General features: G+C 37.9%; 4 protein-coding genes across 4 annotated transcripts; 1 reads left to right on the forward strand and 3 right to left on the reverse strand.

Annotated features, from left to right (window-relative positions):
- Nucleotides 1-4,105: 4,105 nt before the first annotated feature.
- LOC140141199 (NADPH oxidase 2-like) lies at nt 4,106-52,202 on the reverse strand. Its single transcript, XM_072163000.1, has 14 exons — nt 51,663-52,202; nt 47,424-47,516; nt 46,107-46,226; nt 45,175-45,429; nt 43,934-44,088; nt 41,432-41,512; nt 40,393-40,516; nt 38,552-38,644; nt 35,824-35,958; nt 14,349-14,467; nt 13,589-13,708; nt 9,022-9,214; nt 7,134-7,258; nt 4,106-6,352 (listed from the first exon to the last, which is right to left on the reverse strand). Exons 1-14 carry the CDS (start codon nt 51,882-51,884, stop codon nt 6,226-6,228), a joined length of 1,962 nt encoding a protein of 653 aa, XP_072019101.1. The 5' UTR covers nt 51,885-52,202; the 3' UTR covers nt 4,106-6,225.
- Nucleotides 18,888-21,780, forward strand: LOC140141616 (uncharacterized). The gene has a single exon (XM_072163528.1). It carries the CDS (start codon nt 18,888-18,890, stop codon nt 21,762-21,764), a length of 2,877 nt encoding a protein of 958 aa, XP_072019629.1. The 3' UTR covers nt 21,765-21,780.
- Nucleotides 52,203-56,156: 3,954 nt separating the features above from the next.
- LOC140141201 (T-complex protein 1 subunit theta-like) lies at nt 56,157-80,080 on the reverse strand. Its single transcript, XM_072163002.1, has 13 exons — nt 79,960-80,080; nt 75,592-75,762; nt 74,897-75,028; nt 73,725-73,923; nt 72,409-72,470; nt 71,221-71,358; nt 69,675-69,746; nt 68,346-68,519; nt 67,240-67,327; nt 65,834-65,949; nt 65,175-65,411; nt 61,970-62,089; nt 56,157-58,552 (listed from the first exon to the last, which is right to left on the reverse strand). The coding sequence occupies exons 1-13, from the start codon at nt 80,017-80,019 to the stop codon at nt 58,481-58,483; spliced, it is 1,641 nt and encodes a 546-aa protein (XP_072019103.1). The 5' UTR covers nt 80,020-80,080; the 3' UTR covers nt 56,157-58,480.
- Nucleotides 80,081-92,447: 12,367 nt separating this feature from the next.
- On the reverse strand, nt 92,448-130,571 carry LOC140140515 (epithelial cell-transforming sequence 2 oncogene-like). The gene is made up of 22 exons (XM_072162274.1): nt 130,493-130,571; nt 127,368-127,562; nt 124,828-125,253; nt 123,519-123,656; nt 117,562-117,643; nt 116,977-117,197; nt 115,452-115,591; nt 114,740-114,863; nt 114,060-114,175; nt 113,399-113,577; nt 112,988-113,119; nt 109,292-109,387; nt 106,890-107,075; nt 105,163-105,266; nt 103,195-103,326; nt 101,348-101,524; nt 100,144-100,349; nt 97,558-97,705; nt 96,590-96,820; nt 95,557-95,708; nt 93,721-93,893; nt 92,448-92,604 (listed from the first exon to the last, which is right to left on the reverse strand). Exons 2-22 carry the CDS (start codon nt 127,446-127,448, stop codon nt 92,474-92,476), a joined length of 3,375 nt encoding a protein of 1,124 aa, XP_072018375.1. The 5' UTR covers nt 127,449-127,562; nt 130,493-130,571; the 3' UTR covers nt 92,448-92,473.
- Between the last annotated feature and the right edge of the window lie 9,601 nt (nt 130,572-140,172).

Here is a 140,172-nt window from a genome sequence, read left to right on the forward strand (position 1 = left end):
ACATACTACACCGCACCGCCGGGAGTTCAAGCAATCGATCGTGCATCAATCAACAGCAGCACAATACACGCGGTATAAAAAGGGGGCGAAAGTGCACGGGTGCGAAATAGAAAGGGGGCGAAAGTGCACGGGTCCGAAATTGAAAGGGTGCGAACCGTCCAGCATTCCTTACAATGAGGTTCACTGGCGAACCTCAACGTATTTAGACTGATAAAATATTGCTTAATAACATACGTACAGTTTTGGAATAATTTGAGACATTTTTGTGTTTACGTGTAAAACCAATGACAACGTCAAAATTGAGCCAATCTTGGCCGGCCCCCCCTGTAGAAAATGAAGGTCAAACTTGCTCCCTCCCACACCGTCCCCCCCTTTTTTTTTTCTTTTTTTTTTTGCATGTCGTTTTTGCCAGCACCAACTCATTTTTCAATCGATTTTGTCACGGTCAAAATGCTGAGGAGGAGACGCTGCTTAATGATCTGAAACATAAGATTTCAGAATATTTCTCAGGCTGTGTCTTGTGGTGTAGTTGTGAGTAGACCTATTGGAACACTCCGGAACGCCCAGAAACACCTTGGAACGTTCGGCACTGTTTGAAACACCTTGGAACACCCATAAGTCCCAGGAACACTTCGGAACACACAAACTATATAGGCCTACTAGTACTTTGGACCCAACTTTTACAGTTTTTACTTTGGACCTCTGTACTTCAGAACACCACTAGAACATCCTGGAAAGCTTCAGAATATCCCAAACACTAAACCGTTAACATCGTAAATGGAGCACTTTTTGCAGCATAGCACCCCATCATATATTAGACCTACCGTACAATCTGGAACACCATGGAAATCTGACTGGAAACAACTGGGAACACTTTGGAACTTGCAACTTTGGAACACCCATAAACACCATGGAATACCCTAGAACAATTAAGAACGCCATATAGGCCTAGCACTTTGAACTACCCAGTGTATTTTGGAACATTAGTATGGAACTCCTCTTAAGGGTACATGCCACCAAATAGCTTTCCATAGACTTTACGTGCAAAACAGGGGTCACGTTTTAGGCTATAAGTCGAGTTACGTCTTACTTTAAAATATATGTGACATGTCATGTCAAAAGGAGACACTTTTGGGCAGGTTATCAATTTTAAGGTTTTTACATATCTTAAATAAAGAGATATTTTGCTCCACAACGCCGTTTTCTCCAATGAAATCGGACATTCCTAAGCGAAGATGTTGAATTCGTAAGTTATGGTATTATAAAATTGGAAATTGAGATATCGGGCCTTTAAAAATATTATTGACAATGTTGAGAGTAGGAATTACCTTGAAAAATGTCTCAAAAAATACAAGATGCCAGTTATATTCGGTCTGAAACTATCAGACAATATTTTTAACATTAATAACATCACAAATTCAAGCAACAAACCCAAATTGTGAAAAATTCACCCCGGCAGATTTTTGGCTATTTCTCCATTTACGATCCTGCCCAAAAGTGTCTCCTTTTGACATGACACGTCACATATATAAAACAAAATTCTGCATAACATATCTGAAAATGACACCATATTTTAGGTCTACTTTTTGAGAAGGACGAAATATTTACTACAGTGAGTAAAAATTGGTTTTATCAAGCTAAAATAAATATCTTTAAGTATGTATTTATTTCTAATATGTCTACTTTTTCAGTCTAACTTAATATTTTAGTCATATTGTTAAGTTTCACCATTTTCAACAATATGTATATTGATTTTATTACTACATAATTATACTATCACCAGTAGCGTAGCCAGTGGGGTGGCAAGGGGGGCAGAGTGCCCCCCCCTGACAAAAAATGAAAGAAAAAAGTGCCCCTCTGACAAAAAATGAAAGAGAAAATCTGGAAGGCAAAGGAAAAGAAAAGGGGCAAGGGAGCGCCCTTTTCCACCAAAATTCCGACCCCGATCATGGCAAAAATAGTGTAAAATACAACAATTTGTCACAATAAAGCCCTTTTCATCCCAATCATGGGCAAAAATAGTGCAAAATACAAAAAACGCGCACATCGTCCCAATAAAGTCTCTAAAAACCAAACCGGTATAATATTTTGTATGATGCAACTGCAATGTGTTTTCGTCTGTGTCCCCGAAATTTTATTTTGCTCCTGACCAAGAAAGCTGCCTACGCCCCTGACTATCACACAACAAATAGCTTCAACAAGCAATGACACTTTGGTTGCTCACATATAACATATTTAAAGACATGTATGTTACATTTTTACAATATGCTTCATGCTATGAATTAGCAAAAAATATTGTGACTTAATAGAGACAAAGGTTATGTTCTATCACATAGGGACACATTGATTGCAAAATTTAGAAAATCCCATAGGAAAGTGCCCCCCCCCATACGACCCAGTGTCCCCCAAATTCATGGTCAGTGCCCCCAAATATGATGACCCACGCTACACCACTGTTGCAGACTCCTTGAGCACCTGCCCTGTGCGCACATAATCACATACATTATACATTCATACACTCTTTGATAACGAGAACCAATCAGAGCAAGCGTTAGAAAAATACAAAACATGCACTGATTGTGCATATTGTGCACTCCGCGTACTACCTTCGGGGCTCGTGCATTAGACACATCAACATCAGCGTGCGTGCATTATTTTGTCTAATTTATCTCCCAACAAGTAAAACTAAGTAATACGCGTTCATTAACCTATAAATATAGGGTGATCCATATAACATGTTGAGAGATGGTTGGTTGACTCTGCTGTAAATACTCCCCCAATACGTTAAAATTTGAGAATAAAAGATAAAATTTTGTCTTTTGCCTATCCAATATCGCATCATAATGGATGGGCGGGCCAATATTTTGACAAATGGGTACCAGCACTACAAATAAACATAATTCAGGCATGAAAACTGGTCTAAAAAACACTGAAAACCATGTTTTGTTGCCATTTTCTGTAAATTTGATTCAGAAATAGGCTGGAAAACACTCAAAACAAAAATGCTGAAATCAGCTAAAACGCTGAAATTTGTTATACCTGCCAGCCCAATCATTATAGATGTGCATTATGAAACAATATAAGATAGGCAAAAGACAAAATCCTATCTTTTATTCTCATTCTTATTCAGTTTATGTATAATTTTTATAAGTAAAACTGCTATTTTCCAGAAAAATAAAGTTACTTTTGTGAGAACATCCCTGCCCTGCCCATGTATGATTGAATCAGGGAAGTGTGAACTGTGCAGTGACGACCAAAAAAACCAATTGGGTCTACAATTCTAAACATCCGTTGGTAAAAAATATTTCTGTCGGTACATTTACAAGTTGTGCCCCTCCGGTTCCGAAATCCTGGCTACGCCGCCACTGAAACTGTGTGCATATCACTATTTGTCTTATTATATATCCCAGTCCCAGTTGTTTAGCTCGAAATGAAAAGGGGACAATGTGATCAATGAAAACAAAAATAGGAATCTATTCTTTATGCAAATCACATATTATTACTTTATTGAACCTTGTAAATGTAGTATAATATTTACATACCTGTGTATAAAACTGAGTAGCGTTTTGGAAGTACAAAATAATAGAAATTTTCTTATAGTGCAGTATACAAAGTAATAATACGTATCCTGGATACGTATATAATTATATTTTTCCATATCAAAAACTTTTGAATTATGGCATGTTCACACCCACACACCCACTCCACACACATGCCCACCCCCTTGATTTTAGGGGCTGTGTAATAATTATGAGCCCCGGGGGGTAAAATTTCCAAATGGCTCGCCACAAATCGCTTGCCCCCCCCCCCTCGGCCCGCCAAAAATTCTTTGCCCCCCCCTTGAACATGCCAAATTTTTGGGATCCCAATTTGCAAACCTTAAATTGTCTAGATGTATGTTTCGAGCGTAGCGAGCAGGAAAATTTGCATATTTAAGCGTTTCTGTAGGCCCTTCTGTTTTCCTAAGCCTTTTAGAGCGTTTTATTAAAAGGCGCCCATGCATGTGTGCCAAAAAATCGCTTGTCCCCCCTCTTGGCTTGCCAAAATTGCTTGCCCCCCCTTCGGCTCGCTAAAATTTCTTGCCCCCCAATTTTACCCTCCCCAGGGCTCACAATTATTGCACAGCCCCTTAGTCTGGAACAATCAGGACCAGGCCCGCTTTCAATACTGATGGCCTGGAAGTGGGCTAAACTTTGAATACATGCTGGATTACTCCAAGGGTGTACTCAGTACAAATGACCATAGAGGGACATGCCGCAAACATGAGTAGCATTTTCTGCATTTTAGTATATCGATGACCCCTTATTCTAGGCCAATTTTGGTTTGTGGATGAGTCCTTTTTATTTTAATTTTCTCATCTCAATTTTTTCTGAAAATAGCCCAATTTTGCCTAAGACAATTTGGGTAAAATTTGGCTGAAAATTTTGACTTTTGGTATATCAGTGCGTCCAAATTTCTTCAAAAATTGGAACATTGATGGGTACACTTTAAAATTCTCAACGGCATACCCCTACCAAGACCAAACTTGAGTCCCCCCCTCTGATTACTCTGGTTAAAAAGAGATGATAGGAAGTGGGCTAAACTCATCAATATATTTAGGATTGAGCTATAGGTTTCATTTGACAGAACTTGATATTATTTTTTAATTCCCAAAAATTAGTGCAGTATTTTTCTGGAATGGAGTAGAAACTCTACTGTGTTGTTTTGCCAAGAGAGACTAATCTTATTTCTTTAGGCCATCTTCATTAAAGGGCCATTTCGTGATCCACAGCCTCACCCCCACTGTCAAGAGAGGCTAATCTTATTTCTTTAGGCCATCTTCATTAAAGGGCCATTTCGTGATCCACAGCCTCACCCCCACTGTCAAGAGAGGCTAATCTTACTTCTTTAGGCCATCTTCATTAAAGGGGCATTTCATGATCCACAGCCTCATCCCCCACTTTTTTCAAAATAAAGTTAAGATTTTTATACTACAGGAAAGCTATGGCTACATAATGTTTATGTACAAAAATTTTCTTGCTGATTAATTCATTTAGCAAAAATATCATAAAATTTTTAATTTGAATTACGTTCTGGTACATCAGAATGAAATTACAACACACATGCCTATGGAGCAGTGTAATGCACATCATCATGCATAACTGGCAAACGCAAAATCGGAATCAACTGAAATTTTGGAAATAAAAAGTCATAAAAATAAAAAGAGGATGGTAAGATCACAAAATACTCCTTAAATCCTGAGTCTCAAAGCTGCCACACACGTTTGTAAAATTGTGGGTGTAGTCCTCTTTGAAAATCAAGAAATTCATTTTTTAAAGCTTATTAACAAAAAGGCGAAAATAAAACAAGTTTTGAAGTTTTCAACACAGAGAAGAATTATTTTCAAGCAGTGATTTTATTAATCCAACATTTGCAACAGACATTGGATACTTTCTGCACAAAATGCTTGTCCCAAAGCCTGTACTGATACATAAAAAAATAATTAAAAAAATGCATTCTGCATTTAAGGTTTTTAATTTTTCACAAGCTTTGAGACTCAGGATTTAATTAAGGTGGGCTTATGCCCAAGCATAAGAAATTGTGCAAATCCAGCAGGGGGTGTGCATGATCTAAAAGATATATGAATTACCTTAAAGTTCATATTTTGTTGATATTTCTGAAATGTGTAACTTTTATTCCGTTTAAAATATGCTATACCCATGTGGAAGATTTAAAGGCCTATCTAAAGATTTGGTCATTCGGAAAATCATCAAAATTCAGGTTTTTTTGCACCTTTAGCACTAGCATAGATGTGCTAACATATCCTGCTAGTGGTTAAGCCAAAAGCCAAGTATTTAATACATAAAAAGACAAAATAGGACATTTTACATGTAATATCTCTACTTCGGTAGAGAAATGCATATGAATGGGGCTTCAACTTTGTCAATACTGCTGTTTTCCTAGTTTTTTTTAAAATACCTAATGACACTATTTTTAAACATTTTTGGGGATCACTGAATGGGCCTTTCAGAAGGAGAATGTTTTTCAATTGGAATTGGCTAGGTTTAGTTATTTTGAAACCCATACTCCCTCTGTATATTATTTTACCCATATCTTCCACAAATGGAGTGAGTATTTCAAATGGAAGTTACCCAATTGTGTACTCTACTTGAAACTCGCAGCTCTGTGGAATACTCAGCGAAATTGTCCACATTTTCCCATTCTTGTATTTCATGAGTTCATTTTCTAAAAGTTCTCTTTGTTGAAGAAGAATTTGGCTCCATTTCCACTGATGTTGGAGTGTTCATTGGACTTCTTTTCCAAAACGTTGGACAGTTGTTCAGGTCCACAGAAGAAAACACCAACACTTGTCCTACAGAATTTAAAAAAAAAAGAATATACCAAAATAAGAATATGCTTAGAAATAATGTGGTATTAAGCTTATCTGTACTAAGGATTGTGAAAAGTCAGGTCAGTTGCTGCAGTGGCGTAGCCATGATTTTTGTGGGTGGGTGGGGGGGGGGGGGTTTGGGGCTGAGCCAAATGTTTGTCCCCCATTTGTAAATTTGTTGTCCCATATTTAGTCATTTTAATAACACTTTACTCTTTGCTGTTTCCATTTTATCTCTGACAAATTTCAGATTTTGATATTTTGATTTATAATTTCAAAATATTTGTTTTATTTATGTTTGCCTGCAGTATAAACAAATTCTGACTTGATTTCTGAGTTTCAGTGGCGTAACTAGGGGGAGAGGGCAACGTGCCCCGGGCGCCACCCTTAGGGGGACGCCAAATTGACCAATTCAGCATTGATTCTGCGCCCCTCCAAACGATGAAAGTCAAAATTTTCGAGCGCTTCGCACACATCTCAGCCTCAAAATAAATTGAAAAAACATATTAAGATCGATATTCAACTTCTAGTAACCAAAATTAATTAGTGGTAGGCCTTATTTGTCTACAATTGTTTCAAGAATTGAGGATGGGGTGCCATTATGTATCCTTATGTCCCTGCCCACATCTAAGATATTCTCGGGTGGGGGTGGGGTAGGGGCACCAATTTTGTTTCTTGCCCCGGGCGCTACCAACCCTGGTTACGCCACTGCTGCATTGAAAAAAAACGTGGAGATTGAGAGTTAACCTATGATGTGACTCACCCAGGGTGATCCTTGCCGATTTGTGTGAATATCGTATCCCATTGAGGGCGGCCATATTGTGTCTTCTGTTGTAAGCCTGTGATAGTGTCCTTCACCGATGCTCCATGCAAATACAAATTTTTGGCCTGAAATTTAATGCGGAAATAAAAAAAGCTTATTCATGGGTGTGAAGTGAGCGATATAATGTCTAATCATCACCTCAGCTGGTTGTTGATTCCTGAGAATCACATATGGAATACTTACTTGCACTTGCAGTGGATTGCTACTGTGCATTGCGCTTTGTTGCCTGGAGAGATTTGATCATGTCTCACCTCCTTTTTCAACCAAATCGACGGTAATAACTCTTGTAGTGAGGGATCAACATTTAACCACAAATTGCTTCAGGCAAAACTCACTTCCTGGAACCAAATACCACACAAGGTCATTTTTATGTAACTCATTGACCCATTTGTGTTAGCTTGTGTTATATACTGCCTCTAGCTATAATGACATCCTTGTGATCTGGTCAACTCATTGACAGATACAAACCTCAGGAGGGAATTCAATTTTTGATCAATTCTCTCCAGGTAGTGAAACGTAATGTGTAGCTTTTTGTGGCTTTTGGTTTAGTTACGGATTATATTAATATACCAAATAATTCTCAAAGACTCAAAAATATACCAATATTCTGTAGGGTTCTATTGGGCTATAGCTATTCCATTTGAAAGTCACACTACCCCTGTGGAAGATTTTGGAAATATCTTCCACAGGAGTATGAATTTCAAATGGAATTAAGACATCAATCAATTCTATTTGAAACTCACCCTCCTTCTGTGGGAGATTCAAGTTGAATCTTTCTCAGATGGTGTGTGAAATTCAAATGGTGCTGCCTAATGTGTTCATTCCATTTGAAATTTATACTCCCTCTGTGACAGATATTTCCAAAATCTTCCACAGGGGTAGTGTGGATTTTAAATGGAATAGCCAATTGTATTGATTTCTATTCAAAATGAAGATGAATTTGACAAAATTCTTTAAAATTGTCTGGTAGCGCCCTCTCTATAACTTTATTCAAAAGTGATACAACTTTGCATGGGGTATTTTTTCAATAAAATGAACAAAATGAGATAATGGCTCGTTAAAAATCAAAAAAAATAAATTTTCTCACAATCCCTCTAATATGTACCTTTCCACTGTAACAACAAGCCCCATTCCCGCCCGGGTATCCAACTATAGTAGGAATTCCAATTGAATGAACGCAGCTTTCAATAGCATGACATTTTTTTGTGTACACTGCGCGATGTACGCCAACGTGTGCGACTGTGCATGAGTAACGCGGAAGTGAACCCAACCATGCCAACGCACTCAAGATTGGTTAGCATTGTATTCAAGGTCGTGCGTTCGTGTTGTAGTTTGAAATATGCGATACACAATCATGGTTGGATTGAGTACAGATGTTGAAAGCTGTGTTCATTCAATTGGAATTCCTACTATCGTCTGTATATCTCCCTCGAGTCACCGGCACTAGCTTTGAAGTTCAGCGTCTTCCTTGTAGCTTAGCGTTCATTACTTGGTGTGTGTATATACTCATATGTACATGCAAGAAACTACGCTGAGCCATAGCAGCACACGCTGAACTTTAAAGCTAGTGCTGGTGACTCATGGTAGATATACAGACTATATAATAGTGGTCTCCCCCACTAACCTGGTTGTGGGTCCATCCCCTGGTCAAATAAATGTTATATTTCAGGAAGTCGCCCCTTCCCTGTTCTATCATGTGCGACTCAATATCTTCTAGCATTTCAGAGAACCACTCGAATGCATCGGCGTCACAACAAATCCAAACCTTTCCCCTGTAACAAGAACCCCCACTCCCGACTATCGAACTAGTGGTCCCCACCATACTGACCTGGTTGTGGGTCCATCCCCTGGTCAAGTAAATGTTATATTTCAGGAAGTCGCCCCTTCCCTGTTCTATCATGTGTGACTCAATATCTTCTAGCATTTCTGAGAACCATTCGAATGCATCAGTGTCGCGACAAATCCAAAAGAAGTAGACTCTCTTCAGTTTGGAGACAGCTTCATTGTTAACACTTTTCAGCCTGCAAGAACAAAAATGAAATAAACACAGCCAAATTAAAAAGTCACCACTAGTTCCATCCACATTTAAGGGATGTGGCTGTAGGAACAAAGACCAAACAAACATATTCTTGTTTACGCCGTAATATTGTAGTATTTCAACCATTTTACAACTTCAGCTGTGTAACTTGCAAAAATTCCCGCTAAAAGTGGTTCTTTGAATTTTTAAAATACATTAAAAATCGCATTGGACTTTTCGTACTGATTATACTATAATGATTACCTGCCTATAATGTTCTGATCACACTATAGACTGGGATTATATGTGACCCCATTGCCAGGCAATTTGTTCCTATTGTTCCTTGTCTGGAAAAATTCAGGGACCGTGCTTTTAAATAACCCGCCAGAACACAATAAGGCCATTGACCTGTGTAGTGGTCATACGTTGTTCATTCGACCATAAAAGATTTCTAGTCCCTCAGCAACTCATTGAAAATGCGTTGCATCAGGTCAGGATTCTATTATAATAATTCTAATCCTTTCTTTGAAGTGAATAGATAAAAGAGAGTTCTTGAAAAACAGGTGTGATGTTGTAGATAATATATTATCATCAAAGTTGCTGGCATATAGGACATTTCTTGGAAGTGGCGCTTATTATATATTTCTTGTAAACACAATCTAATGTGGTACTCGCTACATGGAGAAGGTCGGTCTGCAAATGTCCATGCATGAAGCTATATAGTAGAGATATTATAGCTTCATGTTCAGTGTAAATCAATTAAAATACTATAGCTGGATATCAAAAAATCGTGATGCATTCCTTCTTGTTATGGACGATATTAATTTTGATATTACTGTGACAAAATCCATTCCGTTCTCAATTGATTAGGCTCCAGTCTTAGGCTTTCTTTTCTAAAAATAAATCATAGGGCCTAAAGGCAATTAAATATGGGCTAAACCCATATTCGGTATGCGGAAAGTTTTCATAGTCATCTATTACCTATACCAGGGGTCCGCAAATAGCGTGGCTTCCCGAGTGGCGCGCGGCGCCGTTTAGATTTAAAATAAATAAATAAATAAATAAATAAATAAATAAATAAATAAATAAATAAATAAATAAATAAATAAATAAATAAATAAATAAATAAATAAATAAATAAATAAATAAATAAATAAATAAATAAATAAATAAATAAATAAATAAATAAATAAATAAATAAATAAATAAATAAATAAATAAATAAATAAATAAATAAATAAATAAATAAATAAATAAATAAATAAATAAATTCCCATGTTCTCCGTGTAAAGACAGGCTAAAATAGTGCAAAATATTGCACCAAATGGCGTCATTTGCACCTCAACTTAAAAAAAAACCACGTTAACTTCACAGGGGGCACCCTCTGACTCCCCGGCCGTGCTAAAGCACCATGAAAAGCTGCTTCGCAGCCATTGAGTGGCGCTTTTCAGTCTTTTATTTCATGTGGCGCTTCAACAAACCTATTTGAGGAAGCCTGACCTATACCAGTTTTCACCCCGATGTGGCAGTGACGTCAACGCGTTGAAGCAGCTGTTTCGCTCAAGGCATCTATGCGGTGTCTTTAAGCGGCGTCTTGAGTGTACACCAGCGCTTTGATCGAACGCTAGGGAGTGTAATGAAATTCATACAGTGCTGATGTCACTGCCATATCAGTAGCCTGAATCCTTCTGGCCTCTAATGACGGCGTCTTTTATTTACCCACAATCCGTCACTTTGCCTTATTCACCAACAGCACAACCCGATGACCGTGCGTAGTTGTTGAAAAACTGAAGGATCCAGTCTACCACATCAGGGTGAAAATGGTATAGCTTATCGCAAACCAGCCAAATTTGTATATGTTTGAATAGCTATAGAATACCCGTGAATATAGTGTCAGAAACTCTCACACATCTTGGGATAACCTTGTCATTAATGTGAGACAGAAAGCAACGCCATTTTGGGGATATATTTGAACATTGCGAGGAAAACATTGCGGTAAAAGTAAGTTAATCATGAAAATCGTTTAATTCTAATAATATTAACCAGTAACGGACACTTAGCCAAGACTATGTGAGAAGTTTGGGGTATGTAAAGCATTTTCTTGTTATAAAAAACAAGGAAAAAGCAGTCCAAAATTAAACAACTCGATATTTTAAAAAGTACATTTTGAGAAGGCCTACGCTGGTTCTTTTAATTCTAGTTCAAAATCTGTTCATCACCTGCAGTCCGATTTGGTATCTACGGTTTCATAAAAGTATTGGGAACTCTTTTGGATGGTATTTTGATTTAAAAAAACGATACTGTTAAAAATATCGGTATTTATGCCAGCGACATTTCTATTATGTAAAATGCATTGAAAATTGTCGGCTAAAAAGTGCATAAATTAAATTCGCGAACCGTAATAGCAACAACAACTATCTACATTCCAAGCGGAAACGCTTTTCAAAAACATACCACCTTTTTCGGGCAATCGCTGAAACCGAAATATGAAATTCTAGGCCATCTGTAAAAAAGTGCGTGAGCAGAAATGACCATGAACTTGGGTCACCGAAATAAGTGTTTATATTGGTGTCAGGCCTTTCATAGTGATACAACAATTAGCCCCCAATAATGGCTTTCATTTGAACCGTTATTTGTTAAACTGCGATTTTTACTTTTTGAGAAATCAATGAATGTATCAAACAACTTTTCGAAAGTCGATTTAAAATGGCCTAACCCGTTAAAGCTATTTAATCAGAGTCTGATGAGTTTATTGCAAAATGATTTATATAATAATTTTCTATACACTTTCCTTCGAAGGTTGATACCAAATTTGATATCAAAAGTTTAATCATCGTGAGCATAGGAACCGTTGTTTGGAAATTCATGCAATTTTAAAATGACAAATTACTGAATTGACTACGCAAAAGCCAATGCATGGTATCAGCTTATTATGTGGCCCCAAGCAACCCTTATCATTGTACACTTGCCTGCGCACAATTAAAAGAGCGGGGTATTTGATTTGCATTTTGACATGCATGGGTAAACCTTTAATGACAATGAAATTAGACCTCTCCCCAGATGCGTGTAACTTGCCAGCCTATCCAGGCGACATAATTCTTGGCACTCACGCTAGCTCCACCGCATGATACAACTCCCTATATCATTTTTAAAATTGCACGAATTTCCAAACAACGGTTCCTATGCTCACAATGATATCAAATTTGGTATCAACCTTCGAAGGAAATAGAATATTATTATATAAATTATTTTGTCATAAACTCATCAGATTAAATGGGGATGGAACTCCATATGAAAAACATACTCTGTCTGCATAATACTTTTCTTAAACATGTTAAATCTTCCACAGGGGTGGGAGATTTCAAATGGAATAGGCCAATTAGTGTAAAAGGGTGAAAATCGCTCTTTAAAGGGGCTTATGAGGGGTCAAACTTTTAGTGAAAATTTCACTCTGAAGTGAGTGAGTGTCACTCTAGTAAGAGCAAATTGCAGTCTAAAAAGAGTGGATCCAAGCCAAAGAATACAATATTAAATGTAAATTTTGACCACAACTCTATGGGACATACCTTATATGGCATTGGGCTCTCAGGGGAGCAATCATACAGATGAGTTGACTTCTGACGTCATTGCCTGGCAGTATGCGCACGCATCATATTTTGTTTAGGACCTGTACGGTTTAAAAACTTCTGCCACGTCACAATAAGGCTCAGAAAGTCTTAATTTTGAAATGCATGCAATTTAAATACAAATTTCAAATCAGATAGCCTTAAGTCCAGAATATTCCCAGTGTTCTCAGGATTATTTTAGTACCAAAACCTCAATATCGGCAAAAATGCAGATAGCCCTTTGTTGCACTTGGCCCTCACTTACCTTGTTTCAATAGAGGTTGTGCATACGACATATCATACCATAAATGTGACCATCCAGCACAACTGAGCCCTGAAGTCGCCAATCATCATTTTTGAGATATTCAACCAAAATATTCTGCTTGAAATTAGCTTTAAAATGATGTATATCATGTCTATAGTACTTGACATTTAAGTAGTGAAAAATCAATAAAGTATTCAATAAATCCTTTGTTTCCTATTGTTTACTGTTAAGTTCAATGGAGCACATCTCAATAGTGGCACTGGCGACATCCGGGCTCAGTTGTGGAGGATGGTCACAAATATGGTGGACTTCTCAAATTCATGCAACACAAGCATGATTGCAATCTACCGCGACAGTTTGTTTCACACACATAATAAATCCACTACGATCAAATAGGTTGATGACAACATTTGATTGAATGGACTACACTGCGCCATGATTACGGTGAAGGACACTGGTTCAAATCCTTTGTTTGGAGCCATCAAGCATGCAAGGCCTCAATACTTACCAAATTGATTTCAGAATGGATGCAAATGAAGTGACTCCTATGCCTGCACCAACACATATAGCAGCTTGATACTTGAAGATGTCAATACTAGCGGTACCAAGTGGACCATCTACAGCAACTCTGTAATAGAAATAAATGAATGAAATTTTTATCGTAAATTTTTATAAGTGGGGGATTAATTCACATTCTATGAAGAAATTCATTAAAAATTTTACATTAAGGCTAATGGCATGGTGATATAACCTGCATTTTCTATGTCACCATAGACTCTGAAGAGAGTCTATGATGTCACCAAGGTATGGATGTTTTAATAGACCAGATGGGGAAGTCCTCTTTTGGTCTATAGCACACTTGCCTTTTCACCACAAGGTCATCAATGGGTTCGAGTCTTGATAACACCAAGTGACTGGAAGATCATGAAGATAGCACCAATGGATGGTGGCTAGGCAGTCTGGCCTTGACACTATGCCCCCAGTCCCATTGGCTTTAGGAATTTAATGCTGATATTGCTTAACCCCCGAGCACTACCTGCCAATCTAACATTGCCTCTGATTGGTCAATTACATGGTGTCTTCATTTTAATCACCAATCAGAATGGAGTTTTGCAAATAATTCACCCCAATTTTTTTGCATGGTGAAATTATTCTAACAATGTTGCTAATTGGTCCAATTGAAAATGAAAACTCCTTTTTGGCCAATCGGCAGGTAGTTCTCATGGGGTTAACGACTTTTCAATAGCAACCCTGTTTTTATGTCTTACCTTGGGAGGTTTTCAGGTGCAACAGGACTGGCTTTATTGGATCCCATAGCTTTAGCTAAATCATTTGTCCAGTCTCCGACAGTCCGGATATGAACACTGAAATGGTCTTCCTCTGGACACTACAAACAAAAGAGATAATAATAGTAAAATTAAGAAGTGAGAAGGCATTGATCGATTTAAATTTAGTATATCAGTTCGGGGGCGCGCACTCAGTGACCAGCAGCAAGCCGATATATCAATCACTCCATCACTTTGCCCAAGCGGCAGCACCGCTGGGAGTTAAATCCAAGTCAACTCGGAGCGGTGCTGCTCTGACGTATGAGAACAAAATATGATTTTGGAGGGTGCTTAGCGGCAACAGTGGCTTTCATAGTCATGCCACTTGCAGAAAAGTACAAGCGGCATGATGAAGCATCACACCGCTCAGCAGCAAGTGGCAGAAAGTATGAAACCAGCATTAGCCATGATAGCCCACGACTTTCTTCTGTATGAGCGCTGCACAATTTGACAGGTATTCTTGTTGTGGGAGACAAAAATTGTCACATTGAAATGGTTCAAAATGACGGCACCCATATATAACATGTATAAGGCAAATAAAGATAGAAAGAAATTGTTGCGTTGCTCTTAAGGGCTGGGGTATGAACGTTTGGACAGTATTTATTTTGGGACATTAGAGCACATCAGACATATCGAATTGCATTCTGAATACAAAGAATGTCATTCTGATATCAAATAATTTTGATTTTTGAAATTAGCAATTTAATACACATTTTATGGCAAATCATTGTAAATTGATATTTTTGATATTTAACAGTACTTGAAGTAAACTTTATAAATCTGATGATTTATACTTAAAGTGTATGTAGGTGGGATAAAAAGCCGACGATCAATTTAAAATTTTGACCTTTCGTATTGAAGATATGGATTTTTTTTTCCAAAACACCAAACAAAAATAAGGTCTTTTTGGGAAAAAAATCCATATCTTCAATATGAAAGGTCAAAATTTTCAATTGACCGTCGGCTTTTCCTCCCTGCTACATACACTTTAAGAATATATCATTAGATTTATATAATTTACTCTGAGGACTGTTATATATCAAAATGTGAAAAATATCAAATTTTTATAATTTGTCATAAAATTTGTATTATATTGTGATTTTGAAAAATGAAAATTATTTGATATCAGAAAGACATGCTTCAGATTCAGAATGCAATTCGATAGGTCTGAGGTGCTCTCATGTTCCACAAAAAATACTGTCGAAACGCAATAAACGCTCATTTTGGATCCCTTAATATGAATGTGAAATAAGTGTAATATGAATATTCAGAGAATACTCTTTCTACTGATATAAAGCTTAGTTTGATTGGTTGACAGGAATAACCCGCAATTTTATTTGGAATATCTGGGGGAAAATTGGCCAATCAGCCAAAATCTGGGGGTGGGGGTGCAGGGCACGTTTAATCGATCTAAAATTTCTAAAAATCACATAGAAAAATTGCCAAAAAATGGCCCCCAATCAGACCCGGTGCCCCCCCCATCATGGTCGGTGCCACCCCAATGTGATGACCCACGCTACGCCACTGTCAAAGGATGAATTCTTCCTGTTCAAATACATTGGTAGACCACCCGCTGTGCTTGGGGTTACATTCCATAATGCTAATATGTCTGCGCCCGTGTGTGTCATGTTATAATGTTCTCATGCATTTTGCTATCTTTGTTGTATATATTTTGTTTCACACTTGCATTATTGTATTTTTCATTGTTGCATGTTGCGCTGTGATCTATATGAAATGGCGCATTATAAATGCCTAATGTATGTATGTATGTAGGGGTGTATGTAGGTATGTATGTACCGGTATGTATGTATGTCACGTCCGTGTCCAGAAAATTTTCCCGAGAAAATGTACCCATGCATTTTAAAAATGTTGACTGTCTGTGGCAGTTTATATTATCATGTATTCTAGCTAAAAATGGTTAGGCGGGTACTCATAAAGACTATGGCATTTTGATTTCAGGGACCTTGTATGGAGGGACTGGAAACGCCTTCCATCCATTGTGCTATGCGAGTTGCTGGTTTACAAATTATCCTCAGTTGAGCAAGCATGAATAATACGTTGATCAATAGACCCTAGTACGGATCCAAGCATAGTTACAACACTGCGCTTGGCTTGTCTTGTACATTGCAAAATGAGCCTACATGTTTACTAGTATAATGACAGACTCTAGAAATGCCAACATAAATCTTCAAAGAACATCATCTTATTTCAGTATCGAAATCAGTAGGAATACCAAGCGTACGGTGTACACAGTCCAGAAAAAATATAATTTTGTTTGTTCTAGCATTATGTATCTCCACAAAATTATCACATTTTGTCTCCAAAATCCTATGTAAATGATTCTCAATGCTTCACAGAAATTATTTTCGACAAAGGATAGACATTTTACACAATTTGTCATAACTTAAAAAGATATTGGAATACTTTGATGTGTTTTTGATATTTTGTAGAGCAACATGAGTAAATAATAAAATTCAAACATCGGGCGCAACTCGCATACAATCGAAGGTCGTGAAAGATAATCTGATAACAATAGCTTGACAATAGCTATCAATAATCCCGTTTCCAGTCCCTTTATACACGGTCCCTGATAATTTAGAGTAGATTATTAAACAGAGATGCCAGTGACTTGCCCCAAAAAATCTGAAAATAATACGGACAATTGAATACATGAATTTAAAACCCACCCAAGTCCATGGGAAGTGATTTTGAGAAAAAAAACCTGTATATCATTTTAATTCCTTCAGTTAGATTTACCTGGTCAATATCATATGGTAAGTTTTACATGCAAATCAGTGGGTTAAACTGTATTAGGTATGACGATTAGCATTTCAGGGACTTCGTGGGGGTTCATTTTAAATGCTGGACTTGGGTGGTTTTTTGAATCATATACAAAAACAATGTTGGAATGAGATTACCACTAGTAAGATAATACAAAATAAAGCACACAGGTATGTATGTATAATGTTGATAAGCATACTGCCATGTAATATAAACCACACACTTTCATTGATTAAACCCATTTTTTTTTTAAAATTCATTCTCCAGCAATGAATGTGTTACAAGTGGACTTTTATATACTGGATTTCAATACATGTGTTACAAGACTCATATTCTGGACGTGGGTGGTTCTTTCATACATGCTATTTTTCACATGCTCAATAGACACAGAGGATGAATTTGAGTTGTTCTTTCATACATATGACAGGCCTATGTATAGCAACAATTTCCCATGCTTAACTCAATTTGGCCAAAGTATGGACTTAGGTGGGTTTCTTATTCATATATTCAATTGCAAGTCATAGGGAGCGTAATGACCAGAGCACAAAAATACAAATACAAAATTGTAATTTTTTTGTTAATTTTTTCCACAAATCAACCACAAATGATTGTAGTAATTGGCTCTAGGTCCAGGGACTCTTCAAATTATGAAATTTATTTAATTATTGCACCGCACCTACACCATAATCCCCCGTAGTTGTAAATAAATCATGTTAAGATGCTTACCCCACCATATGGGCAAACCTGCCCCAGCATGGGCAAACTTGCCCCACTTCACAAATGTGTTTGTTGCTTTACTATGCTGCTATTGTCAGGCTTACAGTCCTGAGATTGGGGTCGTATGTAGCAAAGACAAAGGGCTTTCACAAGGGCCAATCTGGTCCCTTCTAACCTTAAAATTGACATCGCTGGGCTAGTCGGAAAAAAATAGGGTGAACACTCCCTGGTCTCCCCTATGTTGTCCTATACCAGTGTGATCAACTATATACATGGGTGATATACACCAATGTGTGTATCCAATCAAATCAGATAATACTGATAGCTTGCCCTGCCCCCAGTGTTCTGCTAGTGGTTTCCCATACATGTAAGTGATATACACCAATGTGTATCCAATCAAATCAGACAATACTGGTAGCTGGCCCTGCCCACCAGTGTTCTGCTAGTGGTTAACCGTGATATAAACCAATGTGTATCAGAAAATACTGGTAGCTTGCCCCGCCCCCAGTGTTCTGCTAGTGGTTACCCATACATATAGGTGATATACACCAATGTGTATCCAATCAAATCAGATAATACTGGTAGCTTGCTCCACCCCAGTGTTCTGCTAGTGGTTAATCATACATGTAGGTGATATACACCAATGTGTATCCAATCAAATCAGATAATACTGGTAGCTTGCTCTGCCCATCAGTGTTCTGCTTGTGGTAACCATACATGTAGGTGATATACACCAATGTGTATCCAATCAAATCAGATAATACTGGTAGCTTGCCCTGCCTCACGCATGCCCAGTGATCTGTCGGTGATTATGCTCATATACACCAGTGTATCTAATACATAAAGCCGTCCAATGAGTGTTGTACATTTTGTGTTAATCAAGTAATTGACTGGTGAAATATAAAACCTCTACTTTTATAATACATGAAGTAATCAGGATTATATGATCATTTTGTGATTTGAAACGGAGCTGACAACATCACCATGGCTAGACTGGCTTATTGCAGGATTCCTGGTATACTCCTATGCTATATGGGAATAGCAATGGTGTTATACTTGATTTTGTTTTCATGTAGTACACAGATGACTGTGAATGGACAGGAATACAATGGGACAACCAAGTGTGTCAGTGAGGAATCTTGGTTTTATGAACATCAAACAAAATGTCACATGGAATGCGTATCTAATTGCAACTGTACTTTGCATGATGCCGACACCATAATCAGTAACTGCACAGATGGACACGTATCTGAGACTCAAATTTTGTATCCACCAGGTAATGTGACTGATCTCTGCTGGGATAACAGTACTTTGCATGGTATTGAACCAATGGCATTTGTAAGTTTTGGTAGCAGGTTACGAACATTGGATCTGAGTCGTAATGCATTACGTGAGATTCTGCCAGGTGTGTTTGAAGGACTGACAAGTCTGGAGATGTTAGACCTGTATCACAATGCATTACGTGAGATACAGCTGGGTGTGTTTGCAGGACTGACAAGTCTGGAGTCGTTATACCTGAATTACAATGCATTACTTGAGATACAGCCTGGTGTGTTTGCAGGACTGCCAAGTCTGTATAGGTTAGACCTGTCTAACAATGCATTACGTGAGATACAGCCTGGTGTGTTTGAAGGACTGACAAGTCTGGAGTGGTTACATCTGGATAACAATGCATTACGTGAGATACAGCCTGGTGTGTTTGCAGGACTGACAAGTCTGGAATGGTTAGACCTGGATAACAATGCATTACGTGAGATACAGCCTGGTGTGTTTGCAGGACTGACAAGTCTGGATAGGTTAAACCTGGATAACAATGCATTACGTGAGATACAGCCTGGTGTGTTTGCAGGACTGCCAAGTCTGTATAAGTTAGACTTGTCTAACAATGCATTACGTGAGATACAGCCTGGTGTGTTTGCAGGACTGACAAGTCTGAATAGGTTATACCTGTCTAACAATGCATTACGTGAGATACAGCCTGGTGTGTTTGCAGGACTGACAAGTCTGAATAGGTTATACCTGTCTAACAATGCATTACGTGAGATACAGCCTGGTGTGTTTGCAGAACTGACAAGTCTGGAAAGGTTATACCTGTCTAACAATGCATTACGTGAGATACAGCCTGGTGTGTTTGCAGGACTGACAAGTCTGGAAAGGTTATACCTGGATAACAATGCATTACGTGAGATACAGCCTGGTGTGTTTGCAGAACTGACAAGTCTGAAGGAGTTAAACCTGTCTAACAATGCATTACGTGAGATACAGCCTGGTGTGTTTGCAGGACTGACAAGTCTGGAATGGTTATTCCTGGATAACAATGCATTACATGAGCTTCAGCCTGGTGTGTTTGCAGGACTGACAAGTCTTGAGGTGTTATCCCTGGATAACAATACATTACATGAGATAGCACCCAATACTTTTGGATCATTGAGGAACCTACAACTACTGTGGATATCTTATAATAAGCTATCCAGTCTCCACCCTGACACATTCCAAAACCAAACCAGGCTAACAGAACTGAATCTTAATCATAACCAACTCTATTTTCTTCCGGAAAACATTTTTCTCAGCTTGACTCATGTAAGGTATTTAAACCTTTCTGAAAATAAATTGAATCAAATTCCAATGCTATCAAACTGCACCTCTTTAATAACAGTTAACTTGAAAGAAAACCCACTGTGGTGGATACACAGCCAAGTATTTTCAGGGTTAAATGAAACTGTTAACTTGTACGTCACTAGCAATGCAACGTGTTGTTATGCATCATCTGTCCAGTGTTACAGTGATAAAGCATCTTCTCCATTTCTAACGTGTGCGCGCATGCTGACTTTTGACTTCCTACGCATTATTATGTGGTTGATGAGTGTCTTTGGCATTTTTGGAAATATATCAGCTCTTTTTACTAGATTCAAGCATAGGCTGCAAAGTAATAAAGTCCAGTTTCTTCTCATCACAAACCTCTCAATATCTGATCTCATAATGTGCATGTACTTGATTATTTTGCTTTCAGTAGATGCATATTATGAAGATTTTTTCCCATCAAATTCTGAATCCTGGCGAAAAGGTGCTTTGTGTAGGTTTGCAGGAGCCTTATCTGTGTTATCCAGTGAGGCTTCAGCTTTCTTCATAACACTGATAAGCATAGATCGTTTTCTGGGAATAAAATACCCATTTGGAAGTCGACGCTTGGGCACTAAATTAGCCCGTTTAATAGTGGCTATGCTCTGGTTGGTGGCATTAAGTTTTAGTGTAACCAGCTATGTATTGTCAGGACTAAATTCAAGACTTTATTCTGTGTCGGAGGTTTGTGTTGGGCTTCCTATATCACAATTAAAGTTTTATAATGAAAGTAATGTTGGCACCACCATTGAACGTAATCCTGGTTATTACCCCATTTTAGAGGAAGTATCCCAGAATACATACAAAAAAAGCGAAGTGTCCATGTACCTGTCCATTGCCATGTTTACAGGTCTTAACCTTATCTGTTTCCTGATTGTAGGTTTCTGTTACACAGCAATTTTTGTCACTGCTAGAAAAACAAGCAGAGCCTCTGGACGCTCTGAAACAGTGAAGGAAGAAAAGCGAATGGCCAAAAAAATGTCTCTTCTTGTCCTCACAGACTTCTTTTGTTGGGTACCAATCGGGATACTATCAATTCTAGTCCAGGCTGGTGCGATTGAAGTAAGCCCTACGGCTTATGCCTGGATAGCAACAATTGTGCTGCCAATCAATTCCACCCTCAATCCATTTCTGTATACCTTGTCTGGGTATATATTTGACCAAGAAAAGTGTCCATGTCGTAAACGCCGAGGACAGGAAGAGAATATCCCAATGAGGAAAATTGCAGAGCGAGGAAATTAAAAGACAAAATCTTACAGACATGTTTGAGATCAATGTGGCAAAGAAATGGGCTATTCCAGTTAGAATCCATACACCCCTATGAAAGACATGACCTTAATCTCCTGCACAGGGAGTGTGAATTTCAAATGGGGTTACTGGGTGACTCCATTTGAAATCTACACCCCCTGTATGGGAGATTAAGGTCATGTCTTTCAGAGGGGTATGGATTTCAACTGGAAGAGCCCAATGTGTGACAATGTCAAAAAGCTGCATATTTAACTTTCTGAGCTGGACTATTTTTAACACAAAAGTCGTCAATATTTTCATTATAAATATCTTGGTGTAGATTATTCATCCAGTTGGTAAATCAAGAGTACAGAAATAAATCAAATACTGGAACTTACGTTTACGTTAACACGACGTTTCGTCCAAACCATCGGACATCATCAGGTGACTGAAATAGGTCGATTGGTCACGTGAGAGACGGCGATCAATCCCCGTCATCATTCTGGACAAGGAGGAACGCTGGTTTGAAAGGGGTGTGCGCGAAGCCGTCTGGGAGAGAGTCGAAAGACCGTCGCTGAACAGGACAGGAGGACTACGCTTTCAACTCTCGCACGCGTGGGACCAGGCACTGAAGGGAATTGATCGCTGTCTCGCACGTGACCAATCGACCTAATTCAGTCACCTGATGATGTCCGATGGTTTCGGACGAAACGTCGTGTCAACGAAACGTAAGTTCCAGTATTTGATTTATTTCTGTATTCTTTTTTTCATTACAAACATCGTTTTCTGATCATGCTATTGTCATGTTAATTAAAAAAACTGGCATAGGCATCAAGCAAGCATGCGATTTATTTGCGAGATCCTGATCTAGAACTGTAAATAGAACTGTAAAAATATTTACAATGATTATTCTCTTTATTTTATGACATTTTAAACTTTATTGTTAATCATATCTCTGGCATAAGCATCGGATTAAGTTTTAGTTTGCTTGTAAATAATATCTAAACTTTATTCCACTTGTACATACTAGTATATGTTATTGGGCAGTTTTGAAATCCATTAAACTGAGTCTCATAAAATGTGGGGTTTTTTTTATCCGGAGTTTACTTTTGTGTTTGGTTAAATTACAGAGTAACATGCACTCATTTGGTGTCATTTCAAAATAATATCTTCAACGCAATATGATAATTGCACAACTATGAACTGAACTGAACTGCAAAACTCTGCTAAATTGAGAATTTAGCTAACTAAAACAAGGCGGTTCTCGGACCACGAGTCTCGCCTTCTTTTGCAACCGTCTGCTTTCACGATTACTTTTGGTAGAAGTAAATAAACCTGCAACAACACATGGTGACCCCGAAATAACCTTCCAAAAATTTAGCTCTAAATGTTGACTGTACCCACCAAGTTTCATGTCCATACGATAGTTTTTAGTAATTTGACCTCACCTGACCCCTTGATGACCTTGGATGACCCTGAAATGACCTTCCAAAAAATTTGGCTCTAAAATGTTGACTGTACCCACCAAGTTTCATGCCCATACAACAGTTTTTAGTTATTTGACCCCAGCTAACCCCTGGATGATCATGAAATGACCTTCCAAAAATTTGGCTCTAAATGTTGACTGTACCCACTAAGTTTCATGCCCATACAACAGTTTTTAGTAATTTGACCTCAGATGACCCCTGGGTGACCCCAGATGACTCCAAAATGACCTTCCAAAAATTTGTCTTTAAATGTTGACTGTACCCACTAAGTTTGCCCATACGACAGTTTTTAGTAATTTGACCTCAGACGACTCATGTGTGACCTCAGGTTGACACCAAAATAACCTTCCAAACATTTGGCTGCAAATGTTGAATGTAGGCTACCCACCAAGTTTCCTGCCCATACAACAGTTTTTAGTAATTTGACCTTAGATGACCCCTGGGTGACCTTCAATGACCCTGAAATGACCTTCCAAAAATTTGCCTCTAAATGTTGACTGTACCCACCAAGTTTCCTGTCCATACGACAGTTTTTAGCAATTTGACCTCAGATGACCCCTGGGTGACCCCAGATGACTCCAAAATGACCTTCCAAAAATTTGTCTTTAAATGTTGACTGTACCCACTAAGTTTGCCCATACGACAGTTTTTAGTAATTTGACCTCAGATGACCCCATGGGTGACATCAGATGACCCCAAAATGACCTTCCAAAAATGTGGCTCTAAATGTTGACTGAACCCACCAAGTTTCATGCCCATACAACAGTTTTTAGTAATTTGACCTCAGATGACCCCTGGGTGACCTTTGATGACCCCAAAATGACCTTCCAAAAATTTGACTCTAAATGTTGACTGTACCCACCAAGTGTCATGCCCATATGACAGTTTTTAATAATATGACAACAGATGACCCCTGAGTGACCTACGATGATGACCCTGAAATTTTCAACAAGACTTTAATATTAAATGGATTCATGGAAGGAATTAGTACATCACATAAAGTGCTTCATTATTATTTAAATAGGTAAAATCTGACTACAAACTTGGAATATTATTGCCAAATTGGCAACTTTATTCAGCTTTTATTTGGTAGTTTGAGTTCATAGTGGGGTCATAGATGAAGCAGTGAGAATTATGGCATTGTGATTATTAATATTTTCTCATGATATTGTTGCCTAGAATCATATCATCATCATCAGCCATTGTCGGTCCACTGCTGGACGAAAGCCTCAGCATGTCTCCGCCAGGTAGCTCTATCTCTAGCCTTGCTGATCCAATTTACTAGAATCATATAGCACACATTTAACAACTGGTATATTCACCAATCACAAAACATGTAAAGAATAAAACTCGCAACTGCCTTGCATTCTCGATTTTAATGATTTAAGGGATCTAAAATGAGCGTTTATTGCGTTTCGACAGTATTTTTTGTGGGACATGAGAGCACCTCAGACCTATCGAGTTGCATTCTGAATACGAAGCATGTCTTTCTGATATCAAATAATTTTCATTTTTTGAAAATCACAATATAATACAAATTTTATGACAAATTATAAAAATTTGACATTTTTCAAATTTTTGATATATAGCAGTCCTCGAAGTAAATTATATAAATCTAATGATATATTCTTAAAGTGTATGTAGCAGGGGAAAAAAGCCGACGGTCAATTGAAAATTTTGACCTTTCATATTGAAGATATGGATTTTTTTCCCAAAAAGACCTAATTTTTTGTGGTGTTTTGGGGAAAAAAATCCATTATCTTCAATACCAAAGGTCAAAATTTTCAATTGATCGTCGGTTTTCATCCCACCTACATACACTTTAAGTATAAATCATCAGATTTATAAAGTTTACTTCAAGTACTGTTAAATATCAAAAATATCAATTTTAATGATTTGCCATAAAATGTGTATTAAATTGCGAATTTCAAAAATCAAAATTATTTGATATCAGAATGACATTCTTCAGATTCAGAATGCAATTCGATATGTCTGATGTGCTCTAATGTCCCAAAATAAATACTGTCCAAACGCTCATACCCCAGCCCTTAAGTTTAATTAACTTTTGAATATAAAAGTAGGCATGAATCAATCTTTTCTAGTCATGAAAAAAATCGAAGGACACAAACAGACTTCAGAACTTTTAAAAGGGCATTTCGTGATCCACAGCCTCATCCCCCCACTTTTCTAAAAAAAAGTTGAGATTTTTAAATCACTGGAAACCTCTGGCTGCATAATGTTTGTTTATATACAAAACATTTCTTGCAGATTAATCCATTTAGCAAAGATATCGTGAAATTTGCATTTCGTTCTGGTATACCAGAACGAAATTACAACACATTGTCTATGGAGCAGGGTAATGCACATAATCAATCATACCTCGCAAACGCCAAATCGGAATCAACTGAAATTTTGGGAATAAGCTTTTTTTCGTGGATATCTACTGAAAAATGTCATAAAAAGAGGATGCTAGGATCACGAAATACTCCTTTAAGTTTAAAAACCTGTAACCACATTCTTCCATTTTCATAATGATACAACTGAGATGAAATACAAGTAAAAAGTGACAAAAATGGGTGTCATTTTACCGTTGACACAAATTCACAACTTTTGTGTAGCATATTTAGTGGATCATTGGTCATTTAGATGGATGTAAAAATGTTTAGAAAGGAAGCTAATCTATTTTGTATGGAAATGTTACAATACCAAAAACGTTCGCCTAATGGCGCTATGGGCTACCTTGACATAACTGGAATTTAGACACAAACTAAAAGTGCCCTCCCATAAAAATCCCACCAGCAAATAAGGGCACATACCTGTAATCTTGTTGGGATTTTTAGAGGGAGCTCTCTATTTGTACATGAAATTTACCCCAAGGCAAAAGAGCCCAGGTGCGCCATTAGGCGAACATGTATGGTATGGCTTATAAGGCTAATATTTATTATGATAAATCGTGTGTTGAAAAGTGCTGAAACTTGAATGTAAATTTAATTCAATTTTGGGTGATTTGCAACATGCTATATATGTTTTCTATGGTCAGTGGAAAATCACTCGCTAAAAATTTAGGTTTGGGTGATTGCTCCCCTAAAATGAAGAGACCTGTAAAAAGGGACATTTGCCCTCCAAACATGGAGGATCTTTTTGAACTTTAGGGATCTTTTTGAACTTTTAGCTACTTTTCACTCAAGCAAGTAGGTTCTTTTGAAATTTTGGACTCTTTATATACCGAATTTGACATATCTGTGACAAGATTAACCTTTTGTTGGATTTGAGTAGGCATGATGACCTAGGAATTTAGGAAAATTAGGATATATAATTGGTCACTTTTCATCCAAAATTTACTTGTTAGTTGGGCGTAATTGTATTCAATATTAGCTGAATTAAGCTGGCAAGTCAAATGATGATAAGATGCATCGCCCATGGAAATATTATCTCCATGATAATATTACACTGTTCCAGTGAGTTGAACACAATTATACCAAATCAGGTAATTGATTTCCTGAGTGGGAGTAGTCTGTCAAAGATAAAAGTATACAAGAAGTCCCAAAATTTCAGAATTTGTGAGCGTAGCTAGCAAAAAAATCAGGTTTTTTATGCTTTTTTATCATATCATTGGTTATTTGAATTTAATCATGATATCTCATTGACTACTTGAATTTGATGATGGGATATCATTGGCTATTTGAATTTATCAAGTTTGGTCAGATTCACCCCCTATGTGTTGCTCACCCCACCACCTATGTGTTGCTCACCACCCCACCCCCATGTGTTGCTCACTCCACCCCTATGTGTTGCTCGCCCCCATCCCCTAAGTGTTGATCACCCCCACCCCTATATGTTGCTCACTCCCACCCCCTATGTGTTGCTCACCCCCATCCCCTGTGTTGCCCACCCCACCTCAATGTGTTGCTCACCCCACCCCCTGTGTGTTGCTCACCCCACCCCTATGAGTTGCTCACCCCACCCCTATGTGTTGCACATGGCCCACCCCCTATGTGTTGCTCACCCACCTCCTATGTGTTGCTCACCCCACCCCCCTATGTGTTCCTCACCCCCACCCCTATGTGTTGCTCACCCCCACCCCTATGTGTTGCTCGCCCCATCCCCTATGTGTTGCTCACCCCACCCCCTATGTGTTGCTCACCACCACCCCCTATGTGTTGCTCACTCCCACCCCCTGTGTTGCCCACCCCACCCTTATGTGTTGCTCACCCCCACCCTCTATGTGTTGCCCACCCCACCCCTATGTGTTGCTCACCCCATCCCCATGTGTTGTTCACCCCACCCCCTATGTGTTGCTCACCTCCACCCCCTATCAAGCTCACCCCACCCCCTATGTGTTGCCCACCCCAACCCTCTGAAGGGGAGCAGCACTCAGCCTGCAGTATTCAGGGTGATTAGGTTTAATTGAGCTTAAATGAAAAAGAATGCAAGTAATCACATATAATGATTAAAATAGTCACATGGAAATGGTTCAAAATGACACTATCTGCAGGTTTTTGCTTTTAACGGGTTATGCCATTTTAAATCGACTTTCAAAAAGTTTTTTGATACATTCATTGATTTCTCAAAAAGTAAAAATCGCAGTTTAACAAATAACGGTTCAAATGAAAGCCATTATTGGGGGCTAATTGTTGTATCACTATGATAGGCCTGACACCAATATAAACACTTGTTTCGGTGACCCAAGTTCATGGTCATTTCTGCTCACGCACTTTTTACAGATGGCCTGGAATTTCATATTTCGGTTTCAGCGATTGCCGAAAAAGGTGGTATGTTTTTGAAAAGCGTTTCCGCTTGGAATGTAGATAGTTATTGTTGCTTTTACTCTTCATGATTTTAATTTATGCCCTCTTTAGCCGACAATTTTCAATGCATTTTACACAATAGATACGCCGCTTGCATAAATACCGCTATTTTTTACAGTATCGTTTTTGTTAACCAACATAACATCAAAAAGAGTTCTCAAGACTTTGATGAGACCATAGATACCAAATCGGACTACATGTGATGAACAGATTTTACACTAGAATCAAAAGAACCAGCGTAGGCCCTCTCAAAATGTACTTTTTTAAAATATCGCGTTGTGATAAAAATGACTGCCTTTTCCTTGTTTTTTATAACAAGGAAAAGCTTTACTTACCTCAAACTTCAAACGTAGTGCTGTCTCAGTGTCCGTTACTGGTTAGTATTATTCCGATTAAGCGATTTTCATGATTTAGGCCTTCTTAGCCTACATTTGAGCAACTATTTGCCCACACCGTGTACGAATATATTCCAAATATGGCGCTGCATTCAGTATCACACTAAACGACAAGGTTATACTAAGATGTGTAAGACTTTCTGACACTATATTCACGGTTGTTCTAATGGCTATTCAAACTTATGACAAATTTGGCTGGTTTGCGTTGTTCAATACCATTTCACCTAGTCTTGGTACCAGCGGTTTGTGCTCCTCCGTCACTAACGGTGACGGAGGAGCACAAACCGCTGGTACCGAGACTACATTTCACCCTGATGTGACAGTGACGTCACATCCGGGTCACGCCAGTATAAAGTTGGTTTCCACAGAGGAGTAAGATATCTTACTCCTCTGTGCTGGTTTTTCATACTAGCTCATACTACCATGCCGGTTGCAATGAGCGGTGTGGCGCGCGCATTGCAGACAAACGGACACAATCAAGACTTGTCATGGGTTGAAACGCTCTGCCGCTTGCCGGGTGTTCGTGATCGCGCGCCATTATCGTGATGATCGGGGAGTCCTTTTTTGTGATGAAGGCACCAGCCGAAATGTCCGTTTTCCAGAATGCAATGAACATAACTCTGTACTCCCCGGGAGATGATGTATTTTACGACACTCATGGCGGGAAAGAGATATGAAGCGAATTTTATTAGGGGCAGCATCACTCGCTAGAGTGCGATGGCGCTGGTGTACATACGCACGCGCTTAAAGACACCGCATAGATGCGCGGCGAAACAGCTGTTCACAACGCTTGACATCACTGCCACATCGGGTGAAAAATGGTATAGGTAATAGATGACTATGAAACCTCAAACTCGCCCCTCGATAAAGGTTGGCAATTGAAGCAGGCCTCAGTTTAGCGAACTTTGTCTAGTTTAATGCGATGCGAGTGCAAGCGCCGCTCAGACTGTGAAGATTTCTGGATACCGAATATGGGTTTAGATTAGGACTATATCATGTCCTCTAGGCCATATAATTTGTTTTTGGAAAGGAAAGTCTAATCTCGGAGCCGATTCAATTGAGAAGGGACAGGATTTTGTCATAATAATATAAAAAATAATACTGGCCCATTCCATGTCAACTCAGGGATGTGCACATGCAGCACCTCTTCAATTTTTTTTGTTTGATGGCTTTTTCTGTGTGGTGGTAGATATTGATGAGAAAGTAAAATCCTGAAAATTTGAGCTTCATACTCCATTTTGTTTTCCGTGGCATCAATTTGAAATTTAGGGGATCAGCGTAAAAATGTGTATATCCTTGAAAAGACGTTGGAGGTCCATAAATGTATAAAGGGAACCCTTTAAAACTTTGAAAAGTATGTATCCTGGGGTACTTTTTGGTGTAGAATTCAAATCTGCTATCCTTTTTACTTTAAAAGATATAGGCCTCAAAATGCAACTTCGTCAACCAGGACCAACTTTGGGGGGTCAGAACTCCAAAACTTTTAACTCCTTTACTTTAAAAGATATAGGGCCCTCAAAATGCAACCGTCCAACCAGGACCAACTTTCAGGGGGGTCAGAACTCCAAAAGTAAAAAAATTTTATGCGTCAATTTTTTTGCAGTCAGATGCCCTTTAATAGGACAATACTCTTATCAATAATGTCCTAGCATATTAGAATACATTTAGCTGAGATATTACCCATAAAACCACTTTTTTTTACTTTTGACACCTGAAAACCAATGTCAAACAATTTGCCCCACCATCAACTTCAGGTATGGAAGATATGTTGCTTTTGAGGGCAACATTTCTTTTAGAGATATTGGAGCTTACAAGTTCTTGATAGCAGATTTGAATTCACATTAAAAAGTACCCCAGGATACACTTCTCACAGTTTTAAAGGGTTCCTTTATACATTTATGACCTCCAAACATCGTATCAATGATTTTTTGCTGACCCTCTAAATTTCAAATTGATGCCACGGGAAAACTAAATGGAGTATGAAGCTCAAATTTTCAGGATTTTACTTTTCATCAATATCTACCACCACACAGAAAATGACAAAAATTGAAGAGGTGCTGCGGTGCACATCCCTGGAGTTGACATGGAATGGGCCTACTTAATGCCTCGCGATTTTTTTGATATCCAGCCATAGTATTTTAATTGATTAAACTGAACATAAAGCTATATCTTTACTAGCTTCATGCACTAATTTGCAGACCCGCACGGCCATCTACATGTAGTGAGTCCCACATTAGATTGTGTTTACAAGAAATAATAAGCGCTGCCTCCTCGAAATTTCTTATGCCATCAGCTTTGATGATTAAATATTATCTACAACTCGGCACCTGTGTTCAAGGCCTTTCTTTTATCTGTTGACCTCAAAAGAAAGGATTAGAATGATCAGAATGGCGTCCCTGACCCCTTTCCACACATTAATAATGAGTCGGTAAGGGAACGTGCTACCGTTATACTTCAATGAGTACGTATGGCTACTACGCAGTTCAATGGCCTTATTGTGATCTGGCGGGAGTTTTAAAAGCACGGTCCCTGACTGCGTGGGCATATTTCGGACAAGGAACAATAGAGACCAATTGCCTGGCAATGACGTCACATGTAATCCCAGTCTATAGTGTGATTAGAACATTATAGGCTGGTGTTCACTTATAGTACGATCAGTACGAAAAGTCCAATGCGATTATTAATGTATTTTCTAAAATTAAAAGAACCACTTTTTAGCGGGAATTTTTGTAAGTTACACAGCTGAAGTTGTGAAAGGGTTGAAAGACTACAATATTACGGCTTAAACAAGAATTTCTTTGTTTGGTCGTTATTCCTATAGACTCATCCCTTAAAGGGGAGTGATCGATCACTCAACAGCATGATGCTAGGCAAGTGATCTAATCACTCTCTATAGTTAAGTTTTCAGCAGAGAATTTCAGCAGTCTGCCAATTTGGCGCAATTTATGGCGTATACAGAAGTGTGGTTCTGATTGGTTAATTGAATCACGTCATCATCACATCAGCACCTCATTCGCTGGTCAAGCTGTGTAGCAATGTGTGACCTAGTTCTTTCTACGCGATAATCAGACAGAGCAGACGAACACCGCTGAAGTAATTTGCTGAATGGTATAGTATGATGATAGCGAGCTGTTACCAGCATAACTACGAGAGACAGTTTTTACTGGATACCCCGGCACGCACACAACATTTTACAGCAAACATTTAAATGTCGGGTTTATATAAGAGTAGCCTATATAACGTTTTAATAACATTTTAGAAAACATTTTTAAAAACTTGATGCAAAACATTTTACCATAATGTTAGTAAAAGTTGACAAAATATTTGGCAAAAATGTTCACCAAAAATATTTTGCAATAACATTTTGACAACATGCATTTTTAAATGTTGTTGTGGTTTTTCATACAAAACGTTTTAAAACTCAACATTTAAATGCTATAACAAGTTTATAACGTTTTAAAAACATTTTTGTGTTTACTGGGTTCCTGGTTCTGAGAATGGGTCCCTTTGCAGTGGTGTGCGCAAAGGGGGATGGGGGCACTTTTGATGACCGATTTCGCCCGCACCTTTCACCCCTAATCAGACTACATTCAGGGGAACTGAACAACTTGCCCCCTCCACTTTCAATGTACTGCGCACACCACTGTCCCTTTGTTTTAAGTAACACATCTTATGAGCAACTCAATTGAAATCAATATCAAACGCAATATTGTGAAATGACATTACAGTGACGGCCATCTTGGATATGCTGGTAAGGGAAAACATATTACAATTAACCTTTTCTGTAAATCCCATAAGCCTTTGCGAGTACACCTGAGAACTCATCATTTTACGTCACACCGACTTGCAATGCGCAGAAATGATGTTCGCTAAATGATGTGCGCATTGGTGTCAGACAATGTGACGTCAAATGACGATATCTCAGATGTACTCGCAAAGGCTTATGGGATTTACCGAAAAGGTCAGTTACTTCATAAGCAGAAATTCACCTTCCCTTTGCATCCAAGATGGCCACCATGGGCTTTTACATATTCATATTATTGCGTTGAGCGCAGAGTAGGATTTTCAAAAATCCGACTTGCCCCTAAAAAAAACAGTTTAGGCCTTATCAAATAAAGTGAACGGATGCCACTATACAAAAGAGGGCGACCGTAGAAAGAGATCTTACTTACCAAAGTCAGAGTGAACAGATGTCATTTATAACCTCATGAATATGCGCGACGTGTGTGATCCAATCATATTTTATCATTTAAAAAAACATGAACGCAAATTGAGGTAAATAATATCTCACAATACACCGCAAAATGCATAATTGAAAGTAAATATTAGTAACCTCCGTGTGTGCCGTATATATTTTACGTTGAACAAACTCTTGAGCATGCTGGCTGCCATTTTGGATTATGACTACCATATTTGCACAGATTATGAAACACATTTTTGTTATTGGTCGTCCTGTTTTAGCCTGATCGATTTTTGGAGAGGGAAGATGTAAAAATTGTTACTTATTTTTACAATTTTTGAGGAATACCGTAAAACCCGTCTACAAGGATATACCTAAGAAACGCCTCAATAAAATTGGTTGCTTGTTGTATTTGGAGTTTGAGCAAATACTGGCACTGGGTGGCTATGCATTCCATCTAAGTATGTTGTAACACCAATCAATTGTATTGACATAATAACGACTGTTTTAGAGTATATCAGGATCGTATAGCTCAATTGATAGAGCGTCAGACTTTGGAACTGAAGACATGCTGAAGAGAGCATGGTCCGGGCACCGGTTCCGTTTTTTCATTCTCGTTTAATTTTAACTTTTTGACATGTTCTTTTTATCTTTCTTCAAATCTACCTTTCTACTTTTAATTTTAGGTGCGTTTTTTTTTTTTTTTTTTTTTAGTTTTTTTTTATAGTTTTTTTTTAATTTTGTGGTTTTATAGAAACTAGTAAAAGCATTTATTCTAAATAATAGCGAAACCCACGGTTAGACAGATGTGTTGTAACTACTTGTCTGTCCTCTTCTTGTAATAAAAACCTATGTTGCACCTTTGTGCCATCCCAATTCTTGAGGTAGGGTGCGTTTTTGGCTTAAGCACGATTTTGTTTCTACTTGAAATGAAATCAAAATAAATATTGTTCTGTTGCCACAATTGCAGTTTTTCAATAAAAAAAATAGATGAGGAATAATAATTATTCCATATTTGAATCTATTGTCCCATCAAGAATAGAGTGTCTTCAAAAACTTCAATCAATTCATCTGACAAAGGAAACTATTCTGGTCATTCAATTTTGTTTCGCTTGCACCTGTTATATCACAGGCGTTGGTAGAGAAGGCACACTTCTCTTGTCTTCACCGAAGTAGTGATGTAAACACTAACATGATTAATTACCATAGCTAGCAATGGACATACACTATTTTTTGTTCCACTTGAACCCATACTATAGGCTATTCGCTGTCGATGTGGCGTAATTAATCGGATTAACTACCATAGCAATTGATGAATACAATTTCGAATATATAGCCCTGCACTTCATCGTTCACGTGGCACCTATGCATTAAACCATAGTTGTCAAAGAAATGCTAATCACTCGCCATGTAAGATTAGTATTTATGAAAAGAGTGGTATTCAATCTATGTTTGGTGACATACGCGGGTGATTAGTGCAATCTGCTTGATGGTAGGCTAGTTATTGCGATTATTACGTCACTTGACAGCGAATTGTAGTATAGACGAATCCAACAAGCCAAGTGATGGTCAGAATTTATTCGCCATTATACGCTGGTGAAGTTGCGTAATTAATCGGATTAATTACCATAGCAATAGGTGAAAACAATTTTGAACATATCGCGCTGCGCTACAAGCAGGTTACACTCATCACCTGTACTGTGTATGTCTGCAATCATAGATTGAATACAATACTGGTCTTTTCAAAGATCTTACAGGTGCAGCATGATATGGTTCAATGAAGAGGTACCGCCTGAACGTATCAGTGTATAACGCGGTATATTCAAAAATTGTTTTCACCTATTGCTATGGTAGTTAATCCGATTATTACGTAACTTCGCCAGCGTATTGAATAAAACAGGAGGATGTGAGTTTATAAGGGCAATGTCGGGATAGGTCACAATCGATGTGGAGAGATGAGAGGTCCGACCAACAGCCATAGCGATTCAACTAATTCCAGCGGACGGTCTGTGGCTAGTAAGGAATCGTCTTTGACCACATGCGCAGATCTGTCTCGTCAGGAAGATATTTAATATCCCGAATTTATAATAGGCCTATGCCTACCAGTTCCATCGTATAACCGATCTGCTAGAGAATATTTGTTACCATGTTTAATAAATTCAGTATTTATCGTATAATAAAATGTAGCCAAATGTATATTATGTGTCACACGGTTTTCTGCTGAACCACTGGCAGGCTATGTTACCACATCTATGACAATGACAAAGGTGAATTTTGATGATTTTTACGATCGTCCGGATGAGCAAATCACTGAATGGGTCTTTAGTTCCTCCTCTCCTTATCCTGCCAATATTATATGAATCAAAGAAAAATAAAGAAAAAATAAAATTAAACAAGAAAAAAAGACAAAGAAAAGAAACAATAAAAGAAAAACAATAGAATAAATTAAACTAAATATGAAAAAAAAAATGCAAGAAAATATAAATGAAAAGTTTGAACAATATTTTGTTTATAAAAGTTTGTGTGACCGTGATGAGGCTCGAACTCACCATCTTCCGATCTAAAGAACCAAAGTCTTATGCCTTGCCAAGTGAGCTATGCTCGTGAGATGCGAAATAAAGATAAAATAATACATTGTATACCTGCTTGTGTCGGTAAATGATTTGCTCAAATTCCATAATGATATAATATTGTGGAGGGCGCTAGCGTGAAATATGCTATCATCACAGTCGCTTCTATTCCTTATAGACGGGTTTCTACGGTATTTTGTGTTATTTTGTAAAATGAAGAGATCAATGTGATGGTTATGAATGAGATTAATAACTTTGCATCGGCAATATGTCGGGCATTGTGAAAAATTTAAACATTTTGCTTTGGACCTCGGAATATCCCTTGGGGCTTATCGGGATATTCCTAGGTTCCAAAGGCAAAATGTTTAGATTTTTCACAATGCCCTCCAAATAACCGATGTGCAGTTATTAACCTCTAACTGTACCAGTAGCGTGCGCAAAGGGGGGCAGGGGGGAAAAGGCCCCCACTTTTGTTGGTAATTCGGGGGAAATCAGTAATTTCCGCCTTACACTCCTAATCAGACTCCATTCGGGGGAACTGAACAACCTGGCCCCCCCACTTTCAATGTGCTGCACACGCCACTGAACTGTACATGTGAAAAAGAGGGCGACTGTAGCAAGAGATCTTACTTACCGAAGTCAGAGTGAATGGATGCCACTGTACATGTGAAATAGAGGGACACTTCAAGAAGATGTACTGGCCCGGCAGACTGCTAAATCCCTTCTTTTTCATCTGTAACTCAAGTACTTTGGAAGGATGTTTAACTACCTATGGAAAAATAAGAAATGATGGAAGTTTTTTGTCAAATTTATTCATATGTATTTTCTACTTTACATTGAGGCCTATTGCCAAAATAATCTCATTCCAAGTTTTGAGTTTGCTCCAGCAGTTTTGGATATTAGAAGCAAAATATGTTTCACATTTAGAGAATAAACAATAGCAATTTTGTTTTATTATCCCAGAAAAATACAACACTTATTTATTTTTTTGAAACTTAATTTTGAATTAAGATGTCATTTTCGAGTGTTCAAAATTACACTATATAAAATTGTAGTTGATTTACACAATTAAAGTACAAATATCAATTGTTTTAAACCTAAACAAATGCAAGTATCAAATCCAATAACTTTTCTTCCAAATTTGTCACAGAATTTCATGATTTTACGGCAAAAAAACTATAAAAAAAAGAAATAAAAAAAATGAATTTTGACATGTATGCGCTAAAATAACCAACACGCACGGCCGCTTTCAGACATAACAATTTGTTAGCCTAATCTAAGCAGGCGGCGAGTGGCATGATAGAGCCGGCAACTTGTGAGGGTGTATGAAATTCAAATGGAGTTGCAAATGTGTTCATTCTATCTAAAATTCATACTCCCTCTGTGGAAGATATTTCCAAAATCTTCCACAGGGGGAGTGTGGATTTTAAATGGAATAGCCCATTTGACCATCGCATATTTTAACACTCTTTCTCCATATCTAACAAGCCTGGAACACCAGGATGTTGAAATATTATCAGTGAATCACTAAAAATGATTATCTGTTTATACGCCCGTTGCCATAGTAACATAGTAATAGTATACAGCATAAATAACTTGATTTATCATGGTTACGGTTTGATGATTTCTTTTTCTGGGTGCATTCAACTTTAAAATGGACAAGGATGTGATAGCCGATGCTTTTTCCTGTGTGTTCACCCATATTCACTATGGACCACAATGGCCTCCACCCAATGGCATGGTCCAATAACCTCAATTAACCCTAACCCTACCCGAGGTTTTTTGGCTATCGGAAGGGAAAGAAGGAACGAAAAGGAGAGAAGATGAAGAAGAAAGTCACTTGGCACCCCGGGATTCGAACCTCGGACCCCTCGCATGCCACGCAGAAGATCCCCAGCATGTAGCTACACAGGTGGCGTTGGCCCGCCAGCGATTCCCTGGGTATATATGACTTGGTCTGATTAAGTCATCAAGTCCCGTGGAATCCGTGCACGCAGAGCGGTTTCAATAGTGAGCTTTAGTGAGTCCTAGTTCTGTTAGGGTTAAGAAGGCATATAGGGAAAATATGCATGGTCATTAACCCTAACCCTACCCGAGGTTTTTTGGCTATCGGAAGGGAAAGAAGGAACGAAAAGGAGAGAAGATGAAGAAGAAAGTCACTTGGCACCCCGAGATTCAACCTCGGACCCCTCGCATGCCACGCAGAAGATCCCCAGCATGTAGCTACACAGGTGGCGTTGGCCCGGCCAGCGATTCCCTGGGTATATATGACTTGGTCTGATTAAGCGTCATCAAGTCCCGTGGAATCCGTGCACGCAGAGCGGTTTCAATAGTGAGCTTTAGTGAGTCCTAGTTCTGTTAGGGTTAAACAATCATAATGCAAAACTTGACCTGAAGTTGCAGAGTATGAGTTTTTGTACTCAAATTTTCAAAGGTCATTCAATGAATGTGCAAATGTATTGGGGTTAAAGAACTGTGCCCAGATAGATGAGCATGTTGTGGATCCTAGTGATTGCATGTGTATGCAAGATCAGTGTGAAATATGTCGGGGGGGGGGAGGGTTTGGCTGGCTATTTTATGCCCCAGGATATATTAGTGGTGCTTTCAAATCTTGGGTTACTTTCGTTTAAATATATGCTGTGGCATTAATATTGGGACTGTGGCAACAATTTGTCGGCTGTATTACATAATGACGGATGTCAAACCCAGGGTGTATTACATAGTGACGGATGTTGATCGCAAATTTATCAAAAAATGGGCATTGGAAAACGTTGAGTAGGTTTATTGTATTGGGCATAGATTATAAACTTGCCATTAATGTTCGGCAATTCATGTGTCTATTAAAAATAGCCCATTGAAAGATATTTTCAAACATTAAAATGTAGTAAAATCGTACATCTTATATATGTAATAGATTGTCAAAGTTATCTGTCACTATATCTTGCGCAATTTTTTTGAGAACTCAATATCCGTCACTATGGATTTTACAGTAAAGTGCAGATCCATCACTATGTAATGCACCCGACGAATTGAGGTGCCATAATGCACCGAAATAAACTCTGCTTAGACTGCATATCCCAAATTAGGCATACGATGAACCGTGTAGGAAATAATGGCCATTATTTTAGGGGGGTAATTACTTTTTGGTAGATGTTTACTATGCTATGGAGCATTGTTATAAACGTTCTTTGCTTCTCATATCAAAACCATGTGAATTAATACAACTCACTCAAAATCTGGAAACATGTTGTTTTAGTGGTAGACCTCAATGTAAGATAGAAAACAGAATATGAAAAGATTGGACCACACCCCTTTAACCACACCCCTTTATAAGATAACAATAAAAATAATAATGATTTTACCTTAGTTATGGTGACTTTCTGGATGCTTCTGATGAAACGAATGCATCTCTCTAGTATGTATAAACAGATGGGCCCAACACACCACTTCCAACTCTAAAAAAAAATACATATATTATATATAATTAACCAACATGTTGTCAGGACTACCAAAAAAGTTCAGAGCAAATTGTACATCAAATCAAATTCACCCAATTCTTCTCTTAACCATCGGTTTCTTTGTGGTGGTGGCACCAGGAAATTTTTCGGGGGTGGGAGGCAAAGTGAATTTCAGGGGGGGGGGGAATCAACAAATTTAATGCAAAATTGCCGCAAGAAGTGGACATTTTCGTAATTTTGGGTTTTAACAAGGGGGCAACTGAGAGGAAAGAGTTCTGACTGGGGGAATTTCCCCATCTCATCTGTGATCTGTGACATAACATCATGACAGGTCAACAAATTTTCACAAGATAAGTTTAGCATGATGATGCATCGATCCAGGACAGCTTGGATGCACAGATTTAAAGTGTAATGTGTATAAATTCAAAGGCATATAGTTTTTGTCAATTTTGCCCCAGTGTTTCATGCCAGGGGTAACCTTGTCCCAGTGGCATAGTGTCAAAGGAGCATGTGGATGTCCCCCAATCACTTTAGAAAATTGCCAAAAAGTGACTTTTACCACTAATCAGACCTGTGCCCCCAATCATGGATGGCACAGTGACATCGCCCCGATATCTTCATAGTAGAAATCGCCATGGTAGGTTGAATCCACAGCCACCCATGACCATTTTATTCGGACCTTATGAGATGCATATTATTAGCGAAGTGACCTGACTAAGGCTACTGACATAGACGGGTAATTGATTTCTCGCTCTGTGAGCAAGCTTGTATCACGACATTGCGGTCAATGGTTATACTCTCTCCACTTGAGTGAGTGCCGCTATAGCCTGCTGCGCGCTGTAGTCCATACAAGACCAACATAATATAAAATTGAGAGTCTTGGTCAAATTTTGAGTTCAAAGCGCCGCGGCCAATTTTCAAAGCGCACGCTTCTTGACTATAATATCTGTTCAACACGTATTTTCAAGTGTATGAGACCACATCTGGTTTCTTGAGAAAATTCATTTACGGAGATATTCATCATTTTCTAACTCAGTATCCGAAGATTTTCGTCTGATATCAAAATCGTGCATAGCAATTCACGTGTATCGATCCCGTGTATTCATTTTAATGTCACTGCTGCACCAAATAATTATTAGCCAGGCGATGTCGGTGTGGATGGTGCCCCCCCCCCCCCATATGATGACTCATGCAATGCCACTATCTTGTCCCTCTCCCTTCTGCCCCTCCTGCTGGTACACCAATGGTGGGGACCAGGGTCATCGCCAGCTTTCTTGGTCAGGGGGGAAAAATAAATATTTCGGGGGCAAAAAAAGAAAAAAATTCCTGATTGCATCATTTTGACCCAGTATAATTGGAGGGTATATTATACATACCTTTTTTTTAGAAAGAATATATGGCATGTAAAGTCTTTGATCTTCCAAAAAGGCGTTATTGGCACAATGTGCATGCTATGCATGCAAAAAATTTGTATTTTTCACTATTTTGGCCCATCATTGGGATAAATTTTGATGGAAAACAGGCTCTGTGCCCCTTTTCTTTTCCTTTGCCTTCCCAATTTTCTCTTTTCTTTTCCTTTGCCTTCCCAATTTTCTCTTTTCTTTTCCTTTGCCTTCCTGATTTTCTCTCACATTGTTTGTCTGAAGGGCACTTTTCTCTTTCAATTTTTGTCAGGGCAGGGATCCAGTGCCCCCTGCCCCCCCACTGGCTACGCTACAGGTGGGGACCCTGCTAACTATACTTACAGCTGGAGAGCCATCAGCAAACATTGGCATATCACATCTTGAATCTATCCCCCAGTCATCTGGTATGTCTTTGCAATATGCAACATCATGCTTATCCAAGTTAGTTTGAGAACGAATTATGCCACTGAAAATAAAGCAAATAATTTCTGTTGTTTTTTAGTATAATATATTTCACTTGATAGTGGAAAGGACCTTTTTTCACAGGAATCACTGATAAATGCCATTTAAGATTCGAGTCTTCCTTCAACTCTGCATGCTCTGTGTCGACCTTTTCGGTAAATCCCATGCATTAGCGAGTAAACCTGAGATGTCGTCATTTGAAGTCACGCAAATCTGCGCCGATGCGCACATCGTTTATCAAACATCGTTACTGCGCGTTGCAAGTCGGTGTGACATCAAATTACGAGTTCTCAGGTGTATACTCGCAAAGGCTTATGGGATTTACCGAAAAGGTGAATTCAAGACTGTCATGCACTGATATTTCCCAGCAGTCAAAATGATCCTCTATTTATATCAATTTCCAAAATATTTGGATGATTTTCACCATATTTACCCCAAAATGAGGACAAAATGGTTTCAACTATACCCATATTAGGATTTTTGCATGGCACACTTTTATACCTATATTATTCGGGGGAGGGGGGGGCACTCAAATCAAACTTGAAGTTATCATGCGACGATTCATGTATGGGGGACTTTGGGCTATTCCATTCAAAATACACACTACCCCTGTGGAAGTTGCGCATATGTCTAGCATTCCACTAGTCTCTTTTGAATTTATGAAATTATCATGGGGTATAGCAGTTCTTGGAATTACAAATATCAAAAAAATCAGCAACAATGATATAACATAACATAATAGGCATTTATTGAGCGCCCCACAAAGAACAGACCGCTTTTATCAAGAGTTATCATGCTGATTCCAAATATGGTTAAGAACATTTACAATTCTGAATTTTTTTTTGAATTTTCAAAAATATTTTAAAACTCGCAATCGACACTTGGTTGGAGAGAGTTAACAGAGATGATGTTGACTTACCCAGCACCATGGACGACAATCATGGCAAAGTAGAGGACAAATAAATGATGAGTAATCCAAAAGGTCTCAAAATATGAACGTCTGAAATCAAACCAATTAAATGAAAAAAACAACAACGACATTGAAACACATGGAAACAATGTACATACGTAATGTATTATGGGGAACATGCATTAAAATACTTGACATGACAAATTCATAACCCATGGTTTGCTGATGAAGGTGATGGATGCGTGCCCAGCCCCCCAACTCAACACAAAAGTTGGCAACCATATCAGAGTTACCAGATCTTTCAAAGACCCCCTTTGCAATGATTTTCATCAAATTTATCCCCTTTTTTGTGGAAAATCAAGGACAAAATTTGGCCAAAAACAACCCCTTTTTGTGGTTTTCAATGACTAGATTTTCAAGCACCCCTTTTCAATGACACTAAATATTGACATAAAATTACCCCTATTTTGCTGATTTCATGGTCAAATTTTGTGGACAGTGCAAATTAAATATCTCCTATTTTGCCAATTACGCGGTCCTTGCTACTGGTAAAACTAGAATTACGCGGTTCATAATTAAGGTGGCCCCACACAAAGGTGTGTAAATAACAAAGGTTTGTTAATAAAAGTAATATGCAAATAAGCTCATAAATATGCAAATAACATGCCACAAAACTATACAGCACATGGAGCCACTATAATACCATCACAATACCAAGTTAGAAGTTGATTGGTTATTGCGTGTAAGCTGCAGAGTAGATTAATGACAATTTAGGCAAAATATGCAAATAAGCTCATTATTAAGCACATCAGGCTACCGCATCCTATCCCCATACCAAGTTTGATATAATATTGGATGGCTGAGCATGATACCATAACATATCGGATGAGTCATAAAAATATCGGACGAGCCAACGGCGAGTTCGATATTTGTATGACGAATCCGATATGTTATGGTATCATGCGAAATAAGCCATCCAATAGTATCATTATTAGGTTTTCTGAACTCCTAATAACCCTGAAAACATAATAATGAAGTTGATCGGTTACTGTGTTAAGGGAGCTGCAGAGTGGATTAATGAATTTGCTTCCTCCCGGACAACCAGGCAGCCAAACAAAGAAACAAACAAACAACCAGGCAACCATCTGGATGATAAGTTAACATAAGCCCCACATATGTGTGGGGGGGCCAAAAATTACCTCTTTTCTGCGCTATTTGGTAACAGTCATGGTTACCAACTTTTGTGTTGAGTTGGGGGGGGGGGGCGGAGATGGGTGATGGCTGGTGATAACCATGATGAACACTTCATATTTTTTCGGTTTGTCTCAACCACCTTTTCGACGTTTTTGTACTCGCGTTGCAAGCATGCCGTGATATGGACAATGGACGAATGTCACAGAATTGGAGGTAGAAAGCCGAAAATAGTATTTCATGTAGTTGGAAAAAATCAATTTAAATAATTGAAAAAAAGTGAATAAAATGTAAAGAAAAAAAATCAAAATATGTGTGTCTGTTGTTGTTTTCAATAAAATAAATATGTAAAAAAGTGTGGTAAAATTTGTAACATATCTTTATTAAACTTCTTGTGAAACGGACAAAACCTGGCAAAACGGACAAATCAATGAAAGCCAGAAAAAAAGCAGAAATTGACATATTGATAAAACGGAATATCAAAAGTAGAAAATGGAAAACTTATAGCTCTAACCTACATCACTATCGAACTTGAGGTGAACCAATGTATACAGAATGCAATATCTGTATTAAAATGCTCAACCAAAATATTGCATTCTGTTAGTATTCATGAGTGGCAAAGCCAGTGTACTTCCACATGCCAAACTGCACATACCCATCTCACATTTTCTCATGGAGATGTACAACATATTGGGTGCAATATTTAACCTAGGGTGACCAATCAATGCACTGGCACTGTTCTCCCTTGATTCCCTTGGGTTAACGCTAACCGTACTAAACATCACAAAACCACACTTCACAAAGCATGTGCACGAGCAGGTATCCCACGTGATGCGATTGCGTCATCGTGCGAACAGTCATATGGTCGCGGAAAGCTTGGCCGAGCAAGCTACACCCCCGTGGCAAGGTAGGCCTGTGCATGCGTCTGGCACCCGAGGGGTCTGTGGTTCAAAACCGCACCTGAGAAAAAAAGTTTTCTCTTCTTCTTCTTTCTTTCTTCCTTCCTTCTTTCCTTCCCTCTCGCCAAAAAGCAGCTAGGGCATGAGGGTTAATAGCATTAGTAAGTTGCACTGGATCAGACAAAAATTAACTCCCTGAGCACTACCTGCCGATCTAACATTGCCTCTGATTGGTCAATTACATGATATCTTCACTACTTTAATCACCAATCAGAATGGAGCTTTGCAAATAATTCACCCCAATTTTTTTTGTTTATATGTGGTGAAATTATTCTAACAATGTTGCTGATTGGTCCAATTGATAGTGAAAACTTCTTTTTGGCCAATCGGCAGGTAGTTCTCATGGGGTTAACAAACTCACCTGATTAATTCTGTAGCAGATGAAAACATGAATATCAAGACAAGGCATAGTACAACACCGGACCATCCTGCTATTTGAATTAGGCCTTGCTCTGTCAATGCTAGATTATCAGCAATCAGTTTTGGTGACTGGTATGGAAGTGCCGCTATCAACGTCTGTTGAAGCAAATCAATCAATCAATCAATCAATCAATCCATCAATCATCAAACAATCAATTCAAACCAATCAATCAATCCATCTATCAATCAATCAATCAATTATAATCTGAGACTGACTAAAAAAGACTAGTTTCCATTTGACATCATCTGTGAATCAAACTTAGAAACAGTTTGTTTATAATTTGTCATGATTGAAAATTCTGAACGCAGCAGATCAGTGTGTCATATATGGTTTTTTTTTTACTTTCAAACATATGCAAACTGCTTTAATAGGTCTTAATAATAGGAAACTTTCTTTCCTGAAGACACCATGCATATCAACGATGCCTGTAAAAGTATAGCCTACCGACATATGGTTCACCATTTTATGTGATTCCTTTTCTCCGATGAAGGCACCAGATGAATCAACCCTTGATCCTTTTACACACTACTAATCAATCACAGGCTTTGGGGAGTTGAGTGAGTATTTTAATTAGAAGTTACCCAATTTGTCTATTCTAATCAAAACTCATACTCCCCCTGTGTCTGACTTTAGCTAAATCTTCTACAGGGGTAATGTGGATTTTAAATGGAATAGCCAATTGGAATAGAAATATCCAATCTCCCACAAACAAATTTAATAATCAATCAATTGATCCATTTACGGATCAATCAATTAATCGCATAAGAACAAAGAGAAACAGTAACTGATTGATCAATTAACCATTCAACCATTCCGGTCACTGCATGCACTATGTGTATCCACGGGTAAATTCAGGTAGCATTCAATCAATCAATCAATCAATCAATTAATTAATCAATCAATAAAAAGGAGTGTTTTTGTCTCAAAAGTTTGTGAAATTAGATGCAAAGTTTGATGCAAAAGCGAGTGTTTAAACGTTTGAGACAAAAGCGAGTGTTTACAAAGTTTGATGCAAACTCAGGAGTTTTTAATACATTGAATCACAAAGCACCTTATATTGGGCTATTCCAGTTGAAATCCACACTACCCCTGTGGAAGATTTTGGTAATATCTTAAACAGAGGGAGTATGTTGTTCAAATGTAATTAATCAATAAATCAACCAATCAATAGATAAACTTACGGCTTCGCTTGCTTGGATTGGATTGATCCAGTTTTGAGACGGATATGTGAAGTTCGCATCTCTCAGTACATCCGCCAAAGCAGCATTGTCACCATAGCGATCCTGGTTGACGTTTCTATAGTGATCAAAGAGAATTCTGAAGTTGAAGAAATGAGCTATGGTGTGTGTTATTGATAACACACAGATAAAGTAAGCCAGGAATTTGTGGAAGCTCAAGCTGCTGTCAAGTTGTCGTCGAACGCTTCGCCGACAGAGCTGAAAAAATAAATTGGATGAAAACAGTAAGCTGGGAATGTTAGACACCCATCAAACACAAAAAGTTTCACAGAAAACATTTACAATGTAAATGTCAGATTATAAAGGGTACAGTGGTGCAATAATTATGTGTACCCCAGGGTGGTGAATTCTCAAAATGGTCTGCCAAAAATTGCTTGCCTGGCCCCTCCCCCTCTGGCTGTACCAAAAAATCTTTCCCCCCCTTTCAATGTAGCAAAAACCTTTTCCCTCTTTTGATGTACCACAAACCTTTGCCACCCGCCCTTACATACATGTAAGATTTTGGGGAACCCAAATTTAAAACCTTAAATTGTCAGCGAGTAGGAATTTTGCATATGTTCCTAACATTTTCCTACACTTTTTTAAGGCATATAGGAAAGATGCCCAAAATATCTGTGCCAAAAATCGCTTTGCCCCCCCCCCGTCCCTTTTGACCTGCCAAAATCGCTTGTCCCCCTTTTGACCTGCCAAAAGTGCGTGCCCCCTTCACTTTGGCCCACCAGAATATCTTTGCCCCCCTATAATTCACCATCCTGGGGGTATACATGATTATTCCACCCCCAAAAGGGTATATCAGCATCATGGGTCAAATACTAGTAGTCAAAAAGAGTTAGCCAACTTTTCTACCTATAAGTTGATTTTGGTATGATACTTACCTGGTTTGTTTTGCAAGAACCACGGAAGAATGAGATGAGATTGCGACATACTGGCAGCAAGATCAACATACTGTTCAGATTTAGAGTTGCTCCACATGCTTTAGCAATGGGCAAACCAGGCTGAAATGGGAGAAAATCAAAAAAAGAAACTTATTCAATGTTCGATCTGGTTTCAAAGTTGACCAAACTAATGAAATGAAAAATTCTCTGTTTATATACATTGTACTTTTAATCATTGGTGCCATATTTCTTTGAGTCAATTCACTGACTCCCACCAGTGGAGTGGGTCATATCACTCATATATGTGCCTCATAAATGTATCACGGTTGTTTGATGTGATCATTTACCAAACATAATGTTCAATTCTAGACCTGGACAACTAATATGTTCGAGGGCACTCCCACTTGGGAGGTGACGCTTATGTAGGGCTGTTAAGACCCCCCCTTTTCAGTGTCGCTGTCACCCAAAGACCCCATATTTTTCAATTTGATCTGTCACCCAAAGACCCTTATTTTTCAATTTGAACAGCAAATTTCATTTATCACTGCTTTTGATACTTATTTTGACAAAAAAAGAAATGTTCAATGTTCGAGGTTTCTGTGGCGCTATTTCGGCTCTCACCCAAAGGTTCCATTTAAAAAGGTCATGTTCTCACCCAATGACCACATATTTTTTACATTTTGCTCTCACTGAATGCCAAAAATCATGCTCTCACCCATTGACCCCATATTTTTTTTACATTTTGCTCTCACCGAATGCCCCTTACTGCGAAAGTGCCAGCCCTACACCTATATCCATTTCAAATTGAAGTGCCCCCCCTCCCGGATATGTACATATTTCCAGCTCTTTTTAACAACGATTCTCATATCTTTTCCAACTTATTCACCTTTTTTGTATTTCTTATTCTATTAACTGTATATTTGTGTGCAAATTGAGGGTGCTATTTACAAATATTTTAAAATTCAATTTCAAATGGCAAATGGCAGCTATTAGACATACAACTTGCTTGCAGTCGCATCAGGCGGCGAGTGGCATGATGGTCGGAGAGAGCCGCTAAAACCGCTCAGCCGTATGGCATTTTCAATATACTCGGTTAGTTTTGTGGGGTTCATTATCGAACCCCAACAGTTTTAGCTTGCATTTATATTATTTATTAACATAGGCCTATTTGTTTGTGATATTTCAAGCTCTTTAAAATTTCAAAATAATCCCATTCAATTACACGGTTGACGATGGAAATATACTGAATTTAGAGAATGCACGGTGCCCACCACCTGAGTCACATGACCAAATAATTTATCTGTGCATTGAACTTACCCCAATCAGAAACCTGATATAGTAGTATGTATCACTTTCATATGTCAGGTACACCACAGTAAAATAACCAACATTAGCAGCAAACCATAACAACTGTGAAGAAATCAAAGTGTGACTATAGTCCATATACTCGAGTCACCGGCACTAGCTTTGAAGTTCAGCGTGTTCGGCATTAGCTTAACGTTGCTTGGTGCGTGTACATACTTTTATGCGCGCGATAAACGTGCCGCATATGTACACGCAAGAAACCATGCTAAGCCAATGCAGCACACACTGAACTTCAAAGCTAGTGCCGGTGACTCAAGGTAGATATATATAGACTATATACATGTAATAAAGATAAAAGGGTAAAAAAATGCTATGTCTGAAAGCCGCTGCGCGCATTCGTTTTTTGTAGTGTCAGCTGAAGCAGCAAATTCTTTTTTTTTTTTGCCGTAAAACCATGAAATTCTGAGACATCTTTTGAAGAAAATGACCAGATTCATTACTCAAATCGTTTAGGTATAAAACAATTGATATTTGTACTTCAAATGTGCAAAATCAATCACAATTTTATGCTGTGTATACTTTTGAACACTCAAAAATGACATTCGTTTTTGAAACTGTCATGGGCTTTGAGACATAGTATTATTTTTTTAATCCTGATACCAAAAGATTACCAAATCAAAATTACACCATAAACCCTAACAGGACTGTATACTACAAAATACTACTTGATATATGCGCTGTTCGTGCGTGCATCCCACATGGTGTGATGATGCAATCGCCCTAAGTGACATATAGGCACGGTTTCGCTGGCCAGCGAAGCCCAAGACCCGTGACAAAGTGTCGCCGACCCAGTGCCTGGCATGCGAGTGGTCTCAGGTTCGAATCCCACCCAGAGCAAACAACTTCTTTCCTTCTTTTCTCTCTTTATTCCTTCCTTCCTTTCCCTTCCCGTCGCCAAAAAGCCCTTAGGCGGTTAGGGTTAGGTTACCACTATCGAAACTCAATATAGGCTTCCTTAACCCTAACAGGACTGTATACTACAAAATACTACTTGATATATGCGCTGTTCGTGCGTGCATCCCACATGGTGCGATGGCGCAATCGCCTAAGTGATATATAGGCACGCAGTTTCGCTGGCCAGCGAAGCCCAAGACCCGTGGCAAAGTGTCGCCGACCCAGTGCCTGGCATGCGAGGGGTCTCGGGTTCGAATCCCACCCAGAGCAAACAACTTCTTTCCTTCTTTCTCTCTTTATTCCTTCCTTCTTTCCCTTCCCGTCGCCAAAAAGCCCTTAGGCGGTTAGGGATATGTAATCCTCACCATAGACTGTATTTTACAGTCTATGTCCTCACTATGGTAAATGGAAACATCTTTATCCATATGCAAGGGGGTGTCTGAGGGGGGACGTACCCCCTGAGTATTTGAAAAAAATCAAAATAAAGGCCCAATTGAAGCCATTTCGTGGACCATTTTGACACTAATGTTGTTATCATAGCTTACAACAATAATTGCACATGTGTCCAAAACAGAAGCCAAAGCGAAAATAAAGGCCCAATTGAAACAATTTTGTGGACCATTTTGAAACTATTGCGCAGTTGTTTCATTACTTAAAGGAGGATTTTGTGATCCTAGCATCCTCTTTTTATGATATCCACGAAAAAAGCTTATTCCCAAAATTTCAGTTGATTCTGATTTTGCGTTTGCGAGTTATGCATGATTGCATTCTGGTATACCAGAACGAAATTCAAATTTGACGATATTTTTGCTAAACGAATTAATCTGCAAGAAATATTTGGTACATAAACATTATGTAGCCAGAGGTTTCCAGTGGTATAAAAATCTCAACTTTTTTGAGAAAAGTGGGGGATGAGGCTGTGGATCACGAAATGCCCCTTTAAAACAATAAGTCTACTGGGTGTCCAAAACAGAAGCCAAAACAGATAATTATTTATATGCAGATTGGTGGTCACAGGAGGTATGTGCCCCCCTCAGTTATGTGGGAAAAATTCAACATAAAGGTCCAATGGAATTGATAGAAGTAAGGGACCGATCGTTATTTACGGCAGGAGGGAATGGGCATTTTGGAAAAAATATCGACAAAAAAAAAATTGCTTTCCCCCTCGCATCCGCTCAAAATTTTCGGATTCCCCCTTGTTTTCACAAATTTCTCCATTTAAAACTTAACACTTCCCCCTCCTGGTTCAACAAAAACTTTTGCAGTCCCCCCTCAAGATCCCAAAAATATTTTGGGGTCCCCCCCAAATGCCAATTCCCATCTGTCGTAAATAACAATCGCTCCCTAAAAACCCAAAATTATGTAAATTTCCACTTTTTGCGTCAATTTTGTGCACAATTTGTTGATTTTGCCCATTTGAAATTCACTTTGCCCCCCTATCCCCCCCCCCAAAAAAAAATTCCTGGCACCAACACTGCTGAAAATATACCATTAAAAAAGCCTCCCTGGCACATACACTAACATATTTCATAATTTTGTGAAAAAGAGAATAGTACGTTTCTATAAACTGTGTGCACACGGTTACTGATCCCATTCACGTCACCATGACATGGCACTAGTCCTATCCTGTTCAGTACTAAATTAGGATTTATTTTGTGTATTGAATACTGGTGAATAGAAATAATGCATGGCAGTGACAGTCACCTTGAAAATACTATCAATTTGAATTGTGGGTATGAATAGGGACATTCCCATAAAAAAAAATCAAATTTTGGAATTTTTAATTTCATGGCATTTGACTGTAGGACAAGGTGGACTTTTAAAAATCCTTGAAAGTACTTATTAAAAAGAGATTAATTTAATCAATAAATAACATTTGAACTATGATAATCCCTATTCATCCTGTATAAGGCAGAAAATTAATTGGCCCATTACTCAGGATAGCAATTTTGCAAAAATATCAAGGTATCGTTTATAAAATTATCCACATCTTGAAAAGCATTGATGCTATTTATATAATTTTGGTATTATTTTAAAGCTTATTGTCTAACATTGCTGGGAAAAAAGTAGATAATTAAATGTAAAATATTGAGGTACTTTTTAATAAGTGAACAAATGTGAATTGAGCTTTTGCCATATGACCTGACACTTCAATTTTTTTGGCAATACTATTAGCAGTACACCACTCACTAGGATCCACAACATGCTCATCTATCAGGGCACAGTTCTTTAACCCCAATACATTTGTACATTCATTGCATGACCTTTGAAAATTTGAGTACAAAAACTCATACTCTGTAACTTGAAGTCAAATTTTGCACTATAATTGTTTAATTGAGGTTATTGAACTATGTCATTGGGATGAGGCCATTGTGGTCCATAATAAGTTCATAACTGAACTTGTGTTGCCAATGGCACAAGTGTACATACAAAGGATTTGTCTATGATTTGACAGACACTAATAACTTCAGTAAGGTATTAGTATTACTAAGCAATGCCACATGCCTATCAATACAAAAGAGTTGGCATTGATCATCCACATTGCTTTGTTGGATTTGCTAGTAATAATTCTGGCATTGAAATTGTGTACAATTTACTACAGGCATTTTTTTTATTTTAACTTTTCAACTTCAATGAGTTTGTGTCAATTCCATTAATGGGGAAAACAAAAACACACTCACCCCTTGTACAGTTTATCGATTGGGGACACTTGCCTAGAACAACCAAAAGGGGACACACACACAATTCTAGCCTAAAACCCACCAATTGGGGAAATTGGTGTGTCAATTAGGGAATTTTGAGTGTCAACTGGGGACATTTGTGTGCAAAAACACACAAAACTTGACCAAAATCTACAATTGCGTACCGCCCTACATCCTGTGATAACCAAGGATATTTGAATTAATGTCATTTTTGGCACTCTAAGCCATATGAGGTGCAGAGGGAGGATGTCCCCAGTCTGCAGATGTCCCCGTTTGGTGGGTTTTGGACTACAAAATGTCCCCATTTGTCTGTGTTTACAAGCCCACCCCCACACAACACACAGAAAATACCAAAGAACATGCAACTTACACCCCATACATCCCATCCCACCCAACATACTATCAAACACACAAAAGTTCAAGCAAAATAAAAAAAAACCGACCAAATCACCCCTTGCACAGGCATCCGTCCACTACATGGCAAATACTAGTACTCAAATCCATGCATACCTCAACACCAACAAACACACACCCTTATTATAGCATGTATATCATAATTATGCAGATTTTAGTCAAGAAAAGTGGTGCAACTTACCAAAAAGAAGTACGTCAAGCCGTTGTTAATAAAACTATCACCCATCATAATGCAAATAAGGTTTCGTAAACAATCTTCACTAAATAGACAAAGTTGACTACAAGTCTCTAAGAACAGAGAAAAAAATCTATGATCTTTGTAAATTTTCTCCAACAGCACACAAAGAGTTAAATCATAAAGTTTCAAAAACTTTATAGAATATATACAAGTAATTCCACACATACACAGAAGAATGTGTGCCCAGTCCTACAAAAACTGCTAAAAAACTCCTTCAAATGCTAAACTTTTAGTTCTTTATCGCAGCAAACAAAATACAAGTTGTTGATCAGACGCGTTCTTCAGTATAGTTACAAAAACAACCTGCAACAAATACTTTGACATAAAAGGTAAAGTCCTGTTGAGTATTCCACATGGATGGTTTACAAAGACTCCAATGCCACTGTCATTTGCCCCTTCCAGCAATACAGGAACCAAATTGGCTGCTAAGTTAAAAATGACAAGTTGTCTCATCCATTCAAAGTGTCATACTTAACCGGATCTTAATTGAACAATTATGACACCAATCTCCTTTATTTATATGTATCATTCAAGTGTGTCCTAGACCTAGGAAAGGTAGATTTATTTACGCTCTGTTAATCTGCTCATGAATTCCACGCTTAATGTGCAAACTTAAAGAACTTGTGTTTGGTCTGCTAATATGCTGTGTACGTGCTCTGTTTGAAATATACAAATCTATCACTATATATACGCAAAAAATAAAAATATGAGCTATTCCATTTAAAATCCACACTACCCCTGACCCGAATGGGGACTCCATTTCACACTCCCTGTGTGGGAGTTTAAGATCATGTCTTCCACAAGGGGTGTCCGGATTTTAACTGTAATAGCCCATTGTGGATTGTTAAAATGATCGAGAGATCCTGACAATTGATGGCTGACGCTTGGGGGTGGGGGGTGGGGGGGTGGGGTGAGGGAGGAGGCACATGCTCCCCAATCGATTGCAAAATTTGGGGGAGTGAGGAAGGAAGCACATGCTCCCCAATCGATTGCAAAAAAAAAATGGGGGGGGGGAGTGAGGGAGGAGGCACATTCTCTCAATCAATTTCAAAATTTAGAAAATCCCATAGGTAAATTGCTGAAAAACAGCTTGTGCCCCCCCCCAGACCCGGTGCCCCCCCCCCCCCCCACGAAAATCATGGTCGGTGCCCCCAATAAGATGACCCATGTTACGCCACTGGTCTGTATGGTCCCATTTCGGAAACTTGCATCTCTATAAAATTATTTTTAAAAAACCTTCTGCATGAGCTTACCATATTAACGCTCTCGCCACGTTCAAAATTTCCTTTATAAATTCAACAATTTCAGAATTGTACATTTTCATGACCTTATTTGGAATCTGCATATAAAATGTACTAAAACAAGTTCAAACAAGCCCAGTATTGGTTCAGTGGTTCTTGAGATAGCTCTTGATATTTTGAGAAATTATCTCAAAACTTGGGACTTTTATGATGAATCCCCACAGCATGCAAAGTATTAACCACAAGTAAACTATATATATGGCAAATTGCTACACAACATTGAACATGTAGAATGGGTTGAAGTTACGCATGAAAAAACATGGACCTGGGATTTTCCCTCGACTTATTTTTCTTTGAAATCATGTAATATCATTATCAAAATAGTTTACCAAATAAACTTCCTACTTCAGGTTACAATGTAATAAATGTTAAAAAGGGCAACCAAAAACGGAAAAGGACCAAAAGGGTCACATCATCTTATGCAAGATACTATTAAGGTTATACGATGTATTGTTGGTCGAAGCAGCAGAAAAAAAGTAGTTCACAGCATCTTGCGAATGGTAGTGAGCTTCAGCAAAAATTGCATTGTTCAATTCATAGTGAGAGTATAGAAGAATTCAAATATCACATAATATACTTTTGTAGGTCCTGTGGTTCTTGAGTTATGTTGTAAAGAGGGCTGAAACAACAACACTTTTGTAAAAGGTACACAACTCATTAACAACAATAAATTAAGCAAGTTTTCAAAGTATATGATTTGTAGAATGAACTTTTGCAAAACACCAAATTGTCATTTTTCAATAATATATTGATTCAGATAATGAAAATCAATTTTTTTTATTGGCTGCTTTGACCAACAATACCTCGTATACGCTAATTACGGCTTGGAAAAATACTGTGGAAATGTTGCTATCCGATTCCATAATTAATCCAACTAATAGTGTTCACTTCTGGCAAGTGAAACTACACCGTCTAAGTTTGAAACCAATTTGTTTTATTACGCTATATTACTAATCTTCTTCAATTTCTGTGGGGGAAAAATTGACTATATTTAGAGCAAAAATACTGGTAATACAACTTTAATTTTGTTTTTCTTTTATATGCCTAGAATTATGATATAATATGAATAATAAATATAACAACTACTAAGTATCAGAGAGGTTTTCTGTCCATTCAAAGCTGCAATCTTGAACGCTTAAGGGAAGGGGTATGAACGTTTGGGCAGTATTTATTGCGCCAATAAATTTTCCTTACACTTGGAAAAATAGTCACAATTTCAAAACTGAACTATATTGGGGGTAAATTTGTTTTTTAAAAGATGCTTCATCTAATCCTGCACATTATGACACCACATTGAATCCAATGTGACCTCAAGTAGAGTTACAAGCAATTGAATAGACGAAGGTCCAATTTTAAGTGACAAACTGGCATATACAAGGCGCAAAAAGATTCCAACGAGCACAACAAAGAGACAACACAGTTTCTTCAATGAAGTGTTATTTAAAGCAGTTTTTATTTCAGTTTTTACTGCTCTGTACATTTCATCACTTTCAGTTTATTTGTCAGTTCTTTTGTTTAACCGTTTTCTTTTGTTTCTTTTGTTTTAAATTAAAGCCAAACGCATAAATTAGCCATTCACCACTCTCAAACCAAATGTCTAGTCTGTGGAGTTTTGAATAGGCCAGTTTGTTACTTTTAAAAATGGACCTTCGTCTAATCAAATGCTTGTAACTTTGCTTCTTGAAGTCACATTAGATTCAATGTGGTGTCATAATGTGCAGGATTAGATCTATTAAGAAAAAAAATTACCCCAATATTGTTCAGTTTGGAAATTGTGATTATTTTTCCAAGTGTAAGGATACTATAATGTCATTAAAGCAATATTTTTCCATAAAGAATAGATTCTTACTTGTCTAACCCTAACACTGGACCCTGCTTTTTGATAATGGAAGTCAAAGAAGATACGAAAAAGTCAAGAAGAATTTTTGACTTGGCACCCCTGGGATTCTAACCTTTGACCCCTTGTATGCCAACCGCACGATCACGGACACGGACTTGACCCCAAGTTGGATGATAACTTGAGTGCATCGGCTAAGGTCACTGCATATGTGCAAGTCCCAAATCTGTAGTACTTAAAGGTCTGTGACCCGCATTTCAAAGCCGTAAAGTGTGCAGTAATGATGTACGCATTGACGTGCCGACAGCACAGGTCTACCCGCAAAGGCTTATGGGATTTACCGAAAAGGTCAATTGACCCATGCGTAATGCTATGGTAAATCCACCATCTTGCTTTGTCATGCATGGAACCAAAATAGTGTACCCACAGACTACTACAGACCATTCGCAACCAGTCAAAGCCCCTGTGTTTTGTATACTGTGAATTCTCGCATATTCATGAGGGCTGATTGCTCCATCGTGCCCTGTCTAACATCACGGCAGCGTTGCGTGCCTTCGCGTATATGCGATAAGAGCTTTGCATGTCTTCACATTTACGCGAAAGACCGTAAAAATATGCGGAACGTGCGTAGCAGTTTCGTCTGTCGCATTTCATGGAACAATCGGCCCTCATTATCGGGTGATGCTGAGACTTTGACTGGTTGCAAATGGTCTGTAGTAGTCTGTGTGAGTGTACCTCCAAGATTTAAGGAAATTGAATGATAATTTGTGACTTTGAGCTTTAACAATACAAAGGTTTGTGCATGTAGAACGCAACAAGCACGCACTTTCACGAAGTTTGCGCGTCATGGCAAAATAATACGGACGTACACAATTTTGCCCTCCATGAGCAACATACAACCACAGGGGGAATGTAGAGTTTCAGGCCAAAAAAGATAGATTGTTTGGTTGCCCTTCCAAGACAAAACATTTGGAAGGTCAGTAGGTCTTCCTACATTTTTGTCCATTTTGAAAAGGCTAGTATTGACAAATGCACTTCACAGGAAAATATTGTGCGTTTTTAAACTGAATTTAAATGGAAACTCTTCTTGTTTTTAATTAAAAAATATGCATTTAATAAATGAAATGAGTGAATAACAAATTATATAAAATGTCCTTGACACTATTCAAATGTAAGGTTTCTAAAAACAGTGAATGAAAAAAAACCGATCCAAGATTTCTCATCTTTTCGGTCAGTCGCTGAGGGCAACCAAACATTTCTCTTTTTTTGGCCTTAGCAAATTCAACACATCACACTATATTTTTCGGCCCATTTCTTGTCTTTTTAATGCACATTACTGACATTCACATCACAAACACAGCATACAATTATTATATAAACATTTTTAGAAGAGTATTTTACTCCAATATGTGATAAGACTTTTTAATAGAGCCGAGCGAAGTATTTATTTTTTTTTTTGCAGCTTTGTCACCTTGTTATGAGCTTTAATCAGCAATCTCCTTTTTAAAACTGTATTTTACTCCAATATGTGATAAAGACTTTTTTTAGTAGAGTTGAAATAACCTTTTTTTTAAAGCTCAGTCACCATGTTATGAGCTTTAATCAGCAATCTCCTTTTTGAAACTGACACCAAAGGTTGATTTATAGCACTGGTGATTAAGTCATGAATGATTAGTTTTGCTTTTTGTTTTCATTTCAGGCCATTAAAGGTAACTAGTTAATGACAAGAATATGTTTACACACCTTCAAAACCATCTTTCCTACAATATCCGAGATTTGTTTTGTTTAACAATTCAGACAAGGTAAAAACCTGGTGGATTATTATTAGACAAGTGTTTACCAATAAAGAACAGTTTACATTGTATATGTGAGTGCAGTAAGAGGAACTCACAGTACGTAATTCATGGGTCTGTAACACTGAATTACCCATTAATGAATGGGAGTGCAGCAGGAAGAGGAACTTGCGATGCTTAATTCATGCGTCTGACTACACATCAATGTTGTCATTGTCCTTTTGCACTATTCTGGTTGAAATCCATATACCCTCCTCTGAAAGATCCGTTCTTAATCTCCCACACAGGTATAGATTTCAAATAGAATCACCCAATCAGGCAACTCCATTTGAAATTCATACTCCCTGCATTGTGAATGATTTATAAGGTCTTCTGTAGTGGTGTATGTATATCAACTGGCACAGCCCATTTACTCCACCCACCTGTATATATTCTTTTCTTTAGTCACCATACAATGAATGCAAGTGTTTTGACAGGTTTTCTGCCTCGCAAGTGTCAACATTTTGTGCAGTCATGAGGGTTGAATTGTGAATTGTGACTTCCATGGGGCAAAATAAATGTACCGGTACTGTATATATCATATCTTCCCACAGTACAGTGCAAGGATTTGAACCATATGGCGGGAAATTTTTGCGAGTTTTAATTTTCGCAGTTAAATTGCAAAGCCTGTGAAAATATCTGTTACCATAGGCTTTAATGTGGAACTGTTTGTACCAGCAAATATAATAAACCGCAAATCTGCTCCGAACAGTTCAACTTGCGACAGGACTATACTGCTTTTGACCCCAAGATTGGTATCAACGACACTGGCATGTTTTAAGTTGAAATGCGCACACTGTTCTCAGAATCGCAGTGTAATACGTTTGAATGTAAAGGTGGCGCAATAATATTGTAATATTCTCTCACATACAGAGAATGCATGACTGACGTCATCATTATTGACCTGTAATTTAACATGTTTTTTTTTCCCTGTGGTAGCTTGAAGCTGAATCTTCTTACATATACATATATACCTTGCATCAATTTTAGAACAATGGGACTTCATAAATCCGTAACTTTTTTTCTTCTTTTTTGTTTCAACTTTATATGTGAAAAATTCATAACACTATGCCACAATATACGAGCACAAAATTGCAACTGACTTTGATTATTATTTTTTACATGTACGGTTTATGCCTACATTTCATCCAATAATGTAGCAAATTGTTTAGAAGACATACAATGTACAAACATTTACTGCTTATAAAAAAAGAAATGTGTAAAATGGTGTGTACTATAATAAGGGTAGGAAGAATGATATTCTATACATGACGTTACAACGCATGACAATGAATGAGAGAGTTCCATTAATAATTTTATTAGATATTGGTAATTGGGATCGTCATCCATAATAGGGATGGATAGCTCAGATGGTAGAGCCTCGCAAACCAGAGGTTGGTAGTTCGAATCCCGCTGTTCAGGTTACATCAGAGGCATTCTAGATACAGTGATAATCACCTGATGTAGTAATAATTCCAGGATTTTCCTTGGTGTTAAAAATTCTTCCTAACCCTATACATTTGATCAGCACCAAAAAAAAGGCTGGAATTTACAACTTTTTCCTTCCATTCTTGCAATGCTTCTGGTTCGCATCAACATGTAAAATGGGAAATAAAAAACGCATGATCTTTAACAGTACAAGCGCATTATTACAAATTATCACCGATAATCCGATATTAATTCAATTTGTAATGCAACACTGGCTTGCCTTTTTGGAACCGATCAAATTTTAGTACCAGGGACCAGGGCAATATTCCTAATGAATAAATAAACACTACATGTAAGCACTCATCAATCGTCGTCGTTATCCATACCGCCTCCCTTGGGTGGTTTCGGTCCTCCGGCTGGCTTGGCCATGATAATCTGTAATGAAAAATGATATACGCAAAGACAACACACAGGGTCAATGATTAGGTTCACACAAACACAGTCATTAATCAAGTGAAAACGACTATTCACTAATGTCACTAAGGCTGTGTTCACATTACACAATGTGGGTTCGTACCTGGGTAGTAATGTGGTGCTAATCCACTTTGATCCACATTGATTTCGTGTTCACACTACCGGGCTAATCTACATGGAAAGTGGGTTATGAGGTAAGTGGAGCGAATCCAAATACCCGGATGTTAGAACAACCCACAAGTAAAACGTTCGTAAAGCCATCACCCCAGAGAAGCGAGTAGCGGTGACATTGTGGCAGCTATCGACCAACGCCGAATACAGAACCATAGGTCATTTATTAAGGATTGCCCGTAACACAGCCTGTCTGATCGTAAAACAAAGTAATTTATGTAAGCTTATGTTGAGCATGCTGTCGACTGACACATTTTTAGCATGGAATGTCATGAAGTCAATTTCCAGTGAATACAGTTTGTTTCGTTCCATTGACGTACCGTACACCATATGTGGAGTCGATCTGGATCAACTCCACATTATCGCGTTCACATTACGAAAAACCCACCTCCTAGGGTCCAAACTACCTCAACCATGTAACTTCGATCCACGTTGTTAATGTAGGGTCCAATCCACTTACTTTGTGTTCACACTACACAGGGAAGTTGTTTGGATATAGGGTTGACCCCACATCCCTATATCAAAAGGGTCTGATGTGATCTAGCACTACTTTCGGGCTTTTATATACTATTTAGAGAGGTTGCGTCAGCTCCCCCTAACAGCTCCCCCTAACAGCTCCCCATTCGCTAAAGCGCTTCGGTTTAACGCCTCGCGCTCGGATTCTCGCGCTACACGCTCGCTAAGTCCATGAGGGTCACAGACTGCGGCTAGATGTGATCAAGCCCCAAGAATGTATGAAGGATCACTTTTGGGGTAAAGTTTTTCACTTTATTTTCGCCATATCATCTACAGTGACAAGTATCTGAAAGTATATGGCCAATTCCAAGCGCATCAGTCCACAACACAAAGTCTGCATATGCAAATTGGGAAATTAGGGTTGTTTGGTTTCTCCTACCTTAATCATTCACTTTCCAATAATAGTTTACCATTATGCTTCACCTAATGTTTGGCTGCTGCATTAAAAGAAATTCATATGCAAACTTCGCATTGCGGAATGATGCGCTTGGAGTTGCCCATATTATCATCGTTGGGCAGGAAAAACCACCTGTGTCCTTGGTCCCTATACATATTTAAAGTAAAACCTCTTATACCTCTTGGCAGTTTTGTTTTAAACATGTTCAAGGGCCACAAGTACAAGGCGGTTTTCCTACCCATCCCACTCCACCCAGGTATAAAATGGGGACTGTAAGGGGGGGTTGATAAAATTTGGCCAAATATTCTAATTTGACTTTTATTGGCAGTTAGTTCCAGGCTGATAATGTTTTTAATGCAATACTGTATTTTTCTGGACTTGGGAGTTGAGCTTGCAATTTATGTTCAAGTTTCACACTATAATGTATACGCTGCTTCCAGGCTTTGTAGGCATTAATATTTTGTTAACAATCTTTTACTCATGCCTTCCCTGGATAATAATTGACGCAAACTGATTTATAGCAAATGAGTGTCATGTAATTGAATACCTGAGTGGAAGAAGGGCCCAACTCCATTATTTTAACAAAAATGAGTTAAACCCAGCATTTTATTACCAGCAGACTGTTCTTCCTTGTGTGTGAAAGATGAGCCAAAATCCACTCTCTAAATAGTCTTCCACGTACACTTAATCATGGTTTTCATGGAAGAAAGGCCCATCTCCATGGAGATGGGCCCTTCTTCCACTAATATTGGGTTAAAGAAGAATTGTGTTCATCCATGAAATCTGCTTTTCACTACAATAAACTTTCTTGCTTACATATTGCATGCTTCTACTTGTGCAATTAATGTATAATTAACAAATTTCTGTAGCTATTTATAACACATCTGCTTACGGAACTGGCACTTGCAGTATATTAGTGGAAGAAGGGCCCAACTCCAGCTTGTATTAAGACCGGTGCCATGGAAACATCATATATGATTTTGAATGTATGTAATATTGTATGTTCATGTATTGAAGGTCCCCTGAAGATGAAAACGTTCTGTCTATAAAACTTTTTCAAATATTAAAGGAGTATTTTGTGATCCTAGCATCCTTTTTTATGACATTTTCAGTACATATCCACGAAAAAAGCATATTCCCAAAATTTCAGTTGATTCCGATTTTGCGTTTGCGAGTTATGCATGATTATGTGTATTACACTGCTCCATAGACAATACGTTGTAATTTCGTTCTGGTGCACCAGAACGAAATTCAAATTTTATGATATCTTTGCTAAACGAATTAATCTGCAAGAAATATTTTGTACATAAACATTATGTAGCCAGAGTATTCCAGTGATATAAAAATCTCAACTTTTTTGAGAAAAGTGGGGGATGAGGCTGTGGATCACTTAAATGCCCCTTTAAGTTTTTTCTTAATATCTCAAAAACAGTTTTGGTGGAGTTGGGCCCTTCTTCCACTCAGGTATTCAATTGAAGTATATGCTTGTTGTGATATACAAACTGAAACCAGACCCAACATTAATCCAAAGCCAGTGTCATTTACAACTCAAAATTAAAGGGACTCTCTTAAGATTGGTAGCCATGCATGAACCATAGCAGGATAATATTGTTCACCAAATTCCAAAAATGTAGGTGTAATCACTAGGATCCCCAACATGCTCATCTATCCGGGACACAGTTCTTTAACCCCAATACATTTGTACATTCACTGAATGACCTTTGGAAATTTGGGTATTAAAACTCATACTCTGGAACTTGAGGTCAAATTTTGCACTATGATAGTTTAATTGAGGTAGTGTCCAGGGAGTTAAAACAGTAACAGCAGCATAAGTACTTGTGGCCATTTTAGTGTTCCAGTACTTGGTCAGATAGGCATCAAAATTCTGCTTTGACCCCACCTATGCACAACCCTCTACCTCCCCTCTCCTCCTTCTTCAGCATACACAAAACCCTCACCCCTCTCCCAATAAGCCAAATCGCTATTGTAACTTCCGGTTTTTTTAGGACACTTTGCCCTTTGACCTATCTGGAAAATTCGGGTTTTGTGCGTACAAAATATAAATTAAAACTTGTTACTAGAATAAAAACAAACTTAAAAACCATTATTATTAAATGAATTAATTATTTAAATATTTTTAATGATAACATTATGACAATAATAAATAAATTATTAATAAATACAGCAATTTTCCCGATAGGTCAAAGGACAAAGTGTCCTAAAACTGCAAAAACTGTCCCACAATGCATTGCAAACTTCCAATGCCGATTGGGCTTATTGTTTGACTGGCTTACCTGGTCTACACGTAACACTGTAACAGCTGCATTTGTAGCCAATTTAATGCCCCAGTACTTAGTCACAAAGGCATCGTATATCCCCGCTTCCACGACATCCTTCACTCCAGCCGCTTCCGCCTGAAGAAATAAATAAAATATTTCGGTATATGAGCACACAAGAAAAAAAATTGTATGATTCATCAGTCCTGTTGATAGAAACACTTTTTCTTGTTTCTTGTTTTTGCTTGGTCCTCATGGATAATTATAACTAAGAAACGCCGTCCCTATGACCAGACGCGTCTAATTTTAATCTCGCACGACCAGCCTAATTTTCATTATTTTTACCGATATTTTTATGCTATGAATAGTTTCAACCGAGGACATATAACTGGCTACTTTCTTTGAGATAATACGAACAGAAATAAATCAAAGGAAGGCCTGAAAATGTCGGGAAACGGACAAACCAGTATACAGGGCGTTGCATTGCAAAACCAGTCCTCATCAGCATCACCAGATACCTCGGGCAATACAAACAATGCTCAAGTGATGTGGAAAGATAAAAAACAATGCTCGAGCGAGTGTGTTAACACAACAAAGCGATGAGCCGGTAAGCACAGCTGAACTAAAGAAACTGATACTCCGTATGGAGCAAGGCCTAACAACAAGGTTGGATAGGATGGAGAACGAACTAAAAGCAATGAAAAGTGGTCAGAAGAAAAATGAAGAAAAGATTGAAGGCATGGAACATGATGTTTCAAATATGAAAGATAGAATCACACCAATTTTTGTTAACAAGGAGGATTTGTGGTAGATTAGCAAACCACAATGAAAAGCTATAACACTTTGTAAATCATACCCTGCAATATATCAACGCCTACTGATGCCTTGGATATTAGTTACTTGTAATCGGTGTCATGTGACATGATTACGTGCAAAATGGTTGTCATTCTATACCGATGTTGATGATGGGGACAAAGACTGGTGTCTGTTGTTATTAGGCGTCTGAAAAGCACTAATTAATTGCACTTTGTAAATCATACCGGGTAAATGCTGCAATAAATCCCGCCTACTGATGCCTCGGAATATTAGTTACATGTAATCGGTGCAATGTTACATGATTACGTGCAAAATGGTCGTCATTCTATACCGATGCTGATGATAGGACAAACACTGGTTACTAGTGTTATCAGGCGTCTGAAAAGCGATTAACTAATTAATTGCACTTTGTAAATCATACCGGGTAAATGCTGCAATAAATCCCGCCTACTGATGCCTCGGAATATTAGTTACATGTAATCGGTGCAATGTTACATGATTGCGTGCAAAATGGTCGTCATTCTATACCGATGTTGATGATAGGACAAACACTGGTTACTAGTGTTATCAGGCGTCTGAAAAGCGATTAACTAATTAATTGACATCAACTTGTAAACTGATATCGCTTTGTAAATCATACCGGGTAAATGCCTCTATAAATCACGCCTACTGATGACATGATTACGTGCGAAATGGTCGTCATTCTATACCGATGTTGATGATAGGACAAACACTGGTTACTAGTGTTCTCAGGCGTCTGAAAAGCGATTAACTAATTAATTGACATCAACTTGTAAACTGATATCGCTTTGTAAATCATACCGGGTAAATGCCTCTATAAATCACGCCTACTGACATGATTACGTGCAAAATGGTCGTCATTCTATACCAATGTTGATGATAGGACAAACATTGGTACCTGGTGTTATCAGGCGTCTGAAAAGCGATTAACTAATTAATTGACATCAACTTGGAAACTGATATCGCTTTGTAAATCATACCGGGTAGGCCTAAATGCTGCAATAAATCACGCCTACTGACATGATTACGTGCAAAATGGTCGTCATTCTATACCAATGTTGATGATAGGACAAACATTGGTACCTGGTGTTATCAGGCGTCTGAAAAGCGATTAACTAATTAATTGACATCAACTTGGAAACTGATATCGCTTTGTAAATCATACCGGGTAGGCCTAAATGCTGCAATAAATCACGCCTACTGACATGATTACGTGCAAAATGGTCGTCATTCTATACCGATGTTGATGATGGGGACAAACACTGGTGCCTGGTGTTATTAGGCGTCTGAAAAGCAATTAATTAACTAATTGACGTCAACTTGGAAACTGATATCACTTTGTAAATCATACGGGTAAATGCTGCAATAAATCACGCATACTGACATGATTACGTGCAAAATGGTCGTCATTCTATACCGATGTTGATGATGGGACAAACATTGGTGTCTGTTGTCATCAAGCGTCCGAAAAGCGATTAACTAGTTAATTGACATCAACTTGGATACTGATATCGCTTTGTAAACAAGGAAAGTCTTGATTACATGACATGTACATGAAATAAGGCTGAGCCTGGGAGCATTGATTCTGATGGCGCACTACAGCCACATTAACCAGAAGGAGCCTGCGAGGGACAGTATATGTTATTCCACTTAAAGGAGGTCTCCGGCAATCGCAACATTATGCCTTATATGTTAGGAAAATTATTATCGAACATGAATCACATGGTTGCATTTTAAACAAACTCATATTGACCATTAAAACGAATAAAATTAGCCGTGTCTCAACATGCGATATTCGAAATTCCCAGGTGCTGAAATTGTCTAGTGCAATGGCATCTGTGAATTTTGGGGGTTCCCTGTCCTATCGAAAGCAATCATTAAAAAATAAAATTGGGTGACTTTTTGGTGTTTTTGACTTGCGATTTGGGCTGAATATATCTGGTAACCCTGCTTCTTTTCTGTACCAATACATCCATGGAGTTAGCCTAGAAATGTTTAACCGCAGTCAATTAAAGTCTATATCTACCTCAAGTCACCAGCACTAGCTTTGAAGTTCAGCGTGTTCTGCGTTAGCCTAGCGTTTCTTGGTGCGTGTACATACTTTTACGCGCACGATCAACATGCCACATATGAACACGCAAGAAACCATGCTAAGCCAACGCAGCACACGCTGAACTTCAAAGCTAGTGCCGGTGACTCGAGGTAGATATATAGACTATACAGATTAATGGCTGGACATGATTATGTTTCGTAGTCCGACCTTAAAATTCTGCAGGGGGTGCTTCCCTGCGGGGAGAGGGAGAGGATGGGGGAGTAAAAATAGGGCCACAATCTTTGGAATTGATTGTGTCTGGCCCCAAATGTTTGTCATTTGTTTATTTCTTACCTCAATATCAAACCCGACATTCTTCTTTCCTTCTTGATGCGCGGCATACAACATGGAAAGCACCTCGGTTGATTTCACGCCTGCATTATCGGCAAGCGCCCTCGGTATAGCTTCAAACGCTTGCGAGAACTGTTTGATGGCGTATTGGGCTAAACCTGGGACAGTCTCGCCATAGGTCGCTAGCTGGTTGGCCAATTCGATTTCAGTTGCTCCAGCTCCCGGTAAGTAGCGTGCATCCTGAAACGAGAAGAATGTAAAATCATAACGTAATACAAGCACTGCTTTTGAAAATGACATTTTTGCCCATCGCTTTTCAATGTATACCTGTTGTGAAGTGATCGAGTGTAAATTCACCTAATAATTTTCAATTATCTAAATTAGTATATTATTGAAAATAACACTCTGATGTCTTGCAAAAGTTCATTCTACAAATCATACACTTTGAAAACTTGATTTATTGCTGTTAATGAGTTAAGTACATTTGACAAAAGTGTTGTTGTTTCAGCCCTCTTTACAACTCGAAGAACCACAAGACCTACCAAAAGTATATCTGTGATATTTGAATTCTTGTACACACTCAACTGCAATGATCAATGCAATTTCTGCCAGTTTAAAATAGTTGCTAACCTTAAAGACTGCTAACGAACTTAGAAACTTACCCTGGCATAGGCTTTGAATGTATTGACACCATCATCAACAGCTCTCTCTATATCATCCATGATATTATCAGTTGAACCTCTCACCACAACCGTTGACACAGCGCCCTCGTCTTTGTCTGCAAAAACAATATAAACACAGCGATCACATTTTAACAAAACTATGCAATTTAGATTTAGTGTACCCAGGATTCACAAAAAAAAAAAATTTACACAAAACTTGTCAAATATGTCATGATCATATTATTGAAGACACTGTAGCTTTTTACTCCTATAAAGATTTCTTTGAAAATGGATTTCAATCTCCTCTCTCAGCGGTATGAAAGACTCAAATATTTAATATAGAATGTGGTTCAAGGTTGAATTAAGTTCTGAAGTCTGTTTAAGTCCTCCAAAATTTTTTTCATGACTAGATAAGATTGAAATGTATCCAGGACAAGCGACACACACAAGGCTGAAGAAACTATAAGGCTGACAGCCCATTCAAATTAGACGATTAGCAGTTACAAAATGAAAAATTACTTAAAGGAGGATTTCGTGATCCTAGCATCCTCTTTTTATGACATTTTTCAGTAGATATCCACGAAAAAAGCTTATTTCCAAAATTTCAGTTGATTCCGATTTTGCGTTTGCGAGTTATGCATGATTATGTGTATTACACTGCTCCATAGACAATGTGTTGTAATTTTGTTCTGGTGCACCAGAACGAAATTCAAATTTGGCGATATTTTTGCTAAACGAATTAATCTGCAAGAATTATTTTGTACATAAACATTATGTAGCCAGAGTTATCCAGTGGTGTAAAAATCTCAACTTTTTTTTTTGGAAAAGTGGGGGGATGAGGCTGTGGATCACGAAATGCCCTTTAAAACATACTTACTGTGAGGTACTTTATCGCACCTCAACGGTTTAGAACAGCATAATTTTGCTTTGACATTTAAGATTGTTTGTGCATATTTTATGATTTTCAGTCTGGTTGACAGGACGTCACACACAAAATAGTCTTTTTAATTCCGTCTCAGATTATATAGTGCTGTTGTCGACATGCGTTATGTCAACATTATGTCGCATATCCTGACATGTCGACTTAAATTAATATATGTTAGTCCTGCTGTATAGTTTTTATAATATAAAGGCAGGCATATACGTTGCCAATTAATTGCTGGTCCAGTGCCCAAAGCTTTTAATCTATGCTGGATGTTAAACCAAGTTACAACAGTTTCTTTCATTTTGCGATTTCAAATGTGAACCAATTTGAACGACTTACCGTCCCACTAACAATCCCAAATTTATATTGATATCTGGATCCCATTATTCTGATATGAAGACATCAAAAACATATCTCCACGACAGCACTAATGGGGAGAGGGGGGGGGGGGCAGATGCATTTTGTAGCACTATAAGCTTACCTTGTTGAAATATTATAACTGGTGTTTCTCCAATCTCTGATACGAACACATGGTCACAATGGCCTGCCTCCTCGTCGGTAGGAGCAGTCTACAAAAACAAGGAACAAGTTTTAAAATCACTTAATTAGTATTAGAAACAGGTTTCAAAACTGATTCGTTTCCATGAAGGGTTCATTGATGATAACGATAATTGGGTAAAATATTAATTGGCACTCACACTCAAGTTAGATCAGTTGGTATGGCACTAGACTCTGCGGCGTGCGAGTAAACAGCCAGTACGAGTTCAAGCCCTGCAGTGTCATAATTCTATTCTGGTTGACAAAATGTGCTAGCTTGAAACTCCTCTGGTCAAGGAACTTGCTGCTAATTTGACATGGTCTACCCATACAAAACTTGAGGGCCTGATCCTGGCTGTGATGGTTATAAATTATGAATGCTGATTAGGGTTCTGCGCCTATTTGGCTACATCACTGATAAAGGAGTGTCTTAGGCCAAAGTGGCCACTAAGGGTGTTTTTTTAGGTCAACCAAGAATGATCCTAGAATTTAGGTCTAGGTCCAGAGACACTACAAAACCGAAAAAAAACTTTTGCAATTTCGGGTACCCGGTTACCCGCCCGAAAAATCCGCCGGGTACCCGGGCACAAAATTACCCGAAAATCACACCCCTAGTGGCCACTGGCCAACTAATTCCTGTAAAAGTGTGGTGAGGATTGAGGGCTTATGCCTGTGCAATGCACACTATAAATTACTGTGCTTTTCTTCTTTTATTAAAAAGTTAATTACTTTCACATTGGAAAGGTACTTCCACAGACACTGAACAGATCTTCCATCAGTGTGCTCTTCCAGTGGTCTAATGGAGCCCAGACTTGGGACCCCAGACCAACAAGTATATCTATACTAGCAATTTCATTTGAATGAACAATGTCAATGCTTCCAACAGCTGTACACGATCTAACCGCGATCATACATCGCGTATTTCAAACATTTTGATTTCAAACATTTCAAACACTTCCGAATGTCCCTCCAGCCACCTCAGGGTATTATCCCTTGGTTCCAAAGACGAATGTTAAAAGATTTTTTTCATGAAACAAACAACTTTCTTACCAATCTAGGAAGTGCCACAGCTCCTATAGATCTACTGACTCGCCTCAAGTCAAACTTTGACATTAATCGTACCGCCATGATGTTATATTTGTTGAGGAAGTGAAGCGCCATATCACCGACTTTACCCCCGGACACGACGACCGTTATTCCTTTTTCGGCTATACTTTTGATTTGCTGCAAACAGATAAAAGAAAATATGTACTGATTTCACAAATGGTCTGCAAAACAAATGGTCTTAAAACCATACTTAACCTACTCTGATTGGTTACAAGATGATTATTATGATTTATTGAGCCAATCAGCAACATGGTAAGAATGGTGGTAGGGCTGAAGAAGAGAGCGTTTTAGAAGCTGCGTTTTAATTGGTCAGTCACTCACAAAATGGAAGTGAATAGGATTGCTGAATAACAAGTATTAGAAAGAGCCTACTTCATGTAACTTGTTTTTACTCCAGTCCATATATCATGTATATTATGTAACGAAAAATTGGCAATTGAAGTGACAAAATTATGAAAAAGTTGCATGCATGAAAGAGCCTTTGCTTCATAATCAAAAGGCAAATTTCATGCGCGAAATTTCACGAAATCATGCAGAATGCAAGTTAGTGCATACCCTGTCTGTAATGTGCGCAATGAGTCCCAGTAGAACACAGCTCCATATCATAAATCCTGGCTTGTGCCTACTGCTCTCTCTCTCTCTCTCTCTTGCAACATTGCCAGCTACCGGAATAGGTTATTGTATTTCCCCCATGGCTATTGTTATTTTCCCCACTGGTTATTGTATTTTCCCCACTGCACTTTTAAATGACTTTCTTCACATTCTTGTATATTTTTGTATTTTGTTGCATTTGTAAGATCCCACTGCCTGCTCGATGGTCTGCTAACTCAGGCAGTCAGCTAAATTTTTGTTGTTAACTCTGCTGCATTTTTATGATTAAGGGCTCAGATAGCGACATTTTCACATATTTTTTGTGGGACCTGAGAGCACATCATAATTTTTTGATATCAGAAGGACATTCCTCGAATTCAAAATCAGGCATGAGAATGATCATCCATGAAAAAACCTGAAAAGTTTGAAAACTCCTGAAGAAGCGTGTGAAATGAGGATAAAAAGGTCAAAAATGGGCTGAAATTAAAAGAAAGTACAGAAATTTGGACCACAAAAAAGCAGGACAATTCTCATGCCTGCAGAATGCAATTCAATGTTTGCTGTGCTCTCAGGTCCCACAAAAAATGCTGTGCAAACATTGCTATCCTCAATATAAATGATTGTATGTAATTCATTCAAAAATATAACACTCAAACTAAGTGTGTTTTGTTTGCCACCTACCTCTTCCAGTGAGTTTTCTTCTCCTTTGCTGTAATTCATCAGCTCATCTGCAGACTTGATTAATACTGTGCCCTGTTAAATAGATAGATACAGGTTATTAATCATTTGATTTTTTTTAACATACTGTATTTTGTCAAATAAACGTCCCTGGGGGCGTTACATTTTCCCAAGGGGGGCGTTTATTCAAGGTCAATTTTAGAACGAAAATTCGTTAAATCCATTAGGTAAACTTAAAACTCACGCTAAAATGACGAACTATGAACTAGAAACACTGACTTCTGGTTCACTTCCGGGTTTCCAATCCAGATTTTCGCCAATTTTTGACGCTATTATCGACGCTATTATCGACCATGTGGGCAACTTGGTAAGCTTACTAAACAAGATAGCATGAAAATATCAGCATTTTTGAAACATCTTGGTTGAAAAAAGTGGTGGGGGTATTTATTTGAGGGGGGCGCTTATTTGAGGGGGGCGACTATTTGACGAAATATGGTTGAACACACCAATTAAACAAAAACTGAAGTTGCAGAAAATGTGTCAAGATGACAATGCTGTTTTCACAAGTTCAGATGCAATGGGCGATACAATTGGGTTATTCCAGTTGAAATCCATACACAATTACATCCCCCTATGGAAGGCATGACCTTGATCACCCTTGATTTTTTGGAATCAACACAGTTGTTTTATGGACGGAGATGAGATACATCACACATACCTTTGTAATCACTAGGATGCAACACTTTGTTAGAATCTGTTTACATCCATATCCAAAGGATGCACTTGTCAGCTGCTACACATGTCTCCTTTTACATAATAATAGCTAGGAATAAACACCAGACTCATCTCAAATGGAGATCGCTTCAAATCATCCCCATGTCACATGGTTTGGAAACACAGAGAACATTCCTAAACCATGTGACTTGGGGATGATATGAAGTGACCTCAACTTGAGATGAGTCTTGTATTTATTCTTACTAAATGTAAAAAGAGACATCTGTAGTTGCCAACAAGTGCATCCTTTTTACATGGATGTACACAATTAAAAGCTCATGCCCATTCATTAGAATATATGCCACATCAATATTTATAACAATGATGCAAGTAAGCATCAAATACGGGAACGATTTGATTTTTGAAAACATAGTTGAAGACACAAATTAATAAACTACAGGTAAATTAAGTAATTTTTGGCCAAGCTCAAACGTACCTGTTGCGTCCATGTAGCATGTAAACTAAGTGTGTACGCAATGTGAGACACGTGTATGCTTTCTTTAGTACTGCGCTAAATCAGAGTTTAACATGTCCCAAAACTGCCTAAACCGTCCCACAATGCACTGCAAATTTTAAAGGCCAATTTGGCTATAGATGCAAGTTTGTATCTTTTCCCAGAGGGGCTTGCATACATAAACATAAAAAATTAAAAAGTCACTGTTTAAAATCCAACAGAGTGCACAGCACAAATTTTATGTGCGCTGGCCACACTCTCGGTGGAGGAGGAAAGGTACAAATGTGTCCATATGTGCTATAGTATTCAGTCAAAGCTTACCTTTGTTTCTGTATGTGATGTGTCTACTGGACACGAAAACACTGCACATTTTGCATTCTCCATTTTGGTCTTTGTGCCTTCGACTGCCCTCTTAAACACCATACCCTGCACAACACTGGAGCTGAGAACACCAGAACCCTGAATTTGATAATAACAACAAAAAAGGAAATCAAAATAAAGACAAAATACACCAAGTTTTCTGTAAATCTCACTTCAAAACTCACAGGGGTGTCTATTCTTCCAGAAAATTTAAAATATTGCGCTGTGGCCACATCCTACCCCACATTCTCCCCCCCCCCAACTTGAATCCCACATATGGACCAAAAGGAAATTGTATGCTTGTTGCTATCTACAAATTCAACATGTGCCATACTTATCCTAATTATTTCCTGTTCCCTCCTTCCCTGATTGAAAATTCTTCCCCATTATGGTGAAATTATTCCCTCCCCTTGGGGCGAATAGTGGACGAAAAGACACCCCTGCATACTCAAATTTTATGTGGCATGATCTAATCCGCTGAGGCAAACTAAAATACTGCCATGGATGGAATGTTATCGAGACCACTTACGCCATGGAGGGTGTAAAAATATTTTGGTTGATTTTGAATTTGCCGCTCTTAAGGGCTCGGATAGCGACATTTTCACATATTTTTTGTGAGACCTGAGAGCACACCAGACATATCGAATTGCATTTTGGAAAAGAGGAATGTCCTGATGATATCAAATAATTTAGATTATTTTGAAATTTGCAATATAATATACATTGTATCAAATACTTCGCAAACGTTGCCATCTGATTCCTTAAATAAACTCTGAAAATAAGAACCTCATGAATATTTTCCATTACACAGCACTTGGTGAATGGGGATAAATTTAGTCAAATATGCACTTACGACTTCCAATAAGGGCTGCTACAAATACGCATTTGTGCTATTTGCAGCACAAGCCGCTTTTTTGGCAAGGAAATCCAGTGTTTTTGCATTTTTTGGTAAAATCAGGTTCATACTTTGGCCTCCTTGCTTGCTTGCCGCTGGTCACTGCAAGCATTTCTGGTGCGACTACGCAATGAAGCAAAATTGTCGAAAGAGCGGCATAGCGGCAGGAAAGTATGAAACCAGCATTACAGTACAAAGTTCTTGCCAAAACCAGATTTCAATTTGGAAAAATCCTGAAGTCATGAAATACTTACTAAAATCTTAGCCACCCTGACATTGTCCACGTTGAAAGTTTTGTTGTTCTGTAACACAGAAACTGAAAAGAGAGAAGACGGTACGGTAAAGAGGTATGAAAAATATTGAAAGTTTTCTTTACAAATTTTTTGTGACATGTAGTTGAAAGCAAAGAGTACTGAGCCTATGAAATTGTCCCCTATAAGTCCAAGTGAAACATCCAGTGACTGATTGAGTATTCGATTTAAAGAGGAAGCCCTGCCAGAGCATTTCTTCTGGGGTGAACCAAACCTGCCTGGTTACCAAATTAATCAGTGATAAGGTTATCTCTGATTTTGACAGGTGCTCATTGATGCAATAACATTAAAACATCAATTAGCACCTGTCAAATCTAGAGATATTCTTGTACCTAACTTTGTACCTTCTGTTTTACAATAATTGCACAAAATCGTCAGGATTTGTGTTGGGCCTCGGTATTTTTCCTCGGGAGCCCTCGGAAAATTACCTCAGCCCAAAACAAACCCCTCAAGACTTTACACAATTACCTCAAAACAGTACACACTTGTTATTGTCTAAACAGTGACCTCCGCGTGTATGCAGTGAGGGAATATATTGTCGATTGGTTACGATTGATTGAAAATCAATTGATTGGGTGGGTGACTGATTGATTGATTGATAATTCATTAACTTACTGCAAGCTTTGGCTATGACCCACTGATTGATTGATTGACTGATTTATTAAATACTTAGTGCAAGCTTTGGCTATTACCTTGAAAGTTGGAGAAGAACTCCTTGTTGCCGTAATGTTTGCTCAAAACCGACTGATGGATTGATTGATTGACTGATTGATAATCCATTAATACTTACTGCACGCTTTGGCTATTAGCTTAGAGAAGAACTCCTCATTGCCGTACTGTTTGCTCATGACCCACTGATTGATTGATTGATTGACTGATTTATAAAAATACTTAGTGCAAGCTTTGGCTATTACTTTGGAGAAGAACTCCTTGTTGCCGTACTGTTTGCTCATAACCGACTGATTGATTGATTGATTGATAATCCAATTATACTTACTGCAAGCTTTGGCTATTAGCTTAGAGAAGAACTCTTTGTTGCTGTACTGTTTGCTCATGACCGATTGATTGACTGATTGTTTGATTGATTGATAATCCATTACTTACTGTACGCTTTGGTTATTAGCTTAGAGAAAAACTCCTCGTTGCCGTACTGTTTGCTCATGACCAAAGCCTTGAGTGTGTTAACTGATTGATTGACTGATTGATTGACTGATTGATTGACTGATTGATTGACTGATTGATAATCCATTAATACTTACTGCATGCTTTGGCTATTAGCTTGGAGAAGAAATCCTCATTGCCGTACTGTTTGCTCATGACCGACGCCTTGATTGCGTTACCTACTTCTTCAACATCCTTGATGTCCTTGAGTTTGCCACAACACAGTTCAGGTAAAAGCTCTAGGGTTTTCTTGCAGGCGATCTCGTAACCTTCAATGACCTCGGTTGGCGACAAGCCCTGTGAAATAAGTGAAAGAATTTGATCATGAAAACAGGGTTATGATTAACATATGGTCAAGATGATAAGCTCTGCCAAAATGTAGATTTTTGGTTATCAGTGATAAACCTGTATTTGTCTCATTAACCCACTGGATACCAGCCCTCGAATTAAGGATCTGAAGGGGCACGGCAACTTTTTTAGGGCAAGTTAAAAATTGCCTTGGATTTTCACTGAAAAGGCAAGGCAGCACGGCAGTTTGTAATATTTCAAGAGGGCATCATGGCAACTGTTGAAAATTAGAGAAGGGCACCAAGGCAATTTCTCAAAAGTGAAGAAAACACACACAAACATAGATAGATGATTTTATAATGAAGGGGCAGGGCTGGGGCACCGACGGCAACTTCATTAGAGGGCGCGGCAAGTGACTGCCTTGGGTAAAGGACATATTTTGAGGGCATTACGGCAGTGGGGATGGGCACCCACGGCAAAATGCCATGGGTGCCGTGGGTTAATTCGAGGGCTGCTGGATACTACTGGTCATCTAACAACATTTCTGATTGGTTGATAACTTGAAATGTGCATTTCAAATGCCAATTTATGACTAGGCTTTAAACTATTTATTGGCAAACTTGCACTTGCAGATGATCTTATTAATACCCTCCTTGATTGGTTCAAAATTGGACACAATATTCATTTTGACCAATCGGCAGGTAGTTCTCATAGGGTTAAGCATGTCAGATAGTAATGCTGGCACATGAATGACTGCATCTCGAAAGCCCGTGGCTCAGCAGCACATAGACGTATGTCCATTAGCTAGCACATTAATGATTGCATCTAGATAGCCCCAGGGCTCAGCAGTACAAAGACAGAAGTCCATTAGCCACAGAGCAATATGTGTACTGTTCAGCACACTGTTATTGTTCATCATTAATAAAAATTATGGAGTTACATCTTTGTACTGCTGTGCTATCTGACATTATATTATACGTACCATTCTAAGTAAATCTTCCGCATATTCTAATAACGCTCCTGCAAACACCATAACAAAATTGGTCCCATCACCGATTTCTTGTTCCATCTGTTGTGATGCTAAAACCAACATCTTTGCAGCTGGGTGTTGAACCTAGGGGGTAAAAATTATACAAAATTAAAATTCTAAATTTTTGTAAAGACCACGCTTTTCAGTTCTATAACTGTTGAATTCTGTGTCCTTTCCATTTGTATTCAAAAATAAAAATGCCATTTTTGCTGGAAAATTGTGTATTTTTGCATGTTTTTGGACAAATCAAAGTGTTTATTTGGCCTCTAAAATCACATATTCGTAGCAGGCCTACCATGAAGGATACCTAAATAAATAGTGATGAGCAGACATGCACAAACACAACCCCAGATACTCGCAAATATTTCATTTTCCTGTAGGAACCCAGAGAACTTAATTCACACAAATTTCAAACTACAAGTACAATGGTTCTTACCCACCAAGTTTCGCCAATGTGAAAATTTCATGCCTCAAAAATATTGTTACTGTTACAGTATTAGTTACAATTAATACTGAATAGGGTGCAACTTGCTAGACTTGAGCCCAGTCCTCTTTTACAGAGTTTAGGGTTTAGGGTAGGGATAGGACAGTCTTGTAATAAGACTAGTGCAGTTGCACCCTATTCGGTAATCGCTCCCAGTATTTACCTCCAATTCTCTTAGAATAGTCGCCGCATCATTGGTGACAAAAAGTTTCTCTATGTGATTGATGACCATCTTATTCATACCGTTGGGACCAAACGCAGACCGTGTTGTTGTGGCAAGTTCCTTACATGCTGAGATATTTCTAAAGACGGCTTCTTCTAAACCATGATAGTTCTGTAGGAAATAAAAAAATAAATTGTGGAAATTTTATAACATACACCAAATTTACTGATGGGCGGGAAGGCTTCATTATTCATTAAGGGCTATCTAATGTAGTTCCAGTAACTGTAACTCAGTAATCTTTATTTAACATTAAATGACATTATCTGGTTACTGAGTTACAGATCGGTCTATTGGCGTCCCTTTCGCAAATAAGCTTATTCTGGCCATTACCGGTTGCCGAAAAATTAAAAATTTTCTTGCTCTAAACCACATAAATAACTTACGCTAATGTAATCCAATACGTGATCTTCAGACACTCCGGCAAACTATCCGCATATTTATATGGATGTCTTGATATCCACTTCAAATAGTATAATTTGATGGGTTTTTTCAGCCTTTCCACATTTCGTTTCACACTGTTTACATGGTGTGAATTTTGTGACGTCACTCTGACCAGGGTTGCCAAAACTTTTTAGCCTAAGTCGCGGGTAATAGCTGTGAAATGTCGCCCAATAACCAAAAAATCGCCCAAAATTTCAAAGTGGCTTTAGGGTGGGGGGCTCTACAGTCTACATCCCTTTTATTTTGAAATTTTTATATAATTTTTACAGCCAAGGTTTAATTCAACTTTTATCCAAAACACTCGTTACTGTCACCCACCGCTTGGAGGTAGATATAAGACTTTGGGAGCATTATTACATAAATATACTATTGTAAAATCATGTCCATGCTGTTCTGGCACAGCCCAAGGTGTAAGTTTGTAAACACGCCACCACGTTAGTGCCGTCGTCGACATGCCTTATGTCAACATAATGTCGACATCGGCACGTATCCCGACATGTCGACATAAAAAAAAAGAAAAGCAAGTTATACTAGCCCAAAATTACTTGTTATTCAAGGTTGGAAACCAGAGAAATGCTGCTACTAAAAAAATTTTAAAAAATCCAATTTTTTTTACAAAGTTGGATAAATTTGTATATTTTGATTACCTTTGCTTCTATTGAACAGTCAGGGACACAATGAATTAGTATACAAATAATGAATGTTTATGAGTGCAATGGTAAGAATATTTTCATGAGTTGAAAAATGGAATGTTCCATTCAACGAAGCGAAGCTGAGTTGAATGGAACATTCCATTTTTCAACGAATGAAAATATTCTTTCCATTGCACGAATGAAAAAACATTCATTATTTGTTTTATCTCATCTAAATAGATCTTTGTTATTTGATTTGTTGATTGTAATGGCTTTGCAGGAGTTAAAATATTGTACGAATCGTAGACAAATATGGCTTTTTTTTAGCAATACATTCTTGTATCACCCAAAAATAAGCCATTCAAAAGTATTATTTTAAGGGTCTATTATTATTTTTACCAGGCATTTGCTACGCAGTAAAATAGAATTTAAGCTTACCTAGCCACCGGGCCTATCCAATGCATATTGTAAGCTTACCTTTTCACTTTTCTTGTTTTCTACTTTTTCTTTCCCCAAAGAAAAAAAAATTGGAATATGGATATTCGCGGCTTTCCTTGTAGATGTGGATTATATTTCTTCAAAAATATTCATCCAGAATTGCCGCAAATTAAGTTTGTTGTTTTAAATATCCCGTAACACGGTAGGGCCTATGCTATGCATACTGTTCGCCGATCGGACTGAAAAAAACACCATGTAATGTAGCCGTGCAATAGAACGTCGAATATAACGAAAATGCACGGTGCATATAACTAAAATGCACGGCGCATATAACCAAATTCCACGGTAGTGACGTAGGCCGTAAAATAGTTTATTTATTGAATGACATGTGACCAACAATCAACCAATCAAATGACAAGGATCTACTTAGGTGTTATATAATATGCATTGCTAGCTGTTCAATAGAAGCAAAAGTAATTAAAATGTACAACTGTATCCAACTTTGTAAAAATAAATTGGCATTTTTTTTTTAATTTTTTTTATGTCGACACACTGTCGACGTCGGTTTACGAATTATATCGACATGTCGACATTAAAAAACGGTGCCGACAACAGCACTACACCACGTGTCGACAAATTTGACCTTTAACCTCCCTCCTCTCGACAACTTTCTACACCCCTTGATAAATTTGACTATTTTTGCATTTTTCTCAAAAACTAATCAAACACTGGTAACAAAAATTAAGTATATAGGGGCAAGGAATCCAATTACTACACTGGAATTTTAGTGACTCAAGACAAGTAAAGTACTATTCAGATTTAATGGTTAATTTGTAAAAGGAAATCTGAATAACACTTTTAAAGTTAATTATTGATTTATTGATCAAATATTAGTTTTCCCTCATTTTTGACTGTAACTCCAAGATTCAACTCCAAAACTGTTGTCTGTGCTGAAATAAAATTTTCACTAAATTTCAGTGCAGACTGCAGAAGTTGTAAAGTTAATTTTTAATTACGTAGAAGTGACAAGCACAAGGTCGCATAATACGCACCGCGCCGACCAATGGGTCAACTGGCTTGTTGTCAAGTCCGTTGATCAGCCAATCAGCGTGATTGTTTATTTCTTCTGTGTGCACGCTCGTCTATGCTTGGCGCACAGCTCAGACCACGGAAGTAATAAAGAATTAAAATAGTCCTCTAGTTGTAGTCTCAATATAAATATTTTGCGACATTTATAATGAAAACATTTAACATTCAAGACACCCTATGGCGCTTCCTACAACTTGAGAACAAGTCCTCAAAGATCATGACTCAAATACAACAGCAATGAATATGAATATTCGAAATTTGTAAGTAAGACAACTGATCAAAGTTTTATTGTAAACTGTTATTCAGATTTCCTTTTACAAATTAAGCGTACTGCTTGCCGTCCAGCGCGTATTATTTTGCACATGGTCCAATGCACACGCTTGACGTCGCGCACGTATACGCGATGGTTAATTTGTGGGAATGTGAATAAGGCCAAATAAAAAATAAAACATGTTTCACGTCCCCTCCCGCTTCCTTTTTTGAGGTTTCTTCAATTTTATTTTTATTTTTTGAAATTCAGTTATAACTTTTCAAAAAATATGTCTAGGAAGTAGAGATGCTTTCTATAGCCTTGCTAATATACAAGAAACACTTTTATAAGGTTTTGTGATAGTTAGAGGGGGCCTATCTCTCAGAACAACAAATAAAAAGAGGCCTCCTCCTTTTTCCAGGCATTATTGTATATGCTAAAATAGCTCTAATTATGGGTATTTACACGATTTTGCGATAGAAAATAAAAAATAAAAAGCCCCCTCTTCCTCCTTTTTTTTTTATTTTTTGACGTGAAACATGTTTTTTATTTTACTTGGCCTAATACTTTAATACACGAATATCTCGGGCAAATCAATCAATCTTTATTTTAATCAAAATACAACAATACAATAACAGCAAAAACATACACATTTACAACAATAACAACATACATCATGTACATTGATGACAGTTACCCATCAAGTTTCAGCTTTAAGTTTAATGGGGTGCTGTGCATGTATGTAGGTAACCTAGGCAAACCTTAGTTAACACATTTACTAGTCAGCGAATTCGCCGAGACCGGGGCCCCAACACAATGCATATTTACATAGAAATTTGAATTTTTTTAGAATAGGTGGGTGAAGGAAACCTACATAAATATGTTTTCTATACTTCACTTGACCCAAATATATGATTTTTATGGTGATAATCAAGTCGCACATGGAATTTTAGAGGATTTTGATACATGGATAGCAGTTCCATTAAAAAAGCTGCCATCGCCATGAGACTAAGATCTAGAAACACCCCCGAAATGCCGTTTTGGGGAATTTTGCTAGCTGAATCTTTTTGATGAAAGTCAATCTTCTTTGACAAGATGTAACTTTGCTACGGAAAGTGCTATGAAAAAAAAAAGGTTTTCAGTTTTAGCTTAAGTTTACTCAAGGGCTTTAATTTGATATATAAAACGATGCAATTTGATGGCAAATTTGAATTCACCTAGCATAAATGTATGTGCAGACTGCAGATATTATCATGTCTCATGACAATCATAATGCATGATGATCAAGTTGCAAAATTCTGCAGCCGACGACACACGAGTCGTTGTTAAGGTCACACACGTGGGTAAAACACTCGCCTTAAACACGTCTTGGTACACAAAATACGCACAAAGGACACACATATGTGTTAAGAAACATTTTAAGAACATCTCAGATTGCTTAGTCATTGACATAATTACCTTAGCACCATCTTTCATCATTTGGGCAAAGCCCGGAGCTCGAGGAATGTTCATCGCCATTTTGCTGCTTTTCTAGTTTTCTAGCAAATTCACCTTCCCAGAAGCCTTTGCGTTTTGTTGATTGATTGATTGGAAATTGATTGATGATGATAATCTCATAATAATGATTGTGATGGCGCTATTGACTACAAAATAGTGAACAGGTCTGTAGAGTCAAGGTACTGTGGAGTGTGGATAAAAACTATTCCCTATTCCATATACAGCATTATAAAGGCCGAGTAAAAAAGCAACATGTTTAGTCTTCCTTTTTTGAAGATTTTTAAATTGTCTTTTTATTTTTTTTAAATTTCAGTTAGGGGGCCTATATCTTTTTATTGAAGATGTTTGAGAAGTTCTCAAAATTTACACTTTTGTGGTTAAAATGGGCAAATATGAGGTTAATTTGGTCAGGCGTCAACATTGTGGGGATGATTGTATGGACCACCCCCGCCCCTGGAAAAATATGGGGGGGGGGGGGTATCCCCCCATTATCCTGTTTTATCACATGAAACATAGGCCTACTCTCTAAATGTAAAAGAGTGAAAAACTCACTCCCTAAAAGAGTGATTCACTTATAAAACCACTCCAAATGAGTGAAATGTGTTTTTTAAACTTTAAAACCACACAAAAAAGAATGAAAACCACTCTAAAAGAGTGAATTTCAACTCGTTCAAGGACTTAAATGAAGGACAACACATTTTTGGAGTTGTCCTTCATTTAACTCCTTGAAAGAGTTCAAATTCACTCTTAAAGAGTAGCTAAGAGTGGTTTTCACTCTTTTTTGAGTGGTAAGTGAATCACTCTTTTCGGGAGTGAGATTTTCACTCTTTTAAGCCTACATTTAGAGAGTAGCTAAAAGGCATGATAGCTAAATCCTAATAATTACGGTAGTTCTTCAATGGTGAATCCTTATGCAGAAGCCCAAACTCAAATTTCAATATTTGGTCAAATTTTGGAACCCCTTGGAAAGGGCCAACATGCCTTTTAGGGCGCAACCTATATGCCATGAAAATGCTTAAAGACTGCAGGTAGGCAGTCAAGTTTAAAAACACATTTTCCAATCTTTTCAAAACAGGCCAAATAAATAACCTAAAATATTAAAATATGGATAGACTATTTGTAGAAAATGCTTAAAGACTGCAGTTATGCATTTTCCCATCTTTTCAAAACAGTGGCCAAATAAATAGCCTAAAATATTAAAATTTGAACTAACTCTTAGCCTCGATTTTGAATGCATAGACATGTAGCTCTAGTATACCAAGTTTCTTAACACTTGATTCTGAAGAAAACCGGGGAAGAAAACAAGCAAGATTAGGGCTTTTAGGCCTAGGCCCTACATGTTTTGGGCCATTTCGCCTCAAATTGCAAACTGATATTAAAATGTGACTGCCAGTTGAACTAAATAAATGAAAAGGCATATAATAGTGTATTGTCATTTGGCAAAACAAGACGATAATATATATTATTTAAAAAAAAGTAGTGGCTGTATTTTTCTGGAATCAGGCAGAGCGCACTGAGCAGGCCTAATGGCTGCACCATAATAGGCCTATTATACTGTTGCCGCACTGACCATGATGAAGTTCGGCGGCAGTATAGGTCGCCGATCCACGGTAGGCCTAGCGTAGTGTCATAGGGGCACGGGGAGCCCCCAATCGATCTGAAATTTTTAAAAAATCCCATAGGAAAATTGCCGAAAAACGGCTTGCCCCCTCCCCCCAATGTGATGACCCACGCTATTGGGCTGTGCAGTTTGCACTATTTATGCATACCTCCGGGTGGTGAATTCTCGAAATGGTCACCAAAAATCGCTTCCCTTAAGGCCGTGCCAAAAAAATCTTTGCCCACCCTTTTAGTTTTATGCAAAATGTCCCCCCTCCCTCCCTCCCTTTTTCGATGCCAAAACATCCTTGAAGCTTGCCCATGCATGCACCCTTTTGCAAGATTTTGGGGAAGCCAAATTTAAAACCTTAAAATTGTTTAAATTGCACCACCCCTTAGTGTAATTTAAATTAAACTTCTATTTAAAGTAACGAAATAAGAGCCTATAATATAGTTAAGAGCATAATGGTAGGTCTTTTAGGGGTGCACCACTTGATGGGGTTGCAAACATCTTTGCCCACCTTTGAGTTAGAATTTTTGTTGCCCCATTGATGAGTAAAAAAAACACCCAGCCAACTTTTGTATAAAGGTAGGCGTATACATTGAAATTCAAAATTTTAAACAAATTCTCATGCCCGTTGAGAATCAAATGGTACATTCCTTAAGCGAGTGTCACCTTGAACATTCTTTACTCTTTCGTTTGGCATTTGGTGGGCTATGCCATGATATATATAGGCCTATCAATTTGGAAAAAAGACCCAAATAATTATAATGATTCAGGTCTGAGTTAGACCCTCCCTCGGGTCCGTGGAGAACGATTGGTAATGTAGATTACATAGCATTAAAAATCAACCCAAGCGCTCAATGGACTTTCGCGTTCACTTATAATACGAGTATATTTCTATATTGCTGTCGATTTGTGGATGAAGAGGAATGGGTTTTTGGCATTGAAGAAAATAAGGGGGGGAGTTGGCATTTTTTTCATAAGGCATTACGTAATTATTTATTGTTACATTATCCAGAGATGGAACCGAACCGAGACTGGGGGCCAGTCTAGGTCTGAGTGTGTCACCCCAAGGTGGTCTCCTGGATAAGGGAGCAAAGAGCTGCAAAGGGCTCCGGCCCGTGACCAGGAATCCCATTGACAAATAATTTATCAGAGCTTATCAGAGAGGCTGGTAGGCCTTCTCTTCACGGGCGTAGGAGAGGGACCGAGAGGGGTTCAAACTTGCAAGGCAAGTTCCAAGGGTGCAAAATTTAATGAACTTGTGAAATGGGCTAAAAAGTACAAAAAGGCACAACAACTTAATAATTAAATATCAGGGCCCGAGGGGCAAGGGCAGGTCAATTCAGTGCTGGGACAATAATTGTTAAGGGTGATGATGTGGCTTGTTTAGCGGTGGTACAGTAATTATGTGTAACCCGGGCGATGAAGGGGATGAGGGTGGGGGGGCAAATATTTTTAGCAGACCAAATTTAAACGTTACTTTACATTAAACCATGGCTATATACAATAGCAAGCCAAGAGCATGATCTACATGATTTTTCAATAGAATTATGTTGTTTGATGATCTGTCTATCTGATTTTTCAACTTGAGTGATATTTCACTCTAGACATAACTCGTTCCTTGTACGGGGGGGGGCACTCCCATTTTGGAGGTGATGCGTATGTAGCCTCCCTTTCAGCATCGCTGTCACCGGAAGCCCCCATATTCATTTTTTCAAACACATTTTCTGTCACCCAAACTTTTCCATTTCATCTGTCACCCAAAAGTCTCCCAAAGACCCTTATTTTTCAATAATTTAAAACCGCAACTTTCATGTTATCACCGATTGTGTGACTTATTTGAAATTACAAAGCCATTTGTCCCATTTTGAACTATAATGTTCGAGGCTTCTTTTGGCTCTCACTCAAAGATCCCATTTCAAAAAGGTGATATTCTACAAAAAAAATTAAGTTCAAATGGTACGACTCTCACCCAATGACTCCATTTTGTACATCTTGCTCTCACCGAATGGCCAATGACCACATATTTTTTTAAATTTTGATCTCACCGAATGCCCCTTACTGTAAAAATTATATCCTTTTATACAATTTTATATTGAAGTGAGCCTCTCGGTTGCTCCTTAAGAATGTTCAACAACGAGTGATTACGAGTCTAAAACGATCACCATTCTTGGATCTACGGACGAACGGAGGCAACCATGGAGCTATTATAAGATGGAGAGGAAATAGATTACGTAACGCATTGAAACCTTGTGCCGATTTGAAATCTGACAAGCTATTCATCGAAAGGTACCTTTTGTTTGGGACAAAGGGCTTCCACCATTAAATCGGTAAGCTGACCCGACAGTGTATTAACGCTTTACCTAGCAGGCTACTGTCAAAACAGTGATCAAATGCAAGTCGCGTGAAAGCGCTTAATGGAATGAAAAGTACATATTGTTATACATAACCCAAGAGTGTGATTGAGTAGCCGTAAGCACAAAAGGCACACATTAGCCGCTAATGCATAGTTCGTTGTCACCCCACTGACATTAGGTGCTTCATTTAAATAAATTGAATGCGCCTGCTGAATGATTACACATCATGGCTGCCAGGTCTATAATGGTATTAAATAGCTACGTCCCGGGAGCTACGTATACATGTAACATATAATAAGTATACCGGTATAGGCCTATATAAAAGTTGTTTTACAAATTGAGATTTTATTTTATTTTATTTTAAGAAGGAGAATGTCATAATCAGTGGCGTACTGAAGGGGCAGCTCTTCTGTGAGAGGTCTTGGGAGGGGATGAGGTTGAAGGAGGGGATATGAAGAATGAGAGGGGACTGGAGGAAGAGAGAAAGAGGAAGAAGTAAAGAGAAATAAATAAATAGACGTAAATAAATAGAAAGGTAAGGAAAATGATAGGAATGAGAGGCGACAAAACGTAAGAGGGGATGGAGAAGGGAAGGGAGATAAGAAGAGGGAGTGATACTTTAGTAAGTACAGAGAAAGGAAAAGAAATTAATGACAAATAAATGTAGGCCTTATAATAATTATTATAGAAACTAAACACAGCCCCCCCCCCCCACACACCGGCCTAACACTAACAGCACTATAGGCAGCCATTCGATGATGCCAATGCCTTTATGCGTTACGTATTTAAAACGCCCAGTCAGATGTATTTTACACCTGCCAAGCACAAGTCACCCAATTTCGAAAATTGGACGTTGAATGTACACTCTCATGAATATTGATTGGCAACATTTTCCAATATGTCAGCGCTCAAATCGGACACAATAGAACAATAGACCATTCAGTGCGTTGGAGGCAACCATCTCCACACAACGCATGGAATATACATACACAAAAATATTATCAAAAATAATTGATGTTTTAAATATTTAAATCATTTCTTTTTGAAATGGGGGGTGGATTGGGAGTATAGTAAATCCAGCTGTCAACAGAATGTTTATGGTACAAATTCGCGTGAAGGGCACACAGTTTTGGCCACATTGAAGTCAAAATGATGAAATATGGCCAGAGTAGTTCTTCTGGGGTGAACCAAACATGCCTAGTTATCAAATTAATCAGCGACACGGTTATCTCTGAATTTGACATGTGCTAATTGATGAACATTAAAACATCAATTAGCACCTGTCAAATTCACCTTGTCAATGATTAATTTGATAACCAGGCAGGTTGGTTCACCCCAGAAGAACGTTTTCTTCTAAATACATTTACTGTAATTAAAGTACTTGAGGCTTAGTCTTTCACGTGGTATTTTATTGGGCATTACAACCATGCAAAAAAGCAGAAATTTGAGACAAATTGAGGACGTCGCTGTGGAGCAAAATACACATTATGGCTTTAAAGGCTAAAATGGTTAATTTGGCCAGAAACCCACGTATGCAGGCATCAACATGGGGGGGGGGTTTATTGTGTGGACCATCCCCCATGATCAAAATATTGGGGGGAGTATCCACCCAGATTTACACCTACGATATATATATATTGAAAAACGTTTTAAAATATTTAATTGATTAAAGGTATATTTCAGGATATATCATGACCTGAAAAAAAAAATTTGGTTTTCAGGCAAAACTCAGGAGACTTGTTAGTTGTATTAAACAAACTGTTATTTTCCAATCCCCAAAAAATATATCTGAATAAAAATAGCTGTAGAGTTTGTCAGGAAACTAAACACCACTCATCATCCCTAATGGACAGAGGCGTAGCCAGTTTTCTTGGTCAGGTGGGTGGGGGATAAAAATGTCAGTGTCAAAGACAGTATAATTGGTGGGGTATATACTGGAAGTTGTTTTTTTACTTTGGGACTGTACATGTAAACAGGGCTCCCTGAAGCCTCTGAAGCACCTTGAAGTCTTTACAATTCAAGGTCTTAGTTTTCAAGGACTTTCAAGGTACAAAAGCATAATTTTCAAGGACTTACCACAACACAAAAAGCTGTGTATTATCTAAAGTGACAGCTCCTCTCCACTCCCCAAATTTAGTCAAAATTATACTTTACGTAAAATTTCAATTTTCAAGGACTTTCAAGGACCTTGTGCAAATTTCCAGGACTTTTAAGGCCTTGAAAAGGTGTTTTCAAATTCATGGACTTTCAAGGACTGTGGGAACCCTGTGCAAAGTCTTCACAGGGAAAACATACTGGGATTATTAATGATGCGTACTATAATGTAAGCCTCTTTTTATGAAAGCACTACCATTACAGACACCACACACACAGAAATAAATTATAACACTTTTTTTTCACTCCAAAGATTTCATTTAAACTTGTCAATGTTATTTACAACTATAAAAGACACATCAATCAAATTTATAATTATACATAATAAACATTAAAAAAGTATAAAAATATTGCATTCTAGACAACTGATAAGCACAATGTGGTAGCAAATTATTACACTTTCTTCACGATAATCTAACCTACAATCACTTCAAACCCATGATTAAGTAATTTCAGTAAATATTTGGTCTATATTTAGAGAATAAACGATTGGAATTTTTATTTTGCCTATCCTCTCATCGTGTGATAGGCGACAGGCAGGTCCAATATTTTGAGTAGTGGATGCCGGCGCGCCGTATCCACTACGATAAAAATATTGGACCTGCCTGTCGCCTATCATAGGTAGAAGATAGGCAAAATAAAAATTCCTATAGTTTATTCTCATTCTTAGTCAGTTAAATATTATTTTAATAACTGTAAACAATTTTTCAAAGCAAACACTAAGTTACCGTCATAAAAACGCCCTCATTATAAAATGAACGAAACTTGTTTACAACTTCACATATTCTGTTGCGCGTACTGCTAGCACGTTCGCATATTCCGCACTAGTCTACGCATCCAGCGCGATACATACGCGCACCTATACACGCATGTTACGCATTTATCAAGACGCATGATGGCGTGGGGTGCGTCACGTCCTGATAGACGGCACCAAATCATGCGATTGTCCAATCAGAAATGTGTCTACGAACTAGACCACTCCCACTGACTAAGAATGGTAATTGAATACCTGAGTGGAAAAGGGTCCAACTCCATCAAAACTGTTTTTGAGATATAATGTAGAAGCATGTAATATTTTAGCCATAAAGTTTATTGTACTAGTAAATAGCAAATTTCACGAATGAACAAAATTCTTCTTTAACCCATGGAGTTGGGTCTTTCTTCCATGAAAACTATGAAATATACATGGAAGACATTTAGAAAGTGAATTTTGGCTCATTTTCCACACACAAGGAAGAACAGTCTGCTGGCAATAAAATGCTGGGTCTAACTCATTTTTGTAAAAAATTAGAGATGGACCCTTCTTTGGACTTTCTTCCACTTAGGTATAATTCATTTGAACACCAAGGAATCTAATTTGAAAATAGCAAGTGACAAAAGGTGGTTGGGTGTCCGTTAACTTTTAGCTCTGAAACAAAGACTGTCATTTCATACAGATAGGCCCCAAATATACTCATGTTCTGAAAGACCATCATCAGACATTTACAGTAAATATTTGGATGCCTGTTTGGTTACACATTTGCAGTGGTGTAGCTAAGGGCTGTTGCGCCCAGGGCTAAGGATACATTCTTGAAACAATTGCGTGCGTAGTGTGCGAAAATTGACCCAATTTTTATTCTTTTCAGCCACTTTTTAGGCTGAATGCCCCCCCCACTTCAAGCCGGATTGGCGCTAATGCCCATGATCAGGACTGACATTTCTTTGAAATCTTATGTCTAACAATTGTGTAATTATGGGGACTATACCCTACTCAAAGCGTTTCAACCATGGTAATCTATCTTCAGCTAAATAATGTGTTAACCCCCTGAGCACTACCTGCTGATCTAAACATTGCCTCTGATTGGCCAATTACATGATGTCTTCACTTTAATCACCAATCACAATGGAGCTTTGCAAATAATTCACCCCAATATTTTTGCGAGGTGAACTTATTCTAACAATGTTGCTGATTGGTCCAATTGATATTGAAAACTTCTTTTTGGCCAATCAGCAGGTAGATCTCACGGGGTTAATAATTTCCATAGTAGTAATTAGTTTCTCAACAATAGATTATGAGCTTGATCTCATTTTGTATAATAATAACTATAATGTGCGTAGCATGTGCTATTTTTAAAATCTATAGCTTTGTAACTTCTTCCTCAATAGACTTATTCAGACAGAATCTGACCTCTGTGTCAGTGTAACACAGAGGTAGTATGAGGTCATGTTCCCTCCTCATGGTCATTAACTCTAGAAGCACTCTGTGTTAGCTGCAGGGATTGCTTTGTGTTAGTGGGCTCCCACACAAATTTCTCAGTGGTAAATCTTTCCTGTTAAGCTTTGTGCTAGTTAACAAGATACTTGTTCAGACAGGGGCTAACACTAAGCTACCTCAGAGATAGCTCAGTATGTTAGAGGTAGCTTAGTTGGCTGAACAAGGCTATTAAAGGGTAACAAGCTAATTTCACCTTCAACCCTGGCCTAATTTACAATATAATCCCAATATTACATACATCCAAATTTAAATTGTACTTTTTATACTCAACCTTTTATTCAAATTTTACTCTATACTATTTACTCTGAGCCAAATCCTTACCCTATACTGGGGGTGTACAACTCATTTTCCTATGGTCCAGGTTCAGCTTTAAGAAGGTACTGGTAAATGCCACTTTCCATACAAATCTCACAAAGACAATTTTGAAATTTTCAAAATATTGACTGAAAATGATTTTGTAAATTCTACATAAAAACAAACAAAATCTTCATGGAAATTTAAATTTAATGAAACACACACAGCTAAATCTGAAAGGGGCCTCATCTCACTATTAAACCTGCTACTAAACTAACTCTATCTGAACTTTAAAGGCTAATATTCCCCTCAAGTAAGCAGTTATGATCAATCTTGATTGCTATGGATTGATCCATGACATTGATCTGGCCCATAGAACTATATGTTGTGCACCCATTCCTAAACAATACAATACAGGCTTATAAAAATTCACTCAAAAATTTTAAAGGATTTTATTTACAGTATTTGAACAATATAGGCTTAAACTACATACTGTTATTCCTCACTGAACATTTGTTCACCACTTGTTCGATGACTGGAGGAGAGAGTAATGCAGAAAAACATGATTTGGGAAAATACTTTTCTTTTTGTTCTTCTCTTACAATTTGGCAATACCTTTTACAAAATATAAACCCTCAAATTGAATGATTTGGAATGTTTTACTGTACAAATTGGCAATAAAATCAACATCAAAGCCAAATATATTATCCTTATTACTATGCATACATATTACAAGGCACTTGTTCTTCTTCGGAAGAAATATATTAAAGAAAATACAAATATATAGTTTGTTTCATAAAAGTTGTACAATATTAACAGAATTCACTCTGTGTACCAATATACTCAATACTATATATCATTATGAATTCGGCAGACAGCCGAATCCGGATTCATGTTACGCATGCATTATTTTTGCCTTATGCTGTAATTGTGGCAATATCATCTATGTTTCACACACTCAAAATAAGAATTAAAGCTCCATTTACAGAGATATCGACTGCTCAGTGCCAGAAGTGGGTAAGTGCAATAGCTTAATAGTACTTAACCACTTCTGGCACTGAGCAGTCGATATACCAGCAGGTGTCAAAAATCCTGAATTAATGAAAATGTACAAAATATGGGCTATTCCAACTAAAATCTATATACCCCCCTATGGAAGACATGACCTTAATCTCCCGCACAGGGGGTGTAGATATCAAATGGAGTCACCCATTCAGAAAAACTAAGGTCATGTCTTCCATATAGGGGGTGTATGGATTTCAGCTGGAATAGCCAAATGGAGCTTTGTCTATACTTTTGTACACGACATCTCAGCAAATTTTCTCAAAATCAGGAAATTTCTGAAAGACTGGCATTACAGTATAACAGATTCTGTTCTCATCATTAAGAAATTTCATAAATTAATTTATAGTATCAAAAAAATTACACAAAAATAATACAGCTGTAAATCACTTCATTAAATACAATGGACGGATGGAACTGTTTCCGATTCCAGAAAAATTTAGTACTAATTTTTTGGGATTAAAAAATGTTATCTCATTTTGCCAACTAAAACATAGCTCATCAATGCTTTAGTAACTGGCAATTCAAGTAAAATTTTAATATTTGGCCAACTTTTAGAAATAAGGGCCAAAAACATGCATTTTGGGGTGTTTTTTATTGTATCAATTGACAATCAAGCCTACAGATGTGTACAAAGTCTAATATTATTGTATACACTATTATTTTATTTTTATAACCAATTATTACAAATTAAAAGGGCATTTTGTGATCCACAGCCTCATCCCCCACTTTTCTCCAAAAAATTGAGATTTTAATACTACTAGAAACCTGTGGCTACATAATGTTTATGTACCAAAAATTTCTTGTAGATTAATTTGTTTAGCAAAAATATCTTCAAATTTTAATTTCGTTCCGCATACCAGAACGAAATTACAACAGTGGCCTATGGAGCAGTGTAATACACATAATCATGCATAACTCGCAAAAAGCAAAATCGGAATCAACTGAAATTTTGGGAGTAAGCTTTTTTCGTGGATATCTGCTGAAAAATATCATAAAGAGAGGATGCTAGGATCACGAAATCCTCCTTTAAAACAAAATAATATCTGACCCTATACTCAAGATTTAGTGTGACTGAAATTGTAAGAAACATGCAAATGTTTTTTGACACATGTTTTGCCCTCCAAAATACCCTAATATAATTTTTTGACTTTTTATCTTGGTTCCAATTAAATGATTAGGATTGAGTTAGAGTTTTATTTGGCAAACCATGATAATTTTTTTTAATCCTAAAAAATAGTACTATATTTTTTTTTAATCATGAGAAGAGCAATATATAAAATGCAACGAGAAATGGCTGAACTATCTATATTTCACACACTTAAAAAGAGTTAATGCTCCATTTATTATAAATTTATATTTTGGCCTATAAAATTGCAAAAATACTTCATTGAATATATACAATGGATGGATGGAAATAGGGCAATATAAATGCAACTTAAGTTTGTTCGGCTTATATTAGGCAAAAATTATCCCGTTCTGTTTACTACGTGCGTCAATAATGTCCCAACTCATGCTTGCGTAAATTCACATAAACACGCCAGTTGTGCATTACGCAACAAACAACTATCGGAAGTGTTGCGCCATTCTATATCAATACAGGGTGTCATGAGTCTTATTTTTTTTGCCAATTTTAAGTTGAACAAACTTTAGTATTGGCTTATAATACATTTCACACACTTAGACATCAAGCTCCATTTATCAAAAATATACCGTAAACGTTTGCCTAATGGCGCACCTGGGCTCCATTGCCTTGGGGGTAAATTTCATGTACAAATATAGAACTCCCTCCTCTAAAAATCCCAACAAGAATTAAGGATATGTGCCCTTATTTGCTGGTGGCATTTTTATGGGAGGGCACTTTTAGTTTGTTTCTAAAAATCCAGTTATGTCAAGGGAGCCCATAGCGCCATTAGGCGAACATTTACGGTTTTACACCATAGACCATCAACCATCGATTTTTGATAGTCTCTGTTTCGATGGTCTATGATTAGATATAATCAATCATAAATAGCAACAATACAGCTTATATTAGGCCAAGAAGAAAAACATGTGTATCAAAGAAAAACTTTGTCCTCCACCACTTATTAGAACTCTATTTGAAATCCACATACTCCCTGTGGAAGATTTTGGAATTTCAATCAAAATTCAACAGTTTAAACAAGTCCAAAATCCAACCAGACATTTTGATCCAAAATGGTAGAAAAGGTTGAAAGATTTTGGAATTCCAATCAAATTCAAAATAAGGTTTGATGTTGAGGATAAACAAACCATTTTTATTTCTTAGCCTTAAAACACGTTAATAAACTTCTTTACAATGGACGGATAGAGGCATACGATAGAATTCAACCAGTACTGGATAAATTCATTATCATATATACTATTTCATGATTTCTCATACTGGCAAATATACTATACAGGTAGACTAAGTTAGAGAGAATACGCAATCTTGCATTTCTCGCGATCGATCTTGCGTATTAGCACTTTTCTCGCTTTTAAAAGATTCATTTCTACCAAGAAAAACCATTTCAGTGCCAGATGTATGCATAATTCGACAACCATTACAACTCAATAGGCTGAAGTTTGATCCGATTTTCCAGCCTGAGTTTGCAAAAACAACCCATTTTCTGGCACATCCAAGTAACATTACAAGTGATATTCTTTATTTACTACACAAATCATTCAGAATATTGACCTTCTTGCTTATAGGGTGGCTCCTAGGAAAACCTTTCTTGCAGGGATTCTTCCTCAGTCATCTTCACTTGCTGCTTGTATGGCATCTTCGAGGAGCGCAATAAAACCGACTTTGTTGTCGTAACTTTCAGTGCTGCATAGCCACTCTCTCTTGGGTGTCTTCAGTGTGAAGGCATTCTGCAAATCTGAAAAAAGATATCACCATCATGATTAAAGGCAGGTGATCTGATTTTTTTCGTATTGTGTTTTGTACCTCACATTGAGGCCTGTACCAAAAAAATCCAATCCCCAAGTGTTGAGGTAAATTGCACTAGCCGTATTGATATTAGAAGTACAAACATGTTTCACAACAGCCCATAGAATGGTATGTGTGGTATACAAGGGGATGAGGCTATCACTTTCCAAAAGTAATCAAAGTGCTCAACCACTATAAATAGTGGGGGCGTAATATAACAAGTATTATTTTTCAGGTGACTAACTTTGGAATTAAATGTATATATAAATAAATCCAAGTAAGTTAAATCATCCACATTAAAGTTCTCAACCAAGAAGGGAGCTGGAATATATTTAAAATGAACTTGGTGGTTGACTAAAGCATTGTTGTTTACAATGTTGTTTCATGAAGGCCAGCCAAGCAGGGTAGGCCGACCTACACCACATAAATCTAATATATACAAGAACTGGTCATCCCTGTACCGATGCGTGGCCACAAACGTAACCGTCCCGGCTGAAAAATGATTAAAAAAAGGTACGGCAAGAATTTTTCACATCATGTACGTCGAAGATCACTTTTCAATGTGCAAACTGTAGTTAGGATAATGAAAACTACTAGTAAGCAAGTCTACTAAATGACCTCAAAATCTGAAGAAAAAAAATGGCGGACCGTCGCCGGACCCTTTCCAGAACTAATACAGCATATTTAGCCATTGTCAACATGGGGTCATCGCGAGGAATATTTTCCTTAAATAAAAAACTAACACCTCCGCTGTGTGGTATTTCACGATATAACGTTAATGGAAAGAAAAGTGCAAATGTTTTTCGTGTTTCGAATCAGACGAGTGACAAGCTCTAATGACGTCATGATGTAAACAACGTAATCGCCATTAATAATTAATTGGGTAAACCCAAATATGGAGGTATCCAAAAGTATGCTAATTAGAAGTTCAACGAATCAGAATACGATCCTGGTATCCAATTCTATGCAAATGAGTTGAAGGAGGTTACGTGAACATGTACACTAGTTCTCATCTAGCTTTAACTAAAAGATCTTTGAGCTACACTCATCAGAAATTATATCTTACATTTAGTGTCTGGTATATCAGTAGCTAGTAGTTTGTTCAGTGCCACAGATGAATGGTATGTAAACCTTGTCTCGCATCGTTGAGTGTATGGGATATGTCGCAGACTTCTTCGGGTTATCACTAAGGCATCATTGAATAAGAACGCAGCTAAGTCTTGCGTGTGATCATAGACACTGGAAAACAAAAGAAAACAACATTATTATACACTGAATAAATTTCTTTTGCACAAAATCATAATTTTATTCACGATTGACAGTTTTGTTTATCATGGTCGATATATATCATCAGAATGATGATGGTTGATCCTCACTCCCGGTTTGCTGGATCCTGACTGTAGATGGTGTATTTTGAATTGATCAGTCAGGAGGGGATTGTATACATGACTTATAAGTGGGCTCCTTATCTATATTCATGACGTGACTGAAAACGTCAATCATAAGTAAAAACTTGCGAGCGAGCACTCACTCACTCACTCATTTGCTTTACTCACACACTTCACCGACCATTGCGACCAACCCACTTGCTCAATTAAACAGACTGATAATCTGATTACACATCAAAGGGTTGGTTGATGAATTTACAACTGCTTATGAGGAATGAGGAATAATCATTTTAAATGTTTGTTTGTTTGTTTGTTTGTTTGTTTGTTTGTTTGTTTGTTTGTTTGTTTGTTTGTTTGTTTGTTTGTTTGTTTGTTTGTTTGTTTGTTTGTTTGTTTGTTTGTTTATTTATTTATTTATTTATTTATTTATTTATTTATTTATTTATTTATTTATTTATTTATTTATTTATTTATTTATTTATTTATTTATTACGGTATAAAAATCCAGAAATACAGTCAGAAAACTGAGACATCTGGTTAACAATGCATACATCAAAAAACACAGAAATATATTTAAAAAAACATATTTTGACAAACAACAAATCAAGAATTTAAAAGATTCACAACTGCAGGAATTGTTGATTTTTGGTAGCGAGTTCTCTTGCATCTAGGCGGGTCAAGTTGTTGAGCATTCCTGAGGTTTTTACCGTGTCTTTTACTTTTGGGAGCAGGGAGCATCCTGTTGTGACGCTCTGATTTGAAAATGCTCTCGCCAAAACCTCTAAGGAGATGTTCCGCCTTTCAACAAGAGAACAGAGCTCAAAGCGTCTTCAGAGCCTCTGAATACGAGCTGTACTGGTTACCGAGTATTATACGGCAGGCGCGCTTTTGGATAAGTTCCATCTGGTCATCTTGGTGTTTAGTGATACTACTGTGCCACAGAGGACTGGCATATTCTAATACCGGACGCACGTACATTTGGTAGACCGAGGTCAGATCACTAGCAGAAGCTCTGAATCGCTTAAGAACATAGAGCATGTACATTCTCTTTGAAGCCTTTGTAATCATTTGACCAACTTGGATATCCCACTGGAGATTGTTTTGAATTGTGACTCCCAGAAGTTTCATACTGTTAGTGGAGTTTCATACTGTTAGTTTATGAAGTAATTGTGGTATATGTTTTCCATCACTCACATATCTAAGATGGTCACCAATGGCTTGTGCTATTGGCCCATTAATACGCTGCGAGCAGGGAGTAGGATTTTTCTATTGGTGTATTTATGAGCGGTTTAACCCCATGAGAACTGCCTGCCGATTTGTCAAAAAGAAGTTTTCATTATCAATTGGACCAATCAGTAACATTGTTAGAATAATTTCACCTTGCAAAAAAATTGGGGTGAATTATTTGCAAAGCTCCATTCTGATTGGTGATTAAAATGAAGATATCATGTAATTGACCAATCAGAGGCAATGTTAGATCGGCAGGTAGTGCTCAGGGGGTTAAGAAGTCTTACCCTTTTGGTCCATTGTTATTACTGGTATGCTCCCATTGCGCAAGGTGTTGCTCTGTGATGAGATAACGGTTAGCTTCAAGAAGTGATGGACAGTTCTTGATTCTTTTCTGTAAAGTCAGTAGCTCTGCTTCATGCTCTAGTCTGTGTTTGCACTGTTTACAGAAAGAAAACACACACACAATTACTAAGAAATACACTCTTCTGTACTTAATATTACACTGACTTGTTTTCAAAAACTGCGCAATTAGACTATATAGAAATGTGGTATTATTTTAGATATTTCGTTATAAAAATCGTTAAAATCAATGTACTTATTGTTTATTCTACATTGGACTATAGTCTATCTCATCTCAAACAGATAGACTTTGGATTTTGCAGTGGCAGATTCGAATCATGTGCAGTAACCTAATCCCACAGGGCGTATACACACGCACAGAAGGGTGATTTGTCTGTACACTTGCAACGCAACTGCGTAAACACACTGATATGAATCTGCCACTTCAAAATCCAACATGGCGTTACTCTCAACTTGAGACAAAAGTTCTATAGTGGCTTTCACATTCTTCCCTGAAAATTGCACATTATTTCGCCAGCAATTATCACAACATAGGTGCAAGATTGCCCTGCCCAGCCCTCTGTCAATTAAGAATAGTTATAAAATTATTTTGATCAATTGAATCATGACAGGAACTGTGTATTGTGCTGCCTCTTTTGCTTGGTTCTTTTGCTATGTTACATCCGTATTGGGCTATTCCATTTATAAAATCCACACTACCCCTGTGGAAGATTTTGGAAATATCTTCCACAGGGGGAGTATGTTTTTCAAATGTAATTGGTCAGAGTAAATCATTTTGAAACCCATACTCCCCTGTATTATGGCTATACATATATCTTCTGCAACAGGTGTGAGCATTTCAAATGGAAGTTACCCAATTGTCTATTCTATTCGAAACTGATACTCCCTCTGTGGCAGACTTAAGCTAAATTTTCCACAGGGGTAGTGTGGATTTTAAATGGAATATCCCATTATTACCTCATCACCAAATTTCCTGAGCTGTTTGAACACATCCAGTGTCAGTGCCAAATCTTGTCTATCAGCGTGTTCCTCTGGCGTCCAATGCTGAAGCGCCACCAAGAGTCGGCTGTAGTCCATGATTCGTCTGGTAGGTGCTAACATGAGCTCAGCGAGCGTCTTCATATGTGTATTAGGTGACCGGTCGTGGGTCTTGAGAAATCCCCGAAATGCTGGCTGCTGTTCATGACACTATCACATAAAAAAAGGGTATATACCAAAAATAAAAGTTTAGCAATAGATTAAGAATTTGGGAACAACAACTTCATCAAGACCAACCAAAACGAATCTCATATTGAAATAATTTATTTAAATAATTTATTAAACAAATACTCTTGTTCATTTTACCTGGTACAAGGGTAAAACTACTGTTTCTGGTCTTGTGCTCTGTTGAGAAATGTATATCAAGTTGTTGCCACATAGGGTGCAAGCCCGGCCCCCAACTCAAACAAAAGTTGGTAACCATGAGAACTGCCAAATCTTTCAAAGACCCCCTTTGCATCAAATTTAACCCCCTTTTTCATGCAAAATCAAGGACAAACTTTGGCCCAAAACGACCCTTTTTTGTGGTTTTCAAAAACTAGAATTTCAAACACTCCTTTTTATTGACTAGAATTTCAAACACCCCTTTTCAATGACATGAAATTACCGTATTTTCCCAAGGACCCCCCTTTTATCCAAATTTCACGGACAGTGCAAATTAAATACCCCTATTTTTGTGATTTCACAGTCAAATTTCGAGGACAGTGCAAATTAAATACCCCCTATTTTGCCAATTTCGCGGTCCTCGCTGCTGTGTTGAGGTGGGGGCCGGGGGTGCAAATTTGAGTCAGTAATCATTGAGTATAAACATCTTTGACATTTACACAATCTGTGACATCCAGGTAACTGGGTAATAGTATATGTTGGGGAAATATTGTCCTTCTCACCTTGTCTAGGACACCCAGGGCATTGGGGTAGTTGTTGTGAAAGTTTGTAAAAGTTTTCAGTTTTCCTTGGAACTTGACAAAGCAGTCACCGATACACTGCTGTGGTCCCCATTGGTCTAGTCTATTCTTCAGCTCTTCCAGGAGTTGCCTATGATGAAAATAAAAAGAGAAAAATATGATGATTGAGATGATGAGATGAGTCAGGGTAGTGACGGGTGTTACAAGTTCGGTAGGATTACTAGACTCTATCCAGAGGAAAGCCCTTCAAATCATAGGTGTGAGCAAAGAGGAAGCAAGCACAAAGCTGAACATCACATCTCGCCATCAAAGACGTCAAATGGCTGGAGCAACAGTCCTCTACAAAATGCACACTAGCTTGTGCCCACCAGATATGAAGGCACTGCTACCAAAGCCATTTGTAGTCAGAAGAGCTACCCGCTCCAGCTTGTCCATGCCTTGCCATGCTCTCACAGTACATGTACCAGTTTCATATCTACTGGTAGGACCTTCATCCACACTGCATTCATGTTTGGAATAGCCTACCAGATGGAGTAGTCGCGAGACATATCTGACAATGGTGCACCATCCTTCAAGAGCAGAGTGCATATATAGGGTCCACAACTTTTTAAAATAAATCGAAAAATATTTGACAAAATGCAAATGTGTAAAAAGGTATGGGTAGCCGTATTTGTTTTACACATATGGACCAAATTATAGCGTCACACGTCAATGCGTTCAGCCACAATGGTTCATTATGTAAAAAAAGAGACTGTTTTAAACAGTGTTAAAAGTTGCACCTGAGTCCATAGGAGTCAGCTCTCAAACAATACAGGTGGCCAGGTCTATGTGTTTGTAAAAGAAAACCTGACTGCTATGGACTCAGGTGCAACTTTTAAAATGGCCTCTTTTCTTACACAATTAACCATTGTAACTGAACGCAATGACGTGTGACGCTATAAATTGGTCCACATGTGTAAAACAAATAGGGCTATACATATCTTTTTACATTTTTACATTTTGTAAAATATTTTTTGACTTATTCTAAAAAGTATTAGGGGGGAACTTATAAGTTGTGGACCGTATATCTTATTACTTGTGTCTGATGCGTTACTGTATGAATGAATGAATGAATGAATGAATGAATGTACCCCTTCACTCTTGATGTTCCTTAGCTGCTGTGAACCACTGATTGGCCCATGTGGTTGCCAGTTAGTGCCTGGGTGCTTATATAAGCTCTTGACCCGTTTCACTCCTCATGGAATATTGTTCACTCTAGCATTTTATAAAAAAAAATATGACACTGGGTAGCTATAGATGAGATGAGAGCAAAGAGATTAAACTAGAGTCCAAAGTTTACCGTTTTATAAAATCTATTTTCTGTGTTGTAATCTGTGTTGTAAAATTTGTAAATCCGTGTTTCATGAATAAGGCTTAAAATGTATAAACAATAATATTAATGTCACAATAAAGTGTTCAATATATCCTCTGATTGGAATATTCTCACGATAATAGGCCGACTCTTACGATGTTTGGAGGGATATAGGGGGTTCATGCCTTGGTAATATACCTTTATTTCGGTATTATTACATACCTGCCAACATTGTAAAAATAAAAATCTGTACAGGGTGCGCGCGATCCGGGGTGCGCGAAGCACGCGCTCACCCGTAACGGCACATGCTTGCCAACCTTTGGAACTAAGGTTGGTGTCTAATTAGAGTGAAGCGAGAGAAGCGAAACAAAACTTTTTTTTTTTTGAATTAAATTTTTTCTTCTAAAGTTTTTGGCAACTTTAGAGAACCACTGGACCTATTCTGAAGTGCTAAGATCATTCACAGGTAATTTGAAAAAAAAATTACAAAAAAATTACAGTTTGTTATCCTTAATATGTAAACCATTAACTAGTGTTTACCTCTTCATGTATCACATATTATAGATGCATTGGTTTTCCATGCATTTATAATATGTGCTACATGAAGAGGTAAATATTGGTTAATGGTTTGCATATTAAAATAACAAACTGTAATTTTTCCAATTAGAAAAAAATTAACTGTGAATGATCCTTATGACCCTAGCACTTCAGAATAGGTCCAGTGGTTCTCCAAAGTCGCCAAAAACTTTGAAAAAAAAAATCTAAAAAAAAAAAAAAATCGGAACGGTTGGCAGGCATGTTATTACACAGTATTTTTTATCATAAACATTGACGCACACAACTCATGATTGTTTTTAATATTTTTTCTCTTATCTTTTAACAATTTTTGTCACATCATACAAAAATTTAATTTTACGTGTTGTACCTCCGATTCTGTGATTTTTTTCCCACAGAGGATCGACTCAGCCATGTTTGATGTAGATGTAATGAGATGGATTAACTACTTGCCTATTGGTCAAAAAGAAATTTTCATTATCAATTGGACCAATCAGCAACATTGTTAGAATAATTTCACCATACAAAAAAATTGGGGTGAATTATTTGCAAAGCTCCATTCTGATTGGTGATTAAAGTGAAGATATCACGTAATTAACCAATCAGAAGCAATGTTAGATTAGCAGGTAGTGCTCAGGGGGTTAAAGCAAAGTTGAACTCACTTGCTAACAGGCACCAAGTTATTCACATCCGTGAAGATCATCTTTAGATTATGTAGACTGATGATAGCATTGTTAGAGTTGAGTGCAGCTAATAATGGTTTGTAGTACACATCTCTGATAACACGTAGTTGCTGATAATAAGACTCTTCCGATAGGACAAGTTGTTGCGCGACTGCTTTCCGTCGATCTGGTCCACTACCTCCTAACTGTAATTAATAATAAGATAAAAATTATGTTTGAAGGTACAAAAATAAAATCAAACAAACAAAGCAACACTCCTTTGTGCATTTCATTTTCATATCTGAGATTCCTCAAAAAAGATCAATACTTTCATAAATTGTCAGAGCAAAATTTTCAACAAATTATTTTTATTTATAGGCATGAAATCAATAATCTATCATTAGTATCTAAAAATGTTAATATGCAAAACTATTGCTCCAAATAATCTAAAAACCATACTATTTTTGCCAAAGTGAGGCCGAGGGAAAAAAGTGGTGAGGCAGAGGGGAAAAAGTACGGTTTTGAGATCACAAGGAGCAATAGTTTTGACCATTCAACGACTAAAGGGCAGTCAATATTTGTTTTAGATACCTTATACATAGATTTTTTAACCAAATATTTACACAACAAACCACTCTTTTCAGAAATGTCACACACAAGCCACAACTGAGTCGGTGTGTTTATGGCGTAAATAAATACAATAGTATATACAAATGGAATCAAACAAATTGAAAGTGACAGTGACGAATGAGGTTATTGACTTTTCATCTGTTATTTTACGGGTATTGTAAAAAATCTTTTACGATTTTTCACAATACCTTGAGATTTTTCACAATACCTTGAGATTTTTCACAATACCTTGAGATTTTTCACAATACTTTGAGATTTTTCACAATACCTTGAGATTTTTCACAATACCTTGAGATTTTTCACAATACCTTAAGATTTTTCACAATACCTTGAGATTTTTCACAATACCTTGAGATTTTTCACAATACCTTAAGATTTTTCACAATACATTTCGCTTGAGGTCCATTTTGCTTGGACCTCAAAATATCCTTTAGGGTTGCACCCCTCAAGGCACACACTCCAAAAGACAACCAATGCTCAGTCATTAACCTCTAAATAATACCATCAGACAAAAAAACCCTCATTGTTAGATCATATCACCATACCACTTTCAATATAAAGTTAATAAAATCACCTGATAGTCAACTTTTAATGCCAGTTTCCTCATTGGTCTCTTAGTTGTCATGGTAATAGCTGATGATTTACTTGATGACGTTGACAATTTTGTCAGATGCACGGAGGGTACGACTTCATCTTCATCTAGTCCATCTTCCATTTCTTCTGATATGCCTCCTTCTGAGTCAGAGAGAGCCTGGGGTTTGTTACATAAATAATGATGATAGAACGTTTTTGTTTTTAGATTGTTTTGCCTTTATAACTCAAAATTTACCCCTATAATCAAAGACGGAATTAAAAAGACTAGTTTGCATCCCATGCCGCTGTCAAACTCGTCACGACTCTTGATTGGTTAGTAGTGCATTAAAGGAAGGTTGATTCATCTGGTGCCGGTCAAAGAAAAGGAATCGCAGAAAATGGCGAAAATTATGGTACTTTTACAAGGCAAAAAGCACCTTTACTAAGCACTGTTGACATGGTACCTTTAGGAAAGACACTTTTCTATTAGTAAGACCTTAACCTAACCTTTGAGACAGTTTGTGTATTTGAAGGTGCAAAATGTAAGGCACACTGTTTTACTGCCGCGTTAAGAAACTCAATCGTCACAACACTCATAAACAAACTGTGTCCAAGATAAATAATAAATAAATAATATTTGTACATGTGTCTATTATAGTAATTAAACTAATTATTTTAAGATCTGTAAAGTAATTGTGATGTATTTTGTTAGTTTATGTCTTTTAATATGTTTGCTTTCTGGGCAACAAGGGAGAACAGTGCTATGCACCCTTTGCATGGATCCGCCATCTTGCTACCAAAATGAGGTCCTTCATGCAAACACATGCACAAAAAGTGCTTTTCAAGCAACGAGTCATAAGGCCTTTGCAAAGCAAAGCAAGAGTTTCATACACCCTCTGAGAAAGATTCAACCTGAATCTTCAGGGTGAGTTTCAAATGGAGCTGCAGTGTTCATTCCATTTATAATTCATACTCAACCTGTGGCACAGTGACATCGCCCCGATATCTTCATAGTAGAAATCGCCATGGTAGGTTGAATCCACAGCCACCTATGACCATTTTATTCTGACCTTATGAGATGCATATTATTAGCGAAGTGACTTGACTAAGGCTACTGACAAGACGGTGTAATTGATTTTTCGCTCTGTGAGCAAGCTTGTATACGACATTGCGGTCAATGGTTATACTCTCTCCACTTGAGTGAGTGCCGCTATAGCCTGCTGCGCGCTGTAGTCCATATAGGACCAACGCAATATAAAATTGAGAGTTTTGGTCAAATTTTGACTTCAAAGCGCACGGCCAATTTTCAAAGCGCACGCTAACGACTATCAGTGTATGAGACCACATCTGGTTTCTTGAGAAAAAATTCATTTACGGGAGATATTCATCATTTTGTAACCCAGTATCCGAAGATTTTCGTCTGATATCAAAATCGTGCATAGCAATTCACGTGTATGGATCCCGTGTATTCATTTTAATGTCTCTGCTGCACCAAATAATTATTAGCCAGGCGATGTCGGTGTGTGTGGCAGATATTTCCAAAATCTCCATGGGGGAGCGTGGATTTAAATGGAATAGCCCATTGCGGTTTTCCTCATCGCATTGAGGATATGATTGGATGCTTTGCCTGAACCCCCTGAGCACTACCTGCCGATCTAACATTGCCTCTGATTGGTCAATTACATGATATCTTCACTTTAATCACCAATCAGAATGGAGCTTTGCAAATAATTCACCCAAACTTTTTTATGTGGTGAAATCATTCTAACAATGTTGCTGATTGGTCCAATTGATAATGAAAACTTCTTTTTGGCCAATTGACAGGTAGTTCTCATGGGGTTAACATACCTGTTTGATATTAGCGTTTTCTTTTCTACTCTTCATAGATGCTCTGTCCTGCAAACCATTTTCAAGTCCACCATTACTAGCTGCCCCTGAATATTCCATCAGTTTTCTACTTAAAAAGTTGACTGGCTCCTCCTGTAAGGAGAAAATATTATTGTGCTATTACAGTTGAAATCCAAACACCCCCTATGGAAGACATGAACTTAATTTTCCACACAAGGAGTGTCAATTTCAAATGGAGTCATCCATTCAGGTAACCCCATTTGAAATTCACACTCCATGTGTGGAAGATTAACGTCATGACTTCCATAGGGGGTATGAATTTCAACTGAAAAAGCTCATTTGTGGTTTTCACATACTGACAAACTCTTGATAACTGGAAACTATCCCTTTATGCTATACCAACTGTAGAGGGCAACATAGTTGTCAAATTTTGTAGCACCAAGCCATTTTTAGATCACAGATACCTCCAATGGATGAACTGTGCGAGACACTTCATGAGTTAAAAAGGGATAGGATGGTCCATCATATTTGGTCAGTTTACATTGCTTGTATTATCTGACTATTTTAGTGAGTTTTTTGTTAAAAAATATAAAAAATCACAGAATTTCATTCTTGTGAACGATGTAGGCTAAAACTGCATTCCAAATTGTAGTTGAATTTTTCTCACAGGGTGTATGATATTAAAATGGAGCTGCCTAATGTGTTTATTCCATTTGAAATTCATACTCCCTCTGTAGATGATATTTCCAAAATCTTCCACAGGAGTAGTGTGAATTTTAAATGGAATAGCCATTGGCAGAGCATGGATTCACATCATGGATGGAGACCCCCCACAAAGTTCTCAGCAATAACTGGACTGATGATAGCAGTCTATTTTGTATTGATGTGCCTGTATGGGATTTGTGAATTAGAGAATAAAGGTATTGGTTTTAGCCACTGGAGTGCATCTATCGTCTCATATAACACAGGCGACATCATTATTTAAGTAAAACAACAAGGAAGCCGAGTTGTTTTACGCCAAAAAATAATGATGTCGCCCGTGTTATATGAGACGATAGATGCAACGACAGCTGCTAAAAACAATACCTTTATTCTCATTCTTAAACACTTCAATTCAAATAGAAATATCATAAGTATTACAAATTTTAATCAAATTAAATCCTACATTTTATAAGGAACTACCTAGGGCTTAAAATTGACCAGTCCCGTTGTTGCTATGCGTCTCCGATTGGTTCAAATAGCAAGCACGCGTATCGCGTTGATGCACACGCGCTGACCCGTGTGATATCGTGTCATATCACACGGGTAAGAACCAATGAGATTGCAGGAGCATTCTCAAGTGTTTAAGAATAAGACACATCAACATCTCAGCACATGTGCATTGATGTCCAATCATCTCTCCACAAGTTATACCGTAAAGGTTCGCCTAATGCCGCTATGGGTTCTCTTGACATAAGTGGAATTTTAGGCAAATCTAAAAAGTGCCCTCCTGTAAAATTCACACCTGCATGGAACCTTAATTCTTGTTGGGATTTTAGAGGAGGGAGCTCTCTATTTACCCCTAGCAAAAGAGTCCAAGTGCGCCATTAAGTCCGATTCAGACTCCTCATTGCAGCGCGGTACAATACATGAAAATGTACATTTCAATTTCATCGCGTGATGTTGCGATGTTTTAAAAGCATGTGGGATCTGCATCTCCTTTTATGGTCATTCTGTCAACCTTGATTTTCCAGCAGCCAATCACAACCGTGCACAGCTGCGATATCGCAGAACAAAATCCAAATCCATCGCGGACTGAAATTTCCACCGCGCAATGAGCATTTTCAACGCCGAGCTCGTAAAAACCTGGCTCCGATTTCAGTTATTATAGCACCGCAGCATTGCATCGCGCTGTGATGTGGAATCTGAATCAGATTTTAGGCAAATCTTAAAAGTATGTATTTATTATCCAAAAAAGCAATAACTCACCACATCAGGTTGTGATTCCAAAGCAGAGAGTGCTTGCATCAGAGCTGGTGTGACTTGCTCAAATTGGCTATGCATTGTGGGTAAAGCACTGAAGATGAGCTCTCCTGAAATAATAATAATAAAATAAAATAAATTGTAGTGATGAAGTAGTTCTAAAATAAAAATAAGAAATAAAAAAAAAACTCGTTCACGTCTGATGATGCTGTCAATCAAACTCAACACGGTATGTGATTGGTCGTAACATGTAAATATGGTGCCTTAATCAGAGAAAAGGAATCGCAGAAAATGGCAGATGATGTTGGTACTGTTATAAGGCAAAAAGCAACATTTCTAGGCAGTGTTGATAAGGGCATATTGATTTTCCATTGCGTTCTGAAATTTTAATGATCACAACAAATTCTAAACAAACTGTATAATTGCGTGATTAAAAAAACTCAAGCTAAATAGTAAATGACTTGACTTTACTTGTGACTCGACCACCCATTGACTTGCGTGACTTGTGACTCGACCACCTGTTGACCTGACTTTAATTGTAACTTGACCACCCGTTGACTTGACTGGACTTGTGACTCGACCACTCATTGACTTGATTGGACTTGTGACTCGGCCACCCATTGACTTGACTGGTCTTGTGACTCGACCACCCATTGACTTGCGTGACTTGTGACTTGACCACCTGTTGACCTGACTTTAATTGTAACTTGACCACCCGCTGACTTGACTGGACTTGTGACTTGACCACCTGTTGACCTGACTTTAATTGTAACTTGACCACCTGCTGACTTGACTGGACTTGTGACTTGACCACCCATTGACTTTACTTTACTTGTGACTCGACCTCCCGTTGACTTGATTGGACTTATGACTCAATCACCCGTTGACTTTACTTTACTTGTGCCTCGACCACCCATTGATTTGACTTGACTGGACTTGTGACTTGTGACTGGACAACCCGTTGACTTGACTGGACTTGTGACTCGACCACCTGTTGACTGGACTTGTAACTTGACCACCCATTGGCTTGACTGGACTTGTGACTCGACCACTCATTGACTTGACTGGACTTGTGACTCGGCCAGTCGGCCACCCATTGACTTGACTGGACTTGTGCCTCGACCACCCATTGATTTGACTTGACTGGACTTGTGACTGGACAACCCGTTGACTTGACTGGACTTGTGACTCGACCACCTGTTGACTGGACTTGTAACTTGACCACCCGTTGACTTGACTGGACTTGTGACTCGACCACCTGTTGACTGGACTTGTAACTTGACCACCCATTGGCTTGACTGGACTTGTGACTCGGCCACCCATTGACTTGACTGGACTTGTGCCTCGACCACCCATTGATTTGACTTGACTGGACTTGTGACTGGACAACCCGTTGACTTGACTGGACTTGTGACTCGACCACCTGTTGACTGGACTTGTAACTTGACCACCCATTGGCTTGACTGGACTTGTGACTCGGCCACCCATTGACTTGACTGGACTTGTGCCTCGACCACCCATTGATTTGACTTGACTGGACTTGTGACTGGACAACCCGTTGACTTGACTGGACTTGTGACTCGACCACCTGTTGACTGGACTTGTAACTTGACCACCCATTGGCTTGACTGGACTTGTGACTCGGCCACCCATTGACTTGACTGGACTTGTGACCCGGCCAGTCGACCACTCATTGACTTGACTGGACTCATTATGCCAACACTGCCACTTACCTAACATATCAGCCAATATCTGATCTTGCGTCTGCTTGAAATATGGCCGTAAGAATTCCTGGCATCTTATTGTTGCCTCCTGTACTCTGTCAGCCATAGCTAGCCATGCCTCAAGACGATCAAGCTGGAAGTACTCTGATACAGGGTTAAGATCTCTCTTGTTGTGGCCCTGCCATTCTCCTAGAACTGAAGAGAAATGATGAGTATAATAATGTATCATGGATAGATATTGCCATTTCTTAAAGGTGGGTGGTACGATACACACTAACATCGCCTGGTTAATAATTACATTGTACAGCAGAGACACTAAAATGAATACACGGGATTGATACACGTGAATGTGCTATGCACGATTTGATATTCAGACGATAAATCTTTGGATACCGGGGTAGAAAATAATGAATATCTCCCATAATTTTTTTATTCTAAAGAAGCCATATTTTTTTCCTTGCACTTGAACATACGTGTTGAAAAGATATGATAGTCGTTAGCTTGCGTATTGAGAAAGAAGCATGCGTATTGAGTTCAAAAACTGACAAAGATTCTGATGTGCCGAACTATAGCGCAGCTCGTGGAGGCAGTCTAAAAGCAGATGACCTCATGCCATATACATGCTCACGCACACACAGAGAGGTCAGTTACCAGGCTATTGTCAGTAGCCTTAGTCGGATGTCCCTCGGCTCATTATGCGTCTCAAAACTATTAAACAGGTCAGAACAAAATGGCCATGCGTGGCTGTGGATTCAACCTACCATGGTGATTTCTGCCATGAAGATATCAGGGCGATGACACTGTGCAATAGTAAGTGCCTTTTAACGCGGCTGTGTACTCTAGACATTGTTTCTTTCGCAAAATTGAGTTTTTTTGATATGTTTGTACTTTGTTATGTTTTTTATAAATACAAGGAATAAAAATCCAGATTTGTAAACTCCAACTGTAATATTTTAAGGATTTTATTTTCCTATTCCACTCGTGTTTTAAATTGAAAAGGAAAGAAAATCTTTGTTGTACCAGCAGGGTACATCGCTTGGCGCAACTAACGCATCGCGTTGCGTGTCGCGAAATTTGTTAACGCACAAATACGCTTACGCATACGCCACGCTTATCTGCATCTTGCGGCGCATCTTATGGAAACACCATGGAAGCACTGATTTCACAAAAACCTAGTGGTCAAATGGTTCCTTTTAGCTGATAAAATGTGGGTTTTTCAAGTTCTTTCCCCGATTTAAATATCAAGTTATGAATGGATTTCGCTCAGTTAAACTTCTCAAGGGGTTGTGGATTAACCCGATGTTCCCGTAATATAAGGTAGAAAAACAAAAACTGTCGCATTCTTCTGTGAGATTCGATGAAAGTGCAAAATATGATCACTTTAAACTTCAACGGCCATTATTTCAATGTTCATTTTCTCGGTAAAATGACGATTAAGGTACACCATAACTCAATAAATACAGCATCTATACAATGTAGGTAAGCAAACATGATCATCGTAAAAAGCATGATCGACTCAAGAAACGGTTTTCTCATTTTTTTATATTTTGATCTATTTCCGATTTTAGGCATCATTTTGTGCAAATAGGCGTTTGTGAATTTCAAAAAGTTCAATTTGATGCCTGATATGGTCAATATCTCAATAACTAAGGCCGATATCAAAAAAATTAAAAAAACGTTTTTGGAATGGAGCCTCAAGATTGAGCTAAAAACAAAATAAAATATTTTGGAAAGAGCTAGTGTTTTTTGTTATGATGTACCTAACAAATATTGCCAAAAACTCACTTTTTGTGATTTTCTTCATAATTGTTGTTTTTACCCCAAATCTGTATTTATATTAAGATTTATTGATGTCTTGCCCTTATAAAAATGTATACTTTTATATGTCTTGCGCTAATAATTACAAAGTTATTGCACTTTTACTACATGCATGTCTGAGAGTACACAGCTGCCTTAATGCACCTGTAAATTCCATTAAATGTCTGAATAAAATTACATTTTAAACCTTCCCATTAAAGCCATATTGTAACATTTCCAGAACAAATAGATTAGTATTTCTTTTCCATAAAATGTTAGATTTTACTATCTGATATGTCCCCTTACAATTTTAAGCCGGATAACAGACATAAAGCTAAGAAAATTGGAATTTATTATTTATATGATATTTTTGCTAATCTGCAATAAATTTTTTGTACATAAACATTATGTAGCCAGAAGTTTCCAACATTTTAATGAGAAAAGTGGGGGGATGAGGCTGTGGATCACAAAATGCCCTTTTAATTGCCAGTTAGTTCTAAAGGATAATGATTAACCTATGTTTCCTTTAGCAACAGAGGATAATATTTTTCAATATCAAAATTGGTGCTCTATGTGGAATCAGGAGAAAGCCAATCTCTTGATTTAATACTCACTATGTGCATAGTTGGACGAAGCTGAGGTAGTTAACGGTGATGTAAATTTCATACCAGTAAGACGACCCAACTGCCATAGCATACTGCTACCTGAGTCTAAACACACATGGAAAAAGATTATAAAACAAGGTTTAGGCGATGGAGGCTTTCTAATAGGTCAGCCGGTGGGGCATTTTTCTTTTTTGAGCAAATGACTCTAAAAAGCACCAAAATCATAATTTTTCCCTCGCTTTGCTCATATTTTTTGCGGTCAAAATAAAATATGGGTCAGTCGGGCCCATAGAATTGGGTGTTACTGGTCAATTTATAATGGTACAGAAACAACAAGAAAGTTAACAAGTTCAAATTAGAAATTTCCAAATCAAAAACAAATTAAGGCAAAGGAGAAAATGGCAAAAAAGGCATAAGCGGACACGATTTTATAAAATAGGTTTTTGGGCACGCTGCCATCCTCATTCATGACAATAGAGGATCACATTTTGTCAACGCTCAGTTGTCAGTAACAATAACAGTGTCGCCTCTCAAAATTTAGTACTCTTAGGGTTAATTCAGGTCTATGCACCTGTAGCAGCAAGTAATGGGGGGATGGTCCATACAATCACCCCCCCCCCCATGTTAATGCCTGATAATGGGTTTCTGAACAAATTAACCTCACATTTGCCCATTTTAGCCCTAAAAGTGCACATTTTCGCACACATTTATTCGACTTTTACACCATATTTCATCAGTTTAGCTTCAAAATAGTAACATTTTTCGCGCGCAATTGTACCATAGACTTATTCTGTCCCCAATGTCCCTTCAATTTTTTCCAACTCCATCCCCCCCCCCATGTCAAAAAGAAATCTACGCCACTGAACACTGTCCAAATCTGATGGTGCTAGATGAATCCAAAGAGTCTCCCAAAAATGCTTGGTTTCAGGGTGATCCAATGTTTGTACATTGGTGAATGTATATACTAACCTGTAGCAGCAAGTGGGACAAAGACATCAACATGGCCCCCTGAGTCTGCTGATGCTAGATGATTCAAAGAGTCTCCCAAAAATGCTTGGTTTCAGGGTGATCCAATGTTTGTACATTGGTGAATGTATATACTAACCTGTAGCAGCAAGTGGGACAAAGACATCAACATGGCCCTCTGAGTCTGCTGACGCTAGATGACTACAAAGAGTCTCCCAGAAATGCTTGGTTTCACGGTGATTCAATGTTTGTACATTGGTGAATGTATGTACTAACCTGTAGCAGCAAGTGGGACAAATACATCAACATGGCCCCCTGAGTCTGCTGGCACTAGATGACTACAAAGAGTCTCCCAAAAATGCTTGGTTTCAGGGTGATCCAATGTTTGTACATTGGTGAATGTATATACTAACCTGTAGCAGCAAGTGGGACAAAGACATCAACATGGCCCCCTGAGTCTGCTGACGCTAGATGACTACAAAGAGTCTCCCAGAAATGCTTGGTTTCAGGGTGATTCAATGTTTGTACATTGGTGAATGTATATACTAACCTGTAGCAGCAAGTGGGACAAAGACATCAACACGGCCCCCTGAGTCTGCTGATGCTGGATGACTACAAAGAGTCTCCCAAAAATGCTTGGTTTCAGGGTGATCCAATGTTTGTACATTGGTGAATGTATGTACTAACCTGTAGCAGCAAGTGGGACAAAGACATCAACATGGCCCCCTGAGTCTGCTGGCACTAGATGACTACAAAGAGTCTCCCAAAAATGCTTGGTTTCAGGGTGATCCAATGTTTGTACATTGGTGAATGTATGTACTAACCTGTAGCAGCAAGTGGGACAAAGACATCAACACAGCCCCCTGAGTCTGCTGAAACTAGATGACTACAAAGAGTCTCCCAAAAATGCTTGGTTTCAGGGCGATCCAATGTTTGTACATTGGTGAATGTATGTACTAACCTGTAGCAGCAAGTGGGACAAAGACATCAATACAGCCCCCTGAGTCTGCTGACACTAGATGACTACAAAGAGTCTCCCAAAAATGCTTGGTTCCAGGGTGATCCAATGTTTGTACATTGGTGAATGTATGTACTAACCTGTAGCAGCAAGTGGGACAAAGACATCAACACGGCCCCCTGAGTCTGCTGACACTAGATGACTACAAAGAGTCTCCCAAAAATGCTTGGTTTCAGGGCGATCCAATGTTTGTACATTGGTGAATGTATGTACTAACCTGTAGCAGCAAGTGGGACAAAGACATCAACACTGCCCCCTGAGTCTGCTGGCACTAGATGACTACAAAGAGTCTCCCAAAAATGCTTGGTTCCAGGGTGATCCAATGTTTGTACATTGGTGAATGTATGTACTAACCTGTAGCAGCAAGTGGGACAAAGACATCAACACTGCCCCCTGAGTCTGCTGGCACTAGATGACTACAAAGAGTCTCCCAAAAATGCTTGGTTTCAGGGCGATCCAATGTTTGTACATTGGTGAATGTATGTACTAACCTGTAGCAGCAAGTGGGACAAAGACATCAACACGGCCCCCTGAGTCTGCTGATGCTGGATGACTACAAAGAGTCTCCCAAAATGCTTGGTTTCAGGGTGATCCAATGTTTGTACATTGGTGAATGTATGTACTAACCTGTAGCAGCAAGTGGGACAAAGACATCAACATGGCCCCCTGAGTCTGCTGGCACTAGATGACTACAAAGAGTCTCCCAAAAATGCTTGGTTTCAGGGTGATCCAATGTTTGTACATTGGTGAATGTATGTACTAACCTGTAGCAGCAAGTAGGACAAAGACATCAACATGGCCCCCTGAGTCTGCTGACACTAGATGACTACAAAGAGTCTCCCAAAAATGCTTGGTTTCAGGGTGATCCAATGTTTGTACATTGGTGAATGTATGTACTAACCTGTAGCAGCAAGTGGGACAAAGACATCAATACAGCCCCCTGAGTCTGCTGACACTAGATGACTACAAAGAGTCTCCCAAAAATGCTTGGTTTCAGGGTGATTCAATGTTTGTACATTGGTGAATGTATATACTAACCTGTAGCAGCAAGTGGGACAAAGACATCAACACGGCCCCCTGAGTCTGCTGATGCTGGATGACTACAAAGAGTCTCCCAAAATGCTTGGTTTCAGGGTGATCCAATGTTTGTACATTGGTGAATGTATGTACTAACCTGTAGCAGCAAGTGGGACAAAGACATCAACATGGCCCCCTGAGTCTGCTGACACTAGATGACTACAAAGAGTCTCCCAAAAATGCTTGGTTTCAGGGTGATCCAATGTTTGTACATTGGTGAATGTATGTACTAACCTGTAGCAGCAAGTGGGACAAAGACATCAACACAGCCCCCTGAGTCTGCTGACACTAGATGACTACAAAGAGTCTCCCAAAATGCTTGGTTTCAGGGTGATCCAATGTTTGTACATTGGTGAATGTATGTACTAACCTGTAGCACCAAGTGGGACAAAGATATCAACACGGGCCCCTGAGTCTGCTGACGCTAGATGACTGCAAAGAGTCTCCCAAAAATGCTTGGTTTCAGTGTGATCCAATGTCTGTACATTAGTGATTGTATGTACTAACCTGTAGCAGCAAGTGGGACAAAGACATCAACATGGCCACCTGAGTCTGCTGACGCTAGATGACTGCAAATAGCCTCCCAGAAATGCTTGGTTCCAGGGTGATGCAATGTTTGTACATTGGTGAATGTATGTACTAACCTGTAGCACCAAGTGGGACAAAGACATCAACACAGCCCCCTGAGTCTGCTGACACTAGATGACTACAAAGAGTCTCCCAAAAATGCTTGGTTTCAGGGCGATCCAATGTTTGTACATTGGTGAATGTATATACTAACCTGTAGCAGCAAGTGGGACAAAGACATCAACACGGCCCCCTGAGTCTGCTGACGCTAGATGACTACAAAGAGTCTCCCAGAAATGCTTTGTTTCAGGGTGATTCAATGTTTGTACATTAGTGAATGTATATACTGACCTGTAGCAGCAAGTGGGACAAAGACATCAACACGGCCCCCTGAGTCTGCTGACGCTAGATGACTACAAAGAGTCTCCCAAAAATGCTTGGTTTCAGGGTGATCCAATGTTTGTACATTGGTGAATGTATATACTAACCTGTAGCAGCAAGTGGGATAAAGACATCAACACGGCCCCCTGAGTCTGCTGACGCTAGATGACTACAAAGAGTCTCCCAGAAATGCTTGGTTTCAGGGTGATCTATTGTCTGCACATTGGTGAATGTATAGGGTGTGAGTTCTATCTCTGCAATGCCACTGGTGAAAATGCCCAGGCTCCTACAATTGATAAACAACACCAATTCAGAAAAAAGGATTAGACTAAAATTTATGCGATCTACTCCCAGAACGTTTGGTTGGAAATGTGTAAATAATAATTGACAAGAACTTTGACAGTGATAGTAATGACCTATCAAAATTCATAATGAGGCAGGATAAACTGAACCAGTATTAAATAACTTACAAGCGTGTACCACACTAAATAATACTTTTTGATTGGACGTACAAGCCTGACATCAATATTGGGTTCAAGTGATATGACTCTCTATATAATTCTTTTCAATGTCTGTCTGTTTGTCTGTCTCTCTTTCCTGTCTGAATTTATCTCCCTGTGCGTCTTCATGTCTGTATTTATCTGTCTGTCTGTCCCATCTGTCTATTTCATCTGTCTGTCCCTGTCTGTCTCTCTCAGTATCTGTCTGTGTGCCTGTCTCTATGCATTCAGTAAACTCTGACAACATCTGGAACAATATGATACTTACTGAACTTCCTGCTCATCAAGTGTTTCTAGAAGTTTTTCTTGTATTCCTTCTAAGGTAGCACCATCATAATCATAGAGCACAGCATGAACATCACTCCTGACTGATGCAAGTAACAGCTGAAAAAAGTTTAAACGCAATTTGTTTTTACCCTATGGAAGACATGACATTAATCTCCCACACAGGGAGTGTAAATTTCATGTGGTTATACCTAAAAGGGTGCACGATTCCATTGAAATACACACTCCCTGTGTGGAAAATCATGTCTTTCATAGGGGGTGTATGGATTCCAGGTGGAATAGCCTCAGGCCATCTTAATTTATCGTCTCAAAGCCCCCGCACGCATTAGTAAAATCGCCAGTTTTTGCATGTTATTTGTTTTTTTTCTTCAAATCCACCACACAAATATACTATACTATATCTCAATAAAACACATTAGGCAGCTCCATTTAAATTCAATATGTCCTCTAAGAAAGTTTCAAATTGAATCTTCCACAAAATGGGGTGAACCAAAAAATAAACAACTTTTTCATTACTCAACTTATTCCACACTTCAACCCCACTGTATGAACATGAAGTATTCAGTATCATAAGCATTAATGCAAGCCAATAGATTTGTCGCTGCTGGTCTGGTATGCTTTTCATGTACATAAAAAACCTGGTTGATAATGTAATTCTGTTACCTGTACAGACGGAAGACGTGAAGATAAAAGCAGCACCCTTTTCTGATGATTTGCGACACTGTTATGAGTTACGTTAGACATGACATGGCGCTTGTAATGCGATCCTCCTCCTGATAAATCTTTCCTGCAAAATATGAAAGAAAACAAAGTAGCATGTCAAAGAGAAATTCCACAAACCATCTTAAATAGTATTGGTTGCTTAAGACCCCATGTTTTTTCTTATGACGTCATCAGAGGCATCAGTATCTCAAATACATCACTAGCAGCAGCAAATTTTCAGAGCAATAATATCTGTTGATGATGCCAGTTGGGGCGGCAAAAGTGCCCGGTGAACTCCCAGGGTTCCTGCACCTTGAAGCCTTTTAAAATTCAAGGACTTTCAAGGTCCAAAAGCATGATTTTCAAGGACTTTTACCATAACACAAAAATCATGATGCAGCTCTCAACAGCTCCTCTCCACTCCCCAAATTTTGTCAAAATTATGCTTTCCAGGACTTTCAAGGCCTTGACATGGTATTTTCAAATTCAAGGATTTTCAAGGACTGCAGGAATCCTGGTACTCCTTGCATATGTTTTTGTTCTTGTCTGAAATTGTAAACATACTTTACAGCCAATATTTTCACCTTCTTGAGCATGCCTTCAGGAGTCAAAACGTTTGGCTCCATATAGTCATTAATATACATAACCAACAAGTTGCTATGACAACACTCACCGCCTTGTGACTGGTTTTCTGAGTGGAGACACCACTTTTGGCTCTAGAGTACTTGCTAATGGGTCATGGTCTGTCTCCATATCTAAACTGGCTGTTAGCGACAGCTTGGATCTGCCTCCTGTGCTATTCAGATCATCTGCCTGAAAATAGAGGAATACAAAGACATTGTGATTGCCACATACGGACAAACCCAAGATGACTATAAACTGATACTTGATAAAAAATACACACATTGGGCTATTCCATTTAAAATCCACACTACCCCATGTGGAAGATTTGGCCAAAGTCTTCTACAGTGGGAGTATGAGCTTTGAATAGAATAGACAATTGGGTAACTTCCATTTTAAAATACTCACTCCAGGCGTGGAAGATATAGGTAAAGCCATAATACAGGGGAGTGTGAGTTTCAAAATGATTAACCCTGACCATTACATTTGAAAAACATACTCCCCCTGTGGAAGATATTTTCAAAATCTTCCATAGGGGTAAAATTGATTTCAACTGGAATAGCCCATTTATTGGTCGAGCTATGAGTTTTAAAATATTGGACTCTTAAAACTCATAGCGATACCGATAACTTTTGTATTGGTTGAAAAAAAACATCCAATTTTATCATTATTATGTTTTCAGAATCCATTTTGGTCAAAAAATGTGATTTTAAATTAAAGTTTGACCAAAATCATACATTATGGCTTTAAGTGACATCAGAGGGAAATGACTAAGTACTGTATTCATTCCATTAACTGCCCAGGGCGCTTTGTGTCACTTTGAGTGGGCCTCTTATTTTTTATATTGTTAACATAATTACATCTGCAAAAAATGGCCCAAACTATTCATCCATCATCATCAGTGTGCCATATGTGACACAATCAAGGGGAATGAGTCGGATGTCGCTAATATTGATTTTGAGATATTGGCAAAGAAAGTGTTAAAATTCTTTTGTCTTATATTGTTTTCAGTGATTGATAAATTGACATTAACTTCGTAATGAAAAGTCGTATCAACATGGGGTTTTCAGTTTCTGAAAGCTCTAAATGTCCTCTTTAGAAACATATGTAAAACTTGTTTTCGACCAGGGTCGACATGCGACTCATTCCCTTGATCATGTCACATATATTTCAGACCATGATGCAGATTTGCATGGGTAGTTAATGTAAAAATATCACAGTTTGTTTTTTGTCAAGTTACTGGGTGGGCGCATATATAAGTGCACGGGTGTTTAATGGAATAAATATGGTGACTGAAGAGGTTCATCAGGTCTGTTGATTATAGCTATTTAAAGTCTTTTGTCAAGACCAAAAGGAAAAACGTAAGTTTTTCTGCTGACAGGTTCGCCAGAAATCCATCTGCTTGGAGTGAGAGTCCCGGCCAGATGGATCAATAACAACATCAATTGCTTTGAGAAAGCCGGAAAGTTTCTGGCGAAACTGTCAACAGAAAAACGTAAGTATTTCCTTTGGTCTTGACAAAGAACTTTAAAATAGCGAATAAATACGGTATTCAGACAAACCATAACGTCACCTACCTGTGCTCTATGTTGACCCTTCCGTCCTGTAGATCCAAGCCCATACTCAAATGCTCTTGTCGGCTCTGTCCATGATCTCTGATGTCTTTTCACATTGCTCATTTGCATATAGTAGGCGGAGCCATGTAGGGTTGGTGCGTTAGGATTTTGGAATGCTGCCATAGCTTCGTATCCTCTCTGTAAGTCTGTAGGGGTGGAATCGGGGTCTAACCATGGTAGCACTGTAATAAAAGATATATATGTGTATAAGAGGATATTCATACTTAGTGGTAAATAATTATTCACAATAATTTAACATAGAAAAAAAAGTGGTGTAAGTACACAGAATTTGATTCGCCCAATTTCTTTCAATCTACAGGCTTTTATGGGTTTGGGCTTTGATAAAATATAAAAGCCAGGTACCTCGTCGATACAATATGTTATCGAAGACAGCAAAGCATGGCTGAGTGCAGTAGACCTTAAAAGCTGTACTCCCTAAAATATTGTTCTGATATAGGTGTATTTGAAATGACTGAGTTACTTTTTCGTGAAGTCTTTATTACATAGCAGGGTATATAAATTGAAAGATGCCTTAAGATTACTTACTTTTTGCTTTCACAACATAATCATCTCTGTCTTTCTTCTTTGATTTGTTTTTCTGGCCATCGCCTAATAGGCCATAGGTATCCTACAAATTGATGACAAATCAAAAGCGAGCATACCAATTAAGCACACAAAAACTTGATTAGTATAAAAAGCAGCTATTTCATCTCTCCATTGTTCATATATATCAGAAAGATATCACATATAGTGAATACAAATTGAAAGCTGCCTTAAGATTTCTTACATAATCCTCTTCTTTGATATGCAAGCCAGTATGTACTTTTCGGATATAGAAAATACTCTCATTCCAAACATTTAAGGCCAGAGTAATGGAAGACACATTCGTTCACGCCCGAATTTGAGATTTCTTGATATTTATCAACACTAAGATGTATTCTTTCACTTGAAACTGATAAAATACAACTTGCTAATATTTACTCGTATTTTTGCTTGATTTGTTTCACTCTTTTCAACTCTAAAAAGTCACATGGCTCAAGACAGTTTAGTAAATTGGCGTGAAATAATGAGTCAGAAATGTGCGAATGCGAAATATTTTGATTACGTGCGCGATTCGCTTAGCGTGACGCGGCACAACTCTACGCGTATGTCCAACGCAGTCTAGGCGCATTCGGTTTGTTGTTCACGCCAGCAAATGTCGTGTAAACAAAACAAAAATTTGCAGTCAAAATGCCACTTAGATTTTTTTAATTATTTAGAATTTTGGCGCACTGAAAGCAGACATTATAGATTTATTGGTGCAAAAAGATGCATATTTAGACCATGCACCAGATACAGCTTTTACAAGCGTGAAAGTCTTACCGGTTTAAAATATACGGACGTTTTGTGCATAATTTTGACATTTTTTTACTAAAACATCGATTTCTCAGAGTTCACTTTTTACAATATTGCACGATTTTTGTGACAAGATAACTCAAAAAATATGCAAGCAAAAGGTAAACTTTTTGCACTATCGTTTAGAGTACATCAAAGCCTAGGGAAGGTTTTCTCATTTTTTCAAAATATTTGTTTTAAACAAAAATATACACCATTCTGTGCAGTTTTTAGCTTAATAGAGTGACAAAATCAGGTTTTTTTCACATGTTTTTTAAAAAAAAAAAAAAAGAGACGAATTTAAAAAAAATAAAAAACCTTCCCTAAGTTAATGTCTCTTCTTTATGAAAAGCTAACTGATTTTTTTTTACTCCGAACGGATTTTTTTCTAAGTTGTCACAAAAAAATTGGGGTAAAAAAGTGAATTTTTGTGATTTTTTCATAAACTCAAGATTTTTGAACAAATCTGACGTCACCATGGGATTCCTTGACTCATTTCCTTTCCAAAAATGTATAGTTTTATATACTTTTGACATACAATTCAGAAATAATGATGCTCGAAAAGGTCCATGTTCTCTCCCATTACACTGGCCTTAACCCCGCCCCTGGAGCACACTGACATTGCCTGGCTAATAATTACTTGGTACATCCCCGGGGGTACATCAGAGATACTAAAATCAATACCCGGGATCGATACATGTGAATGTGCTATGCACAATTTGATATTAAGATGAAAATCTTTGAATACCAGGGTAGAAAATGATGAATATCTCCCGTAATTTATTTAGTCTAAAGAAGCCAGATTTGGTTCCTTGCACTTGAATATGGTCATTTTCACGGTAAAGGGTGTAACTTTGGATTTTTAACATTTTGATCCGTAGTTTTCTAATAAAGCCACAGAATTCCATGATTTTTGGCCACATAAGTCATCTAGTTAGCAGCTACCTTGGGTAGCATAATCATCTTCGGGAGTTACTGCGTTCAGTTTTAGCAGGCTTAAATGTACCTAATATTGCCATTTTGAAAAACTGTAAAAACAGTAACATTTTTGTAAAACCCTGTGTTTTCTTCAGTTAGTTCATGGATAATTTTTCTTATCCTGAAAGTACGGTCATATGTTCAGTAAACACTGCCACATTAGATTTAATTGTGAACAGCCCTGTATTTTTGAGAACCGGACTTCGATATTTGTAGTTTCGGAGGCTTCATTTTCCGTTAACAATTGTTAACAAACTTTGTGGGTATAGCTTTGGTTCATAATTCTTGGTTATTTCTTCACTTCTTCTTGATTCATAACAGTTGATATCTTAACTTGAAATGGGTAACAAAAATTAGTTGATTTGCAAGCTTTTAAAATTTTTATAAAATCTTGACTTCAAAGAGCCGATTTTCCGTTAACTTTTTGAAGCCTCCAAACAAACTGTTCAGCAAGCTTGGGCAAATATAAATAAAAGAGCTCATCCAATCTATTTATCAAAATGTAGCAAAGTAGATCCTCAAGTCACTTGTTTTTAAATCATGGAGATATATATCACCGTTTGAAAATGGGACCCAATACAAACTTTCCGTTAACAATTGAAGCCTCCGAAACAAATGAAGCCTCCGAAACAACAGTAAACTTAATTATCATCTATGCATATCTAAATTGGTATGTTCCATATTGATATCTGCATTGTAATTGTTGCATGATATGTGCAGAATGTCATAAATTTAAAAAAAAATTGATATTATGGTTAATGCTTGAAAAATATACTGATATCCAAGAAAGCCCGTTTCGGAGGCTTCACATGCAAATAACACCATACTTAACAAATGGGTGAAAAAATTATCATGTTATAAATCTGCAATATCTGCCGCATAGAATCATTGATTCAATACACACAAGAAAATAACAGCTTAGATGATCCCAACAGTGTTGTTTTCAAAAAACTACTTCTGCCATGTTTAACCATTGTAAACATGAAGCCTCCAAACAAAAAAAAAATGACTTGCTGTGATAATTTAATTTTTGTCACAACTGAAATTCAATACTTAGAAGCAAAGCATGAAAATTGGTAATTGTGATATTTTTTACCTATTTTTCATGTCAACTTGTAGTAGTTAGCCAAATATTTTACTTTTATGATCACCTGTAACTGAAGCCTCCGAAACACAAACCGCTTGAATTGCCAATTCTAAAAAATAACTCCAATTTCTGTGAAACTTGGCTGGGAGGTTCCTTTCATCAAGTAGTATTTGTACATGAAGTTAGACATTTAAATTATTTTAGGAACCCAATTAAAACTTAAAAAATATGTTTAAGGTTGGGAAATTTCCATTGCAAATGACCCTTGATGTTAAAAATTTTCAAAATTGCAATTACAAACATAGCAAAACATGGTATAAAATTTAACTTATATCTGTTGACTTACTTTGGAATGGGATTTCACATGTATTCCAGCTTTCATGTCATAATTTTCTGAGCTTATGTAAAATACATTTTTTCTTAGATTTTAACCAAAATGTTATGGAAATGTCAATTTTTTTTATCAGAAAGCAAAAGGTTTAAGCCTTGAAACACTATTTTACTGGAATTTAAGTTGCTTCTATGCATGATTACAGTAAACAGAAACATATTGAAGTGGTTTGAAATTTTGACCCTAAAAATCAAAAGTTACACCCTTTACCGTGAAAATGACCATATATGTGTTGAACGGATATGAGTCATTTTCACTTATGGAAGCAGTCTAAAAGCAGATGACCTCATGGGCCTAGTAGCCTTAGTCGGATGTCGCTTGGCTCATTATGTGTCTCAAAACTATTGACATGCCAACTTTGAAATCCAGATTTCCGTACTCAGAAGAACAAAAATCCGTATTTTGCACCCTAAAACCGTATGTTTTAAATATGTACCTTTTGCATACCTGCCAACCCCAGAAACCCCAAAAGTAGAACACATAATTGTGAGGGAGCACTTGTGCGACCGAGCACGTACCGGCCGGGGTCCAGGGGCCCACCTTACAAATGTGTAATCAAATTTAGCAATACCAAAGAACCATTCCATCAAAGTAATAAATCAATACAGAAAGATGCTTCCTTTATGAGTTATCACTCATTGAAAGTGCTACTTTGCTATACTTTACATGGAAAGCGGCCATCTTAAAGTTGTCATATTTCCTTAATTACAGGACTGATCAAGCTGATTTTCGGATATATGTGATGCACAGTTAAAAATTAATTATGTTTTCAAAAAAAAATTAAACAGTTTAATGCCAATGTTAATTAGAAGACTGTACTGGGCAGTTGTCTATGCATGGTTAAAGAAAAATATTAAAAATATTAATGTGCCACTGCGTGCACCATTGAGAAAACAATGTTGGAAAGCATCTTGCAGGCTATATCTTTTGCAGACATAAATAGTTAACTATATACCTCCAGAAGACACAGCATGTGTAGCAGTTAGATGAAGATGCTTAATAAAAAATATTAATGTGCATGAAAAGAAAAGTCAGGAGAAAATTATTTCGGAAACCATCTTGCAGGCCTATAAATATTTCTTTTAATGTGCATGCATCGTATGAAAGTCGGAAGTAAAGGAGGTCGAAACCTTCTTGTAGGCTTATTCTTTTGCACCAAAAGAGCTAAATAGTTAACTAAATACCTTTAGAAGACATAGCATTAGGTGGTTAATAAAAAATAATAATATGCATGAAAAATCTGCAAGTCAGAAGAAAATTATTTCGGAAAGCATCTTGTAGGCCTATTAAATATTTCTTTAATGTGCATGCATGGTGCGAAAGTCGGAAGTAAATGGGGGTGGGAAACCTCCTTGTATGCTTATTCTTTTGCACCAAAAGAGCTAAATAGTTAACTAAATACCTTTAGAAGACATAGCATTAGGTGGTTAATAAAAATAATAATATGCATGAAAAATCTGCAAGTCAGAAGAAAATTATTTCGCAAAGCATCTTGTAGCCCTATTAAATATTACTTTAATGTGCATGCATGGTGCGAAAGTCGGAAGTAAATTGGGTTGGGAAACCTTCTTGTATGCTTATTCTTTTGCACCAAAAGAGCTTTTAATTAATAGTTAACTAAATACCTTTAGGAGACATAGCATTAGGTGGTTAATAAAAAATCATTATACCATTTCTTGCATTTCTTGCAAGTAATATTCAGGAACTCACTTCCCAGTTTGGCCGCTGTGTTCTTTGGTATGTGTTCTAGAAATGTTAAAAAAGGGGTGCTTTTGTAAAAGTGTACTTGAAATGCAAAATATAGGGGTAATTTTAAGGCTAATTTGTACCCGCTTTTGTGTAAAATAGGGTAACAAATGCTGAAAATGTTCTTGAACCGCGCAAAATAGGGGGGTATTTTTGACTTTGGGAACGATCATGCGTTACGCCTTTGAATAGGAAGTGACAACACCGGGCTCGTCCCCCTATGTGCACGCAATTGATCAATATTTGCAGGTGGGGGAAATAGGGGAATTCACTTTTATTTTTGAAGAAAAATGTTTTGTTCCTTCTTTTTCAAAAAATTTCTCATTTTTTAAATTTTATTTTTCTCTTCTTCTTGCCCAAATTAAACAACTGTACCCTTCCCCTTTTTCTGGACAACAAATCGATTGCTCAGTGCCAGAAGTGGGTTAGTGCAATAGCTGCCATGTGTAAATGAGTACAATATACTGTGTGTAAATTGCCATATGTTCACAGAGCAGCTATTGCACTAACACACTTCTGGCACTGAGCAATTGAAATGAGCCCTAAATTACTCCATTCCACCTTGGTGTTTACAAATGAAGAGCTTGTTTCCAAACCATGTTAAGTCCACAACACATGTAGTTCATTTACTTGTGTGATACAATCACATTACTTTCATAAGATTGACATTAGCAACAGGAGTTGTACCATCAACAAGCCATTATTTACCACAACAATACTGCTTAACAATATGCAGACTATTGTTCTCATTTGGGAACCAAAGGTCTCACACAGTATTGTTACTGAGCATCCATCTTCTGTTTGCTTTGTAATGGTACATCCAACTGAAATTACTATACTATAGCATTACAACCCATTGCAATATCGCACAGGTAAATCAGAAACATGTGTTTGTGCAGGCTCTTCAAATATTGATGAGTATTTTACCTGTTGTTCATGACGCTCAACATTGAGTGATCTAAGGCACTTGATATAATGTGCTTTCCAGGCTCCATACTCTTTGTCTTGTGGAACGTAAGGCAACAACCACCCTAATCGCACACACTTTGGCATCCATAATTCATCCTGCAAAACACAAAATAAAGGTTTACCTTTACATTGATAAAGATATTGATAATACTAAGTGTAAATCCATATCAAAATGATGCCCTTGTCGGCTCCTACATGTGCCTGTTTTTACATAATAGCTAGGAATAAATACCAGACTGATCTCAAGTGGAGGTCACTTCAAATCATCCCCAAGTCACCAAGTGGTTTAGGAATACAGAGAACATTCTAAACCAGATGATTTGAAGTGACCTCCACTTAAGATCAGTATGGTATTTATTTCTAGCTGTTGTGTAAAAAGATCGAGACACATGTATCTGCCAACAAGTGCATTTTGATATCGATGTACACTTATAGATTTTAACACCTATAGCTGCATTAATTTCATGAAATTGTGATGCACACATGGCTGTGCATATGGTCAACATGTAAGAAATGTGTAATTTCAAAACCTTGTACCGGTATATTGGTAAAAACTTTCCTGCTTTGTGATTAGCCGATCCAAATAAAACATTAATACAACTTGCATAATGTAGCAACAAAATATATACAAAAAGTTATTTTCCAAAAAAGTTGGAGTTACAAAGTTTTTGACAGAACAGCAACAAATATAATGATCATTTGTGATGCGATCAAACAAAATTAGTCGGATGTCGGGAATTTTGATTTTGAGATATATAGGCAACAAAAGTACCGGTACTCAACTTCCTTTGTATTTTATTGTTTTGAACAACGCTAAAATGACCATATCTCTGGAACCAGGAAGTCTAATTATGATGGGGTTTTCAGCAAAATAAAGCTCTGAGAATGGCTCATGTAATGAAATTAAAAACTAAATTATGATTTTGATCGACATCAGACTCATTTAGCTTGACCGCATCATATTTGTGACCATCCACCACAAAGTGTTAGTAAAGTCGGCCCTAGACCATTTTCTGTTTATTACAGATTTTGAAAGAATGCACTTTCAGCTTTAAAATGACACCTCAACAGCTTCATCAGACATCTGGAAGTGAAGTTATGGTTTATCAAAGGTCAAATTCCTAATATATTTACATGGAAATCCATATACTGTTTTTGATTGTATCTCAGAATGGAAAATGCCGACTTTACGACCAGTTTGTGGTGGACGGGCACATTTTGTACTTTTTAGTCCCCCATACCCGGGTAAAAAGTCCATGAAACAAACCTGTTCTGTTAGAAATCTCCAGTGCCAACACACCATGGCTGCTTGACTCATGCTCCTTGGATCCAGGAAAGAAAATATATACACCGATATAAATCGTGGCAGATACATGGTGAAATCGGCATGCTTGACCGGTATGCGTAGGTTGAACCATGACTGTAGGTAGTGCAACTGTGATCGTTTACAATGATGGAGGATATAGTCTAAGAAACGCTTGCGTTGAGTGTCGGTCCACAATGCAAACCAATGCCCAATCAAATCCCGCCTTTCTACAAAAATTTGATCGTTCTTTGATTTGTTCAGAACTGGCGTCCATTGGCTGTGAAGAGTTCGGACTTTGCGTGTTGCATAACCTTCGGTAGGTAATGGTGCTATGAGGGCAGTTTTCTTGACGGATTGTGTCATACGCTGGGTAGGAAAGGTGGGTTCCTATAAATAGCACAAACAAAAAAATATTCATAGGTCGGGAAAAAATGTCCAGTTTGTTAGCAATAATTATAAGTGCATACCACTGAGACATGTACAATGTATGTTTTATACCATACTTCAAGCAAACAAAATCTTGGTCATTTTTCTTTTTAACAGAAACAGCCCCAAAGCCCCACAGGGGTATTCAGTGCAAATGTGGTAATGGTGTTAACATGATAAGTAGCATTTTCAGTCTTTTGATATATCAATGACCCCTTTTTCTAGTCCAATTTTGGTATATGGACGGGTGCTTTTTTCAAAATTTTCTCAATATTTTTTTTATGAAAATGGTTACGGTTCGCTATCTCTAAGGTTCGCTATCTCTAAGGTTCGCTATCTCTAAGGTTCGTTATCACTAATTACGAAAAAGGTTCGCTATACCTAAGGTTCGATATCACTAATTTTGAAAAAGGTTCGGTATTCCTAAGGTTCGATATCACTAATTTTAAATAAGGTTCGCTATCTCTAATTTTAAATAAGGTCCGCTATCACTAATTTATTGAAGGTTCGCTATCTCTAAGGTTCGCTATCACTAATTTAAAATAAGGTCCGCTATCTCTAATTTTAACAATCCCGGTATCCCTATGGTTCGCTATCTCTAATTTTAAATAAGGTCCGCTATCTATAAGGTTCGCTATCTCTAAGGTTCGCTATCTCTAAGGTTCGCTATCACTAATTTCAAATAAGGTTCGCTATCTCTAATTTTAAATAAGGTTCGCTATCTCTAATTTTAAATAAGGTTCGCTATCTCTAATTTCAAATAAGGTTCGCTATAGCAGTCCTTATTTAAAATTAGAGATAGCGGACCTTATTTGAAATTAGAGATAGCGGACCTTATTTAAATTTAGAGATAGTGGACCTTATTTAAGATTAGTGATAACTTGAACCTTAGGTATAGCTGAACCTTAATCGAAATTAGTGATAACTGAACCTTAGAGATAGCTGAACCTTAATTAATTAGGGATAGCGAACCTGAAACAAAATTAGTGATAGCGAACCTTAGGTATAGCGGACCTTTATTGGAATTAGTGATAACGAACCTTAGAGATAGCGAACCTTCAATAAATTAGTGATAGCGGACCTTATTCAAAATTAGTGATAGCGAACCTTATTTTAAATTAGTGATAGCGAACCTTATTTATAATTAATGATATCGAAACTCAGAACTAGCGAACCTTATTCTAAATTAGTGATATCGAACCTTAGAAGTAGCGGACCTTTTTTTAGGTATAGCGAACCCTTTTCTCTATTAGAGATAGCGGATTCTGATCTCCATAGACTTTACACGTTAGTGATAGCGAACCTTAGAGATAGCGAACCTTAGAGATAGCGGACCTTAGAGATAGCGGGATGTCACCATGAAAATGGCCCAATTTTGCCTCAATCTAGCCAAAAATTTAAAATTTCACCAAAATGTTGAGGAAAATTTGAAAAAACTAAGACACATCATTGGTGGGCCAAAAATGTTGACTTTTGTTATATTGATGGGTCCACTTTCAAATTCTAACACCCTTACCAGAACCAAACTTGAGTAAACCCCCCGGCCCAAACCAATAAACAAACAAAAGCCAGAAGCCTTGAATCAAGGCTAATGATATGCTATAAGCCTGACTGTGTTGCAGGAGTATAAGAGCATGTATTTTTAGTATTAGATTTGACGCAGTATTGTTTTCATTTGAGAAATCAACAAAAGAAGCCAACAGTTAACTTTTTTCCCTGCATATTGTGATGTGTGTTTACATCGGAGGTCTTTTCATAGTCCCCTTTCCAAACTTCATTTGGCAAGGACAATAAGGGACCGTTCACAAACACTTGTTAGGGGGCCTGATGCAAAAAAATTCATCGCAAAGATTTTTCGGGGGCCCCTTTTGAGATCTCAAAAATGTCAGGCCCCCCATTTTGATATGAAAATTATGGGTCAACTCCATAGAAAAGCATAACTCAATTTTCCCAGGAATATTTGCGGTCATTTTTTTCAGGGCCCCCCTTAGGAAGGTCGAAAATTTTTAGCCCCTCCCCATCTTTTTGCATCAGGCCCCCACTAACAAGTGTTTGTGAACGGTCCCTAAACCTACCTTTAAAGAAGCAATCATCACATTCTGTGACCCACTTGGACTTGTCACTGATCTGCTAACGTCTTTTGTTCTGGTTGTCATGGTGATGGTTTTGATCAATTAATCACTGCAATGTTGTCCAAGCCATTATATTATTCACTGGTCATGCAACTTAATAAAAAACACGCGACCTGAGACATATACTGAGACATGGTACTGAAACAAGAAATTACAAAAAACCCTCAAACATAGTGTAAAGCTTTTTCCCGGGGTTACTCAGTACAAATGACCATACGGGGACGTGCCGCAAATATGGGTAGCATTTTCAGCCTCTTGGTATATCAATGACCCCTTTTTCAAAGCCTATTTTGGTATATGAATGGGTCCTTTTTCAAAATTTTCTCAATTTTTTTCGGAAAATAGCCCAATTTTCCTTAATCTAGCCAAAATTTTCAAAAAACTAAGACAATTTAAGGTTAAATTCGGCCGAAAATTTTGACTTTTGGTATATCAATGGGTCCAAATTTCTTGAAAAATTTGTATATTCATATGTTTTCAAATTCTCAGCGTCACGTCCCTACCAAAACCAAACTTGAGTACCACCCCGGGTTTGTCGGGGGGCTATATTGAGAGTTCAGAAAGCCTAAAACTCACTATGACCAGCTCTCACTAAGATATTCCAGATTTGTAAAGTAGCATTTGCACCGAAATGTTTTTAAATCGTACGATAATAATGTGATATCACATTATTATCGTACGATTCAACTGCATATTGTATTTGAGAATATAATAATTATGAAAAGAACAAGCATAGCGCATTCAGCTCAGACCACGGTGCTGTACTGCACAGTGAAACACTATGCAACTTTCTTTATCTGCATCAATAATAGAATATGGATTTAAATGGAATTGAATACATCTCTATCTGAGTTTGTACTTCATCACTGAGTGGTATAGCGATCAGTTGCTAGCCAATCAGATAGGACTCCTTTTCTTGTGTTCGGTGAAATACCAATCACCCGTCGCTCACCAACGGAGTATTGGGACGTGATTCATTGCAGGGAAAAAATTATTATTTACAGGTTGTCGACACTGTGGGCCGTCGGGCAAGTACATACACAAGTATATAACTACTGTAAAAACTCGATAGTTAGCATATGTGCTACTATAAGCACAGGGAAAATGCAGGATTTTTTAAAATGTAAAATACACGCCCCTGTTTTTGTTATGTGTGTTTTGCGCAAATTTGCAAATTTTTTTACCAAAATGTGTGATTTTTCACCCTAAAAGTTCGAATGATGCAATAATTTTTTTTTCAACTTTTTTCTTCGATATTTTCTTATTATTTTCTGTACTTTTTTTTAACATGGATTGTGTTGCAGATCATTATTCTTTGATTTTAGTGAAACCTTCAGGTTTTTGGAAAATGAGTAGCAGTACTTGAAAAATGATTATTTTGAGAAATCTTAAAATTCACAGTCAGACCTAAAATGCGCAATTATACCCAAAATATGCATATTTCGGTGTTTTTTGCACATCGCGCATTTTCCCTGTCCTTTATAGCTTACTATCTAGCACTTTTAAAACATGCAATTAACATGAAGTGCCCCATGCCCCAATAAGCGCCCACCCAGGGTATTTTCAATTTGCTAAAGGGTATCATTATTCATTAATGTTTATAAGTGACAGATAGACGATACAGTGAAATAGCTGGAGGACTGCACATCCTGTGTAAACTTGCAATACATTTTCAACATCAGAAAAGCTACTAGAACGTGTCAGGACCCTTTTGTAACAAACGTAAATTTGTCTCTATAACACCCCTCACGAAAAATTAGGTAAACCAGGTAAAAAATAAGCGCCCACCCAAAATGACTTTGTTATTAAGCGCCCTGGGCTCTTATTGGAATAAATACGGATACGGTATACGAACAAGTAAACCTGCAAATTTGTTTCTCAACCCCGTTAGTTCAGTTGGTAAAGCGCTGGACTTTGAATTTTGATAAAATCTCATGTTTTCAAAAGCTCTTGACAGTAAGCACATTATTGTGTTTTTTTTATGGTATACTGTGTCTCGTCTCAAGTTCAGAGGTATTTAGAGTGGCTCAGCAGCGTGCCATCAGTGTGTGAGAGGGCAAGATGGCAGAGCAGTTAAGGCGTTGCACTGTCGGCCGGGAGATACGATCGGCGAGGGTTCAAGCCTTGGGCTTGCCTTTTAACTTAAAAGGTAAAAATTCTCTTCCCTCCCAAAAAGTTCCTATATGGTCGGGAATCCTTAAATAAAGTCCAGTTTCATCACAGAATTTAATTGAAGAATTTCTTCTCGCCCCCATACACTGCTTGACACATGCAGATATAGGTAGTGTATGTGCGACGTCCGTGATTCGGAAGTCACGTAAAACCGCGACGTTGTTCGGGTGTTCAGGAGGGTTCAAAGCTATTCGAAAAGAGAAGGGGGGACCATCCCCGGTTCTCAGCGATATCTGCACTCAACACTCTAGGTTCAAGAGGACAAGATGGGCGCGATACAACGTAAGTTGTCTTCCCATAAATTCAGTAGATACACAAATTTTGCCTGCCTTGTCATACGGTGGTGGGATTAGACTAGTGCGCGCTGCCCGATTCAAAACCCTGAAACCTGATGCGAAATCCAAATGGCATCTTAAGTCTTGAGATGAGACACACTATAAAAACTTGAGATGAGACACACTAGGCCTACAATATTATACAAATATTTATCTTTATGAGTTTTCATGAGGTGTAATGTAATATGGATCCTGACAGGCTTTGCCAGGATTGGTTGCTGGCGTGATTGGTTGCTGACCTGCGCAGTGACAGCATTTTTGGTCTGGTTGACAGAACGTCATACGCAAACTATTCTTCTTAATCCAGTCTTCAATTATAGTACAAACTCATGTAGTTCCTAGTACATTTGCTATCATGGCTGTAGTGTGGTCATGCTGGTACTGTTTAGTGTTTATAGTACTTTTTGAAGTAAGTTTTAGTTTTAAGCTTACCTGCACTCACAGCTTTAGAAACAACATTTTCTGTGCAAACTCCTCACAACAATGCCAATGATTTTTCAAGTACAGTATAGAATAACCAAACAAATACGTGAATTATGCTTTACAATACGAGCTTTGTACCTTGGACTTGGTGTCTGATATCAGTGATATTGAAGTCAAAATATCAACCGTTGCCCAGGACGCTGACCAGAAATTGGCTGCAGTGTTTTAAACAAGAACTGTCTTTAAAAAAGACAACGTCATGATAGCATGATAGGCTGGATCCTTCAGTCAATCAACAACTACGCACGGTCATCGGGCGTCTTGTAGTTTAGTCATCGACCAGGACTATGATAAATAATTTATTATTTTAAATTAATACTTTATTATTTTATATTTTATTAACTGAGTAGTGAGTACCTACAAATATCTCATATTGAACTGATATTATCTAGGCCTACGGTATGTTCTCAATTGACAATATGTAGGGCCTATCCCAGCAAACACAAAACGTTTTCGACATCATTCGCAAACGGTTATAAAAGGTTGTCAGAAAACGTTTAAATGTCGGGTTATATAAAGGGTATATTAAGAGTATAAAACGTTTTCATAACCTTAAAAAACATTTTTGATAATCTACTGCTCAGCAAACAAAAATGTTTTACAGAAAACGTTTAAATGTCGGGTTATATAAAAGGGTATAAAAACGTTTTAATAACATTCCAAAAACATTCTTGAAAACTTAATACAAAACATTCTAAACAGAATGTTATTTTGGGGTTGAAAAAATATTTTGCGAAAAATGTTTGCCCAAAATATTTTCAATAACGTTTTTAAAACGTTTTCATGACCTTTATATAACCCGACATTTAAATGTTATTAAACGGTTTTGAAAAAAACATTTTAAAAACATTTCTGTGTTTGCTGGGTTCAAACATTTTCACATAATGTTATTTAAGTATTGACACAATATTTGGCAAAAATGTTTGCAAAAATAGTTTACAATAAAAATTTTTGAAAACATTTAAAAATATTGTTGTAGTGTGTTTTCATACAAAACGTTTTAAAACGTTATCATGACCTTTATATAACCCGACATTTTAATGTTATTAAAACGTTTTTACCTAAACCAAAAGCCAAAATGTAACTTATTTAAAACGTTTTTAAAACGTTTTTGTGTTTGCTGGGATGATAGCCTACTTTTATTTTTTCAATATCATCATTATTTTATATTAAAGTTACATTGTACTTTTATTTTGCTGGATTTTTGATTTTTTTGGCTTAGGAACAGTTTTCCAATATATAGGAAGATTTTCAACATTGGTGGCTGAAACTTTAAACATCTTGGGGGGGAGTCAGAAAATTTTGGGAACTTGAAAATAGGTCACAATTAATTAACACCCATTTTCCCTATATTTTATCACAACTTTTTTAACTTCACCTAGGATTAGTTGGGGCTGAAAGGTATGAGCAGTGCACCAAAATTATGAGCCCCCCAAGCTCCACAGGTCCCTAAGCCTATGTTATTTTAACCAATCACACTGAATTTTTGGGGCAACAACATTATGTTAAATTTGTAATATTTATTAAAAATTAATGTCTACCTGCTGTACTTCTTTTGAATTTTTTTTTATTAAAATCATGAAATCGGCTTAAAAGGGCATTTCGTGATCCACAGCCTCATCCCCCCCCCCTTTTCTGAAAAAAAAAGTTGAGATTTTTATACCACTGAACCTCTGGCTACATAATGTTTATGTCCCAAAAATTTCTTGCAGATTAATTAGTTTAGCGAAAATTTGCTGACCAATTTTGAATTTCGTTCCGGTATACCAGAACGAAATTACAACAGTGGCCTATGGAGCAGTATACCATAAGCCCATAATCACGAAATCATATATAGGCCTATTTCATGCATAACTCACAAACGCAAAATCGGGATCAACTGAAATGTTTGGAATAAGCTTTTTTCGAGGATATCTACTGAAAAATGTCATTAAAAAGAGGATGCTAGGATCACGCAATCCTTCTGTCAACGAAAAGCACCGTTCATCAATAATAACATCCTGGGGAAACATCAACGTTTTGTAAGGACGGGTTGCTGTATGGTCAGGATCGATTAAGCCTCTGCCGTGCTTTTGAGTTCGGAAAATCCAGGGGGGATCTTTCATTAGGGGCTCAGTGGGTGCAATAATTAGGTGTACGGTGGTGAATTCTCAAAATGGTCTGCCAAAACCCGCTTGCCCCTCCCCTCTTTGACCGTGCAAAAAAATCTTTGCCCCCCCCTATTAAAATACCAAGTAGCCTATAATAGGCCTACTGAAAAAATGAAAACTAAATTGCTCTTCATTTGGCCGAGAAAATTTATTTTAAGGGAGTGTTCATAAATAGGGCCTATTTTGGTAGGGGGCTGGGCACTTGGACATTTTTGGAGTCAAAACTTTTTTTGACCTCCTCCAGAAAACCTGAAACTTTTTTGACACCCCAAACTTTTTTGACCGCTCCCTTTCCAACAACAACTTCCTCCATTTGTGCAGTAACGAATTCAATCACAATTATAACATTTATAGGCACATTCATTTATTTATTTATATAGGCCTATAGGCTATTTTTTTTTTTTTTTAACCTCTTGGAAAGGGGGTAAAAATTGTTTCAGGTTTTCCCTGTGTTCTCTAGACTGGGTCAAATAAGTTTTTAGGTGGCGCAATTACACACACAGGCTGTCCCTCAAATGGGTCACAGGCTGCGTTGCACATGCGCACCGCGAAATTGTCGAAAAAAAATAAATTGTTCCAATTTCTCGGGCTGATTAAAATCCCAAGGCTGTGCTTCCACCCCGGGACTTCCACACTCAGATTTCTAGCCGTGACAGTAATAATTTCATCACAGACGGAGGTAAGCGTTTTGCACGGCAAATCCGTAAAATGGGGGTAACTTTGTGCCACTTTTCAGAGTTTTTAAACCACTGCTTCCAAACAAAGCCAATTAAATTATAATTCTAATTAACTCTTTTTTATGACATTAGGGTTCCCTTCTACACCTTGAAGTTGAAAAAGATTTTTTAATAATTTTGTAAGGGTGCCCTAGGGGTCAAAAAAAGCCTGACGAAAGTTACGCCACATTTGGGGCAACTTTGGTCAGAGTAAATATTACATTTACTAGGACGGGGTATGCTAGCCTAGGTGAATTCAAATTTGCCATCAAACTGCATCATTTTACATATCAAATTAAAGCCCTTGAGTAAAGAAAGCCAAAACTGAAAACATTTTTGTCATAGCACTTTCCGTAACAAAGTTACATCTTGTCAAAGATTGACTTTCATCAAAAAAGATTCCCCAAAACGGCATTTAGGGGTGTTTCTAGATCTTAGTTTCATGGCGATAGCAGCTTTTTTTAATGGAACTGCTATCAAAATCCTCTAAAATTCCATGTGCGACTTGATTATCACCATAAAAATCATATATTTGGGTCAAGTGAAGTATAGAAAACATATTTATGTAGGTTTCCTTCACCGACCTGTTCTCGAAAAAAATTCAAATGTCTGATGTAAATATGCATTGTGTTTGGGCCCCGGTATTGGCGAGTTTCGCTGACTAGCAAATGTGTTAACTAAGGTTTGCCTGGGATACCTATTACATTCCATGAAGAAAAAAAATCAAAAAAAATTAATCTTCGCTGTATATGGGCAAGTTGTTGTTTTTTGTGACATTTGAACCCTTGCAAAATTAATCAAGCACACATCCTTGCTCACAAATATCGATTTTTATTTCTTCTGAAAAAAATGTAAAAAAAATGCCCATTTTTGGTCAAAATTCTGATTGTCTCTACAAGTTGGCTCTACATGTAGATCTATCATTTTCTGTTTATTGCAGATTTTGAAAGAATTAACTTTCAGCTTCAAAATGACACCTCAACCAGCTTCATGAATCGGACATCTGGAAGTGAAAGTATATTAGTATAGTTCATCAAAGGTCAAATTCCTAGTATATATTCAAAATAGAAATCCAATTACTGTTTTTGATTGTATCTCAAAATCGAAAATGCCGACTTTACGACCAGTTTGTGGTGGATGGGCACATGATTAAAAATAATATTGCTGTACGAAAATATGACCATTTAAAAAAATATATTTGACTGACCAAAGTTACCCCATTTTACGGTAAGCTTTGTATCCCGAGTCTAAAGCTCGTAAATCTTTCCATGCTTTACTTTTAATTTCCAGGACCAATGGCTGCAATGTCATGAAATGATGAATGTAAAATATTCTCTCGGTCGGGGCCACGTCACATCCATTCATGCATTGGAGTGAAAACAACTTATCGCATATTTTTATTTGCAGAGAGTCGAACCTGGCACAATAGTGTGATAGCTTGTTGAGTCATTCCATGTCAAATCAACCAATGGGTTGGCAGGTCACCCCCTCAGATTTTGCTGAAAATCATTTCTAGCATACCTCTATGACAATAATGAACACATAGAAAAAATTAGCGCTCAACTCCAAGCGGTTTCGGAGAGACGGCTTGTCAAAATTTCACCCAGACCCCCCTTTTTTTCTCTCGCGAGTCGCATCGTTGAATTTGTCACGTTTTGGAACACTCATATATTGACTTTAGGAAAAAGATATTAAGCTGAAAGTGATGTTCCAGCCAAAGCCAGGCAGCCCACCTATAGACCCAGTCATCAAGATCGGCGACGATCAACTAAAGGTTGTGCAGAAGTTCTGCTATCTAGGTGGCTTCCTCTCACAGAATGCCTGCATTGATGACGAGATCACTTCACGAATTAGCAAAGCAAGTGCCAGCTTCGGCCGGTTGCAGCACAGACTCTGGTCTGATCATGGCATCCGACTCAGTACTAAGCTCGGTGTATATAGCTCGGGAGGCGTGGCGCAATGGTTAGGGTACTTGCCTTTAGTGCATGAGGTCCCGGTTCGATTCGGCGGTGGCGATTTGCTGGGATATTGACTTGGAAAAAAAAGTCTGAAATTAATTGGCAACTTCTGTAGATTAAATTCAGACTTCCACTCTCCCCATGGTTCATTTAGAATTGGGTAAATGAATCATGAAAGTACTCCGTCCTACGGAGGGGACGTTAAGCCGTCGGTCCCGTGTACAGAGAGCCATACCTGTAGTATGTATCTACGCAGCCAGTTTCGAAAAGAGTAGGGTGTTAACCCCTGACTGTTCCCAACCCGTCCCGGTGTTCAAATGGACCCCAATGGAAATAAGCTTCAATAGAGGCTTTCTTGGGTTATCCAGGGTTGTCAAAACCGAACAAATCAAATCAAATAAAAAAAAATAGAACAGTTGTGCTATCCACCCTCCTTTATGGAAGTGTCTCTTGGACCTGGTATCGCCGGCATGTGAGAAAACTTGACCAATTCCATCTAAGGTGCCTACGTAAAATCTGTGGTATCTCATGGAAGGACAAAGTACCAAACACCTCAGTACTTGAGGGCTGTGAATCGGAAGGTATCGAGGCAATCCTCATCAAAGGTCAACTCCAGTGGGCTGGACATCTTGTTCGCATGGATGATAGCAGAATACCAAAGGCCCTGTTTTATGGCGAGCTAGTCAATGGTCAGCGTTCACGAGGAGGTCAACACAAGAGATTCAAGGATGTCCTTAAGGTGGCTGTGTACTCTCAGACATGCATGTAGTAAAAGTGCAATAACTTTGTAATTATTCGCGAAAAACATATAAAAGTATACATTTTTATGAAGGAAAGACATCTATAAATCTTAATATAAATACAGATTTGGGGGTAAAAACAACAATTTTGAAGAAAATCACAAAAAAGTGAGTTTTTTTTTATATAATTTTACTGCGTCATAACAAAACTACACTCTTTCCAAAATATTTTGTTTTTAGCTCAATCTTGAGGCTCCATTCCAAAAACGTTTTTTTTATTTTTTTGATATTGGCCTTATTTTTTGAGATATTGACCATATAAGGCATCAAAATGAACTTTTAAAATTCAAAAACGCCTATTTGCACAAAATGATGCCCAAAATCGAAATAGACCAAAATATAAAAAAATGAGAAAACCGTTTCTTGAGTCGATCATGCTTTTTACGATGATCATATTTGCTTACCTATAGATGCTGTATTTATTGAGTTATCGTGTACCTAAATCGTCATTTTACCGAGAAAATGAACATTGAAATAATGGCCGTTGAAGTTTAAAGTGGTCACATTTTGCACTTTCATCGAATCTCACAGGAGAATGGGACAGTTTTCGTTTTTGTAACTTATATTACGTGAACATCGGGTAAATCCACAGCCCCTTGAGAAGTTCAATTTAAAACACGAGTGGAATAGTGAAATAAAATCCTTAAAATATTGCAGTTGGAATCTGGATTTTCATTCCTTGTATTTATAAAAAACATAACAAGGTACAAACATATCATAAAAACTCAATTTTGAGAAAGAAACAATGCCTCATTTCAAATATATAGTTTTAGTTTTGGTTTTGGTTTTGGTCACGTGGTTTCCTATTGTCCTGCCTAACCACTTGAATCATAAGATATCGAACTCATTGTTTCTACCTTTTGTTTAAAACCGAACATTTGTGTCAGTCAGTTTCGGTTTTGGTTTCAGTTTCTTATAAGTGGTGTGGATCGTAAAATTATTTGATTTGAAGTTACCTACTCTAAGTATACAAAAGAAATGTTTAAATTTCAGCAGTGCAATATTCACGAGCAGAGAAGTCGAACAAAGCAGTCTACATTTGAAAGCATTGATTTAGTTTGAAAGCATTGACTTGAGACTACTGAATTAGCCTAAGCTGATTTCACTGTGAAAATATATAGACCATCGAAATATTTCCACAGACATTACAATAGCCACTTGACAGATTATGACTTCATTGATATAAACACTATTATGCACAACTCTATTTATGTGCATGTCGCATGATGACGGAAGATCAATATCATAGAAAGCTGGTTTAAACTAACTTTTATTCAATTTATTTATTGGAGAATAGAGAGAGAGAGATAGAAGAGATCGCCAGGAAATAGGGTGTGTGTGAGGGGTAAGGGTAAGGGAGAAAGAGAAACAGAGGTGAGAGAGCATTGGAAGTGGGAAGGGAAGGAGGGGGAGAGGGGGGCTCAAGAGTGGAGTGGAATAATAGGGAAAAGTCGATGCTCGAGTGTGGGGAGGGGAGGAGGAGGTTATATATAGGTGGCGGAGGGAACATAGGTAAGAGGTATGGGTTGTGCTTTCCGGGGAATAATCTAATTCATAATCAAATCATATACATCATCATGCATCGTTTATATTTCAGACAAATAAACAAAACACCCCCCCCCCCCACCCCTCAATATATGCACATGATTTCTAGATGTAGGCCTAGGTCTCGTATCCATCCTCGGGTGTAATTTTATGGTGTCATGGAAGTGTGCCACCTACTGCAAAAGTCGCCCGCGTTGATAGATATCGATAATGAAAATGTTAGCACAATAGGCTATTATATACGTATGGTTATAGGCCATTATACTTTTGATTATATATACCCTCTTGTGTCCTCCCAGCACAATAGTGTTATGATTGCATACCAGTTCATCTCCACATTTTAATCCCTTGATTTTTGGTTTCTGAACAATAGAGAAACCAAAACTATATATTTGAAATGAGGGAATGGCTAGAGTACACAGCCGCGTTAAATCCAGTCTGAAAGCTTGTGACATACCTACTACATCTTGGGAGAGTCAGGCTCTCACCCGTCCAGAGTGGCGATCCGCTTGTCGTGCTGGTGTTAGCAAATTCGAGCCCTGCTCAGCCCGCCATGCTACACAAAGCCAAATTCCACCAAGCAATACTGATTATGTCTGCCCTGACTGTCAACGACACTGTCGTTCCCGCGCAGGATTGGTCAGCCACCGCAGAAAACATCGAACCCTCAACCAGCTTTGAGAGAAAGGAGATCTGTCGGATACGACGGCTCACACCATCATCATATTGACTTTAGGAAAAAGATATTAAGCTGAAAATTGCTACCTAGAGTGACATCCACCCAAATAAGCAGAATCTGGCCTTAAAAACAGTGTAGTTCTTCCACTTTAAAAGTTATGGGTCTCCCAAAACCCCTTTTCGTTTTGTCATATTTCACCGTGTACGGTGTCCAGACCCCACTCGTACTCTTAACGCGGCTGTGTACTCTAGCCATTGTTTCTTTCTCAAAATTTAGTTTTTTTGATATGTTTGTACCTTGTTATGTTTTTTAAATACAATGAATGAAAATCCAGATTTGTAAACTCCAACTGCACTATTTTAAGGATTTTATTTCACTATTCCACTCGTGTTTGAAATTGAAAAGGAAAGAAAATCTTTGTTGTACCAGCAAGGTACACGCCGCAACAACTCATCGCGTTGCGTGTCGCGCAATTTGTTAACGCTACAAATACGCTGACGATACTGCCGACGCTTATCTGCATGCGCCGCATCTTATGGAAACACCACGGAAGCACTGATTTCACACAAACCTAGTGGTCAAATGGCTCCGTTTTAGCTGATAAAATGTGGGTTTTTCAAGTTCTTTCCCGATTTAAATATCAAGTTATGAATGGATTTCGCTCAAACTTCTCAAGGGGCTGTGGATTTACCCGATGTTCACGTAATATAAGTTACAAAAACGAAAACTGTCGCATTCTCCTGTGAAATTCGATGAAAGTGCAAAATGTGACCACTTTAAACTTCAACGGCCATTATTTCAATGTTCATTTTCTCTTTTTAGGTACACGATAACTCAATAAATCAGGGGTGGAATTTCGTAAAGTGCCACAGGAGTCCAAGTGGATTCTCGCAAGAGAGTTTTGCGAGAGTCCATGGATTCCCGTAAATGGATTCTTGTTGTACAATCTTGCGGGAGTCCAAAAGGTATTATATGTAGGCCTACGTAAAATGCATTCAAACAAACAAACTAACAAATAAACTAACAAAGTTAAGTTTTTATGCCTCCACCGGAGGTATTATGTTTCCTGGTTGTCCGTCCATCCATCCATCCGTCCATCCATCCGTCCATCTGTCCGTCCGTCCGTCCGAGCTTGCGGGTGCAATATCTCGGAACTGATAAGATGTACAGTGATGCAATTTGGTGGAGGGATGGTCATTGGCGGTCTTCAAATTTCAGTAGGTTTGGTTAGTGGGTCAAGGTCACCCAAGGTCATCTAGGGGTCATCTGAGGTCAAATTAGCAAAAAAAGCGTCAGTATGGGCATGAACCTTGGTGGGTACTGTAAACATTTAGAACCAAATTTTTTGAGGATCATTTTGGGGTCATCGGGGGTCACCCAGGGGTCATCTGAGGTCAAATAACTTAAAACTGTTGTATGGGCATGAACCTTGGTGGGTACTTTAAACATTTAGAACCAAATTTTTTTTGGGTCATTTTGGGGTCATCCGGGGTCACCCAGGGGTCATCTGACGTCAAATAACTTAAAACTGTCGTATGGGCATGAAACTTGGTGGGTACAGTCAACATTTAGAGTCAAATTTTTGGACAGTCTTTTGGGGGTCATCCAGGGTCACCCAGGGGTCATCTGAGGTCAAATAACTTAAAACTGTCATATGGGCATGAAACTTGGTGGGTACAGTCAACATTTAGAGACAAATTTTTGGACGGTCTTTTTTGGGTCATCAGGGGTCACCCAGGGGTCATCTGAGGTCAAATAACTTAAAACTGTCGTATGGGCATGAAACTAGGTGGATACAGTCAACATTTAGAGTCAAAGTTTTGGACGGTCATTTTGGGGTCATCCGAGGTCACCCAGGTCATTTTTGGCCTTACATTCCACTCGGATAGTATCAAAATACTTCCTTGCTT

Source organism: Amphiura filiformis, chromosome 19 (genome assembly GCF_039555335.1).
Source record: "Amphiura filiformis chromosome 19, Afil_fr2py, whole genome shotgun sequence".
NCBI classification, from domain to species: domain Eukaryota; kingdom Metazoa; phylum Echinodermata; class Ophiuroidea; order Amphilepidida; family Amphiuridae; genus Amphiura; species Amphiura filiformis.

What these genes read in the sequence shown, in the direction of transcription:
- LOC140141199 (XM_072163000.1), bottom strand. Translation starts at nt 51,884, where the DNA reads ATGTGTGGAATTACTTGTATATATTCTATAAAGTTTTTGAAACTTTAT. An exon ending in GCACCTGAAAACCTCCCAAG is followed by an intron (nt 13,709 to 14,348) that starts GTAAGACATAAA and finishes TTTCTATTACAG; the next exon opens with AGTTGCTGTAGATGGTCCAC. An exon ending in ATCGGCAAGGATCACCCTGG is followed by an intron (nt 6,353 to 7,133) that starts GTGAGTCACATC and finishes TAAATTCTGTAG; the next exon opens with GACAAGTGTTGGTGTTTTCT.
- LOC140141616 (XM_072163528.1), top strand. Translation starts at nt 18,888, where the DNA reads ATGGCTAGACTGGCTTATTGCAGGATTCCTGGTATACTCCTATGCTAT.
- LOC140140515 (XM_072162274.1), bottom strand. Translation starts at nt 127,448, where the DNA reads ATGACAACCAGAACAAAAGACGTTAGCAGATCAGTGACAAGTCCAAGT. An exon ending in TGTCCCACTTGGTGCTACAG is followed by an intron (nt 109,388 to 112,987) that starts GTTAGTACATAC and finishes ATGTGTGTTTAG; the next exon opens with ACTCAGGTAGCAGTATGCTA. An exon ending in TGATATACCAGACACTAAAT is followed by an intron (nt 92,605 to 93,720) that starts GTAAGATATAAT and finishes ATCTTTTTTCAG; the next exon opens with ATTTGCAGAATGCCTTCACA.
- LOC140141201 (XM_072163002.1), bottom strand. Translation starts at nt 80,019, where the DNA reads ATGGCGATGAACATTCCTCGAGCTCCGGGCTTTGCCCAAATGATGAAA. An exon ending in TGATGAAAGATGGTGCTAAG is followed by an intron (nt 75,763 to 79,959) that starts GTAATTATGTCA and finishes TATTTCCTACAG; the next exon opens with AACTATCATGGTTTAGAAGA. An exon ending in AAGAAAACTCACTGGAAGAG is followed by an intron (nt 68,520 to 69,674) that starts GTAGGTGGCAAA and finishes ATCTGTTTGCAG; the next exon opens with CAAATCAAAAGTATAGCCGA.